Consider the following 121,896-nt stretch of genomic DNA (forward strand, 5'->3'; position numbering starts at 1 on the left):
AAGGGACGGGATTCGTTCGGTTGCGTTTCCCCTTTTTAATTACAAAGCGCTTCCTTTGAGAAAAGTCATCTTCGGAGCACGGCTGGAAACGGAACTTGCTGACCAAAAGGTCGAAGGTTGGAATCCGGGGAGTGGGGTGAGCTCCCACTGTTAGCCCCAACTTCTGCCAACCTAGGAGTTCGAAAAGATGCAAATGTGAGTAGATAATACTCCATGCAGTCATGCCAGTGGCCACATGACCTTGGAGGTGTCTACAGATAATGTGAGTAGATCAATAGGTACTGCTCCAGCGGGACGGTAACAGTGCTCCATGCAGTCATGCCAGTGGCCACATGACCTAGGAGGTGTCTACAGACAACGCCGGCTCTTCGGCTTAGAAATGGAGATGAGCACCAACCCCCAGACTTGGTTACGACTGGACTTAATGTCAGGGGAAAACCTAATAATAATAATAATAATAACGTGAGTAGATCAATAGGTACTGCTCTGGTGGGAAGGTAACGACGCTCCATGCAGTCATGCCAGTGGCCACATGACCTTTTAGGTGTCTATGGACAATGCCAGCTCTTTGGCTTAGAAAAGGAGATGAGCACTGACCCCCAGCGTGCGAGTAGATCATTAGGTACTGCTCCGGCGGGAAGGTAACATTGGTGTTCCATGCAGTCATGCTAGTGGCCACATGACCTTGGAGGTGTCTACGAACAACGCCGGCTCTTCGGCTTAGAAATGAAGATGAGCACTGACCTCCAGAGTCGGACACGACTGGACTTAATGTCGGAGAAAACCTAATAATAATAATAATAATAATAATAATGTGAGTAGATCAATAGGTACTGCTCCAGTGGGAAGGTGACGGCACTCCATGCAGTCATGCCAGTGGCCACATGACCTTGGAGGTGTCTATGGACAACGCCAGCTCTGCAGCTTAGAAATGGAGATGAGCACCAACCCCCAGAGTGCAAGTAAATCAATAGGTACTGCCCCAGTGGGAAGGTGACATCACTCCATGCAGTCATGATACTTGGCAGGAGGATTTGGTTAAGCAGTGAAAATTCATGAGAAACCAGTTTTTCTTTTTGACCTGTGGTGGTTTGAACCCCGAGATGGCCCCTTGGCTCCGGGCTGGGAGGAAGGTCTCTCCGCCCTCTGCCCGGGGTGCCTTTGGGGCGCTTGGTGGGTCCCTTTCCCAGGCCGGAGGGAGATTTGCCTGGTGCCGGGCTCTTTGTCGCCACCGTCGTCCTCCCGCCGCCCCCTCCGTCTCTGCCCCAGATAAACACAAGTCTTGTGGAGCTCCGTCTGTTGATAAATCCCAGCTCCGGCTTGATAATGGGCCTGGTCGGATGTTGTCAGGACCAAGGAGGCAGACACACTGGCAGCAGCCTTTTCCCTTTGCAAAGGCCCGGCGTGTTTGGAGAACGGCAAGGGCCAGGCCTGGGAGCACAGCCGGCGTGGGCCTCCCAGGAAAAGGAAAGGAGATAAAGGAAGAACGAGACAGAGAGAGAGAACGCGGCTTCCAAATGCGGCACAAGCCCATCTCAAGAGACATCTCTCCTGCAGAGTTAATGCAGTCCAAACTGCCGCATCTCAAAGCTGTGAGACCCCGGGAGTTGCATTTTTTGCAAAGAAACAAAAGGCCTTGCAAAACTACAACTCCCAGATGCTTCCATTTCATTTGGACATGCACAACCGGCCACAAAACATCACTCTGGGTCGATCAGCACTGTCAAATCCGATGCCGTTTGGCACCAGTGGATCAATGCCGCAGGACTCTGGGAGTTGTCGCTTCACAAGGCCCCGAGCCTGGCAAAGGGGACAAACTACCGCTCCCAGGATCACATAGCAGTTGCAGTGGTGTCAAGCTGCATTCTTTGTATGTTGTATGTATATTACATCCTTTGAAAAATCCGAAAGGAATTCAGATCATTGGTAAAGGCCAAGATGTAAAAAGCAGGCTCATCTCAAACAACAACAATAATCAGCCAGTGACCCAAAATGCAGACTGTGCAAGGAAGCTGAGGAAACCATTGATCATATTCTCAGCTGCTGTGAGAAAATTGCACAGACAGACTACAAACAGAGGCACAACTATGTGGCCCAAATGATTCATTGGAACTTATGCCCCAAGTCCCACCTCCCAGCAGAAAAGAACTGGTGGGATCACAAACCAGCAAAGGGCGTGGAAAATGAGCACGCAAAGATACTGTGGGACTTCCAAATCCAGACTGACAAAGTTCTGGAACACAACACACCAGACATCACAGTTGTGGAAAAGAAAAAGGTTTGGGTTATTGATGTCACCATCTTTTCTATCTTGGCCTTGATTGCCTTTGTCCTGATGTCTTGCTCCTGGGCTGCAAGGATCAGGCCTTCTGTCTCCTTCTTCAGGGTCCCATTCGTGAGCCAGAGCCAGGTCTTCTCCTTATCAGCTTTTCCTTCAATTTTGTCAAGGAACTTTCCATGCCATGTTTTGTTGTGCCAGCTGCCAGCTCTAGTTTGTAGTGCGGTTTTCTTGTACTGGTTTTTTGTCTGCTATGCTTTGAGGAGTTTCTGATTTTTGACTTCAATCAAAGCAGGTTCTTCCCTTTGCTTTACATATTCTGCCAGGGCATGTTCTTCTTCTTTGACTGCTTGTTTGACTTGCAAGAGTCCTCTGCCCCCTGATCTTCTAGGCAGATATAGTCGGTCAACATCACTGCGAGGGTGCAGTGAGTGATGAATGGTCATGAGTTTTCTTGTTTTAGTTCCGCCTGTGTCCAATTTATAATGCCAGCAGTATATCTTATGACAGTTATGGCCCAGGTGTTGCCTCCATTGAGCTTGTTTTTAAGAATTATTATTATTATTACTGCCTGAGACTTCAAGGCTGCCCACTCAGTTCCAAGTCTCAGGGAGAAAACTTTTGCAGAGCTTGTGCTCCTCTGGCGCCCCCTGCTGCATTCCCAAAGCATGGAAGACCACAAGCAGCAGCCAGGGCAAGAGAGAGAAAGAGCAAGGCTTCTTTATCTCATGGATCCAAGAAAATGTATCTTCTCCACAATCAAAGCATTCCCCACAAATGGCCATCCAGACTCTGCTTAAAACCACCCAGACGACAATGTAGTCTGTGCTCATTCAGAAGACCTACAATATCTGTTATAGAATTCCAATATGCCGACGACAATGTAGTCTGTGCTCATTCAGAAGACCTACAATATCTGTTATAGAATTCCAATATGCCGACGACAATGTAGTCTGTGCTCATTCAGAAGACCTACAATATCTGTTATAGAATTCCAATATGCCGACGACAATGTAGTCTGTGCTCATTCAGAAGACCTACAATATCTGTTATAGAATTCCAATATGCCGACGACAATGTAGTCTGTGCTCATTCAGAAGACCTACAATATCTGTTATAGAATTCCAATATGCCGACGACAATGTAGTCTGTGCTCATTCAGAAGACCTACGTCTGTTATAGAATTCCAATATGCTGATGATAATGTAGTCTGTGCTCATTCAGAAGACCTACAATATCTGTTATAGAATTCCAATATGCCGACGACAATGTAGTCTGTGCTCATTCAGAAGACCTACAATATCTGTTATAGAATTCCAATATGCCGACGACAATGTAGTCTGTGCTCATTCAGAAGACCTACAATATCTGTTATAGAATTCCAATATGCCGACGACAATGTAGTCTGTGCTTATTCAGAAGACCTACAATATCTGTTATAGAATTCCAATATGCCGACGACAATGTAGTCTGTGCTTATTCAGAAGACCTACAATATCTGTTATAGAATTCCAATATGCCGACGACAATGTAGTCTGTGCTTATTCAGAAGACCTACAATATCTGTTATAGAATTCCAATATGCCGACGACAATGTAGTCTGTGCTCATTCAGAAGACCTACAATATCTGTTATAGAATTCCAATATGCCGACGACAATGTAGTCTGTGCTCATTCAGAAGACCTACGTCTGTTATAGAATTCCAATATGCTGATGATAATGTAGTCTGTGCTCATTCAGAAGACCTACAATATCTGTTATAGAATTCCAATATGCCGACGACAATGTAGTCTGTGCTTATTCAGAAGACCTACGTCTGTTATAGAATTCCAATATGCTGATGATAATGTAGTCTGTGCTCATTCAGAAGACCTACAATATCTGTTATAGAATTCCAATATGCCGACGACAATGTAGTCTGTGCTTATTCAGAAGACCTACGTCTGTTATAGAATTCCAATATGCTGATGATAATGTAGTCTGCTCTCATTCAGAAGACCTACAATGTCTGTTATAGAATTCCAATATGCCGATGACAATATAATAATAATAATAATAATAATAATAATAATAATAATAATAATAGCAGTTAAAGTGGTGCCAAACTGTATTCATTCTGCAGTGTCGATTTAGATTCTCTGGAAGTAGTGAGACGGCCGTCTTTCAGGAGTGTTTTAGTTGTGCACTTCCGCATGGCAGAATGAGGTTAGACTAGATGGCCCTTGGGGGTCCCTTTCAACTCTATAATAGTTCAATTATGGTTTATGTTAATATACTTGGCTATGGTCCCCGTCACCTTGATCAAGGTTGCTGTAAGTGTTATTTATTGCTTATTTAATTGTATAGTTTTATCTGTTTTAGTAATATGTTTATTATACTGTTATGTAATGCACTTGTTGTTCTTATGATTGGAAACTGCCCTGAGTCCCTTCTGGGAGCTAGAGCGGTATATAAAGTTGTTGTTGTTGTTGTTGTTGTTGTTATTATTATTATTATTATTATTATTATTATGTTCCATTGTTTTCTAGATAGTGAATCCGCTGGGCAATGTGTCGCGGCAGAGGGTTAATGAAAACCCAAACTGGGGCTTGTTTGCCCTGGAATCCCTAATCCTTCTCATGAGATCCCCACAAACTGCGTCAGGCGTTCAGGAGGATCGGATTTGCCAGAAAGTGGTTCTTAATTTGGTTCTTAGCAAACCAGGCCTCCATTCACGGACTAAGCCCTCCCCGTGCGCTCTGTGGCCTCCCATAATCCTCATTTTGGATGCCATGTTTGCATGGAACAAAGCCTCGTTCTCGGGAGACGGGAGGATTTTACCCGTCTGTCCTTTTATGGCACGCAATGCTTTCTCCGCTATAACACTATGTAACAAAGTCTGGAAAATATTCTGATCCTGGTTTGAAAGTGTTGTTTCCTGATTAATTGTGCTGTCCTTACTTTGAAAGTAATTGCTATAATCCAGAAACTTTGCTTTTGTGACCGCAAACTATGTTGAATTGGTTGAGAGATTCACCGACAAACTACCGTATATACTCAAGTATAAGCCTAGTTTTTCAGCCCTTTTTTAAAGACTGAAAAAGCCCCCCTCGGCTTATACTCGGGTGAGGGTCCTGGTTGGCTTATATCTGGGTCAGCTTATACTCGAGAATATATGGTAAATTTATTATTTTTCTCTATTATTATTGGTATTACAGTAGAGTCTCACTTATCCAACATAAACGGGCTGGCAGAATGTTGGATAAGCAAATATGTTGGATAATAAGGCGGAATTAAGGAAGAGCCTATTAAACATCAAATTAGATTATGATTTGACAAATTAATCACCAAAACATCATGTTTTACAACAAATTTGACAGAAAAAGTAGTTCAATATGCAGTAATACTATATAGTAATTACTGTATTTACAAATTTATGTAAATATTCAAAAACATTTAACCTACTGATGCTTCAATTAATGTAATTTTATTGGTATCTGTTTTTATTTTTGAAATTTACCACCCTCGGCTTATACTGGAGTTAATGTTTTCCCAGTTTTTTTGTAGTAAAATTAGGTGCCTTGGCTTATATTCGGGTCCAGCTTATACTCGAGTATATACAGTAATTTTATTGGTATCTCAGCTTATACTGGAGTGAATGTTTTCCCAGTTTTTTTGTGGTAAAATTAGGTGTCTCAGCTTATATTCGGGTGGGCTTATATTCGAGTATATATGGTATTTGCAAAATGTGCTATAGCAGGATGCTATAATATAATCTATATATATATATAAATGTAATGTGCATTTTCCCATGGAGTAAACAACAAACCACGGATCTCAATCACACCAAATTTGGCCACAAAAGACATAGTCATCCAATCTATGTTTTTCAATCAAAAAAGAACCTAGAAAAATAGTCCAAATTACAGAGGATGAGGAAGAGCCGTTATCTACCTGGCTGCCAGTCAGAAAGGTAGGCCCCGCAAAGAAAATGGCCAGGCTGCAAGGCTGCAAGGCTATTCACTGCTATTCCAGCTGTCCAACAAAACATTCCCATAAGCCACAGCAACACGTGGCCGGGCACAGCTAACATAATATAATATGCTGCAAGATGTCCCCCTCACAAAGACAAATTCATCACATTGCAAAATACCTAACCCAAGCAATATTAAGTACTACAAGCTAGTGTGCATGAGTGTATCTACAGATACGTATACAATTGTGTATATAGTAGGAAAACTCTGTAATGGCTCCCAAATCCGGCCTGGAACGAGTTTGAATTTGCATGCCTTCCTTTGGGGTTTCTCAAGTGCGCCGGAGACTGAAGATGCTCTCCCATTTCAGAGTTTAATGGCCCATGGCCTGTGTTTCCTCCAAAGAAGCCTTTCCTAGCCCCCCGAGCACTAAATCTTTCCTCTGCTACCCGAAAACACACAACAACAACCACCACCACCACTCTTGGATTTCAAGGCAGGATCTCAAAAGGGGGATTATTTAGGTCAAAGCCAACGGTGCCTTTTCGCTCACTCGCTTGCTCTTATTTCTTCCGTAATGAGAGGGGACCGCCCAAGGATGTCTCCTTCCCAATTTTTATGGGCACTCTGGAACCAAATTCCCGGCCCGATGCTCACAGAACCCACTAAATATCCTTTTTTCCAGCCTGAGCCGGAACAGTTTCGCAGCTCATTGACGTGACAAACGCCAGCCATTTCTGCGGCAAAGAGCAAACTAAAGCAGCGGAGATGCACTTATTTATTTGGCCTTATTTATCTCTTGCTCCAATCCCACATTTTTTGGGATGGGGTGGTGGAATGAACCACAGAGAGGTATTTGATGGTTTTGCAATGGGATTTTACAAAGGAGTAGCTCATGCAATGGATGTCCAAAGAACTTCTAACTGGGCTAAGACTCAAAAGAGACATGCACAAGAAGTGGAAAAGGGGAGAAATCACCAAAGAAGAATTCAAACGTATAGCCAACACCTGTAGGGAAAAGGTTCGCAAGGCTAAAGTGCAAAATGAGCTCCGGCTTGCCAGGGACATAAAAAACAACAAAAAAGGCTTTTTTGCTTACGTTGGTAGAAAAAGGAAGAAAAAGGAGGCGATAGGGCCTCTGCAAGGAGAAGATGGGGTGATGGCGACAGGGGACAGGGAAAAGGCAGAACTACTTAATGCCTTCTTTGCCTCGGTCTTCTCAGAAAAAGAAAGCCATCTTCAACCTCAGCAACATGGAATGGACGAAGGATTGAAAAAGAAAGAAATCCAACCCCAAATAGGGAAACAAGTTCTCCAGGAACACTTGGCCTCTCTAAACGAATTCAAGTCCCCAGGGCCAGATCAGCTACACCCAAGAGTACTGAAGGAACTAGCGGAAGTTATTTCAGAACAACTAGCAATCATTTCTTTTTTGGAGAACGGGAGAAGTCCCAGAAGATTGGAGGAGGACAAATGTGGTCCCTATCTTCAAGAAGGGAAAAAAGAACGACCCAAACAATTACCGTCCGGTCAGCCTCACATCGATACCAGGCAAGATTCTGGAAAAGATCATTAAGGAAGTGGTCTGCAAACACTTAGAAACAAATGCGGTCATTGCTAATAGTCAACACGGATTTACCAAAAACAAGTCATGCCAGACTAATCTGATCTCTTTTTTCAAGTTAGGTCGATACAGGGAATGCTGTGGATGTAGCGTACCTGGATTTCAGTAAGGCCTTCGACAAAGTCCCCCACGACCTTCTGGCAAACAAACTAGGAAAATGTGGGCTAGACAAAACTACGGTTAGGTGGATCTGTAATTGGCTAAGCGAACGAACCCAAAGGGTATATCTCACCCATGCGTCGTCTTCATCTTGGAAAGAAGTCACGAGTGGAGTGCCACAAGCAGGGTTATGGGCGCGGTTCTGTTCTGGATCTTTATTAACGACTTAGACGAAGGGTTAGAAGGCACGATCATCAAGTTTGCAGACAGGACGAAACTGGGAGGGATAGCTAACACTCCAGAAGACAGGAGCAGAATTCAAAACGATCTTGACAGACTAGAGAGAGGGGCCGAAACTAACAAAATGAAGTTCAACAGGGACAAATGCAAGATACTTCACTTCGGCAGAAAAAATGGAAATCAAAGATACAGAATGGGGGACGATGCCTGGCTTGACAGCAGTGTGTGCGAAAAAGACCTTGGAGTCCTCGTGGACAACAAGTTAAACATGAGCCAACAATGTGATGCGGCAGCTAAAAAAGCCAATGGGATTCTGGCCTCATCAATAGGGGAATAGCGTCTAGATCCAGGGAAGTCCTGCTCCCCCTTATTCTATTCTGCCTTGGTCAGGCCACACCTGGAATCACACTGGGTCCAATTTTGGGCACCGCAGTTGAAGGGAGATGTTGACAAGCTGGAAAGCGTCCAGAGGAGGGCGACTAAAATGATTAAGGGTCTGGAGAACAAGCCCTATGAGGAGCGGCTTAAAGAGCTGGGCATGTTTAGCCTGCAGAAGAGAAGGCTGAGAGGAGACATGAGAGCCATGTATAAATACGTGAAGGGAAGTCCTAGGGAGGAGGGAGGGAGCTTGTTTTCTGCTGCCCTGCAGACTAGGACGCAAGGGAACAAGGGCTTCAAACTACAGGAAAGGAGATTCCACCTGAACATCAGGAAGAACTTCCTCACTGTGAGAAGGGCTGTTCGGCAGTGGAACTCTCTCTCTGCCCCGGACTGTGGTGGAGGCTCCTTCCTTGGAGGCTTTTAAGCAGAGGCTGGATGGCCATCTGTCGGGGGTGCTTTGAATGCGATTTCCTGCTTCTTGGCAGAATGGGGTTGGACTGGATAGCCCATGAGGTCTCTTCCAATTCTACTATTCTATGATTCTATGATTTCAATTGGGCCTGATCTGACATAGCAGGGACTCACAAAAATGTGCAGCTCAGGCGGATCATTTGCCTGGGTTTCTGCCAACAGGCTTCTCCCTGGTCTCACTGCCAGGGGTTTCCTCCTAAAATGGGCCAACATTTCTAGCATCTCGATGCTTATTTGGGTCTCCAAGAGCCCTTCCCATGTAATGGTGCATGTGAGAAAGATTATCATGTAACCCTGTGCAATACTACATGAGAAAACCCAAGCCGTATCCTACAATACAGAAAGTAACCAAACTAGTGTCACAAAATTGGAAACATTATTTTCTGTTCCTGGTTCGAAAGTGTTATTTCCTGTTTAATTGTAGTAGTCGTTCTACTCCAGAAACTTCGTTTTTTGTGGCACAAACTAGGTTGAATTGGTTGAGGCTCAATGATGAGAGTCATTGAAAAACTACAGCCAAATGTGCTGCAGGATGTCCGCCCCCCGGCAAGAACAAAGTTTTGGCAATTTAATAAACTTTCCCCATATATTTTTTATGATAGAACCAATTAAGACATGACGTTTATAGCCGAGGAACAAAAACCATGTTACAGAGTGTTGTTATTTTTCTCTAAAGAAGCCCTTTGTGTTTGCATCTCTCTGGCCCGAAGTTTGAGTGGGTTCTCCCTGCGAAGCCCCCGCTTTGGCCCCACGCGAGAGGGTTCCCAAAGGGGCCCACAGAAAGGAAGATGTCACTTTTGATCCCAAGCGTTAGTGACGGATGGATGGGCCGGGGCCTTAATTGGGCCTCGGTGCGCTCAAGCGCCGCAAGCCCTTCGCACATGAAACGCTCCCCGGACTCGGCTGCCTTGGCGTCCGGACCGCTCAGGGTTTGCCCCATTGAGCAGGCTTTGGCTTCGCCGCCATTAGCCCTAATATCCGCCGCTTGTCGCATGGCAACCGGGATAAGTGGCCGGGAGACGTAGCGTCCCCACCGGACATCCACGGCTCTGGGTTTAACAGACATTGATCTGATGAGGCCCTTTGAGGCTGCGGAGGAACCAGCCCGAGGGAGAGGAAGCATTGCCAACGGGCACCGTCCCCACTCGGATGGGACGGGGAATCCGCTCTGGGCTTTAGTACAAACTTTGAGGTTGCTATTTGTTAGGCCAGCCTTTCTCTGGAGCATAGCGTTCAGTGCCATGGACAGTTCCATCATCACCATCATCTATCATTATCATCTATATATATAAAAGAGTGGTGGAATCTCGGCGACCAACAAAACAACAAAACTAAACACCCCACAACCTAGAAAATTGACAGCACAACCTCTCATCCACGCCTCTAGGTTGATACAACAAAAAGAAAAGAAAAATAAAGTCCTAATTAGAGGTAGAGGAATAATTGTTTTTATCCAATTGCTGCCAGTTAGAAGGCTAAGTTCTGCCCACTTGGTCTCCTAGCAACCCACTCAGCCCAGGGCCTCTTCAATCAGGCCTCTTCTCGGCTTAGAAATGGAGATGAGCACCAACCCCCAGAGTCAGACATGACTGGACTTAACGTCAGGGGAAAACCTTTACCCTTGACCTTAACTACCACCAATTCCTCAATACTTTATTTCCCATACCACCATACTTTACCACAGCAATGCATGGCCGGGCACAGCTAGTTATATATATATTTATCTGCTAATCCAGTGCTTCAAAAACTTATTTGTCCTGCCGCCCCCTTTTCAGAAAAAATATGACTCAGCGCCCCCTGGAAAGGGGGTGTGGCTTAGAGAAGTGGGCGTGGCTCCTGCTCAAGAGGGCGGGGCTGAGCCTCTCCCCTAGCCAAGATGCAGGGCCGGGAGGGGGAGGTGGGCAGGGCTAGGACTGGGATGGGCGGAGTTACGAGCTCTGAGGCAGGGCTGAGCTTCTATCCCTGTCCTGCGGCGCCTGCCAGGACACAGGGGGCGGAGCTAGAGAAGGGGGCGGGGCTTCTTTCCAAGTGCCTGACGGGGCTGAACCTCTATACCCTGCCCCCGTGTTCTAACAAGCGCATCAGGAGAGGTATAGAGGCTCAGCCCTGTCTCGGGCTCTTGGGAAGAGGCCCCGCCCCCTTCCCTAGCCCCGCCCTTTAGTCCTAAAAGGCCTCTCAGGAGAAATATAGAGGCTCAGCCCTGTCTCAGGCTCTTGGAAGGAGGCCCCGCCCCCTTTCCTAGCTCCGCCCTCTGTGTCCCAACAAGCACCTCAGGAGAGGTATAGATACTCAGCCCTGTCTCCGCTCTTGGGAAGAAGCCCCGCCCCTCCCCTGGCCCCGCCCCCGTGTCCTAATAGATGCCATCACCGCCCCCCTGGATCGCTGCAGTGCCCACCAGGGGGCGGTAGCGCCCACTTTGGGAATCACTGTGCTAAACTATATGTGAATTAGAACCTATAAAGCAGTGGTTCCCAACCATTTTTTGACGAGGGACTACTTGACTGGGGACCACTATGACCAGGGACCCCTCTCCAACATTAGCACCAAAAGGGTAACGAATCCCTTTTTGGTCAACTTTAGATTCTGTTTGGCTATTTGGGGTGCTGATTCAGAAAATTGCATTGGATAGACCACCTCAGATCTAGTTCCTGATACAGAACATAGGCCATCCAGTAGTCGCCATCTGCTCGCCCACAGAAAACCATATTTAATCATCTAGAGCTGGCTTTCCCCGCATGTCTCACGGGCCTTATTTTAGATCTTGTGGTGCACCAGTGGGCCGCGGCCCACAGGTTGGGAACCACTGCTATAAAGCCTATAAACATTGAAACAGAATTAAACATCAAAATATTTTTAAATGCATTATTCAAATTTATATACATACATATACATATACACACACACACACACACACACACCATATATACTTGAAGATAAGCCGAATTTTTCAGGCCTTATTCATGAGCTGAAAAAGCCTCCCCCGGCTTATAATCGGGTCAAGGCCAAGCCGGCAGCGGAGCCTGGAGACCGTTGCTTGCGATATATGAAATATTTATCTCTCATCTTACCCTCCCTTATCAGTGTTTTCTTTTCCAAAGCCTCCCTTGCTCTTAACCAAAGGAATGTTTTGAAAAGGGAAAGAAGCCCTTGCGAGTCTGCAAGAAGATTATATACCCATTAATCTTATAAAAGCATTTTCCCTGAAATATTTGTTAATCTCTGCTACATAGCAGTAAAAGTACTAAACAAATCTTTGTAACATTTGGGCTGAAAGGATGTCATGTTCAAAGTGGAGCCAGCTTTGTCTTCTTGCTTGAGTCTAGAACGGATGCAGTTTGACGTCCCTTGAACTGCCATGGAGAAATGCGACGGAGTCCTGGGAGTTGTTGTTTGGAAGGTCTTTCGCCTTCCCTAAGTCAGTCCCTCATCAAACTACGAATCCCAGGGTTCTCTTAGTGTGGTCAAAGTGCATTAATTCCGGGGTATAGATGCCCTCTAAAGCCGTCTTGACCCCTTTTCGAGTGATTGCCACTCCGTGCTCCGCGTTTCCGTGCTCGTACAAACCCCGAGCGCCTGTGCCCAGAAAAAGCAGATAAGCATCTTGTATTACACATGCAGATGAAGGTGTTAATCCTCCATTAAGCAGTTCTAAATTAAATGTATGTTCGTTGCATCAGGACAAGCTGTGCTTTCCTTTGTGAAAGAGATAACCATCTTGGAAAGGCATCTGGAAGAGCAGGAAGGGCCAAACACAGCCAACCAGGGGTTTGGGGAGCCGACATTTCGCAACCAGCACCTCGCTGCCAAATCTCACGGAAAGCAAGTCATTCATTCTTGAAGTCAAGCCGTTTGGCATCGTGCTGTTGAATGGGAACATCAGGGAGGAAAAGCGGGCGTATTGATTCCCGTTGTTCCGGTTTGGCCATCCGATGGGATACGTAGTCCAACAGTGGGTGGGCCGCAGCTTCCTCAGTGCAGTCCAATGAAATTCAGCAGGAATTGAAGGGACCATGGGCCAAACATTAGTAGACTTTTGCATATATAGCTTTGCCTCTGCTTACATCATATTAGCTTTATATACACAACTAGCTGTGCCCGGCCACGCGTTGCTGTGGCGAAGTCTGGTGGTATGGGAAATAAAGTATTGAGGAATTGGTGGTAGTTAAGGTCAAGGGTCAAGGTTTTGCCTTACATTAAGTGCATTATAAATGAGTTATATAGCTGTGTGGAAGGGCCTTGAGTCTACACTGCCATATAATAAAAGGTTAAAATCAGATAATCTGTATCTTATAGGCAGTGTGGAAGAGGCCTAAGTGAGGCCTAACTCTGCCTGTGCCCTGGGCTGAGTGGGTTGCTAGGAGACCAAGTGGGCGGAGCTAAGCCTTCTAACTGGCAGCAATTGGATAAAAACAATTATTCCTCTCCCTCTAATTAGGACTTTATTTTTCTTTTCTTTTTGTTGTATGAACGTAGAGGCATGGATGAGGGACTGTGCTGCCAAGTTTAGTGTTTCTGGGATGTGTAGTTTCATTACCCTGAATATATTGCACAAGATTTGAGCCTGAATATATTGTTTTGTCGTTTTGTCCTAGGCCGAAATTTCATTACCCTGAATATATTGCACAAGATTTCCCTAGCCTAAAATGATACATTTTAATATATTGGATTTTATGGTTCCCGTCCCCTTGATCTGGTCATGTAAGTGTGATTTATTGTTATAATTGTATTATTTTACTTTGTTTAATAATGTGTGTTATATTGTTATGTAATGTTTGTGTTGCTTTTATGACTATAAACCGCCCTGAGTCCCATCCGGGAGATAGGGCGGTATATAAATAAAGTTTTATTATTATTATTATTATTATTATTATTACCCTTCTTCTATATATATAAAAGAGTGATGGCATCACGGCAGCGGACAAAACAACAAAAGTAAGCACCCCACAACCTCGAAAATTGACATCACAACCCCTCATCCATGCCTCTAGGTTGATACAACAAAAATAAAATAAAAATAAAGTCCTAATTAGAGGGAGAGGAATAATTGTTTTTATCCAATTACTGCCAGTTAGAAGGCTAAGCTCCGCTCATTTGTTCTCCTAGCAACCCACTCAGCCCAGGGGACCCTTTACCTTAACTACCACCAATTCCTCAATACTTTATTTCCCATACCACCATACTTCGCCACAGCAACGCGTGGCCGGGCACAGCTAGTTTATATATATAGATAAGCTCTTTCTATGAGCCAAAGTAACAAAGGACCTGTGCCTCCCTTTCTCTTGAGTTCTCCAGAAAGTTCCAAGAACAGAAGCTAGTTATTAGGAGAGAAGAACCACAACAAAAGTACACATAGAAATTTGACTGTGACAACGTTTTGCTTCTGCTGGGATCCCATCCTAGAGATCGGGCGCTTGGGCCGGCGTTGCGGAATTGTTCCCCGTGGGCAACATGCGGACGCAGCTAAGCCTGAAAGCATGAGCTGATGGCGGAGAGTGATTAACCAATTAATAGCTTCATTACAGAGTAAATATACGTCTCCGGTTAATTGGAGCTGGCAACCCACTGAGTGCACTGCTCTCCTTCCACTTCCACCACAACCCAAATGTGGTTCAATGTTCCTTGCTGCTTCTCCAACCTCGAAAATGGGGAAATTGTCTTTTTTGGAGACCAAAGTCTTGATCATGTCTCAGCCTTTATAGGACAGGCCCTAATGGCACTAAGCAAAATGACTTTTGTTTCCGAGCTAGACATCTCATTTCCTAATTGGTTCCATCATAAAAGCATGGGAAAAGTTTATTCAACAGCAAAAACTTTGTTCTTGCGGGAAAGGACATCTGGCTTTTTTAAAAAAAATGTTTTTATTGTACAGTAGAGTCTCACGTTCTGGATTATCCAACGCATTTTTGTAGTCGATGTTTTCAAAACATCGTGATATTTTGGTTCTAAATTCGTGAATACAATAATTACTACATAGCATTACTGCGTATTGATCTACTTTTTCTGTCAAATTTGTTGTACAGTAGAGTCTCACTTATTCAACACTCGCTTATCCAACGCATTTTTGTAGTCAATGCTTTCAAAACATCGTGATATTTTGGTGCTAAATTCGTAAATACAGTAATTACTACATAGCATTACTGCCTATTGAACTACTTTTTCTGTCAAATTTGTTTTGGTTTTGGTGCTTAATTTGTAAAATCATAACCTAATTTGATGTTTAATAGGCTTTTCCTTAATCCCTCCTTATTATCCAACATATTCACTTATCCAACGTTCTGCCGGCCCGTTTATGTTGGATAAGTGAGACTCTACTGTAGTTTATATTCATTTTTTTAAATGTTTTTATTAAGTGTTTCTACACATAGAAAGAGTGAGAACAAGGGTGGGTATAGAAAAGATAGAGTGAGGAAAAAAGGAGAAAGGGAAAAAAGAAGAAAAAGAAATTGAGGAGAGGCAAAATATATATATATATAAAAATACCGTATATACTTGAGTATCATGTCTCCCCTCAGCCTTCTCTTCTGCAGGCTAAACTTGCCCAGTTCTTTAAGCCGCTCCTCATAGGGCTTATTCTCCAGACCCTTGATCATTTTAGTTGCCCTAAAATAAGACATCCCCATAAAATAAGACCTAGTAGAGGTTTTGCTGAATTGCTAAATATAAGGCCTCCCCCGAAAGTAAGACCTAGCAAAGGTTTTGTTTGGAAGCATGCCCAACGAACAGAACACCAGAGCATCCAGGATTGATAAATGTCCGTACCATAAAGTGTTGTACATGGAAATATTGGTAGTAACAAGAAATTCTTGATAGGATTCAGTTTGTCTGGTTATGCTGGTTTGTGATGACAACTACTGTACAGTATATAATAAATGTTCATTTTTTTTGTTCAACAATAAATGTGAATTCTTCTTCATGGAAAAACAAGAACATCCCCTGAAAATAAGACCTAGAGCATCTTTGGGAGCAAAAATTAATTTAAGACACTGTCTTATTTTCGGGGAAACATGGTAGGCTACATCCACGGCATTCCCCGCATCTACCAAGCTTGTAACTCTATTGAAAAAAAATCAGATTAGTCTGGCATGACTTGTTTTTGGTAAATCCGTGTTGACTATTAGCAATGACTGCATTTGTTTCTAAGTGTTTGCAGACCACTTCCTTAATGATCTTTTCCAGACCCGTCCTGCCATGCCTTTGTCCCGGGACCTCCATTTTCCGCTCCTGCTGTTGCCTGGTAGCTGTTTGGCTCTTTGATTTTTTCTGCATTAGCTCAAAAGGGATGGTTTAAATACAATTGCAGGCCCCAACTTGCCTTGGAAGTTCAGATGGCAGCACAACTCAGAGCTTATGCATCCTGAACAGATGGAAAGAATGGAATAAGCTGTTCCAATGCTGCCATCGTGTGGGGAGGAAGGAATACGGCCAGCCTTGGCTTCAACCAGAGAACCAAAATCCACTGTTTGGCTGATGGAAGCAGTTATAAATAATAATAATAATTATTATTATTATTATTATTATTATTTTGTCAAGGAACTTTCCATGCAATGTTTTGTTGTGCCAGCTGTCAGCTCTAGTTTGTAGTGCAGTTTTCTTGTACTGGTTTTTGTCTACTGTGCTTTGAGGAGTTTCTGAAGGAAAAGCTGATAAGGAGAAGACCTGGCTCTGGCTCACAAATGGGACCCTGAAGGAGGAGACAGAAGGCCAGATCCTTGCAGCCCAGGAGCAAGCCATCAGAACGAATGCTATTAAGGCCAAGATCGAAAAATCAGCTGATGACCCAAAATGCAGAATGTGCAAGGAATCCGACGAAACCATTGATCATATCCTCAGCTGCTGTAAGAAAATCGCACAGACAGACTACAAACAGAGGCACAACTATGTGGCCCATATCTATCTTGTTTGCGGTGTCATAATAAAATAATAATAATAAATAAATAATAATAATAATAATAATAATAATAACCTTTATTTATACCCCGCCACCATCTCCCCGCGGGGACTCGAGGCGGCTCACATGGGGTAAAACCCGATCAGTATAATTTACAAAAACAACAGCGTAAATACATTGCAGAATATACAAGAGATAAAACAGAATAAGGCAACAAAACAAGAGTTAATACAACAGTAATAATATCAGTCAACCACCAAGTACAATTCAGTCAACTTCATAGATGGGGGAACTGCAGCAGCAATATAAAAATAGCATCATCAGATTAAAATACCCAGATAAGAGATGCTAATGCTAATCAAGGTGATCAATGCTAATCAAGGTGATCAATTGCAACATTCACAATTGCCTACAACAGACAAGGGTTCTTTATCCCACACTGGACAATATTCCACAGATATATAAGCCTCACTTGTCTCGTTTCCAACTGACGTCACACCCTTGAGGATGCCTGCCATAGATGTGGGTGAAATGTCAGGAGAGAATGCTTCTGGAACCTAATAAAATTCAGGATAGAATTATAATACCGACTGAGGCTGGTCATCCAGTGACTGTCTCACCAAAGGCCAACCTGAACATCCAAGTCCTTAAAACCAATGCTTTTCCAGCGCTGAAACCAATCAAAAAATTTGCCAAGACAAAAGCCTGGAAAAAAAAATATACATCCACAAATCCAGTAATAACACAGCTTTCCTAGAAATTGCCAGGATTGTATTTTTATTTGACACAGACATCTTGCCCTTTCAGTCCTTGCGAATTCCCTTCGCTGCATTTAATGCAGCCACCCAACAAATTGTCAATGTGACATGAATACTATATACATATATAATGGGTTGCCATTTTAAGGCCCAACAGCTATATTATAGGAGGGTTTCCCATTGACTCTCCTTGAAATGTTAAGGCAAGGGATTTCAATACACCAGTTTTACATCAATTAAGGAAATCTAAATAAACACGCTATTGTTAGCCAAAGTGCACTGCAGAGCATTCAGCCAGAGCCGTGAAACACATTTCCTCTTTGCTGAGGCAAGCTTCTGTTTCATCCAGGAGACCTGCAAGATGACGATGATAATAATATGTACTTTTTATATTACCGTATATACTCAAGTATAAGCCGACCCGAACATAAGCCGAGGCACCTAATTTTACCACAAAAAAACCTGGGAAAACATTGACTCCAGTATAAGCTGAGGGTGGTAAATTTCAGAAATAAAAATAGATCCGAATAAAATTACATTAATTGAGGCATCCGTAGGTTAAATGTTTTTGAATATTTACATAAAGCTCAAATTTAAGATAAAACTGTCCAACTCTGATCAAATCATTATTCTCATCTTCTTCAATGTCAATGTGCTTATGTATCCTTTTAATAATAATAGAGCAAAATAATACATGTAATAATAATAATAAATAATACAGGAAAATAATGCAAGTAATAATAGAGTAAAATAATAAATGCAATAATAATAAGAAGGTCAGAGTGAAATAAATGTATTAATAATAATTAAAAATAGAGTAAAATAAATGCAATAGAAGCAAAAATAATAGAGAAAAATAATAAATGTAATACAGTAGAGTCTCACTTATCCAACATAAACGGGCCGGCAGAATGTTGGATAAGCGAATATGTTGGATAATAAGGAGGGATTAAGGAAAAGCCTATTACACATCAAATTAGGTTATGATTTTACAAATTAAGCACCAAAACATCGTGTTATACAACAAATTTGACAGAAAAAGTAGTTCAATACACAGTAATGTTATGCTGTAATTACTGTATTTATGAATTTAGCACCAAAATATCATGATGTATTGAAAACATTGACTACAAAAATGAGTTGGATAATCCAGAACGTTGGATAAGCGAGGCTTGGATAAGGGAGACTCTACTGTAGTAGCAAAAATAATAGAGAAAAATAACAAATGTAATACCAATAATAATAGAGAAAAATAATAAATGTACCATATATTCTCGAGTCTAAGCTGACCCAAATATAAGCCAACCAGGACCCTCACCCGAGTATAAGCCGAGGGTGGCTTTTTCAGTCTTAAAAAAAGGGCTGAAAAACTAGGCTTATACTCGAGTATATACAGTACGTATATTTGAATGAATTAAAATAAATAAACATTAAAAAAGGAAAAAATAAAAATAAAAATCATAATAAAAAGAGCATGGGGAAAACCACAAGATGCCTGTGGGATGCCAGTTGGAGACACTGGACATATTGGTAAGGGAAGAGAAAGAACCCAAAGCAGCACGACTGCACCAGGCTTCTTACCAAAAAGGCCACTCACCCGCAAGGCTTGCGTCCATTTGTTCATCTGGAAGGCTGGCGCTGAGCTGCCACACTGTCCTCAGTTTCTTCGGCCCTTGCCCGCTGCTGATTTCCACTCTCCAAACTTGGGGGAAAGCACTGGGCCAAAAGAAAGAACGATTTATTAAAAGCTCAAGAGGGATAGGACAGGGAACCAAGGCAAACTGCATGAGCCTCAATGAACAAGCACGAGAATGAACACACAGTGTTTATGGTTCCCGTCCCCTTGATCTGGTCATGTAAGTTTTATTTATTGTTATAATTGTATTATTTTACTTTGTTTGATAATGTGTTATTATGTAATAACCTTGATGGTGTTGCCTCCATTGAGCTTGCTTTTGAGAATTTGTCTTATTATTATTATTATTATTATTATTATTATTATTATTATTATTATTATTATTATTATTATCTTACTTATCCCCAACTTATCTATATATATAAAAATGTAATGTGCGTTTTTCCCAAGGAGTAAACAACAAAACCACTGAACCAAATCACACCAAATTTGGCCACAAAAGACATAGTCATCCAGTCTATGTCTCTCAATCAAAAAAACCTATAAAAATAAAGTTCAAATTACAGAGGACAAGGAAGAGCCGTTCTCCCCTGGCTGCCAGTCAGAAGGGTAGGCCTTGCTTACTTCACGTCCTAACAACTGCCTCAGCTACAATGGCTGAGGGTTTACTTAGGCCCATACCACTCATACCACGAAATCCAGCACATAGCCCGGGCTGTGGCGCAGGCTGATAAAGCAGTCAGCTGCAACAAATCACTCTGACCAAGAGGTCATGAGATCGAGGCCAGCTCGGAGCTGCGTTTGTCTCTGTCTTTGTTCTATGTTAAAGGCATTGAATGTTTGCCTTATATGTGTGATGTGATCCGCCCTGAGTCCCCTTTGGGGTGAGAAAGAAGGGCGGAATATAAATACTGTAAATACTGTAAATAATGTTTGTGTTGTTTTTATGACTGTAAACCACCCTGAGTCCCATCCGGGAGATAGGGCAGTATATAAATAAAGTTTTATTATATTATTATTATTATTACAGTGTGTCCCACACCACCTTTAGTCCTTTCATCCTGGACTCCAGAGATTGGACAGGCCTAGTTTAAGCATTGAAATGGAACTTACCTTTGGTAGAACGCCTTCAGAAAAGCCGTCTTGACTGGAAGCTGAAAGACATGTTTCTCATTCAGGGGGTTCTCCTTGTAGTAGTTGATGCAGGACCTTTAAAGAGATATTTTTAGGGATGTGAATAGGTTTATAACAATAACAATATAATTTATTTATTTTTAAATATAAATTTTTATTAATGCTTTTCAACATAAAATTAAAATAGGAGGAAAATATAACAGCGAAAAGAAGAAAGAAAAAAAGAAAAGGAGAAAAAACCACACAAACAATAATAAAGAAAAAAACATAAAATTGACTTCCATCTTTTACACGGCGTCTTGCATAAAAGAAGTTTTAACGTCTTTTTCTCCACCATCACACTCTAGTATCTCTATTTTACACATTGCCAATTATTTACATTCCCTGATGCTTTGCAGACTTTATCTTCTGTCTCAATTTAATTACTTTGAATTCTTCTTCTTTTAAATAGTTTTTGACCATTTCCCAATCTATCTTTTTTTTTGGTCTTCCTTGGTTGTTGTTTTTAATAAATATGTTAACTTATCCATATTCATTATTTCCCAGATCTTATTTGTCCAACACCTTATTTCCGGTGCTTCCTTATCAGCAGGGGCTATTTTTTATTTTTTAATTGACGGGTGCTCATCCCGCCACGGGCTGGCCTCGAACTCATGACTTCTTGGTCAGAGTGATTTATTGCAGCAGGCTGCTCACCAGCCTGCGCTACAGCCCAGCCATTAGATAAAAAACCATTATCTATACACATACCGTATATATTCGAGTATAAGCCAACCGAATATAAGCCGAGGCACCTAATTTTACCACAAAAACAAAGAACATTTATTGACTCGAGTATAAGACGAGGGTGGGAAATGCAGCAGCTACGGGTCAATTTCAAAAATAAAATAGATATTAATAAAATTGCATTATTTGAGGCATCAGTAGGTTAAATGATTTGAATATTTATATAAAACTGTAATTTAAGATAATACAGTAGAGTCTCACTTATCCAACATTCTGGATTATCCAACGCATTTTTGTAATCAATGTTTTCAATACATAAAACCACTTGGCCTTATTTTTTAAAATAAAAAAAAAAGATACTAGCTAACCCTAAGCAGATTATGTATCTATTATGCAAGAGGATATGTGCTAGAAAATGTCTATGAATTTTACTGCTAACCAATTTGCGTCTTTTTTTTTTGGAGAGATGAAGCGGGGTACACATAAATAATAATAATAATAATAATAATAATAATAATAATAATAATAATAATAGTACCACCTGCCAGCAGTAAAGAACTGGTGGAAACATAAACCTGCAATCCATACTGACAAAGTTCTGGAACACAACACACCAGACATCACAGTTGTGGAAAGGAAAAAAGTTTGGATCATTGATGTTGCCATCCCAGGTGACAGTCGCATTGACGAAAAACAACAGGAAAACTCAGCCGCTATCAGGACCTCAAGATTGAACTTCAAAGACTCTGGTAGAAACCAGTGCAGGTGGTCCCGGTGGTGATGGGCACATTGGGTGCCGTGCCAAAAGATCTCACATTAGACATTGACAAAATCACGATCTGCCAACTGCAAAAGGCCACCCTGCTGGGATCTGGGCGCATCATCCGAAAATACATCACACAGTCACTTGGGAAGTGTTCGACTTGTGATTTTGTGATATGAAATCCAGCATATGGATCTTGTTTGCTGTGACATACAATAGTAATAGTAATAATAATAATAATAATAATAATAATATTCTTAAAATAACAGGATAAGTTCTTTTAATCAGTTTCTGATTTGTTTAAAGAAAAACATGGGAGGCAAACACTTACTGCGTCAAAAAGATGAGGTGTTCCTGCTCAAGTTTGAGGAGCTCCACACAGTTCTGCACGATCTCCAGCATATGATGGAGCTTCTGCACTCGATGGACCTGTTCCTGCAGGTCGACTGAAGCAGACATGAAGTAGTCCTGGGAGAAAAGCAGAAACCATTAGCCTTGGAGTCAGCTGCTGAATGCATTTTATAACAAATCATAGACTCATAGAGATGGAAGAGACCCCAAGGAAAAGCACAATTAAAGCCCTCCCAACAGATGGCCATCCAGCCTCTGTTTAAAAGCCTCCAAGAAGGAGCTTCTACCAGACACCGAGGCAGAGAGTTCCACTATTGAACAGCTCTCCAATTCAGGAAATTCATCCTAATGTTCAAGTGGAATCACTTTTCCTGTCACTTGAACTCATGGCTCTATTGAGTCCTAGTCTCCCAGGCAAAGAAAACAAGGTCTGTTGCCTCTCCGTATTCCATCCTTTCAAATATGTAAACATGACTGGTCTCAACCTTCTCTTCTGCGGCTAAACAGACCCAGCTCTTTAAGCCACTCCTCAAAGGGATTTGTGGTCTCCAGACCTTTGATCATTGGACAAATTCCATCTTTGCAATATCTCTCTTAAATTGCTTTGCTCAGAACTGGACACAGAATTATTATTCCAGGTAAAGAGGTCTGAACAAAGCAGAAAAGAGGGGCCACATGATTTCCCTTCATCTAGACCAGGCATGGGCCAACTTGGGCCCTTCAGGTGTTTTGGACTTCAACTCCCACAATTCCTAACAGCCTACAGGCTTGTTGACATCCATTCTGCTAACTTTGTATGCCACAGGGAAAAGCTCAACAAAAGCAAAACAGAGTTTATTTCTCATCTCCATAAAAAAACCAAGAAAACTCAGTTCTCTAGTATTATTTCAGTTCTGTTTACAAGGAATGGAAGTGAATTGCACGTATCTTACCAAGTGAGCCTGCGTTGTAAGTTCTTTGCCTGAAAGAGTGCAAAGTAATATATAGTTTTATATGCCATAAATATGAAATATCACATCTTAATTTTTACTGTTTAAAAAACTAGAAACATCTATGTACTATCACTTGTCAGAATTTCAAAACCCTGTTTGATGACTAGCCCAATGTATTATTTTAAAAGATACACAAGGTATTATGTTATTGTTATTCCTGAAACATCAATTATGTTATCGCACGACAGGTCTAGTGTTTACGTAACTACAAAATATACAGGTACAACCCATCTCTTTCCTGAACAAACATTATAAAATCTATCATAGTACACCGTGTCTGGCAGAAATTGATTTTGGTTATGATTGAAAATAAATTCAGTTTCTAAATGAGATACAAATAGATTTGCTACTGAGGGTGCTAGAGGGCTACCCATAGCTACTCCAAAAATCTGTAAACAGAATTGAGATCCAAACCTAATAATTGTTTTCCAATACGATGTCCAACAGATCAAGCAGGAAATGAGTTGGAGGTACTAATGATTCCCTAGTGTTTGATAAGTCTTTAATGATGGTTCTGGCTTCATCCAGTGGTGCATTAGTATATAGAGATTATATATCTAGTGTCATGACCCGGGATACCTTGTCATAACCTTGATCACCGTGCAGAACTCTTCTCTGACACAATCACAATCCCGGATGCCACGCATGGTCCTTCAAGATACTTATAAGTGACTTTTTAAATCAACACACATATTCCGTCAATGTATTGGACTGCTGTGTTTATTTAGAGAAGATTGAGTCTCACATTTGAAATCTATATAAATACGGACATTTGTTCAGGATAGAGACGGGTTGTATATAAACACTAGACCTCTCGTATGATAAAATAATTGATGTTTCAGGAATAACAATAACATAATACCTCGTGTATCTTAGTTATAGATATCTGTGTTCCAAATATATTATTTTAAAAGATGACAGAATGCTGGAACTGGGCTATAATGGTTGGGCCCAAAGTGTACGTACCTGCAAAATAGTGGAAATAATCCCTCTTCAATTTATCCACACCAATTTCGAGAAACATCTGCAGAGGAGCATCACCGCTAAGAGAAACCGCTTCAACTTTTCCATAATAGGATTGTTTAATCAGTTTGCTCAGCAAACTGTTGCTTCCTTCATGGACCTATGAGGACAAGATACAGGTCGTTTATATCCCGATTCCAAAATATCTTGAAATATAAAATAGTGATGGCAAAAAACCCCAACAACTCCAAAACAATGTATGAAGCTATTTCTGAAGGCTCCACAAAATGCAATGCAGACTTTTAAAAAACTTTTTTATTGAACCAAAATATGCAAGGATAATCAGGTGTTTAACAGCTTTATTTATTTATTATTATTTATTTGCGACATTTAAGTCCCACGCTTTTCACCCCGAAGGGGACTCAGAGTGGCTTACAAATTATATTTCTATACAGTATATTATATTATTAGCATAGCACAATAGTAGCATTAAATTACTATATTGTACTATATCAATATACTGTAATATTATTAGTAATATTACATGTAATAAATAATATCTAATTAATATTATTATATTGTAACATTATTAGTATTATATCATATTACATTATAATATTACCAATTTCCACCCCATTCCTCATACTTACCGGTGCCTGCAATTCACCACACTGAAGGGATTTCATGACCAACGTGAAACACTCCACCAGTTCCTCATAGGAAACGATATCTTGGAAAAAAAGAGTTCAGTATTAAAGAAAGGAAGAACGGATAAAAAGGAAAGTGGATTATTGTATATACTCGAGTATAAGCCTAGTTTTTCAGCCCTTTTTTTAAGACTGAAAAAGCCCCCCTCGGCTTATACTCGGGTGAGGGTCCTGGTTGGCTTATATTTGGGTCAGCTTATACTCGAGAATATATGGTACATTTATTATTTTTCTCTATTATTGTTGCTACTATTCCATTTATTTTACTCTATTTTTATTATTATTATTAATACCTTTATTATTTCACTCTGATCTTATTATTGTTATTGCACTTATTATTTTACTCTATTTATTATTACATGTATTATTTTCCTGTAATTATTATTAGTATTCTTACATGTATTATTTTACTCTACTATTATTAAAAAGATACATAAGCACATTTACATTGAAAAAGATGAGAATCATGATTTGATCAGAGTTGGACAGTCTCATCTTAAATTTGAGCTTTATGTACATATTTAAAAACCTTTGACCTACTGATGCCTCAATTAATGTAATTTTATTGGTATCTATTTTTATTTCTGAAATTTACCACCTTCGGCTTATACTGGAGTCAGTGTTTTCCCAGTTTTTTTGTGGTAAAATTAGGTACCTCGGCTTATATTTGGGTTGGCTTATACTCGAGTATATATGGTAATAAGTTAGAGAAACCCTAAATGTTTTTGGTCAGAAGACAATCAGATATACCCCACAGGTAATACATGTATTATTATTCTTATTACAGTAGTCTCACTTATCCAACATTAGTTTATCCAGTGTTCTGGATTATCCAACGCAGTTTGCCTCCCATCCGTATCCGCAGCTCTTTCTCTAGGCAGCAAGGACTGAACTTTTTATAGATTTAATTTCCGAAAATTTCGTTACTGGAAGTTAATTTTATGCAATTCTATCTTTATTTGTAGTCAATTTGGTTAGTAGCCAATGTTTTTGTAGTCAATGTTTTCAATTCATTGCGATGTTTTGGTGCTAAATTCGTAAATACAGTAATTACTACATAACATTACCATGTATTGAACTGCTTTTTCTGTCGATTTGTTGTAAAACATGATGTTTTGGTGCTTAATTTGTAAAATCATAACGTAATTTGATGTGTGATCGGCTTTTCCTTTAAAACAATGATGGGCAACCTTTTGCGCTTGGTGTGTCAAAATTCACCAAAAAACCTAGCATGACTTGGGTGGCGTGTCACTTTGAGAAAAAAACCATAATTTCACAATATATATAGTTTAAATAGCAAAAATATATAATTTCAATATATAACTGTATTTAATAAATCAAAAACGATTTACTACCATTATTTCCATGTACAATGATCTATGGTACCTCTTGCAGTTTCCACGCTGATTTCTCTCTATTGTAGTTTCAATGTAGTCATGAATAATGAATAATATAATAATAATATACTACAATAATAGAATAATAATAGAATGATTATATATATATGTGTGTGTGTGTGTGTAATGTGCCTAATTTCCATGGAGTAAACAACAAAACCACTGGACCAAATCACACCAAATTTGGCCACAAAAGACATTAATCATCCAATCAATCTGCATGCGGCAGCGTGTCAGCAAAAATGGCTAGGCGTGTCAGTGCTGACATGCGTGTCATTGGTTAGCCATCACTGCTTTAAAACATAGTCTTTAAAACATACATACTTCCCCATATTTTAGACCACAGCTGTTCCACGAAATCCAGGTCTCCTCTCCGACTGAAAAGACTTTGCATAGAACCACAGACTGCACTGCTGGTGTCCCGGGGACTCTGCGAAGGAGAAGCGGCAAAATGACTTCAGGACTCTGAAACCATTGCTGGCAATGGGCGCAAAGAACCACACTTCAGACAAATATATATCACTATAACCAAAATTTGAAAAAAAAATCTGTTCCTGGTTTGAAAGTGTGATTTCCTGTTTACTTTGAAAGTACAGTAGTCTCTCACTTATTCAAGGTTCTGGATTATCCAAGGAATTTTTATAGTCAATGTTTTCAATATATCGTGATATTTTGGTGCTAAATTCGTAAATACAGTAATTACAACGTAACATTACTGCGTATCGAACTACTTTTTCTGTCAAATTTGTTGTATAACATGATGTTTTGGTGCTTAATTTGTAAAATCATAACCTACTGTATATACTCGAGTATATGCCTAGTTTTTCAACCCTTTTTTTAAGACTGAAAAGGCCCCCTCGGCTTATACTCGGGTGAAGGTCCTGGTTGGCTTATATTTGGGTCAGCTTATACTCAAGAATATATTGTACATTTATTATTTTTCTCTATTATTATTGGTATTATTACATTTATTATTTTTCTCTATTATTGTTGCTACTATATTTATTTTTATTAATACATTTATTATTTCACTCTGATCTTATTATTATTATTGCATTTATTATTTTACTCTAGTTATTATTACATGTATTATTTTACTCTATTATTATTAAAAGGATACATAAATACATTGAAGAAGATGAGAATAATGATTTGATCAGTTGGACAGTCTTATCTTAAATTTGAGCTTTATGTAAATATTCAAAAACATTTAACCTACTGATGCCACAATTAATGTAATTTTATTGGTATCTATTTTTATTTCTGAAATTTACCACCCTTGGCTTATACTGGAGTCAATGTTTTCCCAGTTTTTTTGTGGCAAAATTAGGTGCCTCGGCTTATATTTGGGTCGGCTTATATTCAAGTATATATGGTAATTTGATGTTTAATAGGCTTTTCCTTCATCCTTCCTTATAATCCAAGATATTCACTTATCCAAGATTATTATTATTATTATTGCTATGTAAATGATGGAGAAGTATTGATTTGGGAAGAGACAGTGTAGCAATGCAATTGCATTGAGTTAAATGTTTTTTAAAAAAAAAATGTTTAGAAATTATTCTTATCATATACCTCAGAAGGATCTTGGTTTGGCGTCTTTAACCCATCTGCTTCATCCTTTAAATCTAAAGGGGGAGAGAATATAAAACAATGGGGTTGTAAGCACAAAAAAGGACAAGTCAAGAGTTCAGCTTAAAACTGATAAAGTTATGCCCAGAACTGGAATTTATTAAGCCTCCAAGGCTGTAAAATAAAACATTTTTTAATTAGTCGTATTAAGCTTTGCCCGGCAGGTTTTTTAGAAGACTCCAACATTACCTTTCAAAAGTTTCCGCACCACTTGAATAGCCGATTTCTGGCCCAAAGGCTTAGGCCAGTCGGTTGTGCCGCTCTTCAAGCTTTCGCTTAAATTCTAGAAATACGGAAATAGAAAGCGAACACAATGACATTGCGGTTCTCATCAGAATTAAGCCCTTTTAACTCCAGATGTGAACCCCATTGAGCGAGCGTTTCTACGACTCAGATAAAAAGCTTTACATATCCAAAGTGGCTGCTTATTAAAAACAAGTACAATTCTGGCTGAGCGGCCAGCCTTCTGAACTGGAAATGTCACGGGTATACTCACAAGGAGAAATTGCAGCTCCCTGTACAGCTCGTAGATAGAACTCAAAGTGCTCCCAGATGCCATCTGAATGTTCTAAGAGAATAAAATTACAAATGTTGAAGAGATCTTTGCTGGACGCATTCAGACAAATAAGTCAAATTACCCATTACTTATTATATTGTTTATATCTATCTATCAATTTATCTATCTATCCACCCATCTTCTATAGCCCCTATTTCAGTGATGGCCAACCTATGACACGCGTGTCAGCACTGACACGCCTAGCCATTTTTGCTGACACGCTGCTGCATGCAGATTGATTGGATGACTCTGTCTTTTGTGGCCAAATTTGGTGTGATTTGGTCCAGTGGTTTTGTTGTTTACTCCATGGGAATTATGCACATTACATATATATATAAATATATATACACACACATACACATACATATATACATACATACATACATACATACATACACAGTAGAATCTCACTTATCCAAGCCTCGCTTATCCAAGCCATTTTTGTAGTCAATGTTTTAAATATCATGATATTTTGGTGCTAAATTCGTAATTACAACATAACATTACTGTGCATTGAACTACTTTTTCTGTCAAATTTGTTGTATAACATGAAGTTTTGGTGCTTAATTTGTAAAATCATAACCTAATTTGATGTTTAATAGGCTTTTCCTTCATCCCTCATTATCCAAGATATTCGCTTATCCAAGCTTCTGCTGGCCCGTTTAGCTTGGATAAGTGAGACTCTACTATATGTCTATTATTATTATTATTATTATTATTATTATTATTATTCTATTATTATTTTTTATAAATAAATAAATTCTATTATTATTGTAGTATATTATCATATTATTACTATTATGTTATTATTATATTATTCATTATTCTTGACTACACTGAAACTAGAATAGAGAGAAATCAGCATGGAAACTGCAACAGGTGCCATAGATTGTTGTACATGGAAATGATGGTAGTAAATAGTTTTTGATTTATTGAATACATATATTACAATTATGTATTTTTGTTATTTAAACTATACATATTGCTAAATTATGGTTCTTTTCTCTGACACACCACCCAAGTCATGCTAAGTTTTTTGGTGAATTTTGACACACCAAGCGCAAAAGGTTGCCCATCATTGCCCTATTTCTATCTCTCACTAGCCTTTATCCTATTACACTTCATATCTATGTATATCAATACATACCATTTGGGAATAGTAGGTACTGGGATTTATAGTTCACCTGCAATGAATGAGCACTCCGAACCCATCTGATGATGGACCAGGACCAAACTTGGCACACAGAGCCCCCATAACCAAAAGAGCATATTGGACAAGTTTGGGGAAAAGGGAGTTATAGTTCACCTGCATCCAGAGAAACAGTGACCTCCACTGACAATGGACTGGGACCAAACTTTGCACAGAGAAGCCTCAGGACAAATAATAATAATAATAATAATAATAATAATAATAAGTTTATTTTTATATCCCGCCCCATCTCCCCGGAGGGACTCGGAGCGGCTTACATGGGGCCATGCCCGACAACAATACAATAACAGCAATAAAACAATAAAACAAAATCAGCAATAAAACAATGTGATATCAATAAAAACATAACATCAATGAACAGTTTTAAAAGTCAGCGCACGGCATAAAATGGTTAAAAGCAGGGCTAAAAACACGGGACTGGGCCCAGAGGGAAAACTTCAGCGTGGTAGAGGTAGTTACACAGTTGAAAATCAGTAAAGTGCGAAGTAATTGTGGCCAGGCAACCTAATATCACATGAGCAGGAAAATTGACCCTATAATAATTGAAAATCGACCAACTGAACATACTGCAGGGGTTTGTGGGAATGGGCCTTGCTTTTGGAAGTTGTAGTTCACCTGCATCCAAAGAGCACTGAACCCAGCCAACGACGGATCTGGACCAAACATGGCACACAGACTGAACATAGCCTGCTGTGGATACTGACAGATGTTTCGGGACAATTGCCCCGGGAATCTGGGAGTTGTAGTACTTCACCCCCATCCAGAGAGCACTGCAGCCAGGCAATGACCAGCCAGCGACAGATCTGGACCACACTTGGGACACAGACCCAACATGGCCAACTTTGAATACTGGCAGGGTTTGGGGAGGATTGACCCACGATTCTGAGAATTGTAGTTCACCCACTCCAAACTGAGAATACCTAACAATCAAAGACAAATCATGCCTATTTCAAATAGCCCGGGCACCGCCGGGTCCCCAAGCAAGTCATAAATAAAACTAAGGTTAATATTTCCCTTACCAGGAGAGCAACTGAAGTGGGAGGAGGCGTCTGGAGGACCTTTGTGACGTTGTTCCAAGAGAAATCGGCATATATATTTCTCTCCACGGGAGCAAGGCTGTCCTCCAAAGAGAGGGAGGCCAAGGAAACAGTTTCAAGGAACTCGTAACGAGCAAAGCCCTTTGCAGTCAGCTAGAATTGAGACAACATATGTGTTACACAGCCTGCTATAACTAATTTATAAATAAATAACATATTGTATATACATATAATATTGATAATAATATTATAATGGAATACAATATACTACTAATACAATATAATAATATTAATTATATATTAAATGTAATATTACTAATAATATTACCATATAATGATATAGTACAATATAGTAATTTAATACTTATATTGTGCTATGCTAATAATATATTGTATGTACATTTGATTTGTAAGCCGCTCTGAGTCCCCTTCGGGGTGAGAAGAGCAGGATATAAATGTAGTAAATAATTACAGTAGAGTCTCGCTTATCCAACGTAAACGGGCCGGCAGATCGTTGGATAAGCGAATATGTTGGATAATAAGGAGGGATTAAGGAAAAGCCTATTAAACATCAAATTAGGTTATGATTTTACAAATTAAGCACCAAAACATCATGTTATACAACAAATTTGACAGAAAAAGTAGTTCAATACACAGTAATGCTATGTAGTAATTACTGTATTTACTAATTTAGCACCAAAATATCATGATATATTGAAAACATTGACTACAAAAATGTGTTGGATAATCCAGAATGTTGGATAAGTGAGACTCTACTGTAATTCTGTAGGGTCAACATCCGAGAGGGAAAATAATCACAACCTACTGCAAGCAAATAGCATAAGAATTCCCATTGAGAATGAAATTCTTAGCACGCTAGAATATTGGAAGAAAGTCCCACTGAAATGTGAGAGCTTTCCTTAGAAATAAACATCTTTAGATAGTTCAGAGTCACTACCATTAACTTTTAAAAGCAATTTTTAAAAGGTTCGGATAACACTATGTAACATGATTTTTGTTCCTGGATTAAATGCCATTTCCTAATTGGTTCGAACATTAAAAACATGGAAAATGTTTATTAAACTGCAAAAACTTTGTGCGAGAGTGACATCCTGCAGCACATTTTGCTATAATTTTTCAATGGTTATTTTGTAGAGTCTCAACCGATTCAACCTAGCTTGTGGCAGCCACAAAAATGAAGTTTCTGGAATAGAACAACTACTTTCAAAGTAAGTTCTGCACAATTAAACAGGAAATAACACTTTCAAACCAGGAACAGTTTTTTTTGGGTCAAATTTTGTTCCATAGTGTAATTAAAAACATTGGGATTTTCCGGTCCAACACACTTTAAAGCAAAATCAATAAAAATGTACAAATATGAATTTAAAAGAAAGAAAAAAGAGAAGCGTACATCAGAACACCGATGTCTTGTTTGATGTTTCTCTTTCAGGTTTTCCAGGCTTGTGGAACATTTCCTCTTTGACATAGGACCTGGAAATAAAATTTAGCAAGTGTTGTCAAGCTCCCAAAGAGTTTATAGAATAATGTCCCAGATTTACTCCAGCACTTAGGAGATTTCTATCAAGCCAACTAATTGTTCATTGTCATGCTTCTGAAAGCTGCGATAGTATATTTCTCGGAAATAAAAGACATCAAATGAATAATATGTTTGTAGAAAGTCTAAATTTATTTGAAGTAAGAGAAGTGCATCCATTGGAGGTCGCATTTCCAAGATCAATTATATATTGTATATTAAATGTAATATTACTAATAATATTACCATAAAATTATATAGTACAATATAGTAATTTAATGCTTATATTGTGCTAGGCTAATAATATATTGTATGTATATTTGATCTGTAAGCCGCTCTGAGTCCCCTTCAGGGTGAGAAGAGCGGCATATAAATGTAGTAAATAAATAAATAAATAAATAATAATAATAATAATAATAATAATTTCCAGGGACTAGTGCTTGACTTTAAAATGAATGTTTCCTTTGTCAGATGCATATAGTGGGAAATCACATTTTTTTTTTAAAAAAAAAACACTTCCTGAACTACTGTGAACTTTCAAATTGCATTTTGATTATGGAAAAAACAGCAACATGCTTGATTTTTGTAATAATAATAATAATAATAATAATAATAATAATTTTATTTTTATACCCCAAGGGGACTCGGGGAGGCTTACATGGCCCAGGCAACAAATAATATAAAACTCAACAATAAAAACAAATCATAAACAGATAAAATTGCATATACCAATAAACAATAAACATACTTTGGTAAAATCCTGGGTATTTTTGTAATAGGCACCCCCCTTTAAAGCCTTCCCATACGCCTGCCCAGCAAATATCATTGTGAGAAATGCTTAATTGAGAGGAGTGCTTACCTTGGCAGGTAATTGTGTAAAGAATGATGTCTGTGGAGTTTTTCCCAGCGCTGAAAGGCTCGGCTCCCATCCAAATTGTCTGCTTGGGATCGGAGCGATCGCATCGCACCCACAACGGAAGAGGCAATGCCGCACGGTTCCCGTCTATTTTTAAGTGGCTCATATGTGGGTTATGAGCCATGGTGAAGAACGAAATGAGCTGCCTAGAAACCAACAAAAAGCCAGAGGAAGACTTCGTCACAAGTCAATCTCTAGTTTTCTTTCTCTGCCCACAATGTTTGGTAGTTACCATTTGGAAGAGCTGAACGCTGCAGGCTGAATTGTCACATTTACTGTTCTATTGCTCCAGTAAGTCCAGTAAGAAAATAGATCTTGATTTAATACATTCTGTCATGCACAAGCCTTTTTCTCTATCACATGTTCCACCCTTTCTTAAGCCAGAATGCACTCAATAAACACACAGTCCTCATGAAGCCCAAATTAAAGCATTGCACCACACTCTTCTTTCTCCCACCCTGGACTTTCCACAGATATACTGTATATATCCAAGTATAAGCCTAGTTTTTCAGCCCTTTTTTAAAGACTGAAAAAGCCTCCCACGGCTTATACTTGGGTGAGGGTCCTGGTTGGCATATTTGGGTTAGCTTATACTCGAGAATATATGGTACATTTATTATTTTTCTCTATTATTATTGGTATTATTACATTTATTATTTTTCTCTATTATTATTGTTGCTACTATTACATTTATTTTACTCTATTTTTTATTATTATTAATACATTTATTATTTCACTCTGATATTATTATTATTGCATTTATTATTTTACTCTAGTTATTATTACTTGTATTATTTTCCTGTATTTATTATTATTATTACATATATTATTTTACTCTATTATTATTAAAAGGATACGTAAGCACATTTACATTGAAGAAGATGAGAATACTGATTTAATCAGAGTTGGACAGTCTTATCTTAAATTTGAGTTTTATGTAAATATTCAAAAACATTTAACCTACGGATGCTTCAATTAATGTAATTTTATTGGTATCTATTTTTATTTCTGAAATTTACCACTCTCGGCCTATACTGGAGTCAATGTTTTTTTTTGGTGGCAAAATTAGGTGCCTTGGCTTATATTCGCGTTGGCTTATATTCGAGTACATACGGTACATACACCCCACTTGCCTCATTTCCAACAGACCTCTGATCAAACTTCTGAGGTTGCCTGCCACAGATGCAGGTAAAATGTCAGGAGAGAATGCTACTGGAAGATGGTCAAACAGCCCAAAAAACTCACAGCGACACAGTGATTCCGGCCATGAAAGCCTTCAACAACACATACAATATTCTACTTGCTCGCTAATGTAACAGACCATGAACACACATTTCTGTTTGGTCAGAAGAATATCCATTCTTTGAGGGAAAAAATGTTATGAGTTAGGATGAAACACACCTCGCTCTTGAAACTGGCAAAGGAAGAGCTGAAGACTTCTCTACAGAAACAGAGACATCACCTAGTTGGCTGGTTTCTTCTAGTTGGCTGGTTTCTTCACATGGCTTCTGCAAGAATAAAAGAGGCTTATTATAATGGCTGTTCTTACCGGAAAAGCAAACCCCGAATTTCACGCTACTCACCACTTTCTCTAGAATAATCACTTCCCCGCTTCTTTGCCAGAAGTTCTCCAAGGGATTTGCACTTCCCTCATCATTCAAATAGCCGTGAACATCCGCCTGGCAGAAGAAAACAGCTCTGTTTTCATCAGGCACATTTAAAATGACAACCCAGTGGACTCCATTGACTCTAATGCACACCTTGATTTTAAAGGTGTGCACTTAAAAAAGGATTTGCTGTCTAATGTAATGTAAGGCCATGAAAAGGATGGTGCGAAGTCACATCCCTCCATTGTAACTAAGAGCTAAGAAGGAGCCATGAAGAGAGTTCCATCTTGTCTCTTTGAATCAGCTGGAAGCCCCTCCCTGCAATAACATGCTATGCTAGTCTATCTATATAAAAGGGTAATGAAATTTCGGCCTAGGACAAAACAACAAAACTACACATCCCAGAAACACTAAACTTGGCAGCACAACCCCTCACCCATGCCTCTACGTTCATACAACAAAAAGAAAAGAAAAATTAAGTCCTAATTAGAGGGAGAGGAATAATTGTTTTATTTACAGGCCGGCAGAAGCTTGGATAAGCGAATAACTTGGATAATAAGGAGGGATTAAGGAAAAGCCTATTAAACATCAAATTAGGTTATGATTTTACATATTAAGCACCAAAACATCATGTTATACAACAAATTTGACAGAAACAGTAGTTCAATACGCAGTAATGTTATGTTGTAATTACTGTATTTACAAATTTAGCACCAAAATATCACAATATATTGAAAACATTGACTACAAAAATGGCTTGGATTATCCAGAGGCTTGGATAAGTGAGGCTTGGATTAGTGAGACTCTACTGTATTTTGTAAACCTCAGAAGGGTCCCTCCCAAAGTCAGCTTCATTTTCATGGCAAGCAAACAAAGCAAAACCAAAAAGGCCCCCATTCTTCTGTAAATTAACAGCCTTCATCTAAATCATTAATGAAAGATGCTGAACAGAATTGGGCCCAGGACTGATCCTTGCTGATGGCACTCCACTCGTGACTTCTTTCCAGGATGAAAAGGACGCATTGGTGAGGAGCATCCTTTGGGTTCGTTCACTTAGCCAATTACAGATCCACCTAACCGTAGTTTTGCCTAGCCCACATTTGACTAGTTTGTTTGCCAGAATCGCACATGCCTAATGCTTACCTCAAAAGTACAGGGCCCTTTGCTGGAATCCTTCCTTCCTTCATCATATGTTCTAAAATACAGACAACAACAGTACGTTGAACCCTAGGCTTAAAATGCCTGAAACATAGCTTTAAAATAGATCCAAACTGTGTTATGTACAGTTACTGTAAATCACAGGGTTGTTGTGTGTTTTCCGGGCTGCATGGCCATGTTTCCAGAAGCATTCTCTCCTGACATTTCGCCCACATCTATGGCAGATATACCTCACAACCTCTGTGGATGCCTGCCATAGATGTGGGCGAAATGTCAGGAGAGAATGCTTCTGGAGCATGGCCATACAGCCCGGAAAACACACAACAACCCTGTCTATATAGGCATTCAGGAAGTAAATACTGTATATACTCGAGTATAAGCCTAGTTTTTCAGCCCTTTTTTTAAGACTGAAAAAGCCCCCCTCGGCTTATACTCGGGTGATGGTCCTGGTTGGCTTATATTTGGGTTAGCTTATACTCGAGAATATATGGTACATTTATTATTTTTCTCTATTATTATTGGTATTATTACATGTATTATTTTTCTCTATTATTGTTGCAACTATTACATTTCTTTTACTCTATTTTTATTATTACTATTAATACATTATTATTTCACTCTGATCTTATTATTATTATTGCATTTATTATTTTACTCTATTTATTATTACGTGTATTATTTTCCTGTATTTATTATTATTATTATTATTATTATTATTATTACATGTATTATTTTCCTGTATTATTATTAAAAGGATATATATGTAGTAATTACTGTATTTACGAATTTAGCATCAAAAATCACGATGTTTTGAAAACATTGACTACAAAAATGCGTTGGATAATCCAGAACGTTGGATAAGTGAGACACTACTGTATATCGTGATATTTTGGTGCTAAATTCGTAAATACAGTAATTACAACATAACATTACTGTGTATTGAACTACTTTTTCTGTCCAATTTGTTGTATAACATGATGTTTTGGGGCTTAATTTGTAAAATCATAACCAAATGTGATGTTTAATAGGCTTCTCCTTAATCTCTCCTTATTATCCAATATATTTACTTATCCAATGTTCTGCCGGCCCGTTTATGTTAGATAAGCGAGACTCTACTGTACATACAATATATTATTAGTATAGCACAATATAAGCATTAAATTACTATATTGTACTATATAACTTTAGTAATATTGCATTTAATATATAACATATAATATTATATTGTATTATTAATTAGTATAATATTTATTTATTTATTTCCAACATTTATATCCCGCCCTTCTCACCCGAAGGGACTCAGGGCGGCGTACAAAATTGGCAACAATTCGATGCCTATACATAATTAAAACAGCTATAAAAATCCAATAAAACAATTAAAACAATATAAAAAATATAAAAACATATGATTAAAATCCATTCCTCCAAAATCCTCGTGCTGTAGCCGTAAATCAGTCCGGGAATGTAATATTGTATTACAATGTAATATTGTATTACATTACAGAATGTAAGATTGTATTACATTCCTACTTGCCTCCAACAGACAAGAGTTCTTTCTTTCTCCCACCCTGGACATTATTCCACAGATATATAAACCCAACTTGACTAGCTTCCAACAGATCTCACACCCTCTGAGGATGCCTGCCATAGATGTGGGCGAAACGTCAGGAGAGAATGCTTCTGGAACATGGCCACACAGCCCCGAAAACTCACAGCAACCCAATACTTCGAGATACTAAACTAAGGTTAGAAATGGAAGACCAAAAAAAAGACTGAAAGGGAGACTCACCGCTGAAGGAAACGGCAGAAACGAAGAGCAAATTCGCGGCGCTGCTGAAGCGAGTTCGCCATCTTGGTTTCTTTTCGAACGGCGGCCTTTTTCCCCCCTTGCGCTTTCCTCGCGCTCTGATTGGTTCGCTGTCGGGATCCCTCCGCGCAGTGATGCGGCCTCGGGAAAGAAAGAGTCCCTGTCCGTTCCGAGGCGAATTGATCCTCTTCCTGTCACAGAAAACCATCAAAGGGGGAAAGATCGCTTTAGAAAATGCGGTATTTTTTCCCCCTAAAGGTAAAGCTATCTGGGCTTGATAGTGAAAAGGGGCGGGGCCACGAGGCGGAAGAGTCCCGCAAAAGGAGAGCCGAGGTGAAGGGAACTTCCTTTTCCGGCTGGGCCCGCGACGGAGTGAGGCGGCGGCGTGTGAGCTCCTCCGCGATTCGGGAGCGCCGCCGTTATGGTGAGAGAAAGAAGCCTTTGGGGGAATAAAGGGATTGTTGGGAAGGAAGGAGAAGAGAGGCAGAGAAGGAAAGAAGGAAGGGAGGAGGAGCAGGAGCGGAGGAGAAAGGCCTCCATCCCACGAAGGCCGGCCCGGCGCCATTTTGGATCGCCGCGTGGAGGCCTTGAGGCAGAGAACAGGCCTCACTCACGAGGATACATGAGCTCAGGCAAATAATAATAATAATAATACAGTAGAGTCTCACTTATCCAACATAAACGGGCCGGCAAAACGTCGGATAAGCGAATATGTTGGACAATAAGGAGGGATTAAGGAAAAGCCTATTAAACATCAAATTAGGTTATGATTTTACAAATTAAGCACCAAAACTTCATGTTATACAGCAAATCTGACAGAAAAAGTAGTTCAATATGCAATAATGTTATATTGTAATTACTGTATTTACGAATTTAGCACCAAAATATCACGACATATTGAAAACATTGACTACAAAAATGGCTTGGATTATCCAGAGGCTTGGATAAGCGAGGCTTGGATAAGCGAGACTCTATTGTATTTGATTCCATAGCCCTGTTCCTCCATGGACCTGTTCCTGTCTATGAGGTTGGATGGCCATCTGTTGGGAAAGCTTGGGTTGTGCTTTTCCTGTCTGATAGAAGGGGGTTGGGCTGGATGGCCCTTGGGATCTCTTCCAAATCTAGGATTCTTTGTGAAATGCCATTTGTTAGGCTGAAAAATAAAAATAAATTTCGTGCCAGGAGCAACCGGAGTTGCTTCTGGTGTGAGAGAATTGGCCGTCTGCAAGGCCATTGCCCAGGGGACGCCCAGATGTTTTGATGTTTTACCATCCTTGGAATTATATATATGTTTTTAAGGTTTTTATAATGTGTTTTGACAATGTTATTAACAGATCTGTTTATGTTGTTTTGTTTTTATGATTGCAATTTGGGCATTAAATTTTGCCAATTTTTGTAAGCCGCCCTGAGTCCCCTCGGGTGAGAAGGGCGGGGTATAAATGTTGTAAATAAATAAATAAATGAATCCTTGTGAGAGGCTTCTCTCCTGTCCCCGCATGGATCTGGAGCTGATAGAGGGAGCTCATCCACACTCTCCCCGGGTGGGATTCGAACCTGGCAGCTTTTAGGTCAGCAACCCTACCTTCAAGTCACGAGGCTTTTATCCCCTTGGCCATCGGAGGCTCCTAATAAAAATAAATACATAAATAAAAATAAGAATGGTATTGCAGCTGTGCTCTGGTTGCAAATATATTTTACATAGGGATGTGACTGGCCACTGAGAACATTAGTCAGAATCAGCCTGTGAATCCAGCATAGCTCTCCTTGTAGTCAACACCTTTAATCGTAAAGGAATCCTAAAGACAGCCTATATAATAGAATGGGAAAATGCTCTTCTGAAGCTTCATATCCTGCAACCCCCTCAGAAGTGTGTCTTCGGTTAATTCCCAAGAGCTTTGATCCTGTGCCTGTTTAAAATTTGATGGCCCAATTTTTAAATTTAAATAGCTTATTTGCTGGAATCTGTTGCTCACCTTTGGGGGCTAAATTGCTTTGCCAAAATTGGGGTGCAGATGAGATTCAAAGCATCTTAGTGCTGAGCCAAAAGGGAAACTGCACCTGAAGCTCCTCTTTGAGGGATGTCATCTCTAAAGTAATGGTCATGGCTCAGTGCTATGCAGTGCTGGGATGTATATTATATATTAAATATTACATGTAATATTATTAATAATATTACATTATATAGATATAGTACAATATGGTAATTTATTGCCAGTATTGTGGTATGCTAATGATATAATATTGTATGTAAATTTAATTTGTAAGCCGCTCTGAGTCCCCTTTGGGGTGAGAAGGGCGGGATATAAATGTATTAAATAATAATAATTTGTAGTTTGTTGAGGCATCAGCAATCTTTCGCAGAGCAGGCTCAAGACTTTGTAAGACTAGAGCCCCATGATTCCATAGCTTTGAACCAAGGCTATTCTACAACATAGGTGCAGCCCAAGGCTTTCTTTTTCGCTGTTGTAAGCTTTGTGGTTCCAAATACCTTGGTTTTTAAAGAAGGAATTCTAAACAGGCAGCCACTGTAATGGCCAAACTACAAAGAGTACACTTTTAACTGCTGCCCATTGCAATAGGCAGTAAATAGTTTTTTGGTTTCAGTTTAGAAAATTTAGATGTATATTAGATAATTATATGTTATTCATTGGTAGTTACACTTACGGTAGGTAAAGAGTGGGCATATGCAGTCCTGATGTTACATTTATATTAGGACTGAATGTGCACTGCTTTATATATCGCTGCACATATTGCTATGATGTTGTAATTTGCGTCGTATCCGGTGTTCAGGGACAGTTGCCTGCTGTCCACATGCTGTCACCGATGAGCTGAAGATTCTCTAAAACTGAGCAATATTTGTGCTTGTGTTGAGCAGTGTGACATTGAGTGGAATGTGTGTATTATAAGTCTTCTCTTTTCTCTCTCCCCCCCCCCCCCCCCCCCCCCCAAATCTAGGCTTGTACTCGTCCTTTGATATCGGTGTACTCCGAAAAGGGGGAAGTGTCCGGTAAAAATGTCACCATGCCGGCTGTGTTCAAAGCCCCCATTCGCCCAGATATTGTAAACTTTGTTCACACCAATTTGCGGAAGAACAGCAGGCAGCCCTATGCTGTCAGTGAACTAGCAGGTACGTTTCCAAACAGTGCTGTGGAGATTTCAGAGTTTCTTAGTGGTGTGTCCCATTGGGTTTTAAGTAATAGACTAGCTTAGGTACCAGGCAATGCCAGGGTTAAGTCTTTTGTAATGATGAATATTAGAAGTAGTTATTATTTTTGTATTTTATGAAGGCTCCCATTAAAAAATGCATAAGGATGTGAGTGAACTACAACTCCCATCATCCTGGATCAATGTCTTTTCTCTGTATCACCCCTCCCCCAACCTCACCAGTATTTCAAGTTGATCAAGTATCATAGAAATATACATACAAATTTTCATTTTTATTGTGTGTGTGTGTGTGTGTGTGTATATATATATATATATTATAATATATAGTATATAGTAAATAATATATAATAACATACAGCCAGTCCCTGAGTTACAAACATCTGTATAATTGCAAACAATGTATAATTGCAAACTTGGCTGAGACATAAGGAAATGAGGGAAATCTGCCCCTTGGAAGGGAAATTCACTCCTGGAAGAGTCATTATCATGGTGAAAAGGCGTCTCAGCTTAAGCTTTATCACCAATCCTTGTTTCCACAAAAAGCCAGATTTTCCAAAATCCAATTCTTACAGGGGCAGAAAGTAGGGGTATTATCCACAGCTTATATATATGTGGGTGTACTGGAGTTACACTTTTTAAAGTACCTGTTCTGACTTGTATACAAATTCAGCTTAAGAACAAACCAACAGAACCAAGCTTGTTCATAACATGGGGACTGCCTGTACCTATCATTTTATAGATGTTGAGAAATCTTAGTTGTATGATTTGTGCCATGAGTTCAGTGGAATGTGAAATATACAGTATAGGTTAAATTATTCCTTCAGCTCTATGTGTTGCTCATCTAAAGATGCTTCTAGGCTGCTTTGTGTTTGTCACATATTGGAGATTGTGTATTGTAAGAGTGAGCTTTCTTCCTGTGCCACATAACCGTGATGAGATTCCACTTCATTGGTCCGTGTTTCTGACTTCTGTGATCTCAGTGGAAGTTCTGATGTTGGCTTTGTCAGATTCAGGAAGAATGGCCTGGAAACGTGTAATTAGTAGATAATGTATATTTGTGCTGCTTTCCTCTCCAGGGCACCAGACCAGTGCTGAATCCTGGGGCACCGGCAGGGCTGTGGCTCGTATCCCGAGGGTTCGCGGAGGTGGAACCCATCGGTCTGGCCAGGGTGCCTTTGGCAATGTATCCTTGATTATGGCTACTGTTTCTGAGGATCTCTTTAGGAGAGAAACTCCTCTTTTGAAATAGTATATCAATCCTAACGTTATCACTTAAGGCAAGCACTGACTTGACTATTACTGTTATGATTTATATCCCACTTTTCTTCCTGTACTAGGAAGTATCGGTGGCATAGCTGCCTTTGTTTTAGATAGAGAAACGAGCTTTAATAGCCAATAATACTATGCCGTTTGAAGTCTGAGGCAGTTTGGAAGCACTCTGAAAAAGCAGACCCAGGCTTGCCATGATGTCGTAATTTGCGTCTGACTCTGCACTCAGCGACAGTTGCCTGCTGTCACAAGGCTGGTGCAGGTGGTTGGTGACCAGCTAATTCTGAGCAAGGCTGAAAGGAGGGGAGGGGACTTCTGCAATGAATATTATAGTTACATCCTTTATGCAGAGTAACTAGATGTGTCGTGGAGGCCGCATGTTTGCCCCGACCAAGACTTGGCGACGCTGGCACCGTCGGGTGAACATCACCCAGAAGCGCTATGCCATCTGCTCTGCTCTGGCGGCTTCGGCCCTTCCGGCGCTAGTGATGTCTAAAGGCAAGTATTTTGGGGGCATATTTAGTCCATGCAACAACTGCTTGGGGGGGGGGGGTAGAAGTATAGCCTGGAATCCTGGAGGGAGCAGGTATTTTATTAACACATTGCTTTAAAAAATCAGATAAATATTACATTGATAAGAGCAACATGAAACAATTTCTTCTCAGTCTAGGCTCATTCATGAGCACAATCTTGTCCTCGTAATCAGTATAACACTTAACCCGCAAACGTCCTCTCTGCCAGGCCATCGCATTGAGGAGATCCCAGAACTTCCTCTGGTAGTTGAAGACAAAGTTGAGGGCTACAAAAAGACAAAGGAAGCTGTTCTGCTCCTCAAGAAGCTGAAAGCCTGGAACGATATCAAAAAGGTGAACAGGACATTACTTTTGAAACAAGAATGGTTATCGATTGAAATATTTGTATTGTAATGTAATAGTGCTCTTGTGTTACTTTGGTTGTCCCTGGACTTATATAATAATGATAGCAATAATAATAGATTTTATTTATTACCTGCTTTTCCTGACAGCTCAATGTGGGGTACAACAAATTCAAAAACATATGAATACAAAATATACACAATAAATGACATAGATAAAAACACAAAAATATAAAAAAAAAACCTGCATCAAACACAGATACAGAATTGTGTTACTGCAGTCTGAAAATACATACTTCACCCATTATTAGAATGTTGGTTGTTTTTTTTTACCCAAAGCCTACTATCTAGTTTCACTTACAGATGTCTGTATGGCAGTTAACTCATCCAAAAATATTCCTCTTTAGGTATGCAAGCATATGAGTGTGTTGTCTCTGCAAAGTGATGAATTTTTCACTGGTCCGTGTTTCAGATGAACAGTGGCGATGGTGAAGTTCTGAGTTGGACAGATCCATGCGTTCAGCCCGAAAGTGTGTGGTGTGTTTGGGTTTCAACAGCTTTGTTGTTTTGTAAACCAGGTCTATGCCTCCCAGCGTATGCGCGCAGGCAAAGGGAAGATGCGGAACCGCCGTCGCATCCAGCGCAAGGGACCCTGCATTATCTTCAATGAGGACAACGGGATCATAAAAGCTTTCAGGAACATCCCAGGTAGCTGTCGCTTACATAACAAGGCGTACGGTCTTGAAAGTTTGTGGGCAGAAGGTTTGAAAATGATGATATTCCACTTCATTGGTCCGTGTTTCTGAAACACATGATTTGGTGGAAGTTCTGACTCCGTAAAGAGATAGTGGGATATATGACTCCCATCCCCACTTCAGAGGAAGACATTTGACATGTGTCTAGCATATTAGCACCCAACACATGTCATACTTAGCAATTGTGGCTATTCCCTAACTTGGAGGATATAAAACACTGGTTTTCTCTAACAGGAATTACTGTTCTCAATGTCAACAAGCTGAACATCTTGAGACTGGCTCCCGGCGGCCATGTTGGGCGCTTCTGCATTTGGACTGAAAGCGCTTTCCGCAAATTGGATGAATTGTATGGCACTTGGCGCAAGCCGGCCACCCTGAAGAGCAACTACAAGTAAGCTTGTTGCCCAATCAGTAGGAGTTAGAAATGTCTAGTCCTTTTTCACTTCCCAATTAAGACTAGAACTGAGGAGATACAAATTTAGTAGTTTAATTCTTCAGAGAAATACAAAGGGGTGGTCTCCCAGTCAAGACAAGCCTAAGACAGGCATCAAGAAAAGTGCCACGTTTGGCTGTCCCTTAATTGTTGGTTTTATAGTCTCAAATTAACACAAATGTCAATCCCATCCCAAATTGACCTCCAATGAATTTGTAGCACTTTTATCTGTTATCTAGAGTTTATAACTTATAACAAAGTGCACTTTGCTAGTTTATTACTCAACTTCGCTGTTTTTAATTCCGTGTTATATTAAGTGTGTTTTTATTTTCATAGGTTAATGTTTAAATTTTATAATTGCTGTATGTTTTGTTTACTGATGTATTATTGTTACTATTTGTATCTGATACTATCTGTGACCACCCCAAGTCCCCTTCGGGGGAGATTGAGGCGGGGTATAAATAAACTTATTATTATTATTAAATGTGCATGTGCGTACAAGCCAGGAAATCAAACATTCTTTCCCCCCATCTATTTGTAATTTTCCTTCTCTTACTTCAATGCCTCTGTGTCTCCATTCTGTGTTCTATAAACAAACATCCTTTCTGTTTTCTCTTTTTCTGTAAGCATTACCTTGTGTTCCCAAACAACTTCCTCTCATTCTGAAAACAATTTTCACTCACTCTTCCTTTCCCCTCCCATCTCTTCAGGTCAACCTGATCTCTTTCTACCTTTCAAGCAGATATCCATTCTTCCCCTTAGTGACACTAGAGCAACAATCCTATCTTATCCACATTCCTTCACTCCTTTCATGCTCCTTGTAGCTCCATCTTTTTTCTCTTTTACCCATTATAACTTTGTGAAATTTACTTAACACATTTTTCTGGTCCCAACAGTGTTTCAAGTTTGAGCTTTTTTCTCCTAGGCGAGGAAAAGGCACTCACCAACACAGTTGGATGCATGTGATAGATACAAATACATAGGGGAACGGCAAGATATCAATGTTAAGGATGGAAGGAGCATCCTCTCAACCAGGAGGCCCTTGCATCCACAACAATTGGAAAAATAGCTAAAATAGATGGGGTTTGGAGGCTGCCTGCTGTCTTCCATGTGCTGCTTATTTACATTCACTGCCTTGAAGACTCCTCCTTTGGAAGTTTTTAAACAGAGGCTGGATGGTTATCTGCTGGGAGGGCTTTGAGTGTGCTTTTCCTGCATGAGGGCAGAAGGGGGTTGGACTCTTCCAACCTTATGATTCTCTTAATATAATAATAATTTTATTTTTGTACCCCACCACCATCTCCCTCTTCCAACTCCGATTCTTCTTATCCCGTACTTCCTTTGGAACTCATTCCAACTATAGCTCAAAACGTCTATATTAATACTAAGTGTAAGGCAGAAACGACTTGTTTATTGGAGTCCCATGATGAAAAATAACACACGTGGTCTGTTTAAACGCAGCTTGCCGATGCACAAGATGACCAACACTGATCTTGGAAGGATCCTGAAGAGTCAGGAGATCCAGAAGGCCCTGCGTGCACCAAAGTAAGTCCGTCTTGAAAGTGTTTTAGGGTAGTTTCTTTCAAAACAAAAGGAATAGCACTTTTAAATGTTAAAACACTGCTTCCATAAATGATTTGGAAGGTAAGTTTACGGAATTACATTTGTTGTGGTATTCAAGTTGAAACTAATAAAAGATGTCACACTTGTATCCATTAATAAATATAGCCTCCATCAGTTTGTTCCCTAGTTTTCATGATGTGTTGGCAATGATGTAGTGTAAAAATTAATAACCACCAAACGGATTCTATGGCTTATCTTTATTAGTGCAGTGGTTCGAAGCCTAAATGTTGGTTTATTTATTTATTTACTACATATATATCCCGCTCTTCTCACCCCAAAGGGGACTCAACAGTGGCTTACAAATCAAATGAACATACAATATATTATTAGCATAGCACAATATAAGCATGAAATTACTATATTGTACTTTATCATTATATGGTAATATTAGTAATATTACATTTAATATATAATATATAATTAATGTTATTATATTGTATTATTAGTATAATATTGTATTCATTATAATATTATCAATATATGTATATATACATGTTCAAATTTTTTAATATAATTGCCTATCAGTGTGTCGGTTTTATTATGTTAATGTTGTGATTGTTTTAAATTTGATATGTTATTTAATTTGTTTTATGTTATCTACTATGTTTTTATGACTGTAAGCCACTCTTGAGTCCCTTGTTAAGAGATGGGGTAAGATATGAATAATTATTTTATTATTATTACAATGCAAGCCTTCCTAGGACCGTTCTTATTTCCAGGGGTATTGTCTTCATGTCTGCTTTGTTCTCCCTTCCTATAAATCAGTCCTATTCATTCCGATCTCCCTTTAGGAAAAAGATTCACCGCAGAGTTCTTAAGAAAAACCCACTGAAGAATCTGAGAATTATGATTAAGCTGAACCCATATGCCAAGACCACGCGGCGCAACACCATTCTGCGCCACGCTAAAAATGTGAGTGGGGTCTAAACCGATTTATAATTTTGCATAACTATTATATATAACTAACATGTCTTATTTCCTTGCAGCACAAACTCAAAGAAGAGAAAGCAGCGAAGGGGAAGGAAAAGGCTCAGGCTGCTGCCGCCGCCGCCGCTGCAAAAAAAGAAAGTGCGGCCTAAACCCGACAATAAAATAAGAGTTGGCGCTTGGCCTGCTTCAGTGCTGAAAAGGGCTGTACTGTGTATGACAGTGAATAAAAAACAATTTACCCAGAGCCGTCTCTTTCTCCCTTTGTTCATTAATATATAAGTACCAAAGGGCATTCAGAAATCCAGCAGATAAACTCCTGGGAAGAGTTTGAGATCAGGCTTTGTGCTAAAGACCAAAAAGGTTATTAAATTGGGGTTTTATGTGTTATTAAATTGGGGTTTTATGCTAAATAAAAAACAAGGTGTATTTTTTGTCTTTTCATTTGTTTTTTAAGGCTCAGTTGGAAACACTGGGTATATAAATCCTCGCTTAAAGAAATATCAAGCCCTTACATGCTGCTTTGTATTATAGGGTTGTAATTCATTTATATTAATTTATATATTATATGACTGCATAGAGCACTGTTACCTTCCCGTTGATCTACTCACATTTGCATGTTTTCGGACTGCTAGATTGGCAGAAGCTGGGGCTAACAGCGGGAGCTCATTCCTCTCCCTGGATTCGAACCGCCGACCTTTCGGTCAGCAAGTTCAGCAGCTCAGCGGTTTAACCCACTGCACCATCAGGGACTCCTTTCCTTTCCTGAAAGATGCATTAATACTTGGTTTTATTTAAGATTGAATTGCATCTCCCTGGGCGACCAGCCAAGACGGACAGGGATCAAGAAAGCAGTTTGACTTCCTTACTTGCCCCAGCAGCTTGTCAACATCAACAGTACTCACCAATTAAAACAGATCCAGTGTAACCCCACTCACAGAGTTGCTGGACACCTTGTTACTGGCCTCTTACGCGAGATATACCGTATAACTCGGGCATGGGCAAACTTCGGTCCTCCAGGTAATAATAATATAATAATAAAACTTTAGTTATATACCACGCTATCTCCTGGATGGGACTCAGGGCGGTTTCCAATCATAAAAACAACACATACATTACATAGCAACATAACATTATTAAGCACAGTAAAACAATAAAATTATATAGCAATAAATAACACACAACCTGATCAATGGGAACCATAAACCCAATAAATTAAAGTGTATAATTTTAGGCTAGATAATCTTGTGCAATATATTCAGGCCCAGAGTTTGCCCATGCCTGTTCTAGCTGTTCTCAATTCGATTCTGACACCGTAACTATATTGATACAGTACAATATAGTAATTTATTACCAGTATTGTACTATGCTAATAATATAATATATGTAAATTTAATTTGTAAGCCGCTCTGAGTCCCCTTCGGGGTGAGAAGGGTGGGATATAAATGTAGCAAATAAATAAATAAATAAAATCAGGCAGAAAAACGCCCAGTTTATAATGTCCTGTCTTTTCATCCCCAAAATATGGGTTTAAGAAATTCCCTCCTGCGCCCCCCCCCCCCCCCCCCGCATTTGAAATGGAACGGTCCATTCACCAATCAGCTGTTTCTACTCTTTCCCCCGTTTCAGGAATGGTAGCTCCTCCCACGCCAGGCCGCGTCCAATAGGAAAGCGTTTCCCACTCGCTTCCGCCCTTGAGGAAGATGGCGCCGCTTCCATCGTCGCGCCGTCGCAAGGCGATGTCGTCACATGGAAAGCGGCAGCCGTAGTGTCGTCGTCATCGGCGCTGGCCGGAAAGAAGGAGCAGGATGCTGAGCCGGCTGCAGGAGCTGCGCAAGGAGGAGGAGACGCTGCTGCGGGTCAAGGCCGCGCTCCACGACCAGCTCCACCGCCTCCAGGTAAGGCCCAGCTCATCTGCATATGCTAATGAGGGCCTAATGAGGGAGGGGCGGGTTGCCATGGCTGCCCTGAGGAGGCCGAGAGAGTGTCACCCTCCCCAGTGGGGATTGGGCCTCCTCCTCAGAACAGACACCACTAGGCCTGGGAGGCTGAGAGAGTGTGGCTTGATTTCATCATTGAGTTATTGAATAATTAAAACAACCAGAATTGAGGCGGAGAGGGTGTGACTTGATTGCATCAAAATACTAATGATCATAATTGATCGAAGTTATGATTAGATTGAATTATATAATAAAGGATTGAATAATTATAACAACAACCACAGTTGAGGCTGAGAGAGTGTGACTTGATTGCATAATAATAATAATAATAATAATAATAGATTGAAGGCAATGATTAGATTGAGTTATTGAATAATTAAAACAACCAGAATTGAGGCTGAGAGGGTGTGACTTGATTGCATCAAAATACTAATTATCGTAATTGATTGAAGTTATGATTAGATTGAATTATTTAATAATGGATTGAATAATTATAACAACAACCATAATTGAGGCTGAGAGAGAGTGACTTGATTGCATAATAATAATAATAATAATAGATTGAAGGCAATGATTAGATTGAGTTATTGAATAATTAAAACAACCAGAATTGAGGCTGAGAGGGTGTGACTTGATTGCATCAAAATACTAATTATCTTAATTGATTGAAGTTATGATTAGATTGTTTAATAATGGATTGAATAATTATAACAACAACCACAATTGAGGCTGAGAGAGAGTGACTTGATTGCATAATAATCATAATAATAATAATAATAATAATAATAATAATAATAATAGATTGAAGGCAATGATTAGATTGAGTTATTGAATAATTAAAACAGCCAGAATTGAGGCTGAGAGAGTGTGGCATCATCATCATCACAGGCTGAAGGCAATGATTAGATTGAGTTATTGAATAATTAAAACAACCAGAATTGAGGCTGAGAGAGTGTGGCATCATCATCATCTTCATAGGTTGAAGGCCATGATTAGATTGAGTTATTGAATAATTAAAACAACCAGAATTGAGGCTGAGAAAGTGTGACTTGATTGCCTAATAATAATAATAATAATAATAATAATAATAATAATAATAATAATTATAGATTGAAGGTTATGATTAGATTGAGGCTGAGAGAGTGCGGCATCAACATCATCATCATTGGCTGAAGGCAATGATTAGACTGAGTTATTGAATAATTAAAACAACCAGAATTGAGGCTGAGAGAGTGTGGCATCATCCTCATAGGCTGAAGGCAATGATTGGATTGAGTTATTGAATAATTAAAACAACCAGAATTGAGGCTGAGAGAGTGTGGCAGCATCATCCTCATAGGCTGAAGGCAATGATTGGATTGAGTTATTGAATAATTAAAGTAACCAGAATTGAGGCTGAGAGATTGTGGCATCATCATCATCATAGGCTGAAGGCAATGATTAGATTTTATTTATTTTATTTATTCACTAGCTGTGCCCGGCCACGCGTTGCTGTGGCAAAGTGGTGGTGGTATTGGTTAAAAATCGTTGTGTAATTTTTATTTGACGTTATTTGTATTTTTAAATTAATTTTATTGTAAGTTATCTTTTTATTTATTATATTTTATTACTTTTCTGTTATTTTCTGTTATTATAGTATTTTATTGTATTAATTTTTTTAGTGTTTTTAATTATTTTTAGTGTTTTTTAGTGTTTTTTTATTGGGTTGCTAGGAGACCAAGTTGGAGGAGCATAGCCTTCTAACTGGCAACAATTGGATAAAAGCAATTATTCCTCTCTCTCTCATTAGGACTTTATTTTTCTTTTCTTTTTGTTGTATCAACCTAGAGGCGTGGATGATGGGTTGTGTTGTCAAATTTCGAGGTTGGGGGGCCTGTAGTTTTGTTGTTTTGTCCGCTGCCCTGATGCCATCACTCTTTTATATATATAGATTACATCCCGAAGGGGATTCAGAGAAGCTTACAAATCAAATGTACATACAATATATTATTAGCATAGCAATATATTATTAGCATTTCCTAATTGGTTCTATCATAAAAACTTGAAAAACACTTATTAAACTGCCAAACCCAGGAACAGAACATGTTTCAAATTTTGTTACATAGTGTAGTCGTTTCCTGTTTGGAACTGAATTAAGAGACGATGTCATTGTCCAAGAAGGTGGGGATTCGGGACTAATCATGGTCGTGATTCCTTTCCAGGTGGAAGAGCTGGCGCTGCAGTCCATGATCAAGGAAAGCGAAGGGACGGTGCCGGTCCTGTCCGCGGCCGAGACGGGGGAGCAACAAAACGTAAGCAATGGCCTTGCACCGGGCAGGTGACCCCTGTTTTGACCTTTCAGAGCCAACCTTGAATGATGGACAGGGAGAAGAGCTTGGAGAAGCTTTCGCTCAAGGAAGAAAAGGTTCCTTGAGAGCCGTGTTTAAAGATCTGAAAGGATGTCGCATTGAGTATTTATTCATTTATTTACTACATTTATATCCCGCTCTTCTCACCCCGAAGGGGACTCAGAGCGGCTTACAAATCAAATGTACATACAATATATTATTAGCATAGCACAATATAAGCATTAAATTACTATATTGTACTATATCATTACAGTTAGGTAACACTTCCAAGTGTCTAGGACTGTGTGATGTATTATTATTATTATTATTATTATTATTATTATTATTATTATTATTATTATTATTCTTGTATCACACAGCAAACAAGATAGATATGCTGGATTTCATATCACAAAATCACAAGTCGAACACTTCCCAAGTGTCTAGGACTGTGTGATGTATTATTGTTGTTGTTGTTGTTGTTGTATGACACAGCAAACAAGATAGATATGCTAGATTTCGTATCACAAAATCACAAGTCGAACACTTCCCAAGTGTCTAGGACTGTGTGTTGTATTTTCAGATGATGCTGCAGATCCCAGTCGGGTGGCCTTTTGCAGTTGGCAGATCGTAATTTTGTCAATGTCTACTGTTTCCAAATGCCGGCTGAGATCTTTTGGCACGGCACCTATTATTATTATTATTATTATTATTATTATTATTATTATTATTATTATGACACAGCAAACAAGATAGATATGCTGGATTTCGTATCACAAAATCACAAGTCAAACACTTCCCAAGTGTGTTATTTACATGGAGCACTTGTGTTTGCGGGGCTGCATTAACCAGATGCTTTGTGCCTCCTTGACAGATGGACAACGAAGAAGCGATCAACCAGACTCAACTCCAGCTCCAAATGTGTGTCAGTGAAGAGGAGGAGGAGGAGGAGGAAGAAGAGGAGGAGGAGGATTCCTAAAGCGGGGCACACGGACTCTTTTCTCAGGAAGCCCACGGTTCAAGGGAAATCTGTGCCCCCCGACCTTGGCGGCAAAGAGGAAGCGGCGCCACAAAACCGTGAGGTCCGGGGTGGCGGGCCGATGTAGCACAATGTCCTTTCTCAGAACACGAGCAACACTCACTTTGAGCCGAGTAGCATTTGGGAGGCGCCACACGCACCGCTCTCACAGCAATAACTGAGCCTCGAAGCATCCGCTGCTGCTAAAAAATAAAATAAAATAGCCAGGGTCTCAAAGCCCACGTCGAAACGCCTCCAGGCCAAGTAGATCCCCCGAAAGAGGTCTGGGCCCTTTGCATGTGGCCCTTGGGCCGTTCTCGGAGTCTAAGCCTCGTCTGCCTCTCCCCTTGTGTGGAACCTTGAAACACAAAGGCGAAACCTGGATTTCTTTTTTTTAGTGTTGGTCTTTCCAGCAGTTGTCAGGTGATGCTCGGTCCAACTATTCTTCCCTTAGGGTTTGGTCCCGGGGAAAAGGGTTCCTGCCCCAAAAAAGTGACACAACAAGGGTCAGAACGGAAGTCGGGTTGCAGTGGCCACTTGCAGTCTCTCTAATCCCAGAGCAAAGCAGTTCTCCAAACATGGTTGCCCTTCCTAGCAATTGGCAAGGAAAGCTGAGAGTTTGCAGCCCAACCACGTCCGAATGGCTGTGGTTTGACACATTTGCAGGAATGGCTTCTTTGCTAGGCTCAGATATATTCCTGCAATTCCTTTCTTTTTCCCATTCTGGCTGTATCCATTTCCCTCCCCATCTCCCTCTCCTTGATTATAGATCAGGACCGGGGCAAATTGGGAATTTTCCTGATTGGGATCCAATAATGTTGGAGTGAGAAAGAAACCCATATTATTTGAGGGGGAGTTACAGCTCCCAGGCTCATCTGGTGGTCATGTTAACAAGGGGACGATGGGAGTGAGTTATTTTCCCAAATTGGGGGTTTGAATGAGAAAAAAAATGAGCTGTGGGTTTAGATCAGTGATTCCCAAAGTGGGCGCTGGAGCGATCCAGGGGGGTGGTGATGGCACCTATTAGGACACGGGGGCGGGGCCAGGGGAGGGGCGGGGCCTCTTCCCAAGAGCCCGATACAGGGCTGAGCCCGAGGCGTGTTAGGACATACAGGGGGCGGAGCTATAGGAGTGGGCGTGGCTTCTTCCCAAGAGCCCGAGACAGGGCTGAGCCCGAGGAGTCTGTTAGGACATACAGGGGGCGGAGCTATAGGAGTGGGCGTGGCTTCTTCCCAAGAGCCCGAGACAGGGCTGAGCATCTATACCTCTCTTGAGGCCTTTGTTGGGACGCAGAGGGCGGAGCTAGGGAAGGGGGCGGGGCCTCCTTCCAAGAGCCTGAGACAGGGCTGAGCCTCTATATTTCTCCTGAGAGGCCTTTTAGGACTAAAGGGCGGGGCTAGGGGCGGGGCCTCTTCCCAAGAGCCTCTGTATACCACCCCTGCAGCACTTGTTAGAACACGAGGGCGGGGTATAGAGGCCCCGCCCCTCCTCTAGCCCCGCCCCCTGTGTCCTGGGATAGAAGCTCAGCCCTGCCTCAGAGCTCGTAACTCTGCCCATCCTAGTCCTGGCTGCCCATTTGTGGCCCCGCCCTCTTGAGAAAGAGCCACGCCCACCCCTCTGAGCCACGCCCCCTTTCCAGGGGTCAATGAGTCATTGGGAACCAGTGGTTGAGATGAACATCAGCTCCCTTGTTCCTCACGAGAAAATCCTGGCAAGGAACAGGAGGATTCTCTGGCAGGGAATGTGCACAATTTCCATCTAAAAAGGCCTCGGGTATTGTTTTAATTAACATCATTCATGCCTGGAAAAAAATAACTTTCCCAGAGTAATGCCATGATCTATTTATTAGTGTAGGATGGAACTGCGGAACATCTGAGAGAATGAAATGATTAAAAAGGATTTTCCAAACACAAATGTATATGCAGAGTTTTTCTTCGTAACCAAAGGTCGGCTGGTCTTTGGAGGAGGAGGAGGAGGAGGAGGAGGGTTTCAGTGCATTTCCTTCTTCTGGCCGAGAGTGCGAGTCTTACCAGAAGACAAAACCATCAGATCAACTGGGAATAAATAGAAGCGCCGTCCCCGGTTGAGGAGTTTGTCCGTCCCATGCCCATTGAGAAGTCTTTCTGCAAAGGTCAGGAGAAGTGCCTGAATCTTGGCTTCGCAGTATATTAAGACTTCCTTGGGAGAGGATTTCGCTGACGGTTTCACCTGAGAGACTTGGAGAAGCAGGACTGAGGAAGGACGAGATTCAAGTGACAAGAAAAGAAAGGCTCGCAGCCGACAACTGTTTCGGAGGAGGAGGAGGACACACTTCCCGCTTGGAAAGGAGGCTCTCACGCAGGTTGGTTTGGTCAGATAGCAAACAAGTTGTTGATTAGGAACATATTCAGTTGGGACCCTGGAAAAGGAAGGAAGGAAGGAGGGAAGAACAGAAAGAAGGAAGGAAGGAAGGAGGGAAGAACAGAAGGAAGGATGGAATGGAGGAAGGAAGGACAGAAGGATGGATGGATGGAATGGAGGAAGGAAGGAACGAAGAACAAGGAAGGATGGATGGATGGATGGACGGAAGGAAGGACTGACGGACGGACGGACGGAAGGAACGAAGAACAGAAGGAAGGAAGGACGGATGGAAGGAAGGAAGGGAAGGGTGAGAGGGAGGAAATAATAGTCGTAATTTGGCACATGCGAAGTCGGGCCCTGTTTTGTGTTGGAAAGACCCGTCGTTGCCGGCCAAGCGGAGAGAAGCTCTGAGAAGTCGGTGCCAAGGCTGCGCTGGCCAAAGAGGAGGAGGAGGAGGAGGAGGAGGAGGAGGAGGGGGCCGTGGTGGCGGGTGCCCATTCACCAGGCGACCGCCCGGTGGGTTTCCGTCTTGGAGGAAGAGGAGGAGGAGGAAGGAAGGAGGGGCTCCGCCACGCTCCCCTCGGAACGGAGGGCCCCCAATTCGCCCCAGTTCAAGAGTCAGACACCGCTGCCGATGTGGGTGGGGGTGCTGGGCTGGCTGAGGCCGATGGTGGCGCAGAGCCATCCGGCAAAGTCTGCCTCGTCCGCCTCAGAGCGCTTGATGAACGTGTGGACCTAGAAGGGAGCAAGGAAAAGGACATTTGTTGGCCTCTCTAAGTCTTCCAGTTCTATTCTATAGTTCACTACCGACCGAGAGGTCAGGAGTTCAAAGCCCGGGTCGGATTGAGTGAATGACCATTAAACAGCTCCAGCTCGTTGTTTACCTAAGCAACTTGAAAGACAGTTGCATCTGTCAAGTAGGAAATTTAGAGATCGCTTATGTGGGGAGGCTAATTTTAACTAATTAACGTCATCATAAAAATGTCCAGCAGCGTGTGGAAAGGAATGAGGTAGTACTCCACCAAGGATTCGGCATCACAGTGGATGTTGAAGCAGCAGCAGCTCCCCCTGTGGCCGGAATTGAGCATACCTTCATGAAGCCAGAAGCTGGAATTTTAAATAGCCTCTGTGTCTCTGTCTCTGTGTGTCGTAGGTCTATGGCATTGAATATTTGCCTTGTATGTGTACATTGTAATCCACCCTGAGAAAGAAGGGCGGAATATAAATACTGTATATACTCAAGTATAAGTCTAGTTTTTCAGCCCTTTTTTAAAGACTGAAAAAGCCCCCCTCGGCTTATACGCGGGTGAGGGTCCTGGTTGGCTTATATTTGGGTCAGCTTATACTCGAGAATATATGGTACATTTATTATTTTTCTCTATTACTGTTGCTACTATTACACTTATTTTACTCTACTTTTATTATTATTATTATTATTAATACATTTATTATTTCACTCTGATCTTATTATTACTGCATTTATTATTTTACTCTATTTATTATGACATGTGTTATTTTCCTGTATTTATTATTATTATTATTACATGCATTATTTTACTCTATTATTATGAAAAGGATACATAAGGGCATTTACATTGAAGAAGATGAGAATAATGATTTGAACAGAGTTGGACAGCCTTATCTTAAATTTGAGCTTTATGTAAATATTCAAAAACATTTAACCTACTGATGCCTCCATTAATGTAATTTTATTGGTATCTATTTTTATTTCTGAAATTGACCACTCTCGACTTATACTGGAGTCAATGTTTTCCCAGGGTTTTTTTTGGTAAAATTAGGTGCCTCGGCTTATATTTGGGCCGGCTTATACTCGAGTATATACGGTAATGTAATTTTATTGGTATCTGTTTTTACTTCTGAAATGTACCACCCTCAGCTTATACTGGAGTCAATGTTTCCCCAGGTTTTTTGTGGTAAAATTAGGTACCTCGGCTTATATTTGGGCCGGCTTATACTCGAGTATATACGGTAATGTAATTTTATTGGTATCTGTTTTTACTTCTGAAATGTACCACCCTCAGCTTATACTGGAGTCAATGTTTTCCCAGGTTTTTTGTGGTAAAATTAGGTGCCTCGGCTTATCTTTGGGCCGGCTTATACTCGAGTATATACGGTAATGTAATTTTATTGGTATCTGTTTTTACTTCTGAAATGTACCACCCTCAGCTTATACTGGAGTCAATGTTTCCCCAGGTTTTTTGTGGTAAAATTAGGTGCCTCTGCTTATATTTGGGCCGGCTTATACTCGAGTATATACGGTAATGTAATTTTATTGGTATCTGTTTTTACTTCTGAAATGTACCACCCTCAGCTTATACTGGAGTCAATGTTTTCCCAGGTTTTTTGTGGTAAAATTAGGTGCCTCGGCTTATATTTGGGCCGGCTTATACTCGAGTATATACGGTAATGTAATTTTATTGGTATCTGTTTTTACTTCTGAAATGTACCACCCTCAGCTTATACTGGAGTCAATGTTTTCCCAGGTTTTTTGTGGTAAAATTAGGTGCCTCGGCTTATATTTGGGTCGGCTTATACTCGAGTATATACGGTAAATATGCTTCTGACCCAAGGTAACATCAAAATATGGATTTCACTATTACTGGTGGCTCTGGGACTATCTCCCCGGCGGATAAGGCAGATCTCGCCGTAGTCGTTCTTGAACAATTAAAAAGGAGAAAAGTTGGAAATAGAAACGGCAGAATTGGGCTAAACTCACAAATTGCAATGCATTTGAAGAAGGATGCCGTGCCAACAAACCACTATGTATATTAATGCAGACGTAGCAAGAGGAATCGCAGGCGGTTCGGGCTCCCAAGGAAACGTCAACACCGTTATTGCTTTTAGACCTCGGTAGAAAAGACCGTTCACGTTGAAAGGCCTCCAAAGAAGACAAATCCAGTCTTGATCCAAAGGTTCTTACAGTCAAGAGTAAAAGGGAAAGTTTCCGACTCACCATCAGCTGCTTGAGGTCGGCTCTTTCCGCCGGGTTCTTGATCAAGCTGTGTAGGAAAAGGAAGAAAAGAGAGCTATTCTCATGGCAACACTCAATGGACTTATTCGGAGCCTCAAGGGGAACCGGGGCCGTAAAGCAGCCTGTAAATTCACCCCTCGCACTATGCGCCCACGGGACGGATGCAGCCGGCCAAGGTTGTTGACCCAGCCCTCGCCATAGCCGCCATTTGCACCCTTGTATATCTGTATCTATGTGTATACATCATTTTTATATATACATTTTCCCCTCACATGTTTTCAAGTCTTTGCAAATCCTATGCAGATATAATTATCTATATACCGAGAGAGCTCTAGCAAGATATACAGGTAAAGGTAGGTAAAGGTTTCCCTTGACGTTAAGTCCAGTCGTGACCGATTCTGGGGGTTGGTGCTCACCTCCATTTCTAAGCCAAAGAGCCGGCGTTGTCCGTAGACACCACCAAGGTCATGTGGCCGGCATGACTGCATGGAGCACCATTACCTTCCCCTATTGATCTACTCACATTGGCATGTTTTCGAACTGCTAGGTTGGCAGGAGCTGGGGCTAACAGCAGGCACTCATTCCGCTCCCGGGATTTGAACCTGGGACCTTTTGGTCTGCAAGTTCAGCAGCTCAGTGCTTTAACATGCTGCACCACCCACCCCGCTTTTCTTTTGGGCAAACCAGCTGCTCAAGGCTGGACGGACTCACCACTGGTTCACAAAGTCCTGGAAGTCTGGGCTGAAGGCGCCGCTGGGGAGCTTCGGAGGCGGCTGCAGAGGACAAAGCAAAAGCAGAGGGACGGTTTCAGCCCCGTTTTCAGCCCGTCTGTAAATCCACCCACCCATCCATCTATCTGTCTATCAATCCGTCAATCCACCCCCATATTCATCTGTTCCATCCCTATTCGGCCATCCATCCATCCGGCTTGTAGTGGAGATCATTGTTTGTCTGTCTAGCCGTCAATCAATCAATTTACTCGTCTGTTCGTCCAGCCATCCATCCTTCCATTCAACCAATGTGGCTTATAATGGAGATTCCTGTCGGTCAATCTGTCCATCCGTCTGTCCATCCATAGGTCTTGTAATGCAGATCCCTGCCTGTCTGTCCATCCATCCATCCATCCATCTGGCTTGTAGTGGAGATCATTGTATGTCTGTCTAGCCGTCAATCAATCAATTTACTCGTCTGTTCGTCCAGCCATCCATCCTTCCATTCAACCAATGTGGCTTATAATGGAGATTCCTGTCGGTCAATCTGTCCATCTGTCTGTCCATCCAACTATCCATCCATCCATCCATCCATAGGTCTTGTAATGCAGATCCCTGTCTGTCTGTCCATCCATCCATCCATCTATTTATCTGGCTTGTAATGGAGATCGTTGTCTGTCTGTCTATCCACCCACCTACCCACCCACCTATGTGGCTTGTAATGGAGATTCCCTGTCAGTTTGTCCATTCATCAATCCATCCATCCATCTATCTGGCTCATAATGGAGATCATTGTCTGTCCATCTATCAATCAATCCACCCAACTATTTGTCCATCCATCCATCCATCCATCCATCCATCCATCCATCCATCCATCCATTCATCTATGTGGCTTGTAATGCAGATCCCTGTCTGTCTCTCTGTCTGTCTGTCCGTCCGTCCGTCCAACCGCTCACCTGTTCATCCATTCATCTATTCATTCATGCATCAAGCAATCTATCTATCTGGCTTGTAATAGAGATCATTGTCTGTCTGTCCATCCATCAATCCGCCCACCTATTTGTCCATCTGTCTGTCCATCCATCCATCCATTTAACCATGGAGATCCCTCTCAGTCTGTCCATCCGTCCATCCATCCCTGTCTGTCTGTCCATCCATCTGCCTATTCCTAATGGAGAGCTCTGTCTGTCTGTCTGTCCACATGGCCACCCATCCATGTATCCTTTCTCACATCTTTCTCACATGAGCGAAAATGCCAAATCCAGACAAGAGTGCGGCTGCCCCGCTCACCTCATTGACGATATAGTCTAGGAGTTCAAAGATGGCCATCGGAGGCCGGCTGTCCGAGCTGTAAGCTGGAAGAAAACCAAGACGAGAGTAGAAGTGAACAATCGTATAGATTTCCCATGAAACGTTTATGGCCGTTAAGCGCTCCACATTGGACCCGAAATGGGCCGGATTGGGATTATATTTCCAATTTCCCTACATAGTTGAAATGTCTCGGAGATGAGACCCAAGTTGTCCCAAGCAACCTCCAAAGCCTTTCGCTGTTTATTTGTTAATGTAAACATCTGATAACCTGTATTCTATGTGTATGCTGATTTGCCAGTTTGACTGAACCTCTTTGGTGTGGGAAGGGCTATAGACGTGATTGTACTGAGCATGTTCAGGCTCAGGACTCCATTTTGTATTCAGTCTGCTTAACAACTCGTTGGACTGACAAGTTATGTCAATATTTTATTTATTTATTAGCGACATTTATACCCCGCCCTTCTCACCCCGAAGGGGACTCAGGGCGGTTTACAAGTATATATACATACAGTATATTGTATTATACGATTATATTGCAATATTATTAGTAACTAGCTGTGCCCGGCCACGTGTTGCTGTGGCTTTTTTTAGGTGGTTCTGTGTCTTGGGGGGGGATCCTTTGTTGGGAGGTGTTAGGTGGGCCTGATTGTTTCCTGGATGGAATTCCTTTGTTTTCAGAGTGTTACTCTTTATTTTGTGTTTTGAGATGAAAGAGTGATGAATACCGAATGGGTTTGGACCTTCAAAGAGTGGGTGTTTCCCTGTTTGGGGGGGGGGTCCTTTGTTGAGCGTAAGAACGTAGAGACGTGGCTGAGGGGTTGTGTTGTCAATTTTCTAGGTTGGGGGGCCTTTAGTTTTGTTGTTTTGCCCGGTGGCGAAACACCATTATCCTTTTATATATATATAGCTGTGCCCGGCCACGCGTTGCTGTGGCAAAGTGGTGGTGGTATTGATTAAAAATTGTTGTGTAATTTTTAATTGACGTTATTTGCAATTTTTTATTAATTTTATTGTAAGTTATATTTTTATTTATTATATTTTATTATTTTCTTGTATTATTTTTAGTTATTTTCTGTTATTATAGTATTTTATTGTATTAATTTTTAGTGTTTTTTATTATTTTTTATTGGGTTGCTAGGAGACCAAGTTGGAGGAGCTTAGCCTTCTAACTGGCAGCAATTGGATAAAAGCAATTATTCCTCTCTCTCTAATTAGGACTTTATTTTTCTTTTCTTTTTGTTGTATCAACCTAGAGCCGTGGATGATGGGTTGTGTTGTCAAATTTCGAGGTTGGAGGCCCTGTAGTTTTGTTGTTTTGTGGGTCGCCGTGATGCCATCACTCTTTTATATATATAGATTATTATACATTATTATATCGTTAAATTGATACAGGAGACATGGTGGAAAGATATAAAATATGCTAAATACACGAAGGCTGTGAGTAAACCAGATAGGTTGCTTTTAACGAAGTCTACTTTATTTTCATCTCTTGAGAGCATGATATAGAAACAAGACATTTTTGTGGGAGAGTAGATGTTTTGGGGCGCTGAAGAAAACACTTCTGAAACTCTGTTGTTATTGCGCATTGGCATAATCTTTGTTCCTAACAGATCAGAGACAACTAGGTTATCAGTCTAACAACTGTAAGACAAATTGCCTTGCATAAATACGTGTAGTTATGCACCACTGAAGAGAAGATTTTACTCAAAATGAGTTTTTTGGCAGTTCTCTGTCGGGTGTTTGTAACTCGGGTTGGCCTGCACACCTGGGGCGCTGTAAAGCCCCCCCAGCCCGGTGTCGGTCCCCCCCCCCGGATGCCCTTTCCTCCCCCCCCCCCCCCCGCAGAGGAGGCTCCTTACCGCTGGGGGGCCGCCCGGGGGTCCGTTGCCGTAGCGAGGTCTCGCAGGGGGGGCCACCATCCGCCACGGGCCCCCCAAACATGAGCTGCAGCTCCTTGGCGTCCGGCGGCGGGATGGGGTACCGGCCGATGGCCATTTCCACCAGGGAGAGGCCCATGCTCCAGATGTCCGACTGCACCGAGTAGTGCGTCCCTTGGAGACGCTCCGGCTGTGGGGGGACGGGGGGGGGGGGACGGGGCGGGGGGGGGAGAACCGTCAGGGGCACTTAGACAACTCCATGGATACCTCTGCAATCATTCTTTTATATTTTAATTATATTAGTATTGCATTATATTATAATCATTTTGGTCTAAAACCCATTGGAAATACCGTATTTCTTCGATCCTTAGACACCCCCAATAGTAACGAGGATGCTGATGATCACGATCATATTTAATTATATACAGGCAGTTCCCAAATTAAGAACCAGAGAGCTTCTGGAGGTTTCCTCTTAAGTTGAATCTGTTCTTAAGCTGGAACAGGGACATTTTTATATATACAGTAGAGTCTCACTTATCCAACACTCGCTTATCCAACGTTCTGGATTATCAAACGCATTTTTTTAGTCAATGTTTTCAATACATCGTGATATTTTGGTGCTAAATTTGTAAATAGTCATTACTACATAGCATTATCATGTATTGAACTACTTTTTCTGTCAAATTTGTTGTCTAACATGATGTTTTGGTGCTTCATTTGTAAAATCATAACCTAATTTGATCTTTAATAGGCTTTTCCTTAATCCCTCCTTATTATCCAACATATTCGCTTATCCAACATTCTGCCGGCCCGTTTACCTTGGATAAGTGAGACTCTACTGTATATATATTTCGTGTCAGGAGCAACTTGAGAAACTAAGTTGCTTCTGGTGTGATAGAATTGGCCATCTGCAAGGACGTTGCCCAGGGGATGCTGCCCGGATGTTGGATGTTTTACCATCCCTGTGGGAGGCTTCTCTCATGTCCCCACACGGGGAGCTAGAGCTGACAGAGGGAGCTCACTCACTGTCCCCGGATTCGAACTGCTGACCTATTGGTCAGCAGTCTTGCCAGCACAAAGGTTTAACCCATTGCGCCACTGGGTGCTCAATTTTTTAATATAACACCAGCTATATATATATACGGGGCTCCCCTAAACCAAGTGCTTGCTGGGAGGGATAATAGGGCCTCCTTATTATCCAACAGTTCCGGTTATCCAACATTCGGCCCGCCCGTTTATGTCGAGTAGTTGAAACTCTACTGTATATATATGTACGTACACACATACATATAGACATACATATACACATATACTTATTTTATTGTATGACACAGCAAACAAGATTAAAAAATAAAACAAGATAAACAAATAAAATTATTATTATAATTATAATTATTATTATTATTATTATTATTTGATCATGATAATATTTACTTATATACGAACAAGAAAGGTTCTGGAGGTTTGTTCTTAAGTTCAATCTGTAAGTCAGTACAGGGACATTTCTTAAGAGTAATTAATATAACACCAGCTATATATATATTTATATATACACACACACACTTATTGTTGTTGTTGTTGTTATTATTATTATTATTATTATTATTATTATTACTACAACAACAATATGTCTGAGTGAACCTGTCCCTGGAAGTAAATGAAACGCCTTACATCCCATGAGGAAACATCAATGCACCCCTTGTATTTAAACAAGTATACAAATAACAACAACAACAACAACAACAACACATTCCAGTGAACCTGTCTTTGGAATTAAATGAAACGCTTTACATTCAATAAGGAAACATCAATGCACCCCTTGTATCAAAAAAGGTATGCAAATAACAACAACAACAACAACAACAACAACATGTTCCAGTGAACCTGTTCTTGGAATTGAATGACAGGCTTTACATCCAATGAGGAAACATCAAAAAAGGTATACAAATAACAACAACAACAACAACAACACGTTCCAGTGAACCTGACCCTGGAAGTAAACTAAACACCTTACATCCAATGAGGAAACATCAATGCACCCCTTGTATCAATAAAGGTATACAAATAATAATAATAATAATAATAATAATAATAATAATAATAATAATTGATCTGGTTATGTAAGTGTGATTTATTGTTATAATTGTATTATTTTACTTTGTTTCATAATGTGTATTATGTTGTTATGTAATGTTTGTGTTTGCTTTTATGACTGTAAACCGCCCTGAGTCCCATCCGGGAGATAGGGCGGTATATAAATAAAGTTTTATTATTATTATTATTTATTAATAATAATAATTTAAAAAATCTGTTCCTGGTTTGAAAGTGTTATTTCCTGTCTAATTGTACAGCCCTGACTTTGAGCTTTAGAATCAAATTCTCCTAGAGTTGGGAGGCCATCCAGTCCAACCCCCTTCTGCCAAGCGGGGAAAGCACCATCAAAACCCTCCCGACAGATGGCCCGACAGATGGTACTTACGGACATGTAGGACCGCGTCCCCACGAAGGAGTTGGCCATGGAGTCGATCAGCTGCCCGCTGACCCCGAAGTCGCAAAGCTTGATCTCCCCTCGGGAGTTGACCAAAATGTTGGACGGCTTCACGTCTGGGAAGACAAAAGAAGGAAAACAAATCTTTTTTCCCCAAATCATGTATTAAACATTTAATAAGGGATGATAAGGGATTAGTGACTGGTTAGTTGCATCTCTACAAATGTTGTGTATGTCGCGAGGAGAAAGCCAAGAGGGCGAGGACTGTTGAGCTTGTTGAGGTTAAGAAAAATATATTATTTATTACATGTACATAACATTAGGTCCAAGTGCCTGGGGTTCGTCTCTTCCCAAGGGCATAGGATATAAGAGGTATATTATTATTATTATTATTATTATTATTATTATTATTGACACAACAACATAGCATGACACAGCGAACAAGATAGACATGCTGGATTTCGTGTCATAAAATTATTATTATTATTATTATATTATTATTATTATATTATTATTACATGTACATAACATTAGGTCCAAGCGTCTGGGGTTCGTCTCTGAATACCGGGCTCTTCCCAAGGGCCTAGGATATTAGAGGTATATTATATTATATTATTATTATTATTGACACAACAACATAGTATGACACAGCAAACAAGTTAGATATGCTGGATTTCGTGTCATAAAATTATTATTATTATATTATTATTATTATTATTATTATTATTATTATTATTATTATTATTATTATTATTATTACATGTACATAACATTAGGTCCAAGTGTCTGAGCTTCGTATCTGAATATCGGGCTCTTCCCAAGGGCCTAGGATATTAGAGGTATATTATTATTATTATTATTATTATTATTATTATTGACACAATGACATAGTATGACACAGTGAACAAGATAGATATGCTGGATTTTGTGTCATAAAATTATTATTATTATTATTATTATTATTATTATTATTATTATTACTATGATTAGATTGTATTTCATTATTTTGTATTTTATTATTATTATTAGATTATTATTATTATTACATGTACATAACATTAGGTCCAAGTGTCTGAGCTTCGTATCTGAATATCGGGCTCTTCCCAAGGGCCTAGGATATTAGAGGTATATTATTATTATTATTATTATTATTATTGACACAATGACATAGTATGACACAGCAAACAAGATAGATATGCTGGATTTTGTGTCATAAAATTATTATTATTACTATGATTAGATTGTATTTTATTATTTTGTATTTTATTATTATTTATTATTTATTTATTTATTTATTAATTATTATTATATTATTACATGAACGTAACATTAGGTCCAAGTGTCTGGGCTTCGTATCTGAATATTGGACTCTACCTAAGGGCCTAGGATATTAGAGGTATATTATTATATTATTATTATTATTTACATGTACATAACAACACAGCACACAGACACATGAGGTCCAAGTGTCTGGGATTCATCTCTGAATATTGGGCTCTAGGATATTAGAGGTATATTATTATTATTATTATTATTAATATGTTATTGTATGACACAGCAGACATGCTGGATTTCGTATCACAAAATCCCAAGTCGAACTCTTCCCAAGTGTCTAGGACTGTGTGATGTATTTTCGGATGATGCGCGCAGATCCCAGTCGGGTGGCCTTTTGCAGCTGGCAGATCGTGATTTTGTCAATGTCTATTGTTTCCAAATGCCGGCTGAGATCTTTTGGCACGGCACCCAGTGTGCCCATCACCACCGGGACCACCTGCACTGGTTTCTAGGATATTAGAGGTTTATTATTATTATTATTATGTTTATTTATATCCCACCTTTTTTCTCCACCAGGAGAACTCAAAGCAGCTACATTGAAAGCATTCCAATATAGAAATATACAAATATTAAAACAGGATTAAATATCATTAGTATTTTTTAAGAAACTATCCATAAATTCAAGGTCACCCAATGGCTAGGATCGGGAAACCCTGGTTTCCAGAGATGTAATTTAATCTCCAGGCAACGCGATGGTCTAATCCTCAAGCGGAGACACGTTTTGGACACTGTCTTGAAGATTGCAAAGAGTCAAAGGCTGGCTGTGGGCACATTTTTCAATGCCGGCACGGCTTTGTTTCCGGGTGGCATTCCTGGCATAGTTCCTGCCTGAATCATGCGCTGCTCCCAACAGCATCCCCCAAAGAGGCCCAACAGGTCCTCCAGGAGTTGGAAGAGACCCCAAAGGCCATCCAGTCCACCCCACCCAGCCTCATAGACACTGGCCACTTTGAGTCTCCTCGTGGAGAGAAAGACCGGGGTATACATAATAGTAATAAACATAATAATAATAATAATAAACAGAAGAAGAAGAAGAAGAAGAAGAAGAAGAAGAAGAAGAAGAAGAAGAAGAAGAAGAAGAAGAAGAAGAAGAAGAAGAAGAAGAACAAGCAGCTCATGGAGGAATAAGGTTATAGAATGAAAGAGACCCCAAAGGCCATCCAGTCCACCCCACCCAGCCTCATAGACACTGGCCACTTTGAGTCTCCTCGTGGAGAGAAAGACCGGGGTATACATAATAGTAATAAACATAATAATAATAATAAACATAAGAAGAAGAAGAAGAAGAAGAAGAAAAAGCAGCAGCAGCAGCTCATGGAGGAATAAGGTTATAGAATGAAAGAGACCCCAAAGGCCATCCAGTCCACCCCACCCAGCCTCATAGACACTGGCCACTTTGAGTCTCCTCGTGGAGAGAAAGACCGGGGTATACATAATAGTAATAAACATAATAATAATAATAATAATAATAATAATAATAATAATAATAATAATACGCAGCTCATGGAGGAATAAGGCTATAGAATGAAAGACTCCTAGATTTGGAAGAGACCCCGAAGGCCATCCAGTCCATCCCACCCAGCCTCATAGACATTGGCTGCTTTGAGTCTCCTTGTAGAGAGAAAGAATGGGGTATACATAAACATAATAATACACATAATAATAACATAATAATAATAATAATATAATAATAATAATAATAATAATACGCAGCTCATGGAGGAATAAGGCTATAGAATGAAAGACTCCTAGATTTGGAAGAGACCCTGAAGGCCATCTAGTCCACCCCATCCAGTCTCATTGACATCGGCCGCTTTGAGTCTCCTTGTGGAGAGAAAGACCAGGGTATACATAATAGTAATAAACATAATAATAATAAACATAATAATAATAATAATAATATGCTGGATTTCGTATCACAAAATCACAAGTTGAACATTTCCCAAGCGTTTAGCTTGTGATGTATTTTCGGATGATGCACACAGCATATCTATCTTGTTTGCTGTGTCATACTATGTCGTTGTGTCAATAATAATAATAATAATAATAATAATAATAATAATAATAATCAGCTCGTGGAGGAATAAGGCTATAGAATGAAAGATTCCTAGATTTGGAAGAGACCCCCAAAGGCCATCCAGTCCACCCCACCCAGCCTCATAGACAATGGCCGCTTTGAGTCTCCTTGTGGAGAGAAAAAAATGGGGTATAAATATTATTATATAAACATAATAATAATAACAAGCTCATAATAATAATAACAACAAGGAATAAGGCTATAGAATCAAAGACTCCTCCATTTGGAAGAGACCCCCAAAGACCATCCAGTCCAACCCCCTTCTGCCAAGCAGGAAAAGAACCATCAAAACCCTCCCGACAGATGGACATCCAGCTTCAGAGACATTTGCTGGTTTGAGTTTCCTTGTGGAGAGAAAAAATGATTAATCATAATCATCATCCGCACTGCAGAACTGCAGCAGTTTGACACCACTCGGTGAAAGTGTTTTTTCTGGCTCGCCGTGTTTTTATGGCTGCAGCAGGAACCGAATCCAAAGCGGCCCATTAGGCTAATGGAGGCCTCGCCTGGCAACGCTCTCCTGCGTTGCATCCAAAACGCAGTCCAGATTATTTATGGTTCTCGCCCAGAGACTGCCTTGTTTTTGGTCTTACAAATGTTCATTGCTGCCACGTTTTCAGAAGATGCCTCTCCAGCCAAATCTCCTTCTTTGGCTTTTCAACAGAGGTGGACGTCTGTCGGGAAGGCTTTGATTATGTTTTTCCTGCATGAAGGCAGAAGGGGGTTGGACTGGATGTCCTTTGGGGGTCCCTTCCAACCACAGGATTCAATTATTATTATTATCATTATTATTATTATTATTATTATTATTATTATTATGACACAGCAAACAAGATAGATATGCTGGATTTTGTATCACAAAATCAATAATAATAATAATAATAATAATTATTATTATTATTATTATTATTATTATTATTATTATTATTATTAAGCAGGGGCTGGATGGCCATCTGCCTGTGGTGCTTTGATTGTGCTTTTCCTGCCTGGAAGAAGGGGGTTGGATTGGATGTCCTTTGGAGATTACTCTAGGATATTATTATTATTATTATTATTATTATTATTATTATTAAGAAGCAGAGACTGGAGGACCATCTGCCTGGGGTGCTTTGATTGTGCTTTTCCTGCATGGAGGCAGAATAGGGTTGGACTGGATGTCCTTTGGAGATCCCTTCCAACTCTAGGATTCTATTATTATTCTTATTCTTCTTCTTATTATTATTATTATTATCATTACAGTATTATTCTTAAGCATGGGCTGGAGGGCCGTCTGTCTGGGGTGCTTTGATTGTGCTTTTCTTGCCTGGAAGAAGAGGATTGGACTAGATGTCCTTTGGGGATTCCTTCCAACTATGGTTCTATTATTATTATTATTATTATTATTATTATTATTATTAAGCATGGGCTGGAGGGCCATCTGCCTGGGGTGCTTTGATTGTGCTTTTCTGGAATGAAGGGGGTTGTATTGGATGTCCTCTGGGATCCCTTCCAACTTTAGTATTCTATTATCATCATCATCATCATTATTATTATTATTTGAAACACAACAAGATGAGTCCACAGCATCATCATCATCATCATCATCATCATCATCATCATCATTATTATTAAGCACTATTATTATTTTATTATTTGAAACACAAGATGAGTCCACAGCATTATTATTATTATTAAGCATCATCATTATTATTATTATTATTATTATTATTATTATTATTATTATTATTATCTGAAACACTACAAGATGAGTCCACAGCATTATTATTATTATTATTATTATTATTATTATTATTATTAAGCATTATTATTATTATTTGAAACACAACGAGTCCACAGCATCATCATCATTATTTATTATTATTATTATTATTATTATTATTATTATTATTATTATTATTATTATTATTAAGCAGGGGCTGGACGGTCATCTGCCTAGGATGCTTTGTGCTTTTCTGGGATGGAGGCAGAATAGGGTTGGACTGGATGTCCTTTGGAGATCCCATCTAACTCTAGGATTCTATGATCATCATCATCACCAAGCATGGGCTGGAGGGCCATCTGCCTGGGGTGCTCTGATTGTGCTTTTCCTGCGATATTGAATCCGGGAAGGGCCACGGCAGGGAAGGTGGCCGTTCAAGGTGGGAACGCGGCCTCCGGACCCCAACCGCTGACCTACTTTAAAACTCTCCTGAACACTTTTTGTGCCGCTCATTGGAATCAATAGATATTTCCTTTCCGGGGCCTTTTCGTCTCCCGTTCATTTGCACCCGATCGATTCCCGAGGCTCAAAGGCCCGGCAGCAGCTGACAAGGAATAATTGAGTTTTGGAAACAGGTGGAAATTGGCTTCGACGGGCATATTATCCAGAGAGGAAAACATCGACTCCTTGAAAATGTTTGCCAATTTAACAGATGGGGGAAAACTATTGTATTCATGAGACACAATGACTCAGTAGGAAAGGCAGCAAAGGTTCATGAAAAAGATGGAAGGAATAGGAAAAGAGATGTAGGGAGAAGCGGGTATATTATTATTATTATTATTATTATTATTAAGCTATTGAGCTCTCTCATTCACTTGCATGGCCAAAAGTCAATGCCAGCTTGAGATCAACAACAACAAGTACTATTTGGTTCCAAAGTGTCTATTATTATTATTATTATTATTATTATTATTATTATTATTATTATTAAGCTATTGAGCTCTCTCATTCACTTGCATGGCCAAAAGTCAATGCCAGCTTGAGATCAACAACAACAAGTACTATTTGGTTCCAAAGTGTCTATTATTATTATTATTATTATTATTATTATTAAGCTATTGAGCTCTCTCATTCACTTGCATGGCCAAAAGTCAATGCCAGCTTGAGATCAACAACAACAAGTACTATTTGGTTCCAAAGTGTCTATTATTATTATTATTATTATTATTATTATTATTATTATTATTATTATTATTATGCAATGGATGGATGGATTATGAAAAAGCTATTGAGCTCTCTCATTCACTTGCATGGCCAAAAGTCAATGTCAGCTTGACATCAGCAACAAAACGTACTATTTAGTTCCGAAGTGTCAATTATTATTATTATTATTATTATTATTATTATTATTATTATTATTATTATTATCATCATGCAATGGATGGATGGATGATGAACAAGCTATTGAGGACTCTCATTCACTTGCATGGCCAAAAGTCAATGCCAGCTTGACATCAACAACAACAGGTACTTTTTAGTTCAAAAGACTGAATTATTATTGTTGTTGTTGTTGTTGTTGTTGTTGTTATTATTGTCATCATCATGCAATGGATGGATGGATTCTGAACAAGCTATTGAGGTCTCTCATTCACTTGCATGGCCAAAGGTCAATGTCAGCTTGACATTAGCAACAAAACATACTATCTAGTTCAGAAGAGTCAATTATTATTATTATTATTATTATTATTATTATTATTATTATTATTATTATCATCATCATCATCATCATCATCATCATGCAATGGATGGATGGATTATGAAAAAGCTATTGAGGTCTCTCATTCACTTGCATGGCCAAAGGTCAATGTCAGCTTGACATCAGCAACAAAACGTACTATTTAGTTCAGAAGAGTTAATTATTGTTATTATTATTATTATTATTACCACTGATATTATATTTACTTATATCCTATTATACTACCATTATTATATTCACCTATACATATATTTCCTCGCTTGATTTGAGACCCAAAGCGACCCATGGCCTTACAAAACAATGCAATTTAAAAAAAATAGACATTTGAATTTAACATGCAATTATTAAAACAAGTCAGTTAAAAATCACATTGGACAAGCTAATTAAAACACCATACAATAACTAAATGCAGTAGCTAGACCCAAATAATACTAATAATAATAATTATTATTTTGTGATACGAAATCCAACATATCTATCTTGTTTGGTGTCAGACTATGTCATTGTATCAATAATAATAATAATAATAATAACAATAATAATAGAAAAAATTGGTTGCCAGGCTCAAGATTAGCTACCGAGATTAACAATATTTGAAGAGAAATGAATTTTTAAAAAAATTCAGTTTAAGACAATATCCTCTGGACCAGCATTTTGGTCAGAAAAAATATGAAATTGCAATTATTAGCATTTAAAATACACCCAAACATACAGAAGGAAGCCTTCTTACCTCGGTGCATTATTTTATGCTTCTCTCTCAGGTATGTCAGGCCTTTGATCACCTGCAATTGAAAACGTGACTGTGAATGACGGTCAGCAAGAAAGGCAAAGATACAGGCAAAGGTTGAATGAAAAGTAATGCCTCCACCTTCGTAACTCCTCAATAAATGGTAGTCTTGGTCTGCGGCAGGTCCTGGATTGTTCAGTAGACTCTCCTCTACAGTTAGTTCCATTTGGAGGGAAGCCTTAGCATTCAACGGTTGTGTTGTTAAAGTGCCAAGTATGGAACCCTGCCCAGATGGGGAAGCCTTAGCATCGAACAGTTGTGTTGTTAAAGTGCGAAGTATGGAACCCTGTGCAGACGGGGAAGCCTTAGCATTGGACGGTTGTGTTGTTAAAGTGCGAAGTATGGAACCCTGTGCAGACAGGGAAGCCTTAGCATTGAACGGTTGTGTTGTTAAAGTGCGAAGTATGGAACCCTGTACAGACGGGGAAGCCTTAGCATTGAACGGTTGTGTTGTTAAAGGGCGAAGTATGGAACCCTGCGCAGAGGGGAAGCCTTAGCATTGAACAGTTGTGTTGTTAAAGTGCGAAGTATGGAACCCTGCGCAGAGGGGAAGCCTTAGCATTGAACAGTTGTGTTGTTAAAGTGCCAAGTATGGAACCCTGCCCAGATGGGGAAGCCTTAGCATCGAACAGTTGTGTTGTTAAAGTGCGAAGTATGGAACCCTGTGCAGACAGGGAAGCCTTAGCATTCAACGGTTGTGTTGTTAAAGTGCGAAATATGGAACCCTGTGCAGATAGGGAAGCCTTAGCATCGAACAGTTGTGTTGTTAAAGTGCGAAGTATGGAACCCTGCACAGACAGGGAAGCCTTAGCATTGAACGGTTGTGTTGTTAAAGTGCGAAGTATGGAACCCTGCACAGACAGGGAAGCCTTAGCATTGAACGGTTGTGTTGTTAAAGTGAGAAGTATGGAACCCTGCGCAGACGGGGAAGCCTTAGCATTGAACAGTTGTGTTGTTAAAGTGCGAAGTATGGAACCCTGTGCAGATGGTTGGTCAATGCGACTTAAAGCAGGGAGATTCATCAGAGAATACAAGCTGTTTATGGTGATTGTGTTGATGTGAGTCCTGTGCGTTGTTGGTTTAAAGGTGTTGAGGTGGGAACATCTGACTTGCGTGACAAGCAAAGAGTTGGATGTCCTGTGACAACAACCACCGAGTTTCACAAGCAAAAGATTGACAGATTGATTCAGGACAATCATATCACTCAGAGGGAAATTTCAAGCATAATAGGCATTTCACAAGAAGGTGTGGGTCACATTATTGCTTTGCTTGGCTATTGGAAGGTCTATGCACAATGGATACTGTGAGACGTCGGTTGCAGAAACAGAGTGTCGACTTCTTCCGTGACGGATTCAGAAAACGTGTTCATCGTTGGCAGAAATGTATCAAATTGTCTGATAATTATGTGGGAAAGTAAATAGTGGAAGTTATAGAGCACATTCTAAGGATTTTTGCTGCGTTTGATTTATTAAAATACAGCAGAGTCTCACTTATCCAAGCTAAATGGGCCGGCAGAAGCTTGGATAAACGAATATCTTGGATAATAAGGAGGGATTAAGGAAAAGCCTATTAAACATCAAATTAGGTTATGATTTTACAAAACGTCATGTTATACAACAAATTTGGCAGAAAAAGTAGTTCAATATGCAGTAATGTTATGTTGTAATTACTATATTTACGAATTTAGCACCAAAATATCACGATATATTGAAAACATTGACTACAAAAATGCCTTGGATTATACAGAGGCTTGGATAAGTGAGACTCTACTGTATTCTCATCCAAACCCAAGTAACGAAGGTGGAGGCATTACTTTTCATTCAACCCTTGTAAACACATGAAAAGTAGCAACACTTATTCCTCTTTAAAGCAGGGCAGGTGCTATTTCCTGTTTAATTGTGCAGTCCTTACTTAAAAAATAGTCGTTCTGCTACAGAAACATCGTTTCTGTGGTTGCCACAACGTATGTTGAATTGGTTATGAGATATTCACTGGAAAACTAGAGCAAAATGTGCTATAGCAGGATGTCCCTCCTGCAGAAACAAAGTTTGTGCAGCTTGATCAAACTTTCCCCATGCTTTTATGATCAGACCAATTAGGAAACTGTCAAGAGTATTTGCAGCACAGCAGTAGTTGGATGGAATCAGTGGAGTGCAGAACGAAGAGACACTCAGAGACGTTGGTAAAACCATTTACAAAGTTTTACTGTAACAACACAAACAGACTTGCAGACGACAGATGAACACAGGACTGTTCTGTTCTGCAACAGAACTTGACTCAAACTCTAGGAAGACAGAACTCAACTGAACTGACACAATCAGTAAGCACAAACTGATTGTGTCTGGATACTCCCTAGTTCCAGCCTCACATCAAGGTCATCACAGCTTCTTGGCAATCCTTATGCACAAACACTTGTGTCTGGATAATCCCTAGTTCCAGCCACACATCAAGGTCATCACAGCTTCTTGGCAATCAATATGCACAAACACTTGTGTCTGGATACTCCCTAGTTCCAGCCACACATCAAAGTCATCATAGCTTCTTGCCAATCCTTATGCACAAACACTTGTGTCTGGATACTCCCTAGTTCCAGCCACACATCAAAGTCATCATAGCTTCTTGGCAATCCTTATGCACAAACACTTGTGTCTGGATACTCCCTAGTTCCAGCCACACATCAAGGTCATCACAGCTTCTTGCCAATCCTTATGCACAAACACTTGTGTCTGGATACTCCCTAGTTCCAGCCACACATCAAGGTCATCATAGCTTCTTGGCAATCCTTATGCACAAACACTTGTGTCTGGATACTCCCTAGTTCCAGCCTCACATCAAGGTCATCACAGCTTCTTGGCAATCCTTATGCACAAACACTTGTGTCTGGATAATCCCTAGTTCCAGCCACACATCAAGGTCATCACAGCTTCTTGGCAATCCTTATGCACAAACACTTGTGTCTGGACACTCCCTAGTTCCAGCCGCACATCAAGGTCATCACAGCTTCTTGGCAATCCTTATGCACAAACACTTGTGTCTGGATAATCCCTAGTTCCAGCCACACATCAAAGTCATCATAGCTTCTTGGCAATCCTTATGCACAAACACTTGTGTCTGGATACTCCCTAGTTCCAGCCACACATCAAAGTCATCATAGCTTCTTGGCAATCCTTATGCACAAACACTTGTGTCTGGATACTCCCTAGTTCCAGCCACACATCAAGGTCATCACAGCTTCTTGCCAATCCTTATGCACAAACACTTGTGTCTGGATACTCCCTAGTTCCAGCCACACATCAAAGTCATCATAGCTTCTTGGCAATCCTTATGCACAAACACTTGTGTCTGGATACTCCCTAGTTCCAGCCGCACATCAAGGTCATCACAGCTTCTTGGCAATCCTTATGCACAAACACTTGTGTCTGGATACTCCCTAGTTCCAGCCACACATCAAGGTCATCATAGCTTCTTGGCAATCAATATGCACAAACACTTGTGTCTGGATACTCCCTAGTTCCAGCCACACATCAAAGTCATCATAGCTTCTTGGCAATCCTTATGCACAAACACTTGTGTCTGGATACTCCCTAGTTCCAGCCACACATCAAAGTCATCATAGCTTCTTGGCAATTAACTCTTTCCACACTATGGTACATTCTGGATGATGCAATCCGTTGCAATACAAGCATGGCACAAATTGCATTTAAACACCATCAATACACAAATCGCACATTAACAGAAACGGCATTGATAACCCAGGAACAAAAACCGTGTTGTTATTTATTGGGATGCAAAACCTAACGGAAGGTTCCGCGAATGCCGGCGCCGCAGACTCACCGCGATGCTAACTTTGCCGAGAATCTTCTCCGGGATCCTGCCGGCCTTTTTCAGGACTTGGTCCAAAGAGCCACCGTCCTGGAAAAGACGAAGAGATTGAGCGGGATGGTGTGTTTATTCAGGAGTCTTAATGGACAACAGGTTGAACATGAGCCAGGAGGTAAAAAAGCCGACGGGATTCAGAAGTGCATTTGGGTCTCCGATTAGACTGGAAGTGGGGCGAGGAGCATGGCATCGGCATGGGAAAAAAGGCCAACCTTGACCCAGAATAAGTCACAATAAGGAAGAACTTATTGGGGCCCGGGCTGTGGCGCAGGCTGTTGAGCAACCAGCTGCAGCCAGCTGCAACAAATCACTCTGACCAAGAGGTCATGAGTTCGAGGCCAGCTCGGAGCCTATGTTTGTCTTGTCTTTGTTCTATGTCAAGGCATTGAATGTTTGCCTTATATGTGTAATGTGATCCACTCTGAGTCCCCTTCGGGGTGAGAAATAAATAAATAAACTTTGCAATCTCTAGGGTTTACAGCTCTTTCTGGATCCCACGAGGCTTCTCCGACCCAAGATAATAACTGGTCAAAGTGCAATGAAGCCTGGTTTCAAAAAACCATGCAACGAATAATAACCAACTGTAGAATCAATGTTGTTTGATGCCACTTCAATGGCCACGGCTAAATGCGACAGAAAACACAGCAACTCTCCAAGTAACAAACCAGATCGGTCCTAAAGCTTTTGTCGCACCTCAGGCTAGCTTCACCTTGCGATTTACACCAGACTGCGCACAGGTTGAAGCCTTTTTAGTTTATTAGAAAATAGTGTTGGATTATGGTTGTATGTGTATGAAATGTAAATCAAGTGTTTTCTGCTGTTAGGCAAGAGTGTGTGTTTCAGCAATGAAACAGTTAACAGCAGGCTAGTTAGACTGACAGCCTGCTGTTGACCTATCAGGCATGATTTCCGGCTTTGGAGGCCGGGAACTTCCTTCGGACTGAGGAATGTGTTTTCTTATCTCTGTGTGAGTGTTGAGCTGGTGCTTGCCGAGGCAAGAGGCTGAAGAGAATGCCAGCTCCGAGCGATGGCTTTTGCTGTGTTTTGTAAATATGTTTGTAGATATTGAAATAAATGTTTGGACTTCAGGCTACTGATGTGTTTGAGTCTGACATTTGAACAGAGGAATTGGTGTGGCAGTCAATTCATCAGGGTGCTGGAGCAGATGATCGATGGAGCTTGAAGAAACCCACCCAGCATGCACCCTGACCTCCACGCTGACAAATAGAAGGTGAAAAAGTTCTTTAAAAGCAAAAGTAAAGTTTCAAAAGTTCTTTACAAAATAAATCCTTAGAAATCACAAGAAATAAACAAAGTCCCATTAGAGCATGACAAAGTCCCAGGGTCATGAACACATAGTCTGCAAGATAATCCAGGAAAGCGAGAACTTGCTTCTTGGTTGAACGAAAGTTGCTTTGACAAAGGTTCGTCTCCAAACACATTGCTTTAATACCCTTTGCAAAACATGAACGCATTTCTCTGGCCTCTGACCTCCCTCTTGTTTGCAATTCTCACAAACAATACCATTTTGGACACCCCCAAAAAGGGGAGTACAACTATTATGTGATGACGTGCGGCATGTTACAATGCCAAAGGCCTCCTTACCATGTGCTCCATGCAAATACTGATCTCCCCGTCGCTGTAAAACGCTCCATAGAAGCCCACAATATACGGAGAATTGCACTCGTGCAAGACTTGCAGCTCCCGGATGATCTGGTTCCGAATGGCCGGCTTGATCTCCAGGTGGATCAGCTACAAAGCAACGAATGGTCACAAACACCGTTATTGGATGAATCTTGGGCATCCAAGAGACCAAAGCATCCTCCTAACGCTATGACATGTCATGGTTCCTCATGGAGGAATGGGACATCCGCATCACAGATTCCTGAAATTGCTTCTGTTCCTCCAAAGCTCTGAATGTGCCAGCAAGACCTATCTATTGTGTTGCAGAGATTGTTAGACACCTTGGGTCCCTATATACGCAGAAAGGCAGGATAAAAATAAATAAGGTAAATAATAATAATAATAATAATAATTATTATTATTATTATTATTATTATTATTGGTGGTGGTCTTTGACCTTTTTGCTTCTGGCCCCTCTGTTCCCATGATCAGTCTTTCTTGGAAGTTTCTCGGAGCAACGATTCACCTTTTAAATGGATGGCAAGGGACCCCCACAACAACCAACAACAAGAATTGCCGGTTTTTCCTCATCGGTAATTGGCCTAAATATATTTCACAAGATTTATCTAGCCTGAAATGATACACTTTAATATATTGAGTTTATGGTTCCCGTCCCCTTGATCAGGTTGTGTAAGTGTTATTGATTGCTATATAATTGTACTAGCTTTGCCCGGCCACGTGTTGCTGTGGCTTATGGGAATCCTTTGTTGGCCAGGTGGAATAGCAGTGAATAGCCTTGCAGTCTCAAAGCCTGGCCGTTTTCTGGAGTAGCTGGAGCTTTTTGTTGTATGAACGTAGAGGCATGGATGAGGGGTTGTGCTGCCAAGTTTAGTGTTTCTGGGATGTGTAGTTTTGTTGTTTTGTCCTAGGCTGAAATTTCATTACCTTTTTATATAGATAGATTGTTTAATGCGTTGTGATTTGTTGTTTCATTTATATTTTGTTATATTGTATTGTTCTGGGCATGGCCCCATGTAAGCCGCCTCGAGTCCCCGTTGGGGAGATGGTGGCGGGGTATAAATAAAGTTTATTATTATTATTATTATTATTATTATTATTATTATTATTACTAGCTTTGCCCAGCCACGCGTTGCTGTGGCTTATGGGAATCCTTTGTTGGCCAGGTGGAATAGCAGCGAATAGCCTTGCAGTCTCAAAGCCAGGCCGTTTTCTGGAGGAGCTGGAGCTTTTTGTGGTATGAACGTAGAGGCATGGATGAGGGGTTGTGCTGCCAAGTTTGGTGTTTCTGGGATGTGTAGTTTTGTTGTTTTGTCCTAGGCCGAAATTTCATTACCCTTTTATATAGATAGATTGTTTTACCTTGTTTAATAATGTGTTATTATGTTGTGTTGTTTTTATGATTGGAAACCGCCCTGAGTCCCATCCGGGAGATAGGGCGGTATATAAATAAATTATTATTATTATTATTATTTTTATTATTATTATTATTATCATCATCATCATCAGAATTGTACATCTGGCAAATTCCAGAAACGTGGTTTCTCGCGGTCCATACATCTGAGCTTGATTTGTTTGTTTTGAGTGTTGAGCAAGTGGGTGACTTTTGTTCTCTCTCTATATATATATGTGTGTGTGTGTGTGTGTGTGTATACATACAGAGAGAGAGAAAGAGAGAGCCAGCATCCAAAACCTGTAGATGGAGGCAAAGTGAGAGAATTTTGGGGGACCGTTGTGCAACATATAGCACAGAAGACTCCCCAAATTCTCCTCCGTAGAGATCGGTCTAGAGAGAGGGCTTGGCTTGGAAGACCTCGGTCTAAGTCCCGGAAACGGCCAGGAGAGACGTTCCTCGGGAGGCCTCTCCAAATGGCACCACCAATGTCAACGGGAGAGGGTTGTTCCCAGGGGAGGCCGTGTGGGTCCGCGTGTGGGTCCCGTGCCGGGCTCACCTTCCTGGCCATGATGAGGCCCGAGGGCTTGTGGGAGACCTTGAAGACCACCCCGCCGTTCCCGGCGCCCAGCTCGCTGATCTTCTCGAAGTCGTCGTCCTTCAGCTCCCCGACCTTCTGCTTCTGGGTCAGAAAGGCCTCCAGGCGCTTCCGCTGCTGCTCGTCCAGCTCCAGCTCCTCCAGCTTCTTCTGCAGGGCCTCCAGGTTCGTCCTGCGCCGGAAACAAGGGGAGAAATGGCCATTAAATGGAGATCCTTGCAGACGAGACACTGGTTTGGAACTGGGTGGCTGTCACGATCTCCACTCTTTGACATCTCCGGTCGGCTGACAAAGAACTGATGCCAGCCATAAAGCGGGCCAGCCATAAAATCTCAATTACCCTCTGGTATGTGAGAGCCCCTATATAAATGGGCTAAAGAGAAAGTTCTGGGATTCTGTACAATAAAACCTGTTATGTCATGATCTCCAATCTTTGACATCTCCGGTCGGCTGACAAAGAACAGATGCCAGCCATAAAGCGGGCCAGCCATAAAACCTCAATTATGTGAGAGCCCCTATATAAATGGGCCAAAGAGAAGGTTCTGGGATTCTGTACAAATTGTCGGGTTCTCTTCTCCCAGTTGTGCTGTGGGTCAGTCTTCCACCAGAAAAAGCACCAAGACACACGCTGGTAGATTCCAACAGGTTTTATTGTTTATTTATCCCAACAGGGATATTCAACCTGTATCACCACATGAAGTAAGCTAAAATCCTATTTAATTTTATTTTAATGTTTGCATGCTTTGGGTTTCAAATTGACATATTGCATAATTATTCTTATTTGCCACTTTGAGTATTCTTTGGGAGAGAAGAAGTGTAATAATAATAATAATAATAATTTATTTATTTATTCACAGCATTTATATTCTGCCCTTCTCACCCCGAAGGGGACTCAGGGCGGATCACATTACACATATAGGCAAACATTCAATGCCTTTTAACATAGAACAAAGACAAACAAACATAGGCTCCAAGTCGGGCCTCGAACTCATGACCTCCTGGTCAGAGTGATTCATTGCAGTGATTCATTGCAGCTGCTCTCCAGCCTGCGCCTCAGCCCGGGCGCAGGCTGGAGATAATAATAATAATAATAATAATAATAATAATAATAATAATAAATTATTATTATTATTATTATTATTATTATTATTATTAATGATGATGATGGAGCTAAGAAAACCGCAGAATAGAATTAGCCGATTTGAGGCTCCAACATAAATGGGCCAGCAGAATATTGGATAAGCGAGTGTTGGATAAGTGAGACTCTACTGTAATAATAATAATAATGGAGCTAAGTAAACTGCAGAATAGAACTAGCCAATTTGAGGCTACTTTGGGAGAGAAGTTGTTGTTATCATTATTATTACAGTATTATTATTAATAATAATAATTATTAATTTGGGAGCTATGTAAAATGCAGAATAGAATTAGGACCATTCTGAACTGAATATTTTTATGTAATTCCACACCCAGAGAAGAGAGATGTGGATGGAACAATCATGTATGTTTGAGAATTTTGAGCTCCAGGTGTTTATTTCAGCCCATCTTCCCCTTTTCTCACGGTTTGCATTGGCTCCGCAAGCACACGCTCTCAGGTTTTGTGCAAAGTCGTGCTGCTTTGCAAAGGGGAGGATGATGGGAGTTGTGATCCTGAGCACACCTGACGGGCACTGGAGTACAAAAGGCTCCGATGGAAGGAAGGATGTGGCTGCACATGGAAGAAAGCCTGTGTAAATATGTTACACGCTTCTCTGTGCCAATTCCATGGCCGATTACATAACCGGCCGCACGCTTGCACTTCCTTCCCATCCGTGCTTCAGTGAAACATGCCTCGGGGGGGGGGGGGGGGGGGAAGGGAAGTCAAACAAGGCTCATAGAATCATAGAATAACAGGGTTGGGACCCCCAAAAGCCATCCAGTCCAACCCCCTTCTGCCTTCATGCAGGAAAAGCACAATCAAAACCCTCCTAATAGATGGCCATCCAGCCTCCAAAGAAGGAGCTTCCACTGGACTACAAGGCAGAGAGTTCCACTGTTGAACAACTCTTCTTACGGTCAGGAATAATAATAATAATAATAATAATAATAATAATAATAATAATAATAATAATAATAAATATGTAAAGCAAAGTGAAGAACCTGCTTTGATTGAAGTCAAAAATCAGAAACTCCTCAAACACATCAGACAAAGAATCAGTACAAGAAAACCACACTACAAACTAGAGCTGACAGCTGGCACAACAAAACATTGCATGGAAAGTTCCTTGACAAAATTGAAGGAAAGGCTGATAAGGAGAAGACCTGGTTCTGGCTCATGAACGGGACCCTGAAGAAGGAGACAGAAGGCCTGATCCTTGCAGCCCAGGAGCAAGACATCAGGACAAAGGCCATTAATAATAATAATAATAATAATAATAATAGAAGACCTGGCTCTGGCTCACGAATGGGACCCTGAAGAAGGAGACAGAAGGCCTGATCCTTGCAGCCCAGGAGCAAGACATCAGGACAAAGGCCATAAATAATAATAATAATAATAATAATAATAATAATAATAAGACCTGGCTCTGGCTCACGAATGGGACCCTGAAGAAGGAGACAGAAGGCCTGATCCTTGCAGCCCAGGAGCAAGACATCAGGACAAAGGCAATTCAGGCCAAGATCGAAAAATCAGCTGATGACCCAGAATGCAGACTGTGCAAGGAAACCGATGAAACCATGGATCATATCCTCAGCTGCTGTAAGAAAATCGCACAGACAGACTACAAACAGAGGCACAACTATGTGGCCCAAAGGATTCATTGGAACTTATGCCTCAAGTCCCACCTCCCAGCAGCAAAGAACTGGTGGGATCACAAACCTGCAAAAGTATTGGAAAATGAGCACGCAAAGATACTGTGGGACTTCCGAATCCAGACTGACAAAGTTCTGGAACACAACACACCAGACATCACAGTTGTGGAAAAGAAAAAGGTTTGGATCATTGATGTTGCCATCCCAGGTCACAGTCGCATTGACGAAAAACAACAGGAAAAACTCAGCCGCTCTCAGGACCTCAAGATTGAACTTCAAAGACTCTGGCAGAAACCAGTGCAGGTGATCCCGGTGGTGATCGGCACATTGGGTGCCGTGCTGAAAGATCTCAGCCGGCATTTGGAAACAATAGACACTGACAAAATTAGGATCTGCCAACTGCAAAAGGCCACCCTACTGGGATCTGCACGCATCATCCGAAAATACATCACACAGTCCTAGACACTTGCGAAGTGTTCGACTTGTGATTTTGTGATATGAAATCCAGCATATGCATCTCGTTTGCTGTGTCATAATAAAATAATAATAATAAAATACAGTAGAGTCTCACTTATCCAACATAAACGGGCCGGCAGAACGCTGGATAAGCAAATATGTTGGATAATAAGGAGGGATTAAGGGAAAGCCTATTAAACATCAAATTAGGTTATGATTTTACAAATTAAGCACCAAAACATCATGTTTAACAACAAATTTGAAAGAAAAAGTTCAATAAGCAGTAATGTTATGTTGTAATTACTGTATTTACGAATTTAGCACCAAAATATCACGATGTATTGAAAACATTGACTACAAAAAAGCGTTGGATAATCCAGAACCTTGGATAAGCGCGTGTTGGATAAGTGAGACTCTACTGTAATAATAAATAGTAATAATACTATATTATAGTATGGGTAAGAAATAATAATAATAATAATAATAATAATAATAATAATATTGTATGGGTAAGAAATAATAATAATACATAGTATGGGTAAGAAATAATAATAATACATAGTATGGGTAAGAAATAATAATAATAAATAACAATAAGACTATATTATAGTATGGGTAAGAAATAATAATTATAAATAGTAATACTATATTATAGTATGGGTAAAATAATAATAATAATAATAATAATAATAATAATAATAATAATAATATATTGTATGGGTAAGAAATAATAATAATATATTATAGTATGGGTGAGGAATAATAATAATAAAATAATAGTAGTAATAATATATTATAGTATAAGAAATAATAATAATATATTGTATGGGTAAGAAATAATAATAAATAGTAATAAAAATACATTATAGTATGGGTAAGAAATAATAATAATAATAATAATAAATAGCAATAAGACTATATTATAGTATGGGTAAGAAATAATAATAAATAGTAACAATACTATATTATAGTATGGGTAAGAAATAATAATAATAATATATTGTATGGGTAAGAAATAATAATAATATATTATAGTATGGGTGAGGAATAATAACAATAAAATAATAGTAGTAATAATATAGTATAAGAAATAATAATAATAATAATAATAATAATAATAATAATATTCTAGTATGTTGTTGCTCCCTGCCTTGATCCATGGAAAGAGGTGGGCAAGAAAGAAAGAAATCACCATCAGTATTAATACTAAGAAGACTAATGCTATTGAGAGTGGCGGCTGCCCGGCCTCGAACCCGCGCCTTGGGAGGCGGCGCAGCGCCCGAGCCCAAGGCAGCAGGAGCGCGGGCTGCGTTGCAGGACCTTCCCCGGCGCCTCCTGCTCCTTGCTCCCGCCTCCCTGGTTCCCTGCCCGGACTCACTCGGCGGCGCTGGTCCCATTGGGGGCGGATCCGTCGGGCGCCGGGTTGAGCTGGATGGGAAGGGGCTTCTTCTTGGGCATGGCGAGGGAGAGGCGGGCAGGCAGCTCGCAAAGGCTGGGACTGAGGGCGAGGAAGGCGGCCGGGCGGGCGGGCGAGGAGCCCTTGCGAGAGGAGGCGGAGGAGGAAGGGGAGCCAGGAAGCTCCTCCTCCTCCTCCTCCTCCTCCCCCAGGTGCACGGGCAAGGGAGCCGCGACACAACGGCGCATGCGCCGCCCGCAGCCAGCCTTCCTCTCGCTTCTCCTCCTCCTCCTCCTCCTCCTGCTCCACCTCTTCTTCCACTTCTTCTCTTTCTCTTCCTCTCTACCAGACACATGCTGGTAGATTCCAACAGGTTTTATTCCACAGAATACCAGAACCTTCTCTTTGGCCCATTTATATAGGGGCTCTCACATACCAGAGGGTCATTGAGGTTTTATGGATGGTTAGGTTCTCTTCTTCCAGTTCTGCTGTGGGTCAGTCTTCCACCAGAAAAAGTACCAAGACACAACGCTGGTAGATTCCAACAGGTTTTATTCCACAGAATACCAGAACCTTCTCTGTGGCCCATTTATATAGGGGCTCTCACATACCAGAGGGTCATTGAGGTTTTATGGATTGTTAGGTTCTCTTCTTCCAGTTCTGCTGTGGGTCAGTCTTCCACCAGAAAAAGCACCAAGACACACGCTGGTAGATTCCAACAGGTTTTATTCTACAGAATACCAGAACCTTTTCTTTGGCCCATTTATATAGGGGCTCTCACATGCCAGAGGGTCATTGAGGTTTTATGGCTGGCCCGTTTTATGGCTGGCATCTGTTCTTTGTCAGCGCTTGCTCTGTGCCCAGAGATGTCAAAGATCGGAGACCATGACAGGGACCCATCACATGTCAATCTGCTCAAATAGCACAGTTCGAGATTCATTGTCATAAGTAGTGATTATAATATAATAACAATATGTGATACATGTTTGTTAGGTTCTCTTCTTCCAGTTGTGCTGTGGGTAAGTCTTCCACCAAAAGAAAGCACCAAGACACACGCTGATAGATTCCAACAGGCTTTATTCTACAGAATACCAGAACCTTCTCTTTGGCCCATTTATATAGGGGCTCTCACATACCAGAGGGTCATTGAGGTTTTATGGCTGGCACCTGTTCTTTGTCAGCCGACCGGAGATGTCAAAGATTGGAGATCTTGACATCTATTTATTAACTGTATTATTTACTGTATTATTTTACTCTATTAATATTACTATTACATTTATTTTACTCTATTTTTATTATTATTAATACATTTATTATTTCACTCCGATACAATTATTGTTACATTTATTATTTTAATCTATTTATTTTTACATTTATTATTTTACTGTATTAATTATTATTATTACATGTATTATTTTACTCTATTATTATTATTATTATTAAAAGGATACATAAGCAGGGTTGTTGTCTGTGTTTCAGGCTGTGTGGCCATGTTCCAGAAGCATTCTCTCCTGACATTTCGCCCACATCTATGGCAGGCATCCTCAGAGGTTGTGAGGTATGGATAAACTAGGCAAGGAAAGGAAAGAATATATATCTGTGGAGAGTCCAGGGTGTGAGAAGAATCCTTTGTCAATGTTTTCCCAGTTTTTTTGGTGGTAAAATTGGGTGCCTCGGCTTATATTCGGGTCGGCTTATACTCGAGTATATACAGTAGTTTGTAAAATCACAATGTAAATTATGTTTAATAGGCTTTTTCCTTAATCCCTCCTTATTATCCAAGATTTTCGCTCATCCAAGGTTCTGCTGGCTTGTTTATCCTGGATAAGTGAGACTCTCCTGTAATTGGAAAAGGATCTTGGATAAGGAAAGAGCCAGACGGGAAGCCGGGATGCCGGGCAGTGATTGGGAGGCGTTCAAATCATTCATTTGCTGATTAATTAATTAATCAGTTTTGGAATGGAATTCAAAAAGAGCTCCATTCGCCCGATCAAAGCAATGGTTGAAGGCAACGGCTAAATGCCATCAACTCAATAGATTTAGTTTGAATAGAGCAGGGCCTTTGGGTGCGTCTACACGGGAGGATTAATGCAGTTTGATACCACTTTAACTATCATCAATTCTAAGGAGACATGGGAGTTGTAGTTTGGGGAACAAACCGGCCAGGGAAAGGCCTTATGAAACTATAACTCTCAAGTTTCCTTAGCACTGGGTCAAAAGAGGAGGCATCTACATTGTGGGATTAATGCAGTTTGATACTGCCTTAATTATAATCAATGCTAAGGAATCCTGGGAGTTGTAGTTTCACAAGGGCTTTTGGGCTTGTAGTTTTACACTACTACAACTCCCAGGATTCCATAGCATGTAGCCATTAAAAGTGGAATTGATTAATAATAATAAAAGAAAAAGAAAAAGGAGAGAAAAATCTAGTTGCTAAGAGGGGAAGATCTACCTAGCAACGCAACATTGCTCTCACTGAGAACAAGTTCTCGCGAGATCCGCCCCGCAGCCCGCGGTCTCGCTTTTGGCCGCCGCCGCCGCTTCTGCACATGCGCGAGGGTTCAGTTTGGCTCCACTCCAGGCGATTTGGCGCGCTTCGGACGGCTTCCGCTTCCGTTTTCCGGCGCCTCTCCACCCGGAAGTTGGCTGCCCAGTGTTAGAAGGAAGCCGTCTGGAAGCGGTGAGGGCCGAGAGAGCATTTCGAAGCATATTTATATATATATATATATATATATATATATATATATATATATATATTCCCATCGCTCTTTATATATAGATTCTGCAATTTTTCCACATGTATGTGTGTTTATTATATATATATATATATATATATATATATATTACATTATTATATATTATATATAATATTTGGCATTTTTTTCCACACACACAGTATTTCTCTCTATAAGTAAAGGTAATATGTAATTTATATTACATATAAATATTTTGCAGTTTTTTCCATACATATATCTATATAGCATTTTTTCCCATTTATATATACATATACATATTGTGCAGATTTTCCATATATATATGTACAGTAGAGTCTCACTTATCCAAGCCTCGCTTATCCAAGTTTCTGGATTATCCAAGCCATTTTTGTAGTCAATGTTTTCAATATATCGTGATATTTTGGTGCTAAATTCGTAAATACAGTAATTACAACATTTCATTACTGTGTATTGAACTACCTTTTCTGTCAAATTTGTTGTATAACATGATGTTTTGGTGCTTAATTTGTAAAATCATAACCTAATTTGATGTTTAATAAGCTTTTCCTTAATCCCTCTTTATTATCCAAGATAGTCGCTTATCCAAGGTTCTGCCGGCCCATTTAGCTTGGATAAGTGAGACTACTGTATATATATTCTGCTAAATTTTCAATCTGTATACACACACACACATACATATATATATATATATATATACTGTCTATGCATATGCATATTTTGCAATTTTCCCAGCCAACATTTTCCATCTGTGTGTATATAGGTGCATGTGTGTCTCATTTTTCCAATATACATGTATGTGTGTATGTATATATGTGTGTATATACTTTATGTCATTCATATATATATATATTTACAAAATTTAGTTTGACCCTGGTTTGGGGCCTGGAGTGCTTGGGACATTATGAAATTACAAAAATACCCTCTGCGTCTTCTGATCATATATTACTATTATTATTGTGATTAGAAATTTGGAACAACTAGAACAGCTGAGAGGAGACATGAGAGCAATGTTTAAATATGCCATAAGGAAGTGGGAGGAGGCTTGTGTTCTGCTACCCTGGAGACTGGGACTCAATGGATCCATGAGTTCAAATGATAGGAAAAGAAATTCCACTTGAACATTGGGAAGAACTTCCTGACTGTAAGAAGAGCTGTTCAACAGCGGAACTCTCTGAAGCAGAGTCTGGTGGAAGCTCCTTCATTGGAAGCTTTTAACAGAGGTTGGATGGCCATCTGTCAGGGATGTTTTGATTGTGCTTTTCTAGCATGGCAGAAAGGGATTGGACTAAATGGCCCAACACTATGATTTTTGATCTCCCCTCACAGTATAATGCTGGTGAGGCCAAAGACATCTATTTGTCAATTATCCTAATGCTACTAATTATCTTCCAGAACAACATTCCTATTGCAACAAGATGATAGACCCCATAGAAAGCAATTTGTTTGATCTTCCCAGCTATGAACAAATCCAGGACGAGGCTTTTCTGCCTCTGCCGCCTCCTGATTCTCCTGGGAGAGATGCTGAGGCCGACCTGGTTAATGGAGGTGAGTCTTTGTTTGTTATAAACCTTGGCTCAAAGTCGCGTTGTTTTCTTTTTAAATTCAAGTAAATGTTACTTTTTAACTTTCTTGAGAAGAAAAAAAATGCTGGGTGGGAATGACTTTGCTTCCTTTTTCCTAAGGGAATTGATTTGAAACAGTCTCTAAAGCACCCCAGTTGCAACATCAGGACATAAATAAACAACTCCAACAGCGCCTTTCTGTAGGACTGATGCAACATTGAGATATATTGTATACCATTGTTAGCCACACTTGTTTACGCTTTGTAAAATCTGGTTGCTGTCATTTGCAGTTTTAGAATACATTGTTTTTTTATTTGCCAGAACCAGAGGGAAACAAAGCCAAGGATTCCCCTGTAACAACGAGAAGAACTGTAAAAAGACCCTTGCCCAAACTAGATGCTCAAAGGTATATTTTAGTGCCAAAGACTTGTGTGTAGAAGTTGTATTCAATAAGGAAATTGGTTTATTTGCTGCCTTTTTACTGATGTCTTCTTCTAGAACCTGGTTCTCAAGATATATTCCTTTGCGGATTTATTTAAGTGGCTTGTGTTTGGCCCTTTGTTGCCCTGTAAGGCCATTCTGCCCCAGAGTCCACTCTTGGTGGCTATGTCCTCTATGAGTCTGAATTTGTCCCAAATTGTGAACTCTATTCAACATTCTTCTGCATGTATCAATTTATTTGGTATAGATTTTAGCTTGCAATAGTTAGAAGATAGCACTTCCTAGTCTGTGGATTATATACCGTGAATGAACTTGGGTCCTTTGACAAGGGCTGAAGGATGGAATAAGGATATTTAAGCAAGCAAACTTATAGAGTAATGTAAGTGATGAGTTGCATCATGGTATTATTCTGCTTTATGATAGAATATGGCAAAGGCATGGTTCATTGCAACAGGAAAAAAAATGTTGGTTGGTACCATTGCACACTTTAGAGTGTCCTGTTCCATAGATGACCTATAGCTATTGATGCAATTTTCTTTAGTTTGCTCTATGTGGTCTTATTTAATGTACTGCATTGGGCCAGATAAACAGATTTGGGAAGATACTGGAGGGATAGCTACCTTTGTTTTTCAAGTAACTGGAGACACTTCTAACATTCACAGGCTAATTTCAGAGCGAGGACTTCCAGCTTTGCGAAGTATGTTTGATAATATAAAATTCAAAGGTAAAGGCCATGAGGTAAGAAATGCGCAGAGGTTTTTCTCTTGACTTTTGTGGCCGTTGCATGCCAGGGATCTGTTCTGGGGCCAAAATAACCAAATAACAAAGTTTATTTGTGAAAGGAATCAATAAAACATTAGAGGCCGCAATCACAATAGGGTCATCTCAAAAATAAAAAAGTTCAAAAATATTTTTGAACACTTTTTTTTCCTTTTCTTTTTTATTTAACCTAAACCTTTTCTTTTAACTTCCCTAAACTGTTCCCTTTCCCTTGCCCACCTCACTTTCCTATTTTCTTCCCTTTTCTTTCCTTCACACTTGTGTAGTTTTGTAAAACCCTATTTTTATGAATCACACCTGGAAAAAACTTTGAATAAAAAACTATACAAAAAAAAAGCCAATAGGGTCATATCCATTGATTGTGAGTTGTCATTATTATGGCAGCATCTGTATAAAACGGAGATACTATTTGTGTGCCTCCAGAATCAAGAAATAAATAACATTTCAATGTGTTAATGTATCTTTCAAAGGGCTTTCCCAAGTACCTTCACCCTTCTAATTTGTGCCCATTCATATCCTGTTGTTAACGAGAAAATGTCTTCAGTGGCTAAGTTTTTCCGAGACGATAATCCTTTCCTTAGATTGGGCCAAACATCGGTAATAGTTAAGACTGAATGTGTCCCCAGATTCTTGCTGAGGGAGCGGTTTAATGGCGTCTTGTTTGTGCGACTAGGAAGCCGACCTGCAGGCGCTCATAAGGCACATGGAGCACTGGGCGCACAGGCTCTTCCCAAAACTTCAGTTCGAGGAGTTTGTCGACAGGGTTGAAACCCTGGGAAATAAAAAGCCGGTCCAGGTGGGTGTCGTTGTTGCCAGTTATTCCTGTAATTTTTAAAAAAAAACATTATTGTGTGTAAATAACAAACAAAAAGCAAAAATCTAATACCAATAATACAGTAACTAACAGAAACTGTGTAATATCTTATCAAACCCCTCCCCTCCTTCCCCACAACTGTGAACCCACCACCTATGATTTCCAACACTACTCAATGTGAATCTTAATTCCTATTAAAACCTACCCTTATACAGTAGAGTCTCACTTAGCCAAGCTAAACGGGCCGGCAGAACGTTGGATAAGCGAATATCTTGGATAATAAGGAGGGATTAAGGAAAAGCCTATTAAACATCAAATTAGGTTATGATTTTACAAATTAAGCACCATAACATGTTATACAACAAATTTGACAGAAAAAGTAGTTCAATATGCAGTAATGCTATGTAGCAATAACTCTTTTAACGAATTTAGCACCAAAATATCACGATGTATTGAAAACATTGACTACAAAATGTGCTGGATAATCCAGAACGTTGGATAAGCGGGTCTTGGATAAGTGAGACACTACTGTATCTGTTTTAATAAATTCCCCTTGTGGCTACTTTAAAGTGTACATACGTCTTCCTTTCCAAATATCCAAAGGCCAGCCTCCATTTTTACTAAATTCTTCATTGTTTCCTCTCTGAATACTATGGGTTAACTTGTCCATTTGATTATGCTATGATTTTTAGCTTTTAATATGTTTTATTTATTTATTTATTACAATACTTATATCCCGCCCTTCTCACCCATAGGGCACGCAGGGCGGCTTACAATAAAACACAATATAAAAATATTATAAACAATTCAATCAATTAAAATGAAATACATTAAACATTGATAATAATATACATATAAATACACGATTAGCGCATTTCGAGTCTGATAACTGACCTGTCATTGAATTCTAGGATGGTAATAATGAATATTAGCTGTGAATTTTAATACTGTTATGTTTAATTCTGTTTTAATGTTTGCGTATTTGTATATTTTAAATTATGTGGTCCTACTTTTAGTTGTAAGCTGCTTTGAGTCTCCTTCGGGAGAGATAAAGCGAGGTATAAATAAACATAATAATATATCCGAATAGTTATTTTTCTCCAGCCTTTTATAAGTAACTTTGTCTTCCTTCTAAGATTTCGCTATTAATCTCACAAGAGCAAAGCGATATTGGCCAATTTCTTTGTCTCCTTTGCTGATTCTCTCACTAAATTCCCCTAAAGACACATTTCTGGGTTGTTCTTAATCTTTTTATTAATAATTTTGTTTGTTTTTTTAAACCACCGTTTCCCAATAATCTTGTACCTTTCTGCATCTTACATCTCCAGCATTCCCCTCAAAAAGATTTATCTATGTTAGCTATCATCTCTGGGGTTATATAGCTTCTGTAGAATGTTCTCTAATTGATCCAGTTATTGAAAATTTAAATCCTCTTTTCCGTAGATGTTTCCATTGGTGCCATTTAAAGTGGCGGCAACACCTAACACATGACCCATTCTCCTTCCAGGCCTGCTTAAAGCGAATCCGACTCGATCTACCCATTTTACATGAAGACTTCGCAACTAACGAAGGCACGTATGCATTAGCGATTCTGGCACTTGGCTCCTTTTCCCTCTTAATGTCATAATATTTGGATGCTACTGAGAAATAGCAAGCCCTGAATGGTCTGCTGAAAGTTGGTTTACCTTTGGCCTGATTTGTGTACAACTTGAATAAGCTCGTTGAATTAGACCCCTTCTACACTGCCATATAAACCTGATTATCAAAGCAGACAATCCACATTATATTCCTTGAACTGGATTATATGAGGCCCCATCTACACAGCCATATAAAATCAAGATGTCAGTGCTGAAGATTCTGACTGTGTTGGTCAATGATTGGATTTCTGTTTCTGATTTTCCATAAAGCTTTAGATCCTCCATGTACAGCAAGTGGGAAATTTTTGGTGAATTTCTGGCTGTTTTGTAGCCCAGGTTTGTTTTCTGTAGAATTAGTGACAGAGGGACCATTGCAATGATGAACAGCAGTGGTGATAGTGAGTTGCCCTGGAAAATTCCTCTCTTGATGTTAACAGTTCCATAGCTTTCGTTGCCCACGAGCAACTCAGTTTTAAATAATAATAATAATAATAATAAACTTTATTTTTATATCCCATCCCATCTCCCTGAAGGGACTCGGGGCGGCTCACGACAGGGACAAGCCCGAAACAACGACACAGCATATTTGACAAAATTTAAAACATTTCAACGTTACACAAAATAAAATAATGGACAATACATTAAAATCCAAGCAGATACAATCAGAGTAATTAAAAGCAAACCAGCGGGGATAAGTTTCGTAAAGTGCTGTATCATGGAAATGAGTTTTCCATTGTTTCATTGCATTTTTGGTGAACTTTCTAATATTTTCACAAACACCAATGACATCTAGACATTTGATAATCCAATGTGGCAGTGAATCAAATGCTTTTTTGTAATCAATCCAAATTATTGTAATCAATTTTGTAATCTTTATTATTGTATTTATTTATACCCTGCTTTATCTCCCCAAAGGGAACTCAACTTCCCACGATAATAAGATGTCTCAAAAGGACTTATACCGAGGGTAGTGCTTTGCCTGTCTCTCCTGGGATCCAAGCAATTAGGCAGGTGTGGTTGCCATGAATATTGGCTGCATTTGTGAGCAATACAATGCAGCCCTATGCGGCCACATACATTAACAAGACTGGATCCTGCCGACAGCGTCTGCCTAGATATCAGATTCCTGTGCGATGGTTCCAGACATTTGGTATATGACTAGTGACAACTTAAGATTGTGTTGTATGTAGTGAGATGCAAGAAATGTACAAAATGAAAGTCATGTCTCCAGCCGTGCTTTTGCCTGTCCCTGCTAATAGAATTCTTGCACCCAATGCAGGCGAAGACACAGCAAATGAAAGGTTGAACACCGAAGAACTAGACGTATTTTCTGAAATCCAGAACACAAGAGAAGACCGTGGTTCGCCTGTAATGATGGCATTAACAGAGGAGCAACAGCAGAGGATCGAGAGGAACAAGCAGTTAGCCCTTGAAAGGAGGCAAGCGAAGATGCAGCCGGGGAGTCAGTTGCAAGAGCACGGTACGCTCCCTAAAGCATTGCCTTCTGAAACTGGGGGTCCTCAAGGCTGGGGTCCCAAAATATTTTGGCAACAGTAAATACTGTCTCTTTATGTGTGTGTATGTGTATATATATGTGTGTGTGTGTTAAGCCTATTAGACATCAAATTAGGTCATGATTTTACAAATTAAGCACCAAAACATCATGTTATAAAACAAATTTGACAGAAAAAGTAGTTCAATACGCAGTAATGCTATGTAGTAATTACTGTATTTACGAATTTAGCACCAAAATATCATGATGTATTGAAAGCATTTACTACAAAAATGTGTTGGATAATCCAGAACATTGGGATAAGCGAATGTTGGATAAGTGAGACTCTACTGTAAATGTTGCAATGTTTTGGTGCTAAATTTGTAAATACAGTAATTGCTACATAACATTACTGTGTACTGAACTGCTTTTTCTGTCAATTTCTTGTAAAACATGCACTTTATCTATTTACGAATTTGTTACTCATAATGTGCACCTTGCTTATCCATTATTGCAACCTCATTGTTTTTAATTTGATGTTTTAATTGCGTTGTGTTTTTTCGCCTATTGTGTATATTTTATTATTGGTTTTTGTTGTCCTTTGATATTCATATTTTATTTCATATTTTATCATTGCTTGTATTTTGATTTTGCTGTAAGCCGCCCCGAGTCCCCTTCAGGGGAGATGGAGGCGGGATATAAATAAACTTATTATTATTATTTTATTATGACACAGCAAACAAGATAGATATGCTGGATTTCGTATCACAATATCACAAGTCGAACACTTCCCAAGTGTCTACCCTGTTTCCCTGAAAATAAGACATCTCCTGAAAATAAGACCTAGTAGAGGTTTTGCTGAATTGCTAAATATAAGGCCTCTCCTGAAAGTAAGACCTAGCAAAGTTTTTGTTTAGAAGCATACCCGCCAAACAGAGCACCAGAGCATGCAGGATTGGTAAATGTACGTACCATAGATTGTTGTACATGGAAATAATGGCAATAACAAGAAATTCTTGATAGGATTCACAGTTTGCCTGGTTCTGCTGGTTTGTGATGACAACTACTGCACAGTATATAATAAATGTTCATTTTTTTGTTCAACAATAAATGTGAATTCTTCTTCATGGAAAAATAAGACATCCCTGAAAATAAGACCTAGCACATCTTTGGGAGCAAAAATTAATATAAGACACTGTCTTATTTTCGGGGAAACACGGTAGGACTGTGTGATGTATTTTCAGATGATGCGTGCAAATCCCAGCAGGGTGGCCTTTTGCAGTTGGCAGATCGTAATTTTGTCAATGTCTATTGTTTCCAAATGCCGGCTGAGATCTTTTGGCATGGCACCCAGTTTGCCCATCACCACCGGGACCACCTGCACTGGTTTCTGCCAGAGTCTTTGAAGTTCAATCTTGAGGTCCTGAGAGCGGCTGAGTTTTTCCTGTTGTTTTTCGTCAATGCGACTGTCACCTGGGATGGCAACATCAATGATCCAAACCTTTTTCTTTTCCACAACTGTGATGTCTGGTGTGTTGTGTTCCAGAACTTTGTCAGTCTGGATTCGGAAGTCCTACAGTATCTTTGCATGTTCATTTTCCAATACTATTATTATTATTATTATTATTATTATTATTATTATTATTATTATTATTATGGTGCTTAATTTGTAAAATCATAATGTAATTTTATATTTAATAGGTTTTTTCTTAATCCCTCCTCATTATCCAAGATTTTCGCTTATCCAATGTTTTGCTGGCCCATTTATCTTGGATAAGTGAAACTCTACTGTAGTAGTAGTAGTAATAATAATCTTTAACCAGAACATGTGTCTCCAATTTTGTGTTTAGTTTGTATTCTAAAACTAACAGTTTCCTGCAACTTGACCTCCTGCCTTTGTGATAATTGCTTCTTTGACTGTACAAATTGAATTTGCAGAATCAATTCCCTTTTTTCTCATAAAGCTCTCCAGGTGATTGAGTGGCTTAGGGGGTGAGCTATGAATTAAATTACAGAAGGGAATTGGTGCAAGAAGAGCAACGTTAAGTGGTCAATATTCATTTGTTTCCCACAGAGTTTAGCGAAGGACACGACCCTTTTGTGGCCCCGGAGCCGGACGACGAGGCCCTGCTAGAAACGGGAAGCCCATCTTCCCAAACTTCTCCAAAAGTGCAAAGTATGGAAGACGATGAATGACTTAAGAACTGGGTTTGGATCGGGTGACAAAGGACTTGATGTAACCAGTGGCATCTTCTTCTTCATTCCTTGCTGCTAAAAAGATTTTTGCAAAGTGCATTTTTTCCTTTTTTTGTAAACAGCTGTAAGGATCTTTTTGGTGCTAACCTTCGTTAGAGAAAGAGAGAGAGTGTAGTGTTATCGTTCAGGGAAAAAAAGTTTCCTTGAAACTTTTTGTCTTTATTTTAAAAGGAAGAAAGCTTATAGATGAAAGCGACTACGGTTCCCTGTGAGCCAGAAAGTGTCCGCACAGGAAGGAGGCTCTGAGAGAACAATTCCAGTTATTGAAACTTAATATTTTCATGTGGTGAAATGTATGTAGCACGGTCCTCAAGTTATATGGGAAATAAAAAGTAAATAAACCTTGGAAGTCAAAAGAGCTGAATATTTAAAATGAAGAACAGTTCTAACCAACATAAACCAACCAGTACAGTAGAGTCTCACTTATCCAAGACTCGCTTATCCAAGCCTCTGGATTATCCAAGCCATTTTTGTAGTCAATGTTTTCAATACATCGTGATATTTTGGTGCTAAATTCATAAATACAGTAATTACTACATAGCATTACTGTGTATTGAACTACTTTTTCTGTCAATTTTGTAGTATAACATGATGTTTTGGTGCTTAATTTGTAAAATCATAACCTAATTTGATGTTTAATAGGTATTTCCTTAATCCCTCCTTCTTATCCAAGATATTTGCTTATCCAAGCTACTGCTGGCCCGTTTAGCTTGGATAAGTGAGACTCTACTGTATTTGAAAGAACAACAGAGTTGATGCCTCTCACTCATTTTAATACTTGCTCCCTGAGACACATGTTTAGTTTTCTTTACTTCACCCACGCTATAGTACTTCCCATTGTCATTCCAATTTTTTACAAAATGGTGTTTTAAATTATAATTACAGGGCAAAGCCAGCTAAAAACATTCCAAGTCACCCCCAGCCTTTTTTAAAAAAATGTTTAAACGTTGGCCAAATGAGATAACGGTATGAAATGTGTGTTTCAAGCCCCGCTGTTTGCAGAGACATCCATCAGAGCCAAGTCTTTGATTTCCTCCAGAAGCCGGTACAGGTTCGAGCCCTGTGTCTGGCGATACTCTGCGCACCCTTCCTCCTCCTCCGCCTTCTTCGCCTGGGACTTCCCCTGCGCAAACTGAGCTGCTGCCTCCTCCGCCGCCGTCCGGGTGACTTCCCTGACCAACTCCGTCCTGGACACCCGGGAGCTCTGGGGCGGGTCTCCGGCCGGTGCCTGGAGGGGCCTGCAGCTTGCGATCTGGAGCCGGACAGTGTCGGCGTGGCAGCGGGACGTCTGCACCAAGATCTTGACCTGAAGTGGAAGGAAACAGTAAGACCTGTTAGGATGGGATGTTATGACGGAGACAGGACTAAGCATCTAAGGCACCCGTTAGGACACAGGGGGCGGAGCTAGAGGAGTGGGCGTGGCTTCTTCCCAAGAGCCCGAGACAGGGCTGAGCCTCTATACATCTCCTGAGAGGCCTTTTAGGACTAAACGGCGGAGCTAGGGAAGGGGGCGGGGCCTCTTCCAAGAGCCCAAGACAGGGCTGAGCTTCTATACCTTTCCTGAAGCTCTTGTTGGGACACAGGGCAGAGGTAGGGAAGGGGGCGGGGCCTCTTCCAAGAGCCTGAGACAGGGCTGAGCCTCTATACCTCTCCTGAGGCTCTTGTTGGGACACAGAAGGCGGAGCTAGAGAACGAGGCGGGGCCTCCTTCCAAGAGCATGAGACAGGGCTGAGCCTCTATACTTCCCCTGAGGTGCTTGTTGGGATGCAGAGGGCGGAGCTAGGGAAGGGGGCGGAGCCTCTTCCCAAGAGCTTGAGACAGGGCTGAGCCTCTATACCTCTCCTGAGAGGCTTTTTAGGACTAGGGTGGGGCTACGGGTGGAGGCGGGGCCTCTTCCCAAGAGCGCGAGACAGGGCTGAGCCTCTATACCTCTCCTGAGAGGCTTTTTAGGACTAGGGTGGGGCTAGGGGCGGGGGCGGGGCCTCTTCCAAGAGCCCGAGACAGGGCTGAGCCTCTACATCTCCTGAGAGCCCTTTTAGGACTAAAGGGCGGGGCTAGAGATGGATGAGACAGGGCTGAGCCTCTATACCTCCCCTGAGGCGCTTGTTGGGACGCAGAGGGCGGAGCTAGGGAAGGGGGCGGGGCTGCAATGGCCAAGTTACAGAGAAGGCACCTTTTTGCCACTGCACTTGATGTCCGGCAGCCAATTCTTTTTGGGGTTCCACGGTTTTGAAAATGGAGGCATGCATTAGATCTGATGCTGCCTGAGACTCAAGACAGGGATCCAAGTCCACATGGCCTTGAGACTTACGGTCACGTGGTCGAACAGGTTCAGCGTCACGCCCTCCCCGGACGCAGGCGTGGAGGTGATTCTGGTGGGGAAACGCTGGAGCGAACCCGGTCTCCATTCGCAGGCCCCGTCTCCCTGGCAAGAGAGGACCAGCCCCTCCTTGTTTCTCAGGTAAGCCGCACCTTTGATCCCATACCTGCGAGAGAAAGAGAGGAGGCCATAATAATAATAATAATGATAATAATAATAATAATAATAATAATAATAATAATAATAATAAATATCTGCCTAGAAGATCTGGTGGCAGAGGACTCTTACAAGTCAAACAAGCAGCCAAAGAAGAAGAACATGCCCTGGCAGAATATGTCAAGCAAAGTGAAGAACCTGCTTTGATTGAAGTCAACAATCAGAAACTCCTCAAAGCACAGCAGACAAAGAATCAGTACAAGAAAACCGCACTACAAACTAGAGCTGGCAGCTGGCACAACAAAACATGGCATGGAAAGTTCCTTGACAAAATTGAAGGAAAAACTGACAAGGAGAAGACCTGGCTCTGGCTCACAAATGGGCAAACTGGGTGGTGATGGGCACATTGGGTGCCGTGCAAAAGGATCTCGGCCGGCATTTGGAAACAACAGACATTGACAAAATTACAATCTTGCAACTGCAAAAGGCCACCCTGCTGGGATCTGGGCGCATCATCCGAAAAATACATCACACAGTCCTAGACGCTTGGGAAGTGTTCGACTTGTGATTTTGTGACACGAAATCCAGCATATCTATCTTGTTTGCGGTGTCATAATAATAATAATAATAATAATAATAATAATAATAATAATAATAATAATACATCACACAGTCCTAGACACTTGGGACGTGTTCGACTTGTGATTTTGTGACACGAAATCCAGCATATCTATCTTGTTTGCGGTGTCATAATAATAATAATAATAATAATAATACATCACACAGTCCTAGACACTTGGGACGTGTTCGACTTGTGATTTTGTGACACGAAATCCAGCATATCTATCTTGTTTGCGGTGTCATAATAATAATAATAATAATAATAATAATAATAATAATACATCACACAGTCCTAGACACTTGGGACGTGTTCGACTTGTGATTTTGTGACACGAAATCCAGCATATCTATCTTGTTTGCGGTGTCAATAATAATAATAATACATCACACAGTCCTAGATACTTGGGAAATGTTCGACTTGTGATTTTGTGACACGAAATCCAGCATATCTATCTTGTTTGCGGTGTCATAATAATAATAATAATAATAATAATAATAATACATCACACAGTCCTAGACACTTGGGACGTGTTCGACTTGTGATTTTGTGACACGAAATCCAGCATATCTATCTTGTTTGCTGTGTCATACTATATCATTTTGTCAATAATAATAATAAGAAGAATAATAAGTATTTATTTAAACTGCTAAGCTGCAAAACCAAAAGGTTGACAGTTCAAATCCGGGGAGCGGGGGTGAGCTCCTGCTGTTAGCCCCAGCTTCTGCCAACCTAGCAGTTCGAAAAAATGCAAATGTGAGTAGATCAATAGGTACGGCTACACATCCCAGCATTGCATAGTATTGATTCGTGGCCATTAAACGAGGGGCGAGGGTCTTACCGAGGAACGAAGACCAGGACGCCGTTGGTCCGGATGGAGTAGACCACCCCGTCCGCGGTGCACGGCTCTTCCCTCTCCGGGCCCTTGTCCTTGAAATACATGCACTGGAAGAGCTCCGTGGACTGCTTCTGCGCATGCTGGGCGGCCTGCCCAAAAGAAAAGGAGGAAACTCGGGTCCAAGTGCAGTTTCCCCAAAGACATTTCTGAGAGTTGCAAACCTTCAAAGCCACGAAGTTCACACTCTTTCCTATCAAGGCATTTCTATCTGGTTAAAGTGGCTGAACTGCTTGGGTGAGCAAAGAAAGGCCCACGATGTCACACAATTCGAAAAGGTTTCTTGTTCATGGCTTGAAAGCATTATTTCCTGTTTAATTGTGCATTTCTAACTTTGAAAGTAGTTGTTCTACTTCGTAAACTTTGTTTTCGTGGCATGAACGATGTTGCGTTGGTTGAGACTCGATGATGTCTCAATTCATTGCAAAACGAGAGCCAATATGCTCTAGCAGGATGCTCCTCCTGAAGTTGGAAGGGACCCCACGAGGACATCCAGCCCAGCCCCTTCCTGCCTTGCAGCGAGGAACAATCCAAGCCCTCCCGACAGATGGCCCTCCAGATTTTGATAAACATTGATAATACTATACATATAAATACACAATTGGTGCATTTCGAGTCTGATAACTGACCTGTCATTGAATTCTAGGATAGTAATAAAAAATATTAGCTGTGAATTTTAATACTGTTATGTTTAATTCTGTTTTAATGTTTGCATATTTGTATATTTTAAATTATGTGGTCCTACTTTTAGTTGTAAGCTGCTTTGAGTCTCCTTCGGGAGAGATAAAGCGAGGTATAAATAAACATAATAATATATCCGAATAGTTATTTTTCTCCAGCCTTTTATAAGTAACTTTGTCTTCCTTCTAAGATTTCGCTATTAATCTCACAAGAGCAAAGCAATATTGGCCAATTTCTTTGTCTCCTTTGCTGATTCTCACTTAATTCCCCTAAAGACACATTTCTGGGTTGTTCTTAATCTTTTTATTAATAATTTTGTTTGTTTTTTAAACCACCGTTTCCCAATAATCTTGTACCTTTCTGCATCTTACATCTCCAGCATTCCCCTCAAAAAGATTTATCTATGTTAGCTATCATCTCTGGGGTTATATAGCTTCTGTAGAATGTTTTGTACATATTTTCTCTAATTGATCCAGTTATTGAAAATTTAAATCCTCTTTTCCGTAGATGTTTCCATTGGTGCCATTTAAAGTGGCGGCAACACCTAACACATGACCCATTCTCCTTCCAGGCCTGCTTAAAGTGAATCCGACTCGATCTACCCATTTTACACGAAGACTTCGCAACTAACGAAGGCACGTATGCATTAGCGATTCTGGCACTTGGCTCCTTTTCCCTCTTAATGTCATAATATTTGGATGCTACTGAGAAATAGCAAGCCCTGAATGGTCTGCTGAAAGTTGGTTTACCTTTGGCCTGATTTGTGTACAACTTGAATAAGCTCGTTGAATTAGACCCCTTCTACACTGCCATATAAACCTGATTATCAAAGCAGACAATCCACATTATATTCTTTGAACTGGATTATATGAGGCCCCATCTACACAGCCATATAAAATCAAGATGTCAGTGCTGAAGATTCTGACTGTGTTGGTCAATGATTGGATTTCTGTTTCTGATTTTCCATAAAGCTTTAGATCATTCATGTACAGCAAGTGGGAAATTTTTGGTGAATTTCTGGCTGTTTTGTAGCCCAGGTTTGTTTTCTGTAGAATTAGTGACAGAGGGACCATTGCAATGATGAACAGCAGTGGTGATAGTGATTTCCCCTGGAAAATTCCTCTCTTGATGTTAACAGTTCCATAGCTTTCGTTGCCCACGAGCAACTCAGTTTTAAATAATACAGGGCCTTCCAGCCCCTGTTTACAAACTTTAAAGGAGGAGACCACCACACTCCCAAGTCAGTCAAAACATGGCTCTTCCGGCGTGCTTTCGGAGAATAAATGTTCTATGCTACTCCCCCCCAATATTTATCCTCTAGACTGGTTCACTATCTGATGTCCCGTCCCTCGAGGTTTTTATTCTGATCCCTTTCTCACCCAGAGTTTTAATTTTTAATCTACTTTTTAAATGTAGTGTTCATGCGGCCCGCTCTTGTTATATTGCTGTTTCGATCTTATGTTGTACTGTTTATTTTATGTAATGTATTATTTAATTGTATTATGTTATGGTTATATCGTATTGTCTTGGGCATGGCCCCATGTAAGCCGCCCCGAGTCCCCATTGGGGAGATGGTGGCGGGGTATAAATAAAGTTTTATTATTATTATTATTATTATTATTATTATTATTATTATTATTATTATTATCTGTTCAAATGCTCAGGAAGTTTTCCTCCTGCCGAGGCGCAGAGCGGACGCCCTGCTTGCCCTTCTCCGCCAAGCCCCCACCCAAGGACCCCCGCCCGCCCGCCGGCCGGCCGTACCCGGTTCCTGCTGTTGATGTGCCGGCAGAGTTCCTCCAGCTCCGTGCTGCCCGGCCCGCCGCCCTTGGGCCCCGCTGGGTCTGCCTCCAACAGCAGCCGGTGGACCACGATGTCGGCGTACCTCCGGATGGGGGACGTGAAGTGCGTGTATTTATCCAGGGCCAGGCCTAGGGATCGGGGGACGCCCCCCAAAAGGAAACACGAGTTAGGAAGACATCTCGCAGACGTAGAAAGCTCTGTCAGCTCCAGGAGCTGCTTCTTGAGAGACCTCATCTCTCATTGAATGGCCACGGCTCAAGGTTGTGCGATGCTGGGATTTGTCATTTGGTAGGCATTTGCATCCTTCAGCAGCAAAGTCTTAAGGTCTTGCAAAACCTTTAATTGCCTTGGTTCAATGCTGTGGGGTCTGGCACTTTTGCAAGATCTTGCAAAACCTTGCAAAAGTGCCAGACCCCCAGCATTGCACCAAGGCAATTAAAGCGGATTCATCGTGCAGCATCGATGCACCCCAAGGTTTTCCTTTCCATTCCTGGAAGCTTTGGGGGCTGTAGTTTTACAAGATCTCAAGCCTTCTCTGCCTCCCCAAACTACATAATCCCAGCATTGGGAATGGCAATTAAATTAGTGGCGGGGTCCTTTCCCCTTTTGCTTTGGCTCAGCACTAAGATCACCACACGGCACAAATCTCATGAGTAATTTAGCTCAAAAAGGTGATGTTGATGTTGTCAAGAGTATTTGCAGCACAGCAGTAGTTGGATGGAATCAGTGGAGCGCAGAACGAAGAGACACTCAAGAGAAGTTGCTAAAACTATTTACAAAGTTTTACTGTATGCAGTAGTAATCAACACAGACAGACTTGCAGACGACAGACGAACACAGGACTGCTCTGTTCTCCAACAGAACTTGACTCGAACTCAACTGAACTGATGCAATCATTATGCACAAACACTTGTGTCTGGATACTCCCTAGTTCCAGCCACACATCAAGGTCAACATAGCTTCTTTCCACATTATGGTACAATCGATGATGCAATCAGTTGCAATACAAGCATGGCACAAATTGCATTTAAACACTATCAATACACAAATCCCACATTAACAGATGCCTCACCGAACTACAAATCCCAGGGTTGCACAGCGCTGAGCTCGGCAATTAAATTAGAGGCGACATCCCTCAAAGGAGCTCCTAAAGCGGCCTCCCCTTTTGCTTTGACACGGATTTCATGTGCACCTTAATTTTGGCGAGGTTGTTTAGCCAAAAAAAAGGTAAGCATTAGATTCAAGTAACTCACAGCAGACATCTGAACTCTCTCCATGCTCACAGAAGAAGAAAAAATGGAGGACACGGGGGTTTGCCTTGAGACTGAAACTTAAACAATTAGGTGATAACGGAGGGGATGGAGCGATAGACTGACCAAGAGGCCAACGGGAAGGAAGGGCTTTCCCTGCCAAATAACCCAACTGCCTTTCTGAGCATGTGCAGAGTGTGGCTGGGTCCTGACGGGCAAAGGAGCAAAAGGAAAGCAGGTACCGTAGTGAGCAAACTCTTCTTCGGGGCAGGAGCCGGTCGAAAAGTAAACGGCATTGGACATGGCCTGGGTGGCCATCGACCTCAGGATCCGGTTCACAAGGGGGTCGGAGGGGTCGTCTGCCCGGTCCAGGGACTCCGCCAAGGCCTTGTTCGACCTGGAAAGGTTTGGTTTCTTTAGCCAATACTCGGCTTATTTATTTATCGTATCAGAAGTAAATTGAGAATAATCATACGCACAGGTCAGATAATCATCATCATCACATGATGATGATGATAATAATAGAATTCTAGACTTAGATGGGATCTCCAGTAAAGCACAAAGCATCCCAGGCAGATAACCATCCAGCCCCTGCTTAATAATAATAATAATAATAATAATAATAATAATAATAATAATAATAATAATAATAATTTGGGAACAATAGACATTGACAAAATCATGATCTGCCAACTGCAAAGGGCCACCCGACTGGAATCTGCTCGCATCATCTGAAAATACATCACACAGTCCTAGACGCTTGGGAAGTGTTCGACTTGTGATTTTGTGATACGAAATCCAGCATATCTATCTTGTTTGCTGTGTCATAATAAAATAATAATAATAATAATAATAATAATAATAATAATAATAATAATAATAATAAACATCACACAGTCCTAGACACTTGGGAAGTGTTCGACTTGTGATTTTGTGAAACGAAATCCAGCATAATAATAATAATAATAATAATAATAATAATAATAATAATAATAATAAACATCACACAGTCCTAGACACTTGGGAAGTGTTCGACTTGTGATTTTGTGAAACGAAATCCAGCATGTCTATCTTGTTTGTTGTGACATAATAAAATAATAATACATCACACAGTCCTAGACACTTGGGAAGTGTCTGATGTATATACTCGAGTATAAGCTGATCTGAATATAAGCCAACCAGGATCCTCACTCGAGTATAAGCTGAGGGGGGCATTTTCAGCCCTAAAAAAGGACTGAAAAACTCGGCTTACACTTGAGTATATACACTAATATATATATATATATATATATATATATATATATATATATATATATATATATATAAAAATAATAATAATAATACATCATACAGTCCGAGACACTTGGGAAGTGTCTGACGTATATACTCAAGTATAAGCCAACCTGAACATAAGCCAACCAGGATCCTCACTCAAGTATAAGCAAAAGGGGGCTTTTTCAGCCCTAAAAAAGGACTGAAAAACCCGGCTTATACTGGAGTTTATACAGTAAAATATAATATATAATAATAATAATTAATAATAATAATAATAATACATCATACAGTCCGAGACACTTGGGAAGTGTCTGACGTGTATACTCGAGTATAAGCCAACCTGAACATAAGCCAACCAGGATCCTCACTCAAGTATAAGCCCTAAAAAAGGACTGAAAAACTCAGCTTATACTTGAGTATATGCAGTAATATATAATATAATATTATATATATGTGTGTGTCTTTTAAAACTGCCATGAAAGGAAAGCTCAGCCTGGCGTGGCTGGGCCCCTCACCGGGTGTCCATGGCGAAGCCCTTGGCGGCGGCGCACTGGCGGAGCTCAGCGAAGAACTCCTGCCGTGGTGGGGGGTGCTGGCGCAGGAGGGCCCGGTGGGGGAAGCGGCCGCAGACCTCTTTGGCCACCCAGTGGTTGGCCAGGATCATGCACTCGGCCACCACCTCGTGGGCCTCCAGCGGCTGCCGCGGGACCAGGTCCCCGATGTTCTTCTGGGCGTCCAGCTGCACCCGGACCTCCACCCCTTCCAGCTCCAGGGCCCCCAGGAGGTCCCGCCGGGCCCGCATGCGCCGCGCCACCTCCGCCAGCCGCCCCACCGCCCAGCACAGCTCCTCCGCCTTCCGGGCCCTGGCCGCCCCATCCGGGAGCCCCGCCAGCTCCGGGAGGCTCTCCGCCACACTCCGGTCCCCGTCCAGCAGCGCCTGGGCCGCCTCGTAGGAGAGCTGGAAGGAGGAGCGGATGATGCTCCGCTTGTAGCAGACCCGCTTGATGTCACAGGAGGCTCCGTCCAGCTCCCACAGGACACTCACCGCGTACCTGGGGGAGAGAGACACAAGACTGTCACCATTCGGAACGGAAATGCCCCTTTCCACGGAGCCCCGAGTGACAAACACATTCAGCTCTATAGGTTTGTTCTTAAGCTGAACTTGCGTGCAAGTCAGGACAGATACTACTAATAAGCATGGGTCAGATGATAATGATAATAATAGCACAGATCAAGTAATAATAATAATAATAATACTACAAAAAGGCCTTTGACTCACTCCCACACAGCTGGATCATCAAGTGCCTGGACGCCATTCGGATTTGTAAAAACGTTGGCACTTTTATTGATAATATGATGGAGAGCTGGGAAACTGAACTTTTTGTTGTATCAACCTAGAGCCGTGGATGATGGGTTGTGTTGTCAAATTTCGAGGTTGGAGGGCCTGTAGTTTTGTTGTTTTGTCTGGTGCCGTGATTCCATCACTCTTTTATATATATAGATGAAAGTGGGAAGACAACGACGAATTATTATTATTCTTTCCCTCCAGGCCTCCAGTGCAATTCTATGGCCAATTTCTCCAGAAATTTCTATGGTCAATTTCCTGAACAATTTCCCAAACAAATTAACTACAAAGTCACAAGATCTAGCTTGCTTGAGATTTAGATCAAATGCAAGGACTCACCTGTCAACGTTCCCAAGAAGGGAGCACAGATTGGCACTCAGGACGGCGGGCAGCATGTCGTAACGCCGGTCAGCTAGATAGTAAGTGGTGGCCCTGAGAAATTAGGGAAAAGGATAATAATAATAATAATAATAATAATAATAATAATAATAATAATAATAATAATAGACACTTGGGAAGTGTTCGACTTGTGATTTTGTGATATGAAATCCAGCATATCTATCTTGTTTGCTGTGTCATAATAAAATAATAATAATAACATGAAAGGCATTGCAGATATTTCTCTATGGCCCAGCTATAGAGAAATATTGAAAAAGGATGGAAGGGAATTAAAATTAAAATCACAAGAAGAATTAAAACTAAAATATGGAAATCTAACCTGGCTCCAGTACTACCAATTAGAAGAAAGTTACAATAAGGATAAGACCCTGGGATCTGAGGACAAAGTAACACCATGGGATGAAATTTTAAACAAGGAGAAAAAGAGAATTGCCAGAAAATATAAAATTTGATTGGAGTGGAGCACTGAAAAGGAACAAATAAAAGAGTGGGAGAGGGATATAGGTAGAACGATCCTGTTAGACGACTGGGAATTAATCTGGAAAAGGAAATTAAATTATACATACGCCTACGAACTGAAAGAAAATTGGATAAAAATGTTTTACCAATGGCACCTGACCGCAAGAAATCACTGACCAAGAGGTCATGAGTTCGAGGCCAGCTCGGAGCCTGCGTCTGTCTCCGTTCTATGTTATATGGCATTGAATGTTTGCCTTATATGTGCAAGGTGTCCCCTTTGGGGTGAGAAAGAAGGGCGGAATATAAATACTGTAATGATAGAACCAATTAGGAAATGACGTTCATAACCCAGGCACAAAACCCGTGTTACGTGGTGTCGTAATACGTCATTATTGTCCCCAGAGGAACTCGCCTGGCTCTGGCCTCGATGTCCGTGTAAGAACCCGCGGCCACGAAGTGCGTGACGTCGGCGATGTGGACGCCCAGCTCCAAGTCCCCGTTGGGCAGTTCCCGGATTGAGAGCGCGTCGTCCACGTCTTCGCAGCCTTCCGGATCGATGCTGAACACCAAGTGCGTGTCGCGCAGGTCCGTGCGCCTCCGCTCTTCCTCCGGACACACTTCCCACGGCGTGTCGGGGACGACCGGCGGCATCTCGCACATCTGCGGGAAACAAACCCTCCAGCTCAGCCGTAAGGCGCACAAGATGGACTTATCTAGCCATGCGCTCTCTGTTAATGTGGGATTTGTGTATTGATAGTGTTTAAATGCAATTTGTGCCATGCTTGTATTGCAACTGATTGTATCATCCAGAATGTGCCATAGTGTGGAAGGAGTTAATTGTCAAGAAGCTGTGATGACCTTGATGTGTGGCTGGAACTAGGGAGTATCCAGACACAAATGTATGTGCATATTGATTGCCAAGAAGCTGTGATGTCCTTGATGTGTGGCTGGAACTAGGGAGTATCCAGACACAAGTGTTTGTGCATAGTGATTGCCAAGAAGCTGTGATGACCTTGATGTGTGGCTGGAACTAGGGAGTATCCAGACACAAGTGTTTGTGCATATTGATTGCCAAGAAGCTGTGATGTCCTTGATGTGTGGCTGGAACTAGGGAGTATCCAGACACAAGTGTTTGTGCATATTAATTGCCAAGAAGCTGTGATGACCTTGATGTGTGGCTGGAACTAAGGAGTATCATCATCATCATCATCATCATTACCTGACCTATGTTTATAATTATTATTATCATCTGATCGGTGCTGCTTCTTGTGGTTATTATTATTATTATTATTATTATTATTATTATTATTATTATTATTATCTGACCTGTGCTTATTATTACTTGCCCCATGCAGCATTATTATTATTATTATTATTATTATTATTATTATTATTATTATTATTATTATTATCTGCTTATTATTATTATTATTATGCTTGAGATGTTGTTTTCCACCATAGACAATAACATCTGCATATATTATTTGTCAATACATCACGCAGTCCTACACACTTGGGAAGTGTGTGATCCAATACAACAACCCGAATAGTGATCTTGTTTGCGGTGTACTAAATCTTGTTGCGTATCAAATAATAATAATTTATTGCCCGCCTTTCCTTTTGGCTCAAGGCAAGGCACAATACAGTTAATATGTGCCTAAAACCACATATTAAAGCATAGTTTAAATGCAGCCATAAAAGCATTTATAACCTAGGACAATGATGGGCAACCTTTTGCACTTGGTGTGTCAGAATTCACCAAAAAACCTAGCATGACTTGGGTGGTGTGTCACTTTGAGAAAAAAACCCCATAATTTCACAATATGTATAGTTTAAATAACAAAACTATATAAATGTAATATATAACTGTATTTAATAAATCAAAAACTATTTACTACCATTATTTCCATGTACAACAATCTATGGGACCTCTTGCAGTTTCCACGCTGATTTCTCTCTATTTTAGTTTCAATGTAGTCATGAATAATGAATAATAATATAATAATATAATAGTAATAATATAATAATATACTACAATAATAATAGAATAATAGAATGATTATATATATATACAGTAGAGTCTCACTAATCCAAGCCTCGCTTATCCAAGCCTCTGGATAATCCAAGCCATTTTTGTAGTCAATGTTTCCAATATATCGTGATATTTTGGTGCTAAATTCATAAATACAGTAATTACAACATAACATTACTGCGTATTGAACTACTTTTTCTGTCAAATTTGTTGTATAACATGAAATTTTGGTGCTTAATTTGTAAAATCATAACCTAATTTGATGTTTAATAGGCTTTTCCTTGATCGGTCCTTATAATCCAAGATATTTGCTTATCCAAACTTCTGCCGGCCCGTTTAGCTTGGATTAGTTAGACTCTACTGTATATAAATGTCATGTGCCTAATTCCCATGGAGTAAACAACAAAACCACTGGACCAAATCACACCAAATTTGGCCACAAAAGACATTAGTCATCCAATCAATCTGCATGCGGCAGCGCGTCAGCAAAATGGCTAGGCGTGTCAGTGCTGACACGCGTGTCATAGGTTGGCCATCACTGACCTAGGAACAAAAATTGTGTTATAGTGTTATTATTCATACGTGTAACCAGTAGAAAGGTCCATGTTGCAAGAGCAGATACTGTTTACACATTAGATCGCCCTAAACTGTAATATAATCAGTGAATCAAATCCAACGGAAAAGCAAGTAAGAGCCTCTAGGCTGACCTGCGCTTCGGAGAAGGGCTTCACGGAGATGCTGTTTTCCACCAGGATGGTTTGGATCTCGCTCTCGAGGTCTCCGATCCGCCCCAGAACCCGCACGAAATGCCCGTTGGGATACAGGGACGTGGACTCCCAGGAATCGATGCGCACGACCACGCGGAAGTCCTTCGGCAAAGCAACGGAAAGGCATTGGAGCAGCCTTGGAAAAGGCACAGAGCGTGGCCAGGGGCAGGCGGGGACGGGGAGGGGAGGGGCTCTACCTGCAGGGCCTCGGCCTGATGCGTGCTGATCCGGATCTTGGGGATCCGGTAATCCCACGGCGTGACCAGGACCTTCTGCGCGGCCTTGCCGTGAGACTGGCTCTCCTCCTGGGAAGGGAACGTGGCCACGAAGTCGCGCCAGTTCTTCTGCAGGAGCCCCACGACCCTCCCTTCGGAAAGAAGGACCCCGATGAGCCCACGGAAAGGGGCACCGGACAACCTCCGCCCTCCCCGTGTTCTGGATTCCAATTCCCACCATTCCCAACAGCCGGCCGGTTAGGATAGATAGATCAATGAATAGCTAGATAGAAAGGAAAGATGGTTGGATGAATAGATAGATAGACAGACCAATAAGATAGATATCTGAGAGGTAGATAAGATAGATAGATAGATAAGATGGATGGATGGATGGATGGATGGATGGATAGATAGATAGATAGATAGATAGATAGATAGATAGATAGATAGATAGATAGATATGATAAAGATGGATAAAATAGATAGGATGGATTCATAGATAATGGACAGATAGATGGATGAAGAGATAGATATGATACAGATTGATAAAACAGATAGGATGGATGCATAGATAGATGATGGACAGATAGATGGATGAAGAGATATACATATAGATAGATATGATACAGATCGATAAAATAGATAGGATGGATGCATAGATAGATGATGGACAGATAGATGGATGAAGAGATAGACCAATAAGATAGATATATAAGAGGTAGATTAGATAGATAGATAGATAGATAGATAGATAGATAGATAGATATGATACAGATCGATATAATAGATCTTCAAGAGATGGAGCGGGGTATAAATAATAATAATAATAATAATAATAATAATTATTATTATTATTAGATAGATAGATAGATAGATAGATAGATAGATAAAACAGACAGATGATAGATAATACAGATAGCTAGATAAGACAGATAATAATAATAATAATAATAATAATAAGATAAAGCAGACAGATGATAGGTAATACAGATAGCTAGATAAGACAGATAATAATAATAATAATAATAATAATAATAATAATAATAATAATAATAGATAAGATAGATAAGCTGGATAGTATGATTCTCTAAGAGGCTTGATGGCCATCTGCATGACGGTGGGTGGGCTGGATGGCCTTTGGGGCCCCTGCGGACCCACCTGTGGGCATGGGCTCCCCGGCGGCCTCCCCGGCGGCCTTGTCCTCGGCCTCGTTCTCGCAGAGGGCGGCCGTCCGGCCCTTCCACTCGCTCCGGGGCAGCAACTCGACGGCGACCACGTCTCCGTGGATGGCCCTGTTGCGCGCTCTGGTGCCGTGGATGAGGACGTCGGTGGTGAGGTCTGGGTGGAAGGAGATCCGGGAAGAAGGGTCTCATCTCACACGGTCACCTGGGTCGGGGGCCAAAGCTCACCAACCCAAATCCAAAGTGATATATACATACACACACACACACACACACACACATATATATATACCTTTCTCCTTGTTGCCGGACCCCTGAAGCCGCACAAAGGCTTCCACTTGCGCCCGGTGCTTGTTCACGTTCAGGACTCCCTGCCGGTGGAACAGGATGGGTGGATTGAGACAGACAGACAGACAGACAGACGAAATGGGAAGACCAATGCAACAGGATGGGTGGATACCAATAGGGAGCGGGTGAGATATAAATAAAAACATTAAAAAGTACCGTATATACTCGAGTATCAGCTGACCCTAATATAAGCCTAGGCACCTAATTTTACCACAAAAAAACTGGGAAAACACTGACTCCAGTATAATCCCATATACCAATAAAATTACCATATATACTCAAGTATAAGCCGACCCGAATATAAGCCGAGGCACCTAATTTTACCACAAAAAAACTGGAAAAACATTGACTCCAGTATAAGCTGAGATAGTAATAAAATTACCATATATACTCGAGTATAAGCCAACCCGACTATAAGCCTAGGCACCTAATTTTATCACAAAACTGGGAAAACAATGACTCCAGTATAAGCTGGGATAGTAATAAAATTACCGTATATACTCGAGCATAAGCCAACTATACCCGACTATAACCCGACTATAAGCCGAGGCACCTAATTTTATCACAAAAAAACTGGGAAAACATTGACTCCAGTATAATAAAATTGCATTAATTGAGGCATCAGTAGGTTACATGTTTTTGAATATTTACATAAAGCTCAGATTTAAGATAACACTGTCCAACTCTCATCCAATCATTATTCTCATCTTCAACGTAAACGTGCTTATGTATCCTTTTAATAATAATAGAGTAAAATAATAAATGCAACAATAATATTAATAATAATAATAAGATCAGAATGAAATAATAAATGTATTAATAATAGTAAAAATAAGTGTAAAATAAATGTAATAGTAGCAACAATAATAGAGTAAAATAATAAATGTAATAATAGTAATAATAAATACAGGAAAATAATACATGTAATAACAATAATAATAATAATAATGGAAAATAATACATGTAATAATAAATAGAGTAAAATAATAAATGTAATAATAGGATCAGAGTGAAATAATAAATGTATGAATAATAATAAAAAATAGTGTAAAATAAATGTAATAGTAGCAACAATAATAGAGAAAAATAATAAATGTAATAGTACCGTGTTTCCCCGAAAATAAGACAGTGTCTTATATTATTTTTTGCTCCCAAAGATGTGCTAGGTCTTATTTTCAGGGGATGTCTTATTTTTCCATGAAGAAGAATTCACATTTATTGTTGAACAAAAAATGAACATTTATTATATACTGTACAATAGTTGTCATCACAAACCAGCATAACCAGACAAACTGTGAATCCTATCAAGAATTTCTTCTTACTACCATTATTTCCATGTACAACAATCTATAGTACGGACATTTACGGATCCTGCATGCTCTGGTGTTCTGTTCGGCGGGCATGCTTCCAAACAAAAACTTTGCTAGGTCTTACTTTCAGGGGAGGCCTTATATTTAGCAATTCAGCAAAACTTCTACTAGGTCTTATTTTTCGGGGATGTCTTATTTTCGGGGAAACAGGGTAGCAACAATAATAGAGAAAAATAATGAATGTCCCATATATTCTCGAGTATAAGCTGACCCAAATATAAGCCAACCAGGACCCTCACCCGAGTGTAAGCCGAGGGGGGCTTTTTCAGTCTTAAAAAAAGGGGCTGAAAAACTAGGTTTATACTTGAGTATATGCAGTACTTCATAATGAGCTGGTCTTAGTGAGGGCTGAGCGCTCACTCAGGCCAGCATCCTACTGATATGACTGTTTGTATTAATGTGACCCTGTTTCGTGGGTCCTGGGACACGGCCGGCCTGACACGCACCCCACGCCACGCTGTGCCTCCCTGGAGAACTTAATAATAATAATATAATAATTTTATTCTTATATCCCGCCCCATCTCCCCGGAGGGACTCGGGGCGGCTTACATGGGGCCATGCCCAGACACGACAGCACAAATCAGATAAAACATTAAACCGAGCAATAACACTTCAACATGGTTAAAAACAGTCATAAAAGTCAATATACACAATAATATTAAAATCCTGATTTGGGTCAAAAGATCCAGGCCAAGGTGCAAAGCAATATCAAGTTATCAGGGAGGGATAATTATACAGCAGGTGTAATACTTAAAGTGATGAATGAATCCTAAAAACAATCCAGAGGGTCTACTGCTTCATAGTGAAACTTCCACCCGAGTGCCTGCCTGCCTGCCTGCCTGGCTGCCTCCCGCGTGGGCCGGGCGCCTCGTGTGTTGTGGCTCAGCCATCATGGCCCAGGTTTCATCGAGAGTTAGAAACAGATGAGGCAATGGATTTTGAGGGCATTCCTGCTTCAGTTCCAGGCCCCATGGCCTTGCAGGTGCCGGATATTGTGATATTACAGGATCCGCTAATTGACAAACATTCCAAAGTCTCTCCAGTGTTACCCGTACCAGATGGTACAGACTCGGGGGAGAATGGAACTTTTAATCGGAGAGATTTTGTTATGCAAGATAGGAGCAGGAAACAAGTGGTGAGAAGAAGTCAAAGACTCGCTCTCAAATTGGACAAAGATTAATTTTCCCATAAGAACTTTACTCTCACTGTCTTGGGGTGCAACGTTGTGTGCCCGTGACCCCTGTGACCGACCGACCGCCTACCTGCAAGAACCGTCCGGACTTGATCCCGGCGCCCAGGGCTTCCGGAGGGACGTGCTCCGCGTACTCCTTCCGGCCGCCCTCCTGGCCTTCGCTCTCGCGCCGCGACTGCTGCACCGACTCCAGGAGCTCATGCGCCGCTTTCAGGTCGGGCCAGAAGTTGTCCAGATAATCCTGCAGAGACCGAGCATAACAAACAGGAGCTATGGCTTCCCCCTCTTTTCACCAATCTATATATATAAAAGAGTGATGGCATCACAGCAATTCACAAAACAACAAAAGTACAGGCCCCCCAACCTCAAAATTTGACAACACAACCCATCATCCACGCCTCAAGGTTGATACAACAAAAAGAAAAGAAAAATAAAATCCTAATTAGAGGGAGAGCAATAATTTTTTTATCCAATTGCTGCCAGTTTAGAGGGCTAATCTCTGCCCACTTGGTTGCCTAGCAACCAAGGGACAGCCAGGTTTCAGTTAGGGGACAGGCAGATTTAGGCCTCACTTAGGCTTCTTCCACAGATTATCTAATTTGCACTGGATTATATGGCAGTGTAGACTCAAGGCCCTTCAACACAGCTATATAACCCATTTATAATCTTATATTATCTGCTTTGCACTGGATTATCTTGACTCCACACTGCCATATAATCCACTTCAGTGGGCATTTTATACAGCTGTGAAGAAGGAGCCTCATATAATCCAGTTCTGAGCAGATAATATAAGATTATCAATATACAGTAGAGTCTCACTTATCCAACGTAAACAGGTTGGCAGGATAAGTGAATATGTTGGATAATAAGAAGGGATTCAGGAAAAGCCAATTAAACATCAAATTAGGTAATCGTTATACAAATTAAGCACCAAAACATCATATTATACAACAAATTTGACAGAAAAAGTAGTTCCATGCACGGTAATGCTATGTAGTATTTACAGTAGAGTCTCACTTATCCAACACTCGCTTATCCAACGTTCTGGATTATCCAACGCATTTTTGTAGTCAATGCTTTCAATATATCGTGATATTTTGGTGCTAAATTCATAAATCCAGTAATTTCTACATAGAATTACTGTGTATTGAACTACTTTTTCTTCCAAATTTGTTGTCTAACATGATGTTTTGGTCCTTAATTTGTAAAATCATAACTTAATTTGATGTTTAATAGGCTTATCCTTAATCCCTCCTTATTATCCAACATATTCGCTTATCCAACATTCTGCCGGCCCATTTATGTTGGATAAGTGAGACTCTACTGTACTGTATTTACAAATTTACCACTAAAATATCACAATGAATTTAAAATACTGACTACAAAAAACATTGATTATGAAAAGGCAGACTGCGTTGGATAATCCAGAACATTGTATAAGCGAATGTTGGATAAGTGAGATTCTTCTTTAATATGAAATAATTACTGGGATAGAATAATGCAGAACAATATAATCTCTAAAACCAGGACAGTAAATAAACAGGGGAATTCCACAAAGGAAACAATCAGGGCCAGCTAACACCTCCCAACAAAAAATTCACTCAGGGAGGAAACAGCCAGGCTTTAAAGCTGCAAGGCCATTACATCCTAATCATTTTTCCTAATTGCAGCATTCATACTTGCCTCCAACAAACAAAAAAAACCAATCCGAAATATTGTATATTCACAACCTTTAGGAAATAATATCCCCTGATGGCGCAGCGTGTTAAAGCGCTGAGCTGCTGAACTTCTGGACCGAAAGGCCACAGGTTTGAATTGGGGGAGCGGAGAGAGCCCCCACTGTTAGCTCCAGCTTCTGCCAGCCCAGAAGTTCGAAAACATGCAAATGTGAGTGCATCAATAGGTACTGCTCCGGCGGGAAGGTAACGCCGCTCCATGCAGTCATCCCACATGACCTTGGAGGAGTCTACGGACAACGCCGGCTCTTCGGCTTAGAAATGGAGATGAGCACCAACCCCCAGAGTCAGACACGACTGGACTTAATGTCAGGGGAAAACCTTGACCCTTGACCTTAACTACCACCAATTCCTCAATACTTTATTTCCCATACCACCATACTTCGCCACAGCAACGCGTGGCCGGGCACAGCTAGTCTATATATATAAAAATGTAATGTGCGCTTTACTGTGGAGTAAACAACTAAACCACTGAACCAAATCACACCAAATTTGGCCACAAAAGACATAGTCATCCAAAATATAATAATAATAATAATAATAATAATAATAATAATAATAATAATAATAATAAGTTTATTTATATCCCGCCTCCATCTCCCCTAAAGGGGACTCGGGGCGGCTTATAGCAAAATCAAATACAAGCAGATAATATCATTATAAATACAATATCTAAAATTACTGTGATATAATAATACAGAAAAAACACTATCTCTAAAATCAGGACAGTAAATAAAGAGCAACACTCTGAAAACAGGGAAATTCCAGAAAGGAAACAACCAGGGCCAGCTAACACCTCCCAACAAAAGATTCTCCAAGGCAGGAGACAGCCAGGCTTTGAAACTGCAAGGCCATTAAATGCTAATCAAGGTGGCATTCGTACGTGCTGCACTGAGAGTATTCATTGCTGTTCGACCTGGCCAACCAAGGATTCCTCAAGGTAGAAAGCGGCCAGGCTTGCAAGCAGCAAGGCTATTCAGTGCTGTTCAACTTGGCCAACCAGGATTTCCCCTAGGTGAAAAACACCCAGGCTTTGAAGCCACGAGGCTACTCCGTCCCATTCAACCTGCCCAAGGAAGGATGCCCCTATGTAGAAAGCGGCCAGGCTTTGAAGCAGCGAGGCTATTCAGTGCAATTCCATTCCCCTAGAACGCAAGTACCCAGCCTTCCAAGCACCAAGCCTATTCCATTCTATTCCAGCTCAACAAACAAGGATTCACATAAGAAAACAGCCAGGCTTTGAGGCTGCAAGGCTATTCACTGCTATTCCGCCTGGCCAACTAAGGATTCCCATAAGACACAGCAACACGTGGCCGGGCACAGCTAGTTTCATACAATATTTCAATACGTATGGTCACAAATTGTGCCGGAGGATAACCAGCCCCTTATCAGAATTTCACAAAATACATCTCTGCCCCCCCCCCCCAAGTGATGCCCCTCTAGGGTGGGCTTTTTTCCTGTTATTGTTGTCGTTGGGGCACTACAGACACACAAGAGAATTGTAGTTTCACCTTGAACGAAATCACAAAGACTCCTTCCGTCTCGCTTCCGAGCTGCTTGATGGCATCCCCATCGTCCGTTACCATGACAATGGGCATCCGTCCCGAAAGGTGGTTGTGGTACCACACGCAGGCGTTGTAGATGCTCCTAGGAAACAACAACAACATCATCATCGTTGTCATGGGACATCTTTTTTAAAAAAATGACATGCAATTCCAGCTATGCAGCGGCTGCATCTACACTGTAAAATTAATGCAGTTTGACACCACTTTGGCGGAATGTAATGCAATCATGGGAGTTGTAATCTTGCAAGCTCTTTTAGCCCTCACTGCAAACTATGGATCCCTGGATTGAAATCTGGATGACAAATTTCTAATAACATTAGTGATGTTTTTGACCATCAGCACTGCATTATTATTATTATTATCATTTATTATTATATTTATTATATTTATATGCTACTTTTTCTCTTTTCATAAGAGATGTAGTATCACCCAAAAACATTGCTACCGATACGAAAACATTCTTCCATATGTTAAAAGGTCTGCGTATATACATAAAATATATGTAAATTATTATTATTTTATTATGACACAGCAAACTGATACTGATACGAAAAAATTCTTCCATATGTTAAAAGGTCTGTGTATATATATATAATATATGTAAATTATTATTATTATTATTATTATTATTATTATTATTATTATTATTAATATTATTATATTTCTATGCTGATATATACACAGTAGAGTCTCACTTATCCAAGCTTCACTTATCCAAGGTTCTGGATTATCCAAGGCAGTCTGCCTTTTAGTAGTCAATGTTTTTGTAGCAAATGTTGCAATGTTTTGGTGCTAAATTCGTAAATACAGTAATTACTACCTAACATTACTGTGTATTGAACTGCTTTTTCTGTCAATTTGTTTTAAAACATGATGTTTTGGTGCTTAATTTATGTTTAATAGGCTTTTTTCTTAATCCCTCCTTGTTATCCAGCATTTTTGCTTATCCAATGTTCTGCTGGCCCATTTATGTTGGATAAGTGAGACTCTACTGTAATATGATTCTTAAGAAGTTTATATATATACATACTGTATATCTCATTCATTATTTATTATAATATTTCTATGCCGCTTTTTCTCTCTTAATAAGAAGTAGTATATTATCACTCCAAAACATTCCTACCAATACAAAAATATTATTATTATTATTATTATTATTATTAAATACATACCGGGTCTGCCACTTTTCCAAAGGTTCCCCTTTCTCTCTCGGCAAATACGAAAACAGCTGGAATTCGTTAAAAAACATAACGCAATCGTGACGGGCGTCTCTCACTAAATTCCGCAGTTTATTGTATTGTCTACAGAAGAACAGGAAAGGAAAGGCACTTATTGGAAAGCAACACAACTCGATTCTTTAATATGTAGGAAACTTCATTCGTTAGCAAACGATTGTGTAAGTATGACTATTTTGTAAGTATAATTAACATCCCCATTCATACCCAAAAACATTCTTCAAAGATTTGAAAAGACATATGTATATTGTATATACTCGAGTATAAGCCGACTCGAATATAAGCCGAGGCACCTAATTTTACCACAAAAAACATTGATTCAAGTATAAGCCGAGAGTGGTGAATTTCAGAAATAAAACTAGATCCCAATAAAATTACATTAATTGAGGCATCGGTAGGTTCAATGTTTTGGAATATTTACATAAAACTAATTTAAAATAAGACTGTCCAACTCTGATTAAATCATTATTCTCATCTTCTTCAATGTAAACGTGCTTATGTATCCTTTTAATAATAATAAAGTAAAATAATAATTGTAATAATAATACAGTGAAATAATAAATGTAATAATAATAATAAATACAATGAAATACAGTAGAGTCTCACTTATCCAAGCTAAACGGGCCGGCAGAACATTGGATAAGCGAATATGTTGGATAATAAGGAGGGATTAAGGAAAAGCCTATTAAACATCAGATTAGGTTATGATTTTACAAATTAAGCACCAAAACATCATGTTATACAACAAATTTGACAGAAAAAAGTAGTTCAATACACAGTAATGTTATGTTGTAATTACTGTATTTACGAATTTAGCACCAAAATATCACGATATATTGAAAACATTGACTACAAAAATTCATTGGATAATCCAGAAGCTTGGATAAGCGAGACTCTACTGTATATTGTTCTTTCTTTACTGTTGTTCTTTATTTACAAATAAAGAATTCCAGACAGGAAACAATCAGGACCAGCTAAAACCTCCCAACAAAGGATCCCCCCCTTCCACGAAGGAAGCAGCCAGGCTTTGCAGCTGCAAGGCCATTCAATGCTAATCAAGGTGGCCAAGGACAACAGTCACACTTGCCTCAAACAGACAAGAGTTCTTTCTTTCTTCCACCCTGGACATCATTCTGCAGGTATACAAACCCCACTGGCCTTGTTTCCAACAGACCTCACAACCTCTGAGGATGCCTGCCTGGGCGAAATGTCAGGAGAGAATGCTTCTGGAACATGGCCAGGCAGCCCGGAAAACATACAACAACCCTATCAAGCTTTCGTCCGTCTAAAAAAAGGAACTTTGAAGCGGGAACATCATCTGCTGAATGCAAGTCAGTGCTCAGAAAGGACCGCCAAAGGCCACCCAGTCTGACCTCCTCCTGCCAGGTATCAAAGCCCTCCCTACAGATGGCCATCCAACCTCATAAACATTAGAAGGTTCAGGGAGAAATAGGGCTACAGAATCACAGAATTTTAAGAGTTGGAAGGGACCCCCAAAGGCCATCCAGTCTGACCTCCTTCTGCCAGGCAGGAAGGCACCATTAAAGCCTTCCCGACAGATGGCCATCTAGACTTATTGACATTAAAATGTTATGGAGAAATAAGGCTACAGAATGCTAGAGCTGGAATGGACCCCCAAAGGCCATCCAGTCTGAGGACACCATCAAAACACTCCCAATAGATGGCCATCCATTGGAGGAAATTGCAGAAGAGATTTTCTTAGCACAGAGAGCATGAGTTCAAGTGTCTCTCTATCAATCACTGCAAAGGGAGCAATGAAAACTCAAGGAGCGTCTACACCGCTTGGAACCGCTCAATGATACCGAATCACGGAGTTGTCTTTCTACCGAGCCTTCCTAACTCCTAAGATTCCCTAATAGTAAGCCCTGGCGGTTAAAGTGGTGTCAAACTGGGTTAATTCCTGGTGCGGATGCAGACGCGGGAGGTACCTGCGTCCCCTCTGGTGCTGCAGGGCCTGGCAGGCCGTCTGCATGAAGACGAGGCCCTTCATCTCGGGGAATTCCAGGATCTCCAGGTAGTCTTGCACCGCCTTCCAGTCCGGAACCACGTAGTGGGTGGCATCATCGGAGAGCAATTTCCCCTCTGAAAAGAGAACATAAACAACACATCATAAACTTACTAATCATGATGATAGTAAGTGGAACTCTGTACATGCTCAAGAGCACCCTGTGTTGCCTTCTATGACAACTTAAAACCAAGGCCCCGCCCCTTCCCCTCAGGCCCCGCCCCTTCCCAAAGGCCACACCTCTTCCCCCTCAGGCCCCGCGCATGCGCACTGCCGCCCACCTCTCGGGCAGCCCGCCCGGCAGAGCGCGCTCCCGCAGGGCACGTGGGGCCGCAAGTAGTGCTCGCGCACGACCCGCACGGACCGGCGGCCTTGCGGGCCCCGCAGCAGCAGCACCTTCTCCGTCCTCAACATCCGGGCACCCTAGCTCAAAAAGGGGCGGTGCGCGGCCGTGAAGCCTCGCCCCCTTTCGGCCCGCCGCCTCCTATTCGCCTTCGCGGCCGCCAGTCCCGCAAGAGGGGGCGTGGCCACCTTCTAGAACGGGGAAGGGGCGGGGCCTAGCCTGGACTATAAGCCGCAGAGGCGCCTTTCGGAGGAGGCGGGGCTAAGGAGGGAAAGGGGCGGGGCCAGCATGGAGAGAAATACAAGACGAACGGAAAAAGAGAAGGGGCGTGGCTAAGGAGGGGAAGGGGCGGGGTCAGCATGGAGAGAAACAAGACGAACGGAAAAAGAGGGGGCGTGGCTAAGGAGGGAAAGGGGCGGGGCCATCATGGATATAAACACGTCTGGAAAGGAGAACGAGAAGTGGGCGGGGCCGCCTTTAAGAGAGGGGCGTGGCTAAGGAGGGAAGGGGCGGGGCCATCATGGATATAAACACGTCTGGAAAGGAGAACGAGAAGTGGGCGGGGCCACCTTTAAGAGAGGGGCGTGGCTAAGGAGGGAAGGGGCGGGGCCATCATGGATATAAACACGTCTGGAAAGGAGAACGAGAAGTGGGCGGGGCCGCCTTTAAGAGAGGGGCGTGGCAAAGGAGGGAAAGGGGCGGGGCAGGCATTGAAGCAAACAAGCGTGGAGCTGAGGATAATATAGGGGCGGGGCAAAGGAGGGAAACGGGCGGGGCCGCAGTTAAAGTGGGGTCAAACTGCATTAATTCCACAGTGTAGACGCACCCTCGTTTACAACATAGATAAATTAGGAGGCAGAGCCCAAAAAGTACTAGGGTTGAAGAATAAGGATCACCAGCTTGGAGACCCGGTGATGAGAAGGCGGCCTTGTTTGTTTTGGGATGTTCGGTGATGGCACCTATTAGGAGACAGGGCGGGGCCAGGGGAGGGGCGGGGCCTCTTCCCAAGTGCCGGAGACAAGGCTGAGAATCTATCTATACCTCTCTTGAGGTGCCTGTTAGGACACAGGGGGTGGAGCTAGGGAAGGGGGCGGGGCCTCTTCCCAAGAGCCCGAGACAGGGCTGAGCCTCTATACTTCTCCTGAGAGGCCTTTTAGGACTAAAGGGCGGGGCTAGAGGTGGGGGCGGGGCCTCTTCCCAAGAGCCTGAGACAGGGCTGAGCCTCTATACTTCTCCTGAGCGGCCTTTTAGGACTAAAGGGCGGGGCTAGGGAAGGGGGCGGGGCCACTTCC

The 121,896-nt window shown here is 40.7% G+C and overlaps 6 protein-coding genes and 5 non-coding genes across 14 annotated transcripts; 8 read left to right on the top strand and 3 right to left on the bottom strand.

Annotated features, from left to right (window-relative positions):
- Positions 1-16,994: 16,994 nt before the first annotated feature.
- Positions 16,995-37,936, bottom strand: zwilch (zwilch kinetochore protein). 2 transcript variants are annotated; one of them, XM_008120424.3, is made up of 18 exons: positions 37,802-37,936; positions 35,998-36,049; positions 34,831-34,926; positions 34,649-34,755; positions 33,191-33,393; positions 32,209-32,288; positions 30,780-30,950; positions 28,491-28,562; positions 28,184-28,277; positions 27,938-27,990; positions 26,687-26,792; positions 24,909-24,988; positions 24,262-24,418; positions 23,236-23,264; positions 22,284-22,420; positions 20,443-20,538; positions 19,291-19,409; positions 16,995-18,047 (listed from the first exon to the last, which is right to left on the bottom strand). In XM_008120424.3, the coding sequence occupies exons 1-18, from the start codon at positions 37,861-37,863 to the stop codon at positions 17,959-17,961; spliced, it is 1,803 nt and encodes a 600-aa protein (XP_008118631.1). In that variant the 5' UTR covers positions 37,864-37,936; the 3' UTR covers positions 16,995-17,958. The 2 variants fall into 2 exon arrangements, with proteins under 2 accessions (XP_008118631.1, XP_003227297.2); XM_003227249.4 differs by lacking the exon at positions 35,998-36,049 and having other exon boundaries at positions 37,802-37,909.
- Positions 37,937-38,090: 154 nt separating this feature from the next.
- rpl4 (ribosomal protein L4) lies at positions 38,091-47,112 on the top strand. The gene is made up of 10 exons (XM_062963441.1): positions 38,091-38,243; positions 40,775-40,946; positions 42,061-42,167; positions 42,613-42,751; positions 42,995-43,119; positions 43,706-43,835; positions 44,117-44,273; positions 45,777-45,860; positions 46,730-46,850; positions 46,925-47,112. Exons 1-10 carry the CDS (start codon positions 38,241-38,243, stop codon positions 47,015-47,017), a joined length of 1,131 nt encoding a protein of 376 aa, XP_062819511.1. The 5' UTR covers positions 38,091-38,240; the 3' UTR covers positions 47,018-47,112.
- On the top strand, positions 40,571-40,671 carry LOC134294026 (small nucleolar RNA SNORD16). Its single transcript, XR_010001010.1, has one exon. It is a non-coding gene; the product is annotated as a small nucleolar RNA SNORD16 (small nucleolar RNA).
- Positions 41,909-41,980, top strand: LOC134294024 (small nucleolar RNA SNORD18). Its single transcript, XR_010001008.1, has one exon. It is a non-coding gene; the product is annotated as a small nucleolar RNA SNORD18 (small nucleolar RNA).
- LOC134294025 (small nucleolar RNA SNORD16) lies at positions 42,444-42,543 on the top strand. The gene has a single exon (XR_010001009.1). It is a non-coding gene; the product is annotated as a small nucleolar RNA SNORD16 (small nucleolar RNA).
- LOC134294023 (small nucleolar RNA SNORD18) lies at positions 43,893-43,963 on the top strand. Its single transcript, XR_010001007.1, has one exon. It is a non-coding gene; the product is annotated as a small nucleolar RNA SNORD18 (small nucleolar RNA).
- A 1,504-nt stretch (positions 47,113-48,616) lies between the features above and the next one.
- Positions 48,617-54,064, top strand: snapc5 (small nuclear RNA activating complex polypeptide 5). Its single transcript, XM_062963442.1, has 3 exons — positions 48,617-48,763; positions 51,007-51,096; positions 52,007-54,064. The coding sequence occupies exons 1-3, from the start codon at positions 48,674-48,676 to the stop codon at positions 52,109-52,111; spliced, it is 285 nt and encodes a 94-aa protein (XP_062819512.1). The 5' UTR covers positions 48,617-48,673; the 3' UTR covers positions 52,112-54,064.
- Positions 53,977-83,908, bottom strand: map2k1 (mitogen-activated protein kinase kinase 1). The gene is made up of 11 exons (XM_062963440.1): positions 83,658-83,908; positions 78,995-79,205; positions 77,007-77,153; positions 75,357-75,434; positions 71,466-71,517; positions 63,860-63,984; positions 61,363-61,570; positions 59,483-59,547; positions 58,194-58,255; positions 57,465-57,510; positions 53,977-55,225 (listed from the first exon to the last, which is right to left on the bottom strand). Exons 1-11 carry the CDS (start codon positions 83,735-83,737, stop codon positions 55,109-55,111), a joined length of 1,191 nt encoding a protein of 396 aa, XP_062819510.1. The 5' UTR covers positions 83,738-83,908; the 3' UTR covers positions 53,977-55,108.
- A 2,317-nt stretch (positions 83,909-86,225) lies between these two features.
- tipin (TIMELESS interacting protein) lies at positions 86,226-95,734 on the top strand. Its single transcript, XM_003228560.4, has 8 exons — positions 86,226-86,355; positions 87,803-87,955; positions 88,294-88,378; positions 89,076-89,151; positions 89,867-89,989; positions 91,515-91,578; positions 92,924-93,124; positions 95,211-95,734. The coding sequence occupies exons 2-8, from the start codon at positions 87,826-87,828 to the stop codon at positions 95,330-95,332; spliced, it is 801 nt and encodes a 266-aa protein (XP_003228608.1). The 5' UTR covers positions 86,226-86,355; positions 87,803-87,825; the 3' UTR covers positions 95,333-95,734.
- Positions 92,658-92,792, top strand: LOC134294027 (small Cajal body-specific RNA 14). Its single transcript, XR_010001011.1, has one exon. It is a non-coding gene; the product is annotated as a small Cajal body-specific RNA 14 (non-coding RNA).
- A 414-nt stretch (positions 95,735-96,148) lies between the features above and the next one.
- Positions 96,149-120,706, bottom strand: dis3l (DIS3 like exosome 3'-5' exoribonuclease). Of its 3 annotated transcripts, XM_062963443.1 has the most exons (17): positions 120,543-120,706; positions 120,185-120,338; positions 118,173-118,301; positions 116,947-117,082; positions 113,770-113,940; positions 111,082-111,160; positions 110,767-110,946; positions 109,591-109,760; positions 109,334-109,495; positions 107,007-107,254; positions 106,076-106,168; positions 104,907-105,443; positions 103,359-103,513; positions 101,828-101,994; positions 99,329-99,474; positions 97,704-97,878; positions 96,149-96,698 (listed from the first exon to the last, which is right to left on the bottom strand). In XM_062963443.1, exons 1-17 carry the CDS (start codon positions 120,673-120,675, stop codon positions 96,375-96,377), a joined length of 3,159 nt encoding a protein of 1,052 aa, XP_062819513.1. In that variant the 5' UTR covers positions 120,676-120,706; the 3' UTR covers positions 96,149-96,374. The 3 variants fall into 3 exon arrangements, with proteins under 3 accessions (XP_062819513.1, XP_062819515.1, XP_062819516.1); XM_062963445.1 differs by lacking the exon at positions 118,173-118,301; XM_062963446.1 differs by lacking the exon at positions 120,543-120,706 and having other exon boundaries at positions 120,174-120,308.
- Between the last annotated feature and the right edge of the window lie 1,190 nt (positions 120,707-121,896).

Source organism: Anolis carolinensis, unplaced genomic scaffold (assembly GCF_035594765.1).
Source record: "Anolis carolinensis isolate JA03-04 unplaced genomic scaffold, rAnoCar3.1.pri scaffold_11, whole genome shotgun sequence".
Taxonomy (NCBI): domain Eukaryota; kingdom Metazoa; phylum Chordata; class Lepidosauria; order Squamata; family Dactyloidae; genus Anolis; species Anolis carolinensis.

Excerpts from the sequence above, each read along its gene's own strand:
- dis3l (XM_062963443.1), bottom strand. The coding sequence starts at position 120,675 with ATGTTGAGGACGGAGAAGGTGCTGCTGCTGCGGGGCCCGCAAGGCCGC. Across the intron at positions 118,302-120,184 it reads CAGCACCAGAGGGGACGCAG|ACAATACAATAAACTGCGGA; the intron begins GTACCTCCCGCG and ends GTTCTTCTGTAG. Across the intron at positions 113,941-116,946 it reads TCTTTGTGATTTCGTTCAAG|GATTATCTGGACAACTTCTG; the intron begins GTGAAACTACAA and ends CGGTCTCTGCAG.
- zwilch (XM_008120424.3), bottom strand. The coding sequence starts at position 37,863 with ATGGCGAACTCGCTTCAGCAGCGCCGCGAATTTGCTCTTCGTTTCTGC. Across the intron at positions 34,756-34,830 it reads TGATTATTCTAGAGAAAGTG|AAGCCATGTGAAGAAACCAG; the intron begins GTGAGTAGCGTG and ends TTATTCTTGCAG. Across the intron at positions 22,421-23,235 it reads TTACAACGCAGGCTCACTTG|GACTACTTCATGTCTGCTTC; the intron begins GTAAGATACGTG and ends CTTTTCTCCCAG.
- map2k1 (XM_062963440.1), bottom strand. The coding sequence starts at position 83,737 with ATGCCCAAGAAGAAGCCCCTTCCCATCCAGCTCAACCCGGCGCCCGAC. Across the intron at positions 75,435-77,006 it reads GTATTTGCATGGAGCACATG|GACGGTGGCTCTTTGGACCA; the intron begins GTAAGGAGGCCT and ends CGTCTTTTCCAG. Across the intron at positions 58,256-59,482 it reads TAGACTATATCGTCAATGAG|CCGCCTCCGAAGCTCCCCAG; the intron begins GTGAGCGGGGCA and ends TGTCCTCTGCAG.
- snapc5 (XM_062963442.1), top strand. The coding sequence starts at position 48,674 with ATGCTGAGCCGGCTGCAGGAGCTGCGCAAGGAGGAGGAGACGCTGCTG. Across the intron at positions 48,764-51,006 it reads ACCAGCTCCACCGCCTCCAG|GTGGAAGAGCTGGCGCTGCA; the intron begins GTAAGGCCCAGC and ends ATTCCTTTCCAG. Across the intron at positions 51,097-52,006 it reads AGACGGGGGAGCAACAAAAC|ATGGACAACGAAGAAGCGAT; the intron begins GTAAGCAATGGC and ends CCTCCTTGACAG.
- tipin (XM_003228560.4), top strand. The coding sequence starts at position 87,826 with ATGATAGACCCCATAGAAAGCAATTTGTTTGATCTTCCCAGCTATGAA. Across the intron at positions 87,956-88,293 it reads GGCCGACCTGGTTAATGGAG|AACCAGAGGGAAACAAAGCC; the intron begins GTGAGTCTTTGT and ends TTTATTTGCCAG. Across the intron at positions 91,579-92,923 it reads AGACTTCGCAACTAACGAAG|GCGAAGACACAGCAAATGAA; the intron begins GCACGTATGCAT and ends CACCCAATGCAG.
- rpl4 (XM_062963441.1), top strand. Across the intron at positions 40,947-42,060 it reads TGCTGTCAGTGAACTAGCAG|GGCACCAGACCAGTGCTGAA; the intron begins GTACGTTTCCAA and ends TTTCCTCTCCAG. Across the intron at positions 42,168-42,612 it reads GCCAGGGTGCCTTTGGCAAT|ATGTGTCGTGGAGGCCGCAT; the intron begins GTATCCTTGATT and ends CAGAGTAACTAG.